The 125,258-nt window shown below is 48.3% G+C and overlaps 1 protein-coding gene across 3 annotated transcripts; it reads left to right on the forward strand.

Moving 5' to 3' along the window:
- The first annotated feature begins 33,276 nt into the window (after positions 1 to 33,276).
- Cldn14 (claudin 14) lies at positions 33,277 to 118,315 on the forward strand. 3 transcript variants are annotated; one of them, XM_048422846.3, is made up of 4 exons: positions 33,277 to 33,629; positions 53,444 to 53,729; positions 90,914 to 91,051; positions 117,292 to 118,315. In XM_048422846.3, exon 4 carries the CDS (start codon positions 117,373 to 117,375, stop codon positions 118,090 to 118,092), a length of 720 nt encoding a protein of 239 aa, XP_048278803.3. In that variant the 5' UTR covers positions 33,277 to 33,629; positions 53,444 to 53,729; positions 90,914 to 91,051; positions 117,292 to 117,372; the 3' UTR covers positions 118,093 to 118,315. The 3 variants fall into 3 exon arrangements, 2 of the variants coding, with proteins under 2 accessions (XP_048278803.3, XP_087755097.1); XR_015735636.1 differs by lacking the exons at positions 90,914 to 91,051; positions 117,292 to 118,315 and adding an exon at positions 58,269 to 60,864; XM_087898971.1 differs by lacking the exons at positions 33,277 to 33,629; positions 53,444 to 53,729; positions 90,914 to 91,051 and adding an exon at positions 106,794 to 106,919.
- The last annotated feature ends 6,943 nt before the right edge of the window (positions 118,316 to 125,258 follow it).

Below are 125,258 nucleotides of genomic sequence, written 5' to 3' on the forward strand. Positions count from 1 at the left end.
TGAGTATGTGGGACACAAGCCATAGACATGCCAAAGCCCTAACCAAGGAACATTATGGGAGTACATTCCTCTCTTGCTGTTTGCCAGGACGTGGTTGTTTGTTAGTGAGGATCCCATCTGGGAAGATGTGAGAAGCTCAGCTGCAGCCCCTGTAACACAGCGAGGAAGACACACTGGCCCTTGCGGCCACTGAGAACGTGGGGCCATCTGCTGCTTTAATCACACTGCTGATCCAGCAGCCGAAAGCCCTCCTATTCTGGTGTCTCAGCATCCTGAGATACTCCTGCTCCTGCCCTGAATGGTCCTAGCTGGTCCTCCCATCTTCAGCAGCCTCCCGCCTTGAGAGTTTCCTTGACTTTCTCCATCTTCTCTCTCTGGAGAAACCAAAGGATTTTTGCTCCCTACAGGTGCATGGGTGGGAAGGTTTGGACTACTTGTAGAGTTTATAGCTGCTTGAGCCCAGAGTTTGGTGACCTGGAGGCCTGAGAGGACCCTTGGGAAATAATTTAGACCCCAGTAGACATGACTGTATGCTTTGGGTTCCATCGCACTGTGGCGTTCTGGAACTCGCGGTAAGGCTTTGCGGACTCTTGGGTGCGGGAGATTCGACAATGGCAGGAGTAGGCACAGGTAAGCAGGAAGGTGGCGGCGGTGGGACATTTACCCCCAGTGAGACCAGCCCAGGCGAGCATCCATGGTGACACTGGTCTCTTACAAACGTCTCGGCAAGCCAGTCTGTAGCCACGACCCGGCTACTCAAGAGACAGACACAAAAACCTAGCAATCCCAGGCCAGCCTGAGGGAAACAGAGATCCCATGTACTAGAATAAAACCATGTTAAGCATGTGTGTAGGCCTGTGATGAGGAAGAGCTCGGGAAGAGAGACTGTGAACCCGTGAAGCTCAGTTCTGCCATCGTGATGAGGGAGATGAGGACCAGCCTCTTGGAGGGTGTGGCTGCAGGATCCATCCTCGGGCTGTCGCGATGCCTGGGGGTGTGTGTGGGGGTAATTATTGTCTTTCTAATGACATAGAATCATCTACCATGCATGCCAAATCTTTCAACACGTCAAATCTTTCAACATGGCATTATCATCTACAATTTATGCTTGAGATCTGCACAATCAAGCCACACAGTAGAAGTCACACAGAAGAGCTCATGTTCTGAGTAACGTTGGGCCTTCTCTAAATTCAAACATGTTGAAAGAAAAATTCAAAGTTTCTGTCTCATATCAGAAGAGCCACCTAGTGTGGGGCAGAAAAAACCAGCAAAAATCTAGGGACTATTGTTGTCAAAACTGTTATCTCCCCAAAATTTTACTTCTCCCCTTACTTATTTTTGACTCTTTAGTGCTTTTCTCTGGATAATTATCTATCTTAAAATTTAAACTTTACATTTTGACATTAATAAAGTTTGTTTTCCACAGTGAACATTAAATTTTCCAAACAGCAATCTCTAAAATCTCCAAAAGGAAGATGGAGCCCCACAACAATGCTTCTACCTGGTTCATAACGATGCCATCAAGCTGAATAAACACCACTCAAAGATCAAGACAGTTCCAAATTGGCTAGCTGAGATGCTCTACCTTCTTACAACGCTCTAGCCAGAACTTCAGACAAGCCCTACCCACTACTCAGAGACTGGCTACAAATGTTGCAGCTGGTCCTCTGGAGACTTGACCATTGCTTTAGTTTCTTTTACAGGCTCCCATACAGATGTCTAAGCCCCCAAGACAGCTGGAAGTAATTCTAAGAACAGAAAGGCCCCTCTCCCAACAGAATGGGATGGATGGTTTTTGATTTTTCTCAGAGTTGGTTATAAGTTATTATAAGGTTGGGGGCAGAATAATAACAGACTCAAAAATCTTATTTGGTATAAAAAAGAGGAGTAGACAGGATAGGAAGAAGTGTATCTACTTGCAAACTATTTTAGCAAGTATTAGTTTTAGACAATTTACATTGGTATAGATTCTTATATATTGATACATATGTAAAACCATTTTTGTATTCCTAAGATAATTCATATATTGATACAAATTCAAAATTACATTTGTCATATTGTGCATGTTCCTATTTCTGTTTACAATATTTTTGTATATTTGATACAAATGTTAAATTATTTTTGTCATACTGTATATATGTTTCTACTTCTGCTTAAGATATTTGTATATTGATACAAATTAAGGATATTTTGCCATACTGCACTGGACATTTCTACCTCTGATTAAGATATTTTTATATATTGTTCCAATTTTGAGACCATTGTCCTTACACATGTTTGAAAATGGTTTATTTTTATAATGTATAGCCTTAGTCTTTAAGCTATACAGGTTATTAAGAATTACAGGCTAATAATCACCCATGTTTGTCATACTTAAAAGTATGTTAGGGTTTTTTAGATGCACAGAGACGTATTCCACATAGATCAGTAATCTTCAAACACTTTGAAACCCTAAAGAATATGCCATTTAAATGTTTCAACCATTTAGAACTCTGCTGACACGAGACTGCTCCCGGTGGCCCTGATCCACTCTCGCGAGAGTGATGAGCACTGAAGACTCCAGATGAAGCTTGTTTTCTTCTTGGCAAAGAACTGCCCCTGCCTTGACTGCTGACAGTAAATGTGCTGTCCAGTCTGGGCAAGCAGGATAAGGATAAGCAACTGCCGAGCCTTGCCAAGATAGGGTAGGACAGTCTTTTACATTTTCCTGCTTCTGAAAATGGTCTGTCAGATATTCTAGGCTAAGAGTCAAAGCTGGTTGCCCCAATGTTACAGGGAGACTTTGGGTGACTGCCCAAGTAGCCAGCTGTCTCTGTCATTTCTTACATCTTTTGGAAGTTGCTTGCTTACATTTTCGGCTCACTCAGGTAATATTGTTTTCCTTCTCAGGTCTTTGATGGGATTGAAGATTAGAGAGCCATAATTACTATCCTCTCATATCTTAGCTAAGGCATATTAGGTACAAGACTTAGATTCTTCAGGATAGGACACCTATCAGAATAACCTATTACTTACCAATTGCCTATAGCCTGGACATTAAGTGTGTGCTTCTTGCTTGATGTTGTAGTTGGCTATAGTTCCATTTTGTGTACATTATTACCCTTTCTTTCTCCTGGACAATACTTGATAATTGTTCTTACTGTATTTAGTTTTGTATTGGGTTTAGAACTTTCTTATTTAGACAAAAAGGGTAAGTGTTGTGGGAATTCATTCTGCCAATAGCTTTGGGGTACCAGCCTTAGGGCATGGCTTCGTGTCAGTGGACATGATTCCTTAAAAGGGGAGAGACAGGGATCCCATGTTCTCTTGGGTTGTGAAGACTGGGTCAGGCAACATGAAGTAGCATGTGGCCGGATCCCAGCTCCTTTGGTCTCAACTCCATGGGTCTGTTTTTCCCATAACCCCATATATATGTGTATATACATACATACATATATATACATATATATGGGGTGTGTGTATTTGTAGTTCTCGCTATAATTGAACCTGTAATATTTTGTTACAAAAATAGAAGAAAAGAGCAAAGCAAATCTCATTTATATTAGATGAGGCTCTAAAATTTACACTTTGGACTTGGGGCCAAAGTGCATCAGGATCCCGAGAACTACTGCAGTGGAATACGTGTGGAGAAGCAGGTGTGAATGTGGGGGAGGCAGACTGCTGCTGTATGAGTGTTTGTGTCTCCTCCAGATTCAGATGTTGTAACCAAGTCCAGAAAGCAGTGGTGTAGGAGGTTGGTCTTCAGGAGACGATGAGGCATGGACGGGACCGATGACCTTGATTTCCAAGGAAGTTACCTTCTTCTATACTGCGTAAGGACATAAAAGACACCACCTGTAGGGAAGAGGCCCCAGGAGGCACCGTCAAGGCCACCAGAACTCTGGGAAGCGAATGGATGCTGCTTACGAAGTAGTCAGACTCGGGGCATTTTGTAGAGGCAGCAGACATGACTGAGACTTCTCCATGGGGAGATGTGTGTTGAACTGCCCTGGGGCTCAACACAGGGCACTGTTTCTAGAAAGATGGTAGCCTGCTGTCCCACTTTATGATGTTCTATGATTATTAATTGTCTTTTTATTACATAAACAAAGTCATCAGTAAGAAAACAAAAGCCACATTCTTTGGGGGAGTGGGGCCTGGAGGTTTCTTTCCTTATCTGGAACAGCCTGGAGAGGCCCAATGGCCACACATCTTCCTCGGACACTTTCCATGCATGCTCGCTGCCCTCTCAGAGTGGGAACAGTTTGAAACCCTGGTGTGCCCTCAGCACCAGGTAGCCAAGGGCCTGAGGGTCAGGGCCTTTTTTCCACTCCTGGTTTGGCATTCTTCCTCAAACACGAGCTGTTTAGCTTTGTCGAGATGGGAACTAAGGCCACAGGAAACCTGGCCTGGGCATATCCCATCAAACAGGGAGCCGCAAAGGATGGCAGATGCTCTAAACACTCAAGGTCTTGCTGCATCTCTTCCCTTGCTTGGTGCAAGGCCAGGGTGTCCCTATGGGCACAGGGTGCTCTGGGCTCTGGCAGGCACGGGGTGGCCTTCCTTTCTTCAGGAAAATCAATGTCAGGAACACACTTGGCATGGCAAAGGTCGGGATTGACACCATCCTCCTCACTAACCAAATGGGCAAGGGCCTTACCACGTAGACCCGCAACCAGAGGAGGGAGAAGATGGACCGGGCAGCATCCCGGCTGGGCAGTGGGATGCTCCTCTCCTTCGTTCTCTGGTCCGTGCACGGAGGAGATCTCTTGAGGAAGCAGTCTGGCTCACCAGGTGACAACAAAGAGCCAGTCAGCGCTCTGGCTCACACGCTATTGTAAGGTCCCACCAAAACCCGACCCCACAAGAGAATGCATAAATTCCTCTCTGCTTGGCAGAGAGTCAAGAGTGTATTTATAAAAGCACAAATAAGGGATTGGCATCAGAATGTTTTAATAAATCACAGGAATGTGGGATTTTAGGTGACCCACAGAAGGAAAAAATTTGAAGTAATGTACTTCACTGTGGAAGGAAATGAGATGAGCTAAAGTCACAGATGGGGGAATCCCAGGACGGGTCTGAGCACGAGACTCTCCGTGCCACGCAAGGGTAAGGATGGCAGAGTTTATCCAAATCATGAGGACTATTTAGCTTTGCCCATGTCAAAAAATTGTCCTGTGTAATTTACAGGATGACATCAGACTTCCTTGTGATTAGGCAAAAATGAAAACATGACATATTGACTATAATTTTAAGGTTAAAAGAAAAATTTTGGACATATATTTAACTGTATTCGTTTATTAGAAACGTCTGTTTGCTGTAAAATAAGGTAATCATCATGAATAAGTTGCTGTATAATAAAGATTCCAGGGTTTTCTATTTATAGCAGGGCATCTTTAACCAAGAAAGAAGTTGAATCGGCTTTTCATGGTTGTATATTTTAGCTAGCTGCCTCCAACTCTTCCAGGAACATGGCAGACCATAATAAATAATACACATCTAAAAGTCAAATCTTGGAAGTATCACAGTGAGTCTGCTGGAAAGGACCTGGGCTGCCATGGATGTTGGACAGAAAGCCTGTGGACGCTGTTTGCAAGACTTGCATATATATATATATATATATATATATATATATATATAGAGAGAGAGAGAGAGAGAGAGAGAGAGAGAGAGAGAGAGCCAGAGTAAGATGCACAGGCTTAACCCACTGCTTGTTTCCTGTGTTTCCAGAGAGCTGTTTTTGTGTCTCTGACTTTCTTGAAGATCTTCTGGGATACAGAGAACTCCAGAGCTGGAGATTGGGAGATGATTCTGTTGATAAAGTGTGTTCCTTGCCAACACAAGTACCTGTTTGATCTGATCCCTAGAACTCAGGAAAGAGGCTGGAGCAGAGGCTGGAGAGATGACTTGGTGGTTATGAGCTTGTCCTGCTCTTGTAGAGGTTCTGAGCTCAGGTCCCTGGTACCTAGGTTAGATGGGTCACAATTCCTGTCATTCTAGTTTGTGGCATCTGGCGCCCTCTTCTGGCCTCTGTGAGCACCTGCACTCACAAGCTCATACCAGCACAGAGACACATACACATAATTAAAAATAAAACAATTTTTTTTAGTTAGTTTGTTTAAAGCTGAATACAGCAAGGCAAACTTACAATCCCAGGGCTGAGAAAGCACAGATAGCCAGGTCCCTGGAGCTCACTGGTCAGCCAGTCTAGGCTGCTCAGTGAGCTCCAGGACAGCAAGGGGCCCATCTCAAAGAAAGAAAATGGTGGGTGATGCCTGAGGACCAACACCCAAGGCTGCCTCCTAGACCCAAACACATATGCGTGCCTGCACACAGAAAGAAAGAAAACCGCAAGGTCAGTTTGCTGATAAGGGAACCCCATGGGTGCAACTGTGTGGGGTTATGAGTCCAACTTGGTAAACTGCTTCTCTTGAAAACAAAGCCTTCCCTGCATAGGACCCACTTCCACCAGACGGTGGCTCCTCCAACGCGCTTCCAGCTGAGTTGGGAAACCTTTTACCTGCCTTGTGGTGAACTCTGATAATAGATAGCCAGACTTATCCGGTTCTGCTTTGTTGAGTGACAGCCTCACAGTGCTTGAGAGATCAGTGATGGAGGGGCTGCCACATGTCCCAGAGCAGAATGAGGAAGGGACGTGGTTCACACACCAGGTCCACAGCTAAAAAGCCAGGCATGATAAGGGGCTATGGCCAGTGATGGAAGGGGGAACTTTTGCCCTGACTGGTTACGATGCCTGTGAAAAGGAAGCAGTGGAGGTGAGCGCACCCATGGAGCATTGCACAGAGAGTGTGCAAGGAACTTCGTTTCCTTCACTCAGCGGAGCCTATGCCAACCCAACAAAACTGCACTTCGGGAATACAGGGTTGGAACTCAGGGCTGGGTTCCAGAGCTAGGCAGAGGCTCTACTACAGAGGTATATCCCCAGCCCCAGAACACACATGCATGCATGAATGTGTGTGTGCTTACACAAACTTACACGTATGTGTGTGTCTGTATGCATGTGTCTGTGTATGTCTCTGTGTGTGTCTGTGTGTGTGTCTTCTGTCTGTGTGTATCTGCGTGTGTGTGTGTTTGTTGTGTGCATGTCTGTGTCTGTGCAGGACTCTGTTAAAGACAGAGGTTAATATCCGTCTTCCTTTATCTCTCTCCACATTGTTTTTTGAGACAGTGTCTCTCACTTAACCCGTAATTTGCTGTTTTGGATGGACTGGCTAGCCAGCAAGTCCTAGGGGCCCTCCTGTCTGTTCTCTCCCCAGAGCCTGGGGTACAGGTATGTGTTACCACACCCCGGCTTTTATATGGGTGCTGGGATCCAAATTTAAGTCCTCATGTTTGTGCAACAAGTGCTTAGCCCACTGAGCCATCTCCCCAACTCACACCCCCCTTCATACTGACAAAGTAGACCAGTAAGTTGGTACCCTAAGGCTTACAATTAATGATGGGGCTGGAAACTGAAAAAATGGACAGCCCTCGGTGTGGAGTGGATCCACTGTCCTCTTCAGATCGGGAAACACTAATAAAGAAAAATTACACAGCGCTGAATGTTTAAACCACGTGACCCCAGCTCTCACTAATGTTTCCTGCCATGAAACCCCAGGGAACTGTCAAATATAAATAAAACCCAGGGGCGGTGGCTAAGAAGAAAGTTATTGAGGAGGTGGGATGCTGGGAGAACTGCTTCTGTGGCAGCCAGGAATGCTGGGCTGACAGACGTAGCTAACTCTGAAAGAATGATTTCCTATGGAAATAACAAGTAAAAGGTGTCCGAAAGAGAGAAGGTGACGGTTTCCCTCCGCATGTCATAGCTTTGGGGGTATGTTGTATAAATGCTGGTTAAAAGAAACCCGCTCCCTCACTTCATGCTGACATTTGAAGCCTACAGCCCACAATAAACCTCCCCCCTTACCTGTGCATTTCAGAGATCACACACTCCAAGGCACCTCTGCTGTATTCGTGGCCAAACCAAGAATTTAGATAATTGCATTATTTTTATTCCAAAAGAGAGCCAGCTGACTAATTGGCACAGGTTGGTGTTGGCTTTTGTGGGGTTTTGTGTTTACCCTACACAGAGTTTGAGCACTGTTTAAGGCCAGATCCTGCAAACCCAACAACTTTCCTGGACGAGAAATCCTACAGAAGCAGCTCCTATGGTGTTTCTGAAGCTTCCTGAAAGGCAGTTAATGGCCAATGACTGGTGGAGTGCTCAAGTGCAGAGGCCCTCTTAAAAGCACTAAAGGAGCCTTGTTAGGTAGATGTGGACTTGAATATGCCATAGTGAAAGCCATTATTTGCGTATTAACTGAAACCTAATAAACAAAGAACAGCAAGTCATCATGGTAGCAGTGTTCCAATTATCTACTGACACATGACAAACCACACCAACATTTTGTGGCTCAAAACAACCATCATTTTATTGCAGCCCCTGGTTTTGTGAGTCATGAACTCAGGCTAGGCTTGTATGTCTATCATTGCCATCACAAAGCACCCAAGGCCAAATAACATAGAAAGCAAAGAGGCTCATTTAACTCGCAGTTCTGCAGGTTGAAGGTCCACCGTTGGGTGGTCCCATCAGTTCAAGTCCCACTGGGTGCCTGTCATGGAATGGCATCCCAGCAAGAGCGACAGAACCGATTATATAGCAAGACAACAAAGCCCAAGGGACTGGAAGGGGCTGGTACTGTTCTTTGGTAGAAGCCTTCTCTTGAGAAGTAACCCAGGGTCCCAAGAGTACTACATAAGGTAAGGGCAACTTTGTATCAATGGCTGGTGGTAGGGGCCATGACCTTGTTTAGAAGTGGCACACAGTAGCAAGTTACTATTGTATCCCCACTAAAGTCAGAATGACTTTGAAATGTACATATTAATCTATCACTTCTCTACTTAAAACCCTGAGAATCATGATGAAGTCATGATTCTCTGCAACCGAGGGGGCAAATGTGTTTCCAAGATCCAGGGCCTGAGCAAGGTGACCGCAGGTTAGCACCGACCTTCCCAAGGACCCCTTTTCTGCACAGAGCTCTTCCCCCAGGGCCACTCATCTTACCCCTCCCTCAAGCCTTCAGCTCTGCTGCTGCTGCCCCTGTGGAGGCCTCTGCTTCACCTGCCCTTCCTTTAGGAAGACATCCCATGTAGGTCTGGCCAGCCTGTGACATGGGCTCTGGATCCTTGGAGCCACGGCTCACGCTGGAAGTTCTGTGTCCTGCTTTGGAGGTAGAGGCTATATTAGCAGCACCCAGCTACAGCTTGTGCACGGATCTGTCAGTGTAAGAATACATGACTAATGAGTCCAAAACATGTCCAGCAGACTTAGCTCCGTTGTCAGAACTGAGTAGCTGGAAAACGAGCCTATCACGCAAGCACTCTTGCAGACAGGCACTTTGGCTCCTCCATTTCTAAGGGAGCTCTGATTTTAAGTGTTGGCCAAGCCTGGAGGAAACATTTTCCTACCCTCTTGAGATAAGTCTTGAGAAGGTATTAGAGGCTCCTTTGCTAGCCGTTGGGCTGGTTGAGAAGGCGTGACCTAGTTTGGGTTCAAAGGGCATAAAAGGAATATCCTGGGGCTTCTAGGAAATACATCCCCTCCCTAATAAAACACAGACATCGGATGATCAACATGCCTTATTTGCTTGCAACTTTCAAAATGAACAACAACAAACCAAAACTGAAAAAAAAAATCTTATAGAGTTGGGCAAAAGGGATGCTCATCCACATAAGGTGCAGCCAATCCTTTCTTGGGTGGCGGCAGCGGCTCCTGGCCACAAGGTTTAAGAGTGAGACTCTAAAGAACACCTAAGAAGAACAGGGCCCTCGGTGATGCCACTCAGCCGCACGCTCTGCAATTCTCCCTTCTGACATGTTGTTACTGGACACAAGAATAGCGGACCCTCTCTCTGGGTCAAGTTCTTAGTGAACCTGCCATGCTGGATGAGTTAAAGAAATCTTGGGTGATGTCAGCCAAAATAAGTAGTGGGATGGAGCCAGAGAGGTATCCCAGTGGTTAGCGCATGTGCTCCAGATTCAGTTCTCAGCCCCCACATGGTAGCCCCCCACCCCACTGCCTGTCACACCAGCTGTAGGGAATCCAGCACTGTCTCCTGATCTCCAAGGGCACTGTACTCAAATGGTGCCTATACAGACATGCGCATCAACGCTCACACATCAAGTCAGTAAATGTAAGATCTTTAAAGTGACGGAAGAGCAGTTACACATTAATAGTGCAGGGGTGACATCTTTAAGGCCTCCGTGTTCTGCACACATAGTGGCCAACAATGGGACCCTGGGATCCGGTCCGAGGCTGGGAACAGAGAGAGCGTCTTGCTGCCATAGGTGCTGCCGGCACACCATCTGTTCAAACACTGTCAAACAGAGATATCCTGTGTTGAAAAAAAAACCAAGAGCAATTAAAGCTCAAGTCTTACCTGCTGGGGCAGGCAGGGCCATTATTTGAGAGTTCCCACTAAGTAAATATGCTTTCTCTTTTCACTCCCGCGGCCTTGTGCGTGCTGCGCATGGCAAGTGGAGGCAGGTGCGCTATTCCGTCTTCGTCTGTTTTTCACGCCCCAATAGAGGCGTGTGTGGTTTGGCTCCGTTCAGAAATTCTCCACCCTTCTCCGTAAGCTTAAAAACAAAAGTGCTCCCCTTTACCCGTCTCTCATCGGCCTTTCATGCCCGGCTTTCCTGTGCTGAGGATTGACTGAGGCTTTCAAAGGGAGGCCTCCTGCAGACTGGCTCCCCGATTCACCAGACCTCCGGGCTGCCTTTGCAGTTGCAGCGGTGGGTGATAGGAACCTTTTGGCTCCCAGCCAAGTGAGAAGCCTTCTCTGGTTCTTCATTTCTCTTGTGTGGTGTTAGCAGTGACCGGGCACTGAAGAGGGGTGAGAGACAGCAAATCACGGCTCAAACTAGACACACAGTTGTCCTTGGCATAGGGAGTACCAGGGTGGAGTTTAATCATGTTGCCACTGCCGTTTGGGGCTGGGGAATGTTTTCCTGTGGGGAGTCGAGCTGTGAGGATGTCTGTGGCCATCTCTGGACTGCAGTCGGTAAATCAGAAGCAGCATTTGTGGATAGCCCGGAGTGGTGTTTCATTTGTGTTTTAATAAATAAAGCCTGCCTGAAGATCAGAAAAGTAAAATAGCCCCACTGGCCAGCCTTACAGACCAGGCAGCAATGGCAAACACTTTAATCCCAGTAGCCACACTAGCTTGCCATAGAAACCAAGTGGTAGAACTAGAGAGGATTATAAAATGGGAGGAGACAGCTCTCAGTCTCTGTCTCATTCTGTGGTTTCCTGGAGGCAGGATTGTCATTTTCAGACCGAGGATGAGGTAAGAGTCAGTGACTGGCTGCTTAACTTTTCTGGTGTTTTCAAGTTGAACCCCAATATCTGTCCCTGAGTTTTTAATTGTGCTTCAACACCCACCCCAGTACTTGTGAAATCAGCACATACCATGTGCTGCCAAATGCCGCCTGGGCTGAGATCACTCCTGGTTAAGAGCCTTGTATTTGGGGGCAAGTCATGACATCAGACATTATGACATTTATCCAAGTTCACTGGCTTCGCTCTAGAGCAGAGAGGCTGCCATTAGGGAGAGAGATAGCCGGGATGTTTGGTCGGTAAAATGTGGGTGAATGTGGTAAAAATGTAGGGAGAGGGAAAGGCCAGTTTGGGAACCCTCCACCACGCTCACCAACCTGAGAGCTTTGTCCGCATCTGATTTTCAAGGCATCCTTCCAAGGGGCTGTCCCCGGGACTGTGGAAAAGGAGTCAGACACGAATGGTTGGGCTCTATTCTGGGGGAAGCTTCTTATAGCACAGGCTTTGGGGTGTGTGGGCACTTCAAACCCCATGAGGGGTCACATGGGCGGTCTGGGAAGAAGAACACAGGCATCTAGGCTCCAAAGGGGAAGGCTAGTGGACAAGTTGTAGGTCTATAATACCAGCATGCAGGAAGCAGAGGCGAAAACATCCCTACAAGTTCAAGGCCAGGGCTACACAGAGAGGTCCAGGCTAGCCAGGGCTACACAGAGAGTTCCAGGCTAGCCAAGACTACACAGAGTGGTCCAGGCTAGCCAGGGCTATACAGAGAGTTTCAGGCTAGCCAGGGCTACACAGAGAGTTCCAGGCTAGCTAGGGCTACACAAAGAGTTTCAGGCTAGCCAAGGCTATACAGAGAGTTCCAGGCTAGCCAGGGCTACACAGAGAGTTCCAGGCTAGCCAGGGCTACACAGAGAGTTCCAGGCTAGCCAGGGCTACACAGAGAGTTCCAGGCTAGCCAGGGCTACACAGTCAGACCCCTCCTTAAGAAAGGAGAGCAAACAGGTGGAAGGATGTGCAGTGCAGTGGGGTAAATGGTGTCTAACTAATCAGTCATCTGGTGCACGAGGATCCTCTACGGTGTAGGATGACTTCTCTTGCAGACCCAAGCCAAAGAAGGACACAGATTCCAGGGGTAGAAGGTGAAGTGTAAACACAGCCTAGTGATGGCGGAGGCAGGGGAGAGGTGGGCCTTAAGGAGCCCCTGGGTGAGTGGAGCTGAGCTCTGGGTGGGAGAGCAGGAGCTGATGGAGGGCATCCAGAAGGCTGGCAAAGCAGAAGTGAGATGCAGAGCGAGGTCCCTCTGCCCGCCTCAAAACGTGTGGCCTAGTTGGACAGAGCAGGGCATACAACTGGGGAAGAATAAAAGAAAGGAGAGGTCAAGTCAGGCCCCAGGGTCAAGGATGAAACTGTGGCCCAGTATCCGGTTTCTAGTTTCAGCATAGGATCAAGGGTTTATGAATCCCAGTCCCAAGAGGTCCAGCCCCCCCCCCCCAGCTCAGTTCCCACCAGACGCTGTCCCTCCCCTCCCCCACTCCCATCCCCACCTCCCCCTCATCCTTCTCACAGCACTCCCAGACTCCCTGTGTGTTAACAGCAGTAAACAAAACACCCCTCCATAAAGACCACGTGGAGGGAGGACCTGCTCGCTTCTGGGGCTTCTGGGCATCACACCCCATTTATCCCAGGTAAACCAGGCCACTTGAGAAGTGCACACAGCACGAAGTGGGGAGTCAAGCAATTAACGAGAGAAGGTGATTGATGCAGATAACCAGTTGGGAATAACAGGTCAAAAGGCCCTCTATTTCCTGAGCACAGGCGTTTGGTTCATCTGGAGGGACACAGGCTCTAACGTTCCTGGTGGAAGCAAAGGGGTGCAGAAGTGGATGAAGGTGATAATAGAACTCTGGAGACCCAGAGTTGGGGTCTGCAGCCTGGAGGGCTGGGAGATGAGCTTGAAGGCAGCCCTTGTCGAGATTCCATATGGGAAAGTATTTGGAAGGTGCCGCCTCTGTTCCTCTGGGACCCTGCTGTGTGTAGGTTATGGGAGCCAGGGGAGGTGCAATCTGACACCCAATCAGCATCACCACCAGGAACTGGCCATCTCCTTCACAACCATGCAGGTAGAGTTTCCTGTCTGGGGATGGAATCCATGTTCATCTAACATGCAGTCTTGTTTGTGTTTACTGTGGATGGCTGTAATTACTTCTCTGTTGTGGAAAAAAAAAACCACCATGACCAAAGCAGCTGACCAAAGAAATAATTCCTTTTGACATACATTTTCAGAGAGCCAGAGTCCAAGATGGTAGAGGGAACATAGCAGTGGGAGCAGGAAACTGAGAGCCACATCTTGAACTGAAAGCATGAAGCAGATAGACAAACAGACAAACAGACAGACAGACAGACAGACAGACAGAGGAGAGAAGAGAGAGAACATCCAACTGGAAATGTCAGGGGGCTTTAAAACCCACCCCCAGTGACATACTTCTTGCAGCAAGGCCATACGTCCTAAACTCCAAACAGTGCCACCAACTGAGGACCAAGTATTTAAATGCCTGAAACTGTGAGCGACATTTCTCACAGAAGCTGTCACAGATACCTCCCAAGAGCAAAAGGTTTTCTTGTAACCTTCCTTCAAAGAATAGTTTTAGGTCCACATGAAGATGATACAGTCAGGGACGGGAAAGCCGGCTCCATGGTGCCTTGGGGCTTTTGTCTCTGGAGATTGAGCCAGTTCCCAAGAGCATAACCTGTGCTACATCAAGGGAGAAGAAGAGGAGCATCCTCAGAGGAGGGCTGGAAGGGGACCAGGGAGTGTCTGGGATGGTGAGGGGCTGGACGAGTGGAGGTGAAGGAGATAAGACTTTTTCATCTCCAAGTCTGTACTGGCTGGTTTTGTGTGTCAACTTGACAAAAGCTGGAGTCAATGGAGAAGAAGGAGCATCAGCTGAGAAAATGCCTCCTTGAGACCCAGCCATAAGGCATTTTCTCAATTAGTGATCAATTAGGGAGGGCCCAGCGCGTGGTGGGTGGTGCCAGCCCTGGGCTGGTGTCCTGGGTTCTGTAAGAAAGCAGACTGAGCAAGCCATGAGAAACAGGCCAGTAAACAGCTCCCCCTCCATGGCCTCTGCAGGAGCTCCTGCCTCCAGGTTCCTGCCCTGTGTGAGTTCCTGTCCTGACTTCCTTCAGTGAAGAACAGCAATGTGGAAGTGTCCATCAAATAAACCTTTTCCTCCCCAACTTGTTTTTTGGTCATGGCATTTCATTGCAGCAATAGAAACACTAAGTAAGACAAAGTCCTACTGGCCAAAATCCAAATTCCCAAGAGACAGATGAACTGGCTGGTGCCCTTTCTACTCCCAGTCTTAGCCCTGTGCTCAGCAGCCGAGGCCACAGGCAAAGATGGAGAGATGCAATTGCTGATACCTTTGGTGGTTTCTTCTCATTTTCCAACGTGTGTCGTTTAGGTCACACACACACACAATTCTTCAGTGGACACCAGAGTTTCTGCAAACCTCACCACACTCTTCAAGGGAGCTCTGGGCAGGTGTGTGACCGCCACCTGCAGGGGGGCATCATTCCCCACCCAGATACTCTGCACGCTGGTGAGGGTGGTCCAGGTTGGGGTCTTGTCACAGCAAAGGAGGAAGGTCCAGGGCATGGCCAGGTAACCCAACTGGGGCAGAACTGGTGCCATATAAGGGGTGCAACAAACACCGCCCCTCCCCCTCCCTCTCTTCCCCTTTCCCCCTTTCCTTCCTCATTTCTTTCTCTCTTCCCCCTCCCCCACTTTTCATGGTAGACATTGACACCACCACAATGACCCGACCCCACTACCATAGTGACCCCCATGAACTCTTTTATAACAAATCTCTCTCTCTCTCTCCCTGCCTCTCCCCCCAATCAAGGGAACAGTAAGGGTCCTGGTTCAGCCCACAAGATGAGCACAAGTCACTGAACATAACTGGAAAGAGGATGTTCGTTTAGGTACACAATACGTGAAATGTGATAAAAAAAAAAAAAACATGAAAGGAGACGAACTCGGGGATTTTGTAATAAATTGGGATATATTCCATACTTAGTATACTTGACCTTTGATAGCAAGAGACAAAATGAGATTTTTTTTTAAAAAAAAAAGGTTCTGGGGTGAATCCACAGCTACAGAGACAGACTGACTTGGGTGCTTGGGCTGAGGTCTCAAAACCAAGTGAATGAAAGAAATCAGAACACAGCACGCCCAGTTTCCCACAATTATTGTGTACCAGAAAACAGCACAAAACACACATTGCACTCAGAGAGAGCTGGTTTCCAAGATCAGATCGTCATAAGCACCTGTATGAGCGCCCTGGAGCAGAAGAAAAAAGTCTGCTTCTCCGATCCGTCCTGGCACAGACAGAGTTCCAGTCGCTGGATGTTGGGAAGCCCTAGTTCAAAAGTTCATTCTCCGGGACTGGGGAGATGTCTTGGAGGAGCTGAGCATTTACTGTGTGAGTATGGAGACCTGAGTTCAAATCCCCAGAACCCATGTCTGACACTGTTGACTGAGGTTTTCTGTCCCACCAGGTCCCACAGCCATTTAGCCCCAAAGAAATCACACAGAGATCTACATTAATTATAAACTGTTTGGCCCAATATCTCAGGCTCTTCTTATTAACTAATCCTTATAACTTATATTAGCCCATTATTCTTGTCTATGTTAGCCACGTGGCTCAGTACCTTTTTTTGGCGAGGCATTCACATCTTGCTTGCTCTGTGTCTGGGTCACAACTGCAGAATGAGCTTTCCTCTTCCCAGAATTCTCGTTGCCCCGCCTCTACTTCCTGCCTGGTCACACCACCTATACTTCCTGCCTGGCTACTGGCCAATCAGCATTTATTTAAAATATAAGTGACAGGGTACAGACCATTGTCCCACAGCATGACACTAGGCATGGCCATGCACGTGACTGGAACTCCAGGGCTGTGGGGGTAGAAATGGAGGATCAGTGTGTCTTTTCTGCCCACCAAGCTATCTCCAGGTCCCGTGAGAGATCCTGTCTCAGGGGAGTAAGGTGGAGATTGGCAGAGTAGTCACCCAAAGGCCTCCTCTGGCCTCCGTATGCATTCCAGTGGTTTTGTACAGTGTGTTTGTGTGTGTGTGAGCACACACACACATGCATACACACAATACACTTTTTATTGTTTTCATTGTTGTTATTTGTTTGTTTATTTGTTTTTTTGAGACAGAGTTTCTCGGTGTAACAACCCTATCTATCCTGGAACTCATTTTGTAGACCAGGCTGGCCTCAAACTCACTTATGAAGTGAAAAAGTGAAAAAGGCTATTTAGCTCATAGCTTCCTTGCAACTCTGGCTGGCCTTGAACTTCCTTTGTAGCTAAGAATGGCCTTGAATTAGTCCTCCTGCCTCCACCTCCCATGTGCCGGGATTATAGGCATGCACCACCATGACCAGTTTTAATCAGTGTTGGGGACTGAACTTGGTTTCATGCACGCTACACAGGTACTTGATCCTCCAAACCATATTCTAGCCCCAAGTGCTTCACCGGTTCTGCACAAAGGAGCCGGGGCATCTAGGAAAGGCTGGGCGTACATAAAGAGTATGTAACCTATGGGTCCCCCACCCTGCACCTCAGCTCCACACACTGCTGTCCTGCCTCTGCCACGATTTCCAGGATGGGATGGGGCAAATGCGTCCCACTCATTTGCAGGACCGGAGCCTGGTAATGAGGACAGTTGGAAGACTGGTGGGCCTGACATGGGAATGCTATCTCCTCCTACGAAGGTGGGAGGGACAGAGGACATCCCTGCTGAGGCTGAGATGGGGAGAGAGAAGATTTTGGAACCACAAGTCTCATTCTTAGCTAAAGGTGTGTTCTTATTTGTACAGAGTTTACCTGAACGAGCTTTCACTAAAACTCAGGTTTAATGTCTTGGGGGCGGGGGGATCAACCACACGCAGTCACGAAATGTTCTTTCCAATATCAGAAGGGAATAAACTGGCCTGGCAGCTTAGTCACCAGGGTGACACGCTCAGCAAATGAGATCTGTAATGTGGGGTGGAGGACTCAAGAGGAGGGTTCTTTCAATGAGCAGATATGAAGTTACATTTTGAGATGGGAAGGGCAGGGGTGGGAAGCTAACTAAGTCACCCGCAACTGAGCTATTTGCTAAACAACACACAGAACAGGACAGTTTCAACCTCAGTTTCCCTGAGGTGTGAGAACCTATCTTAGGATTTCTACTTCTGTGAAGAGACACCAGGATCACAGCAACTTCCCCAAAAGATGATCTACACCTTCTTCTTTGGGATCTTCATGGTCAGCTCTTTGGGTTCATAATATAGACTCAGTAGTTGGCACTCCCAACCCGATGATCCCTTTCTCTCTTGCTCATGGGCTTCACGATCTGTTCTGCATGTCCAGAAGAGCATTCTGTAACAGATACCCCCGAGCTGATTTTAGACATGCTCCCTTGGTCATCAGCTTCTCGATCAGCTGTTTGTGTTCGTAGAATAGATACACTGATGGTTTTCTCTCAAAGATGATTTACACCTTCTCCTTTGGTTGTGAGCTTCATGGTCGGCTCTTTCGGTTCCTAATACAGACACAGTAATGGATATCATTAAGCTGATTTACATTCTCCCTTGATCATGAGTTTTATGATCAACTCTTTCAATTCATAATATTGTCATAGGAGATGAATATACTCAAGTTGATTTCCACGTTCTTCCTTGGTTATGTGGCTCATGATCTGTTCTCTGTTCATATGATAGACCTTCATCACTGGTCACTGGGTTCATGGATTATAGGGACCAACCATAGATGCTCTCTGAGTGATGTTCACATTCTGGTCACCGAGTCCACAGTTACCCTATATGTCAGGAACACAGAGACCATTAAAGGCCAGCTCCAGAACAATGGGTGGATCCTGCCTGGCCCTGACCTCCGAGGTTGCCTGTGCTGTTAGGATCAGGGAACCCCAGGGAAAAGGAGGTGCAAAGATTGTAAGAATCAGTGAGAACGGAGGACACCAAGGAAGCAAGGCCTTCTGGGTACAGCAGGACCGATGCAGATCTGAACTCATAGAGATGGGGGCAGCATGCATGAGGCCTGCACAGGTCTAAGTCAGACGGGGTCCCAGCGCTGAGAGGGGAGGTGGACACCAGCCCCCATCTCTAACCCAGAAGCTCTCTCCAACGGATAGACTCGCTCAGAGGAAATACTTTCTCTCCAATGGAATCTCACCCCTAAGAGCAGGCTCCATGCTCAGGATGGCCAACACAAAATAAACTCAACGGCATTTTTGGAAGATCTTGTGACACATAATGCCTATAATCTGGGTAGTTTTTTTTTCCCTAGAGACATTTTGCTTATATAGTGTGGCTTCTGATTTTAGTTTTTATGAATTTTCTATGTGTGAGAACATATTTGTCTCAGCGTCTGTATTTGTTTCTGGTGATTTTTCTTAGTCTCTCTCTCTCTCTCTCTCTGTCTCTCTCTCTGTGTCTCTTTAATCTATTCTGTTTGGTTTGTCTTTATTTTCCCTCCTCCTCAGTTTAGATGCCTGTTTTCACTGTAATGAGAGAATGAAATAATCGGTGTGGACTTGGGTGGGTTTGTAAATGGGGAGGATATGGGAGGTGTTGGGGAGTAGGAAACCATAATGCAAATATATTGTATGAAAAAAGTATATTTTCAATAAAAAGCATTTCCTCTATCACTAAAACAAAGAAAGAAAATATTTAATTGTGGTGACTCACTTACAGTTCCGAGGTTCAGCCCATTATCATCAAGGTAGGGAGCATGGCAGCATGCAGGTAGACATGGCGCTGGAGAAGTAGCTGAGAGTCCTACATCTTGCAAGCAACAGAAGTTGACTGAGACACTGGGTGGTGTCCTGAGCATAGGAAACCACAAAGTCTGTCCCCACTGTGACATATTTCCTCCAACAAGACCATACCCACTCCAGCAAAGCCTCACCTTCTAATAGTGCCTCTCCCTATGAGATTATAGGGGCCAATTACGTTCAAACTACCATATCCACTACCTGGCCTCCATAAGCTTGGAACAATATCATAATGCAAAATGCATTTAATCCAATTTTAAAAGTGCCCATAGCCTATCACAGTCTCAACAATGTTTGAAAAGTCCAAAGTTCAAAGTCGCTTCTGAGATTCATGCAATCCCTTATAAAATCAAAATAAAAAGCAGATCACACACTTCCAACATATAATGGCATAGGATTTACATTACCATTCCAAAACACAGGGAAGGGAGCATAGTGAGGAAATACCAGACCAAAGCAACTCCTAAAGTCAGCTGGGCAAACTCCACCCTCTGCATCTCCACACCTGATACCAGAACGTTCTTCAAGAGATTTCCAATTTCTTTCAGCTTTGTTAACTGCAACACACTTCTCTCTCTTGGGCCGGTTCCACTCCCTGTCAGCAGCTCTTCTCGGCAGGGATTCCACAGCTCTGGCATCTCCCGCATCTTAGAGTCTCCTTAGAGTCTCCAAGATAATCTAGGCTTCAACTCCACTGCTTCATACAATGATATCTCTACTCGGCCTCCATTTAGGGATGTCCCTGACACATGCCTGGCCTTAATTACTTTCTTTAGGTGTGAAGGAAAACCAGAATCACATGGCTGCAGCTGCCGAGTTCTGTTGTTTACTGGGGCTGAGATATGGACCCCTCGTTCAATTACATCTTCACCAGTTTTCTGTCCTTCACTGCCAAAGCTTGGCTGTTCTGAAACTTGCACTGTAGACCAGGCTGACCTTAAAATTTTAGATCTAAGTGGTGCTCTAAACCAGTGGAGGAAATATTTTCAACTCAGGAGATTCTATTCTCTTTTAAATAGGAGACTACAGCCTTTGGAAGCATAATTATTCATAAAGCTTTATGATTTATTCTGACAGAAAGGTATGGCTATGATACGCAGGGCCTAAAAGTACATTTCTCTCCACTAATCTCTTTTCTTTACAGAGATCAGCAGTCAATGACAGGTTTGAAGCTTCTTCTCCCCAGATGCCTAAGACAGGAGCTCGCATACAACAATGCCTGTTCCAAAGACCTAAAATTTTGGGTGAAGGAAGAAGACTTTGCCCAAGCCAGGCACAATATATCTGTCCTGTTGCAGAAGCACATGGGTTATTAAAATTTAATAAGAGAGAGTGGATTGTGGGCCCATATTTCATACAAAATATTTACAGCTAGGCTCCCTGGCCATGCTTAATTTCCAAGGCAGCTGCAATCCTGTCAAACAAGCTAGCCACCTGACAAAGATTCAGGATGTATGGTTCCTTCTCTTTTGTTATTATGTAGATTACCTGGGGAGAGGTGTTGATTCTAAAGCTGGTAACTTAAGATACAGGTGTTTTGCATAGTCCCCCAGTCCCCTGGAAAGAAAATATTAATGAGTATCCACCTTGGTTTACCGGGGGTGTAAAAGGTGTTTGAAATAATAAATAGGTTTAAATAGATCTTCAGGAATGGATGAAGCCTGAGACGCCCTTCCGAGATTGCTGTGTAAACTGTGTCTCTTTATTTCTCATGCCTCTGTACTGGTTGAGTTAGGGAAAAATAATTTCTATGTTGGGGCCACGGACCCAGAAAATATCACAGCAATACCCAAGCCCTGTGTTGGGAGACAGGACCTTTTGTTCTGTCCTGCCCAGCTAGCTTACACCCATAATAACCACACAGCAAATGTATTAATTAAATCACTGCCTGGCCCATTATCTCTAGCCTCTTATTGGCTAACTCTCACATCTTGATCCAACCCATTTCTATTAATCTGCATATCACCACGAGGTCGTAGCTTACCGGGAAAGATTTAGCATGTCTGACCTGGCGTCTCCATAGCGGCTCTCTCTGACTCTGCTTTCTTCCTCCCAGAATTCAGTTCTGTCTACAACGCCTACCTAAGTTCTGCCCTATCAAAAGGCCAAGGCAGTTTCTTTATTCAACCAATGAAAGCAACACACAAATAGAAGGAACTCCTACACCAGCCCCAGAACCAACTTCTATCTTAAATACAGCTTCCATTGCCATGAAGAGACACCACGACCATGACAACTCTTAAAAGTAAAACATTTAATTGAGAGGGCTTGCTTATACTTTTTCAAAGGTTCAGTCTATTATCATTATGACAGGGAGATGTGCAGGCAGATGTAGTGCTAGAGATGAGGGTGCTACATCTTGACTAGAAGGCAGCAGAAAGTAGACTGTCACACTGGGTGGTATCCTGAGCTTAGGAAACCACAAACCCTGTCCCCATAGGGACACACTTCCCACTCCAACAAAGCCACACCTCCTAATAGTGCCACTCCCTACGAGATTATGGGGTCAGTTACATTCAAACCACCACAGGTCCCTCACTGTCTCTTAGGAATCCAGTGGAATCACCCAGTTTGCTTCTCTCAAGGAATCTGCCTTCCCAGGCCTCATCCAATCAGGGAAGAAAGGGCTTGAGCGTTTTCAGAAAACTCTCTGCTATGCTATACTGAAGCTAGTGTCAGCCACCAGATGACTTCAACAATTTATTGCAAGTTAGTCATGGAATCATTATTTTAAAAGTTAAGATGTATAGTATAAACTTACAATTAAATAAGTTATATTACCTAAAATTTAATAAATATTCTAAACCTATTGTTTTCTAATTATTATAGTGCCTTTGACTTCCTGATAATTTTAGTGTATTTAATCTCTACTTATTATTATGGTTTGGATGTGAACTATCTCCCCCTCCCAATTAAGAGTGTGTGTATGTGTCTGTCTGTCTGTGTCTGGTATGTGTATCTGTGTGTATGTGTGTATATGTCTGTGTCTCTCTGTGTATCTGTGTGTGTCTCTATGTCTGTCTGTGTCTGTGTGTGTCTATGAGCATATCTGTGTACATGGAGGCTGCTCATTTTTTTCCCCGACTGCTCAGACCCAAATAATTACACAGAAACTGTATTAATTACAATACTGTTTAGTCTATTAGCTAAGGCTTCTTATTAACTAATTCTTACATCTAAAATTAACCCATTTCTATTAATCTGTGTATCGCCATAAGGCTGTGGCTTACAAGGTAAGGTTCTGTTCTGGCGTCTTTCTCCTTCTGCAGCTATGTGGCATCTCCCTGACTCTGCCTACTTTCTCCCTACATCTCTGTTCTGATTTCCAACCTGACTTTGCTCTGCTAAGCCATTGGCTGAAACAACTTTATTCATTAACCAATGGTAATAAAATATATTCATACAGAGGGGAATCCCACATCATGTATGTGTCTTTCTGTATGTCTGAGTCTCTCTGTCTGTGTGTCTGTCTGTGTCCATGTATATGATGTGGTATTCTCCTCTGTATTATGTGATTACCATTAATGAATAAATAAACTACTCTGGGCCCTTAGCAGAGCTATAGGTGAACAGAGCTAGGTGGGGAAAACTAAACTGAATGCTGGAAAAAAGAAGGGCAGAGTCATAGAGAAGCCAAGTAGCTCCACTGGACACAGACACTGGAACTTTAGTCAGTAAGCCACAGCCATGTGACAATACATGGATTAATAGAAATTGATGTGGGAGGTCTTTCTGTTCATGTGTTGCTTTTATTGGTTAATGAATAAAGAAACTGCCTTGACCTGTTGATAGGGCAGAACTTAGGTAGCAGGGAAAGCTAAACTGAATGCTGGGAGAAAGGAGGTAGAGTCAGAGAGAAGCCATGGAGCCGCCACCAGAGTCAGACATGGCAAAACTTTAGCCCATAAGCTAAAGCCATGTGATGATACAAAAATTATTAGAAATGTGTTAAATTAATATGTAAGAGTTATTCAATAAGAAGCTAGAGTTAATGGGCCAAACAGTGATTTAATTAATACAGTTTCTGTGTGATTATTTTGGGACAAGCAGGAAGTACCATATTTACCCTAGTAATGGTGCAGTTTAAATTTTAAGAGGCTCTTAGCATTTTAAAAAGCACTCCTAGACAGCAAAGAATTACAGATATGCAATAAAGACAAATCCAGATGGAAAAGACCTCTAAATGGGTCACAGTGTTGGGTAAATGTATGTAGGCTTGGGAGAGAGAAGGAAAAGGGTACAGAGAGTTATAAAAAGAAGTAAATGTTTTTTAAAAAATAAAACAAAGTCTTTAAAGAGACAGAGTACAGACAGTCATACATTAAAGGAGTAAAGATAATAAAATAAATATTATTATAGATAATTATTATTATATTGTAGAAAAGCAATAGAGTAAAAACAAGTCACGTGAAGATGGAAAATTCACAGAGAGTCTGGATTATGTATACTATTGTGTTATCTTTGAATTTTTGACTGCAGAGAGACATTGGTCCTAGGGACTGCTAAGCTAAGCTAACATATATATTTCAAAGGTATCTGAAATTCAAAATTTGAGTCTAAGGATATGTTGTTTTGGAAAAGAGGTTCTTCTTTTGTTTCCACAGAGAATGAGAACCTGTGGATTGCTTCCAGACTAATGTTGTTTGATGGGCCAAGACCCCCTGAAAGGTTGCCTTGAATATCCATTAGAAAATTACTTAACCCAATAAACAGCAGGAAGAGGTTTAGACAGAACTATGCCCATATTCCCAAATATTGACTATAAATGTTTCTTTACATTTAAAGGGGGATATGCTATAGAGATTTGCATGGGTGTAGATCTTGGTTTATTGATACAAATTTAAGGTCAATTTTGTTATACTGTGTATACACACACACACACATATATGATTAAGGTATTGTGTTTGTGAAGGTCATTTAAAAAATGTAATGTAATAGATAGTCATTTATAATAGTCAAACCTGTATCTCGGGTGGGTAGACATTCTTCAAACCTTTCAATGACTATAGAATATGGCATTTAATATGTTTTAAGAATTTAGGACTTTTCATGACAGTGAGACACATTTGGTCCTGGTAGCACCAATTACTTCAAGAGGATGATGGGCACCAAAAAGTCTCCTTATGGAGGTGGATAGCCATTTGGGCAAGAAAATGCTCTTGCCTGTACTGCTTGATGAACTGGACATGCAGGACCCACAGTAAATGCCTAAAAGTGAGATAATCCTTCAGAGTTCCTGCTTCATGAAAAAGTCTGCTAGGCATTCTGCAAGATACAAAAGAAAGTAACTGACACTTTGTCAATATAGACAGAACTGTCTTTGAAATTTCCTACTTTATGGAAAAGTCTGATGGATACTATGGGCCTGTAGGCTAAATATGGATGCCTTAACAATACAGAAGAAGTTTGGGTGAGTGTCCAGACAGCACTAAGTCTCTGTCAATTCTAGAGTTTGGAAGTTGCTTACAATGTACTTCCTGTTAACTTAAGTAATATTATATCCTTCTGGGGTCTTTGATGGAGTTGAAGAATTTATAGCTAAAATTTTCCTCAGTTGTGATAAAAGATAAAGTAGATATAAATATTTTAACTGTAATTCTTGCTTGATATCTGTTATATGTAATTTTACTATGTTAAAGTTAAAAAACCTTCCTTTTTATTTAAACAGAAAAGGGGAAATGATGTGGGAGGTTGTTGGGAGCCACCTGGAGGCACAGGTGGTCCTGCAGTTTGGAGGTAGCCATGTGGGGCTGAGCACCCCTGCCTGCACCCTTGCTTGCACATGCTCAGACCAGCAGAATGGCATTAACCAATCAGGACAGCGTTCAAGCCGCTCCACCGTTTAAAAGCAGCTGCCTCGGGGCCCAACGCTCTCTCTCTAAGCTTTCTCTCGTCCCTGCTCTATCTTCCCTTCCCCCAATTTTCCTCAAGGGAATGCTCCAAATAAAGATGTGACCAGAGAAGGAATTCTCGTTTTTGGTGGGGTTCATTCCTGCTGGACAGGATGGCCCCCCGCAACTGGTGCTCGAAATCCCGGGACGCTGAGGGACCCTGACAACTACGCCGGGGGACCCTGAGAAAGCCCGGGAGAAAAAGCTGAAATCAGACACCAGCACAGAGAGCCTTGAATTTCAGAACTCTGAGAACATGGAGCGGTGAGTGACGTCGGTTGAAATCCCCAGAAAGGGGAGGAAAAGAAATGTAAAAAGGAATTTCAAAGGATAGGCCTAAATAGAAAAGAAAATACAAAAAAAAAAAAAATATCAAAGTTAAGGTATCTGAAAGAAGGTACAGAAAGCAACGGGGAAGAAAAATCCCTTAAGTTCAGTGCAGGAGGAAAAAACAACAGCAAAAAGGGCGAGGTTTACGGTTGGGAGATCCGCGGCTTCCTCCGTGCGTACTCGCTGATAAGAGACTCGGGGCAACAGTCTCGTAGGGAGGCGGGCTTGATCGTGTTCTAAGACTGCCTTCCCTATTCTTAAAGAGCCACAGAGCTTTTGGGGGTGATTTTCGCCTAATTTTGTTAAGAGAGCTCAGTCTTTGGCTCTCAGGTACAGAAAACTTGAACTTTGTTTGAGGAAGTAGCCGGCGGTGGTGGCGCACGCCTTTAATCCCAGCACAGGCTCTGCGAAAAGCCGTGTTTCCATAGCAACATGGCCGGGCCCTCCCTGAGCGGGGAGATGAGTTCCCAGAGAACGGGGCTCCGCGCGCGGGCAGACCGGGCCCTCCACGGGTGGGCGGGCCCCACGGGTGGGCGGATGCCCCCCTCGCCGGAGCTTGGCGGTGCGAATTCATTGCCTGAGGTGAGGCTGAGTTACAGTTCGCAGTTACGGGATAAACGGCGAGCGCGCACGGCCCGGGGCGGAGCCATGCCTTTGGGCCATGCGGAGCGCGCCATAATGGGCTTCAGAGGCGGAGCTGTGGCAGCCGCCACCGTCCGCTGCTGCTGCCGCCCTCAGCCAAGGTCGCTAAGAATTTAGTCAGATAAAAACATTTGTCGCCAAAAATTCAGTCCCAAACAACGTCCCTTTGTCAGCAGGAAGTAGCCAGATGATCGACGTCCATTCTCCCTCAAAGAACTGGTCCTAATTATCATAATAAAGGCGCGTCAACCTGGTTATCATTACCTATTGCCCCTGGCAACGGGTGAAATAAAAAATGCTACCTAGAGGTTTTTCCATCTGAATAGGGGAGCTGGAGAGATGGCTCAATGGTTAAGAGCATTGCCTGCTCTTCCAAAGGTCATGAGTTCAATTCCCAGTGACAACTGCTTTGGTTTTTAAACAATAGAGGGGGACTACACTACCAGTGACAGCTTCCCCCAGAGAAAGGATTTCTCTTGCATTCTATACACTTAATTTTTAATTCAAAATTTTGCTGGTACAGGCAAACAAGATTTGCTTTTTGAAGCAGAGACCTACAGGTCTCTAAGTTCAAAACCAGCCTACTTCCAGTACTGATTGTGCTGAATTTTTACACTGAGAGTTTTTAATACTCTTAAATGTTTATTTGGGAGGAGAGTTTTGTTTATGTTTTTCTAGGAATGCTGACATATATCTGGATGCCAGCTAGACCTACCAGAGAGATAAAGAAGATGACCCAGTGGATGCTGAGTGTCCTGCTGTGGAAGATTCGTGCGGAGGCAGCAGAGATGACCTTCTGGGCGGTGTCAAGAGCAGCTGTTTCACACCATCGACTTGAGCAACACCCTGTGCAACCTCTTATCTCTGACTCTATTTTGCCTTTTCCCTCCTTGGGGATGGGTGGGAGCAGATATCCTTGGCATGCTGCGTCTAGGTGGGGACCAGATTGGAAAATAGTTTTGCCTTATTGCTCTTAAAGACATTAATTAGGGGGAGATGTTGGGAGCCACCTGGAGGCACAGGTGGTCCTGCAGTTTGGAGGTAGCCATGTGGGGCTGAGCACCCCTGCCTGCACCCTTGCTTGCACATGCTCAGACCAGCAGAATGGCATTAACCAATCAGGACAGCGTTCAAGCCGCTCCACCGTTTAAAAGCAGCTGCCTCGGGGCCCAACGCTCTCTCTCTAAGCTTTCTCTCGTCCCTGCTCTATCTTCCCTTCCCCCAATTTTCCTCAAGGGAATGCTCCAAATAAAGATGTGACCAGAGAAGGAATTCTCGTTTTTGGTGGGGTTCATTCCTGCTGGACAGGATGGCCCCCCGCAGGAGGTCCTTCTGTTCATGTGTTGCTTTTATTGGTTAAAGAATAAAGAAACTGCCTTGGCTTGTTGATAGGCAGAACTTAGGTAGGTGGGGAAAACTGAACTGAATGCTGGGAGAAAGGAGGTGGAGTCAGAGAGAAGCCGTGAAGCCACTGCCAGAGTCAGACATGCCAAAACTTTAACCCATAAGCCACAGCACGTAGTGATACATAGGTTGATAGAAATGGGTTAAATTAATATGTAAGAGTTAGTCAATAAGAAGCTAGAGCTAATGGGCCAAGCAGTGTTTTAATTAATATAGTTTCTGTGTGATTATTTTGGGTCTAAGCTAGCCGGGTGGTCAGGAACCTAACAAACAGCCCTCCTCCTAACAGATGGGCCAAGCAGTAATTTAATTAATACAATTTCTGTGTGATTATTTTGGGGCTACTGCTGCTACATGTATATGTCTCTTTGTGTGTCTGTCTATCTGTCTGTCTGTGTCCATGTATATGTCTCTGTGTGTGTCTGTCTCTGTCTGTATATATGTCTCTGTTTGTGTCTGTCTGTGTCTGTGTATATGTCTCTGTGTCTATCTGTCTCTGTCTGTGTATATGTCTCTTTATTTGTCTGTATCTCTCTGGGTGTCTGTCTGTCTGTGTCCATGTATATATCTCTCTTGGTGTCTTTGGGTCTGTGTGTACACACTTGGCCTCCAGCAGGTGGCGCTGTTTCGGGAGGCTACAGAGCCTTGAGCATGAGGTCTACCTGGTGGAAGTGGGCTACTCTGGGAAGGCTTTTGAGGTTTATACAACAGTTCCACTTCTGATCCCACTTTATTCTTCCTGATCCAAAGATGTCAGGCTCTGTGGCTTCACTCTTGTCACTAAAGACAGGGCTGTTCCAGGAGCCATGCCCTCCTTGTGCCCCCACAGTGGACTGGAACACCTGAAATGGAGCCAGTGTGAGCCTTTCCCTGCACAAAGCTGCTTTTCTCGGGTATTCGGCCACTTCTTTAAAAGTGATAAGATTACAGAGTAGGGTGGCATATGCCTTCATGGTGTGGCTTTAGACACCTCTGCCCAGTTCCGTGTTCAGGGACAGGTTGGCAACTTGAAATCCAAAGCAATGGGAAGATTAACACCACAGAACTTGGCAGATGCCAACACACACCCCAGCACCATGGTGCCCCAGGATGTGATGCTGGCTTGATTCATAAGAATATTCATGAACTCTCATTGTAAACACTGATCAGGCCTCTGCTTTCTCACTGCTGAGATGCTTGTACCTCCTGGGGACCCCTTTCCATGGTCACAGGTGTCTTCTCACACACACACATACACACACATCTGCCTTAAAAGATGGCCTGTTCACGTGGCACTCCCCAGGCAGGCGCTGAAGAAACAGGTGTGTTTGTGCAAGACTTGAAGGTTTCTTTAAGGTAAACAGCGTTGATCAAACCTTGTCTCCTGTCCTCAGTCTCTATTATCCTTATTGATCTGGTGTTCCTGCAGGCACAGGTAGGCTGGCTGTACCTCATTGCAAACACACAATAGCAGGAGGCTATTGTACCCGAAACAGACTCCATGGCAAGGAATGAAGCATAACAAGGGGGTGGTTGGCTGCAGCCGGGCTGCTTCCTCTGCTCTGAGATTCAGCATTCACTTCAATCCCTGTCTGCATGGCCTCCTTCACAACCAGTTCTCAGGTAACAGGCTGGGTGGTAAAGTCAATTCCCTTGTTGGCCTTTTCCAGAAAGTTCAAGCCTGTCTTGGGATGGACACTCTCCTTTTCAGTTTTAGGCAGATCTCCCGGCAGATGAAGGGAGGAGAGAGAGCCACACAGGAGCTCACAGTGTGAGGGCCCGAGAGGTCTCTTGGTACTAAGAGAGCATTCTGGCATTGCCATTGTCTTCCGGGAGTCAGTGAATAATGTCCTTTTGTCCCTGCGTGAGCCCTGATCTCATGGGAAGCTAGACAGCCATCAGAGCCCCTGAGATGGCCTTTGTAACCGGTAGGGTCCAGGTTAGTGGGTGTGGTTTCTATCTTGAAGAAGATGCACTCCCTAATAGTAAGTCCAGATTTTGGCAGGGATGTGTGTGGGACCTGGTTGTCCCCACTTCGACCCACAGGGGCAAGCACTCAAGGTACAGCTCACCACCATGGTTTCACCTTTTTATAAGATGAGTAAACCTTGGACTTAGACCAGAGAGACTGAAGAGTTGCTTGCTGCATGAGCCGAGGAACCCCATTATTGCCAAGGAACCCCATTACTGCCGAGGAACCCTGTTATTGCTGGTAAGCAGCAGGGTGGAGGAGTGACCCCCTGGAGTCTTTGAGGAGCCCAGCCAGCAGGAAGAGGCATGGCTCTCGTTGACCCACTCAGAGGGTCCATGAGTGACTTGTCTGACATTTGACCACTTTAGAAACCACTGACCCTGGATATTCTCTGCCATCTCTGTCTCAGTCACAGTGGTCAGAAAGCTTTGTCTATGAAAGACACGAAGTCCGCTGGGCTGCTGTGACTACCAGACTACCCCCTGAGGTCTCTCAGGATCTGAAGCCATTCTCCATGCAAGTGGGGTTGGCGTCATCCCTCCCTTAGCCCAAGGTCTGCATGTCTAACCTTGAGCAGGGAGGGTACACAGTCTGAGATTCTGTCATTTCAACTGCTCACTCACAGCAGGAATGCCAAGGTGGGGCCGTGGGCACCCAAGCCTTTGTGATCCTTGGCTAGCCATTGGAGGATGCCCTGGCATGTTTCCAGTACCACTGCAGAGCCGACAGCTCACACAGGGGTCCAGACAGCTGTTCGGCTCTGTTTTTGAGCACTGCAGAGGGTTGAGACCCCAGAGCAGGTCTTGTTGCATTGGGGCCAAGTTTAAATTTCAACAGAACGGAATGCCCTGTCTCTAGAGACTTCTGTTCTTGGAGATTTAAGGTCCCTTCCTGACAGATGGTCTGTTGTATGTAGAACTTGGGTCAAATTATGCCTGAGGCAAAGTGGTAATTGTTGGATGGGCAATAGTGGAAACTTGACTATACACACTAGGGTGCTGCGTGTGAGTGGGGGAGGGGGCAGAAACTGCGGCCCACATTTGCCTTTGAGGGGAACAGAAACTACAAGCCACATTTGGCTTTGGGTGCGTGTAATTCCTGTCCCTCCCCCGTTGTCTGGTTTGCACCTCACCCTCCTGCCCCCTCCGGCGTCAGCGGCAGATTTCCCCATCTGTTCTCCATCTTGCCTCCTGCTCCCCTCACCCCTAAAATGGAGCCTTTTTTCCCAACCTGTCTCGTTCTGCTACTAAAACATTGCTGTGGTCATTCTGAAGCATAACACACTTTCTCTTCCAGTTCTTACCCCTCTAGGGTGGAAAAAAATGCTTTAAAAGAGTCTGATCCTACTACAAAAAGTTCCCCATCCTCAGTCCCTGTGTTCACTCAGACAGCACCTCTCTCTCTCTCTCTCTCTCTCTCTCTCTCTCTCTCTCTCTCTCTCTCTCACACACACACACACACACACACACACTGCTCACTCCAGGTAGGCATCTCCATCCATTCTTCTCCCTGGCCCTGTTTCACACTGTGCTGAGTCCTGGAGGGCCCAAGGCGCCCACTTGCCCTCCTCCCATTTGCCTAGGGCATTCCTTTTTTCCTTTTTCTTCTTCTTTTCCTCCTCCACTTCCTTCTTTTTGCATTTTTGAGATAAGTTCTCTATACATAGCTCTAGCTGTCCTGAAGCTTGCTATTTAGACCAGGCTGGCCTTGAACTCACAGAGATCTGCCAACATCTCCCTCCTGAGTGCTGGGATTAAAGACGTGCACCACCATGCCCCTCCTCCTTTCATTTTTCTTTCTTTTTTTTGTGGGGGAGGGCTTTTTAAGGCAGGGTTTCTTTGTATAGCTTTGGAGCCTGTCCTGGAACTTGCTCTTTAGACTAGGCTGGCCTTGAACTCACAGAGATCCACCTGCCTCTGCCGCCCAAGTGCTGGGACTAAAGGGGTGCGCCACCACCTGGTCCTCTTTCCAGTTTTCTAATAAAACATTTTCACCTCCCCAGAGAACAGCAGTAGCAGGCACCTGCCTGGCCACCTAACGTGGACCTCCCCATCTTCTCAACAGGTTTGCTAGGGGTGACTTAGGGCACATACTTCCTAGAGTGTGTTGGGAGGGACAATAGTACCAAGAAATGGTCTGCCATGAGAGGCACCATTCAGTGAAGAAATCCTGAATTGTTTTCTTAGCACACCATCCCTAAACACAGGCAGGCACAGAGCTCTTCACTGGGGTCACACGGGCAAGCATGCCTTGGTGACAATCTCATTCAATGTTGCGGGCCATGGTCCAGATATGAGAGCAAACGTTATTCTGGATATTTCTGTGAGGATGTCTGTGGTTAATGTCTTAGTTAGTCTTAATATATGGGTTCAACGAAACACCATAACCAGAAGCAACTTGTGGAGGAAAGGGTTTATTTGGCTTGCACTCCCACATCACTGAAGGAAGTTAGGACAGGAATTTACACAGGACAGGAACCTGGAGGCAGGAGCTGAGGCCATAGAGGGGTGCTGCTTACTGGCTTACTCATCATGGCTTGCTCGGTCTGTTTTCTTATAGACCTCAGGACCACCAGCTCAGGAATAGCACCATCTACTTTGGTCTGGGCCCTTCCCCTTAATCTAATCAGGTTTGCCTATAGTCCGATCTTATGGAGGTATTTTCCCATCGAGGTTCCCTCCTCTCCGATGACTCTCTGCCTTGTGTTGAGCTGACAGGAAACTGTCCGGCACAGCAAAGATGAAACAGCTGAGAAGGAGAGGGGACTGTGCCCGTGATGGAGGTGGCCTTCCACCTCCATTTAATCCACCTATTTAATCAGCTGGAGACCTAAATAGAAAGAAAAAGATCTCTCCCCCTGAAGAAAGCTCTCTTTAGAAGACAGTCTTTGAACTCGAGTTCCGCTACTGACTCTCTGAGGCTTTAGTTAGTGTATGTGCACATGTGCGAACTAGCCTGTGCTAACTATGCCTTGTCTGCGGAGGTTGACATCAGCGGTCTTCCCCAGTCACTCTCTGTCTTACTTTTTGAGACGGGGTCCCTCCCTTGACCTGCCTTAGCTAGGCTGTCTGCCCATCAAGTTCCAGGGATTGGCATGTCCCGCCGCACAACACTGGGCTGGCAGAGAAATGTAGCCGTGCTTAGCCTTCCCCTTAGGCTGGGGCAGTGCACCTGTGTGGCTGCAGGATGGCACCGCCCTTGTGCCCAGGGCAGAGTCTCTCACGCCAAGGTATCTTGTGTGCATTGTATTGATCAATGTGAATGGCGGATAGAATAAGCATTAAGCCACAGTGAGCATGCCCAGCCTGAAGCTAGCTGTGGGACAGCATGCACCTTGTCTTCTGCTGGGGACGACCTTCCTAGACACCCAGTCTTCAGCTGGACCATGGAGGTGAACGAGCTTTGGGTGTAACCTGGGCAGCAGACGGGTGAAGCAAGGACGACTCCTGTCACCTTATTGGTAATAAAGTTATTTACAAGTGAGTCTTTATTTTTCAGTCTCTATTGTTCCCCAGAGCTTGTTGTCTGCCCCTTTGCCTAAGGAGACACCTCTTGCAAGCATTTCTCCTTGCTGCCTGGGTGGAGCTGGCTCTCAAGTCCCCTGTTACCTGTCTCTCTCCCATCTGATTGTCAACGCCGGCTCTTCCGCCATAAGTATTTCTTCCCTGAACTTCCTCACCTCCTTGATTTTTCTCTGGATATTTTCCTCCTTCTTAATGTCACTCTCAATCTGAGCTTTCTTCTGAATTTGGATACCAAGAGTTGCCAGTGGTGACGGGCCACAATGGAGCCTAAGAAAACAGGTCATTTGAGCTGCAGAGACGTCACAGAAAGGACTCTCCGAATTTGATTGGCCTTTTGTTAAGAGAACAGTGACTCTGTGAGCTGGCCTGAGAGAGACACTGGCCCCTTTTAGAGTGGCCGGAGTCAGAGCCCATGTTATGAAAGGGCAGTGTTGATGGCTGAAACTAGGTGTGCCTCAGGCTGGGACTGTGGGAAGCCTGAGAGCATCTTGGACATGAGCAGAGTGTCTAGCAGCACTAGGAAGGAGAGGGCCCAGTGGAAAACCAGGTGGATCTGATTGACGGGGAGGGAGAGCTAGGGAAGTTGCCCAGGGGGTGCGTACAGCCTGTCAGGCAGAAGCAGGAGCCAGGGGCACCTGGGCAAGAAGCCCCAAAAGATGTTGAAGAGGAGCTCCGGACAGACACTTGGATACAGTACTGGACCAGGCGGGGGACACATCAACACTGTGAGTGCCATTCCTGACTGATACTGTTTTGGTGTTTGAGTCTCTCAACTGTGGAAGGTAGAACAGGCAGTGGGGTGGAGAAAGAGGTAAAAAAGGAAAGACTTAGAGGGAAGGGAGGGAAGAGGAACTTCTGCACCCTGGTGAGCAGATTGGGTCAGTAATTAATTCACCAGCTTGTTTGAGCAATCTGTGTATCCAGTCGAGCTCAAGGGAATGCCAGAACATAGACAGGCTTTCTCTATTAAGTCGGGGGCAAGGGGTGGCATGGTTTTGACATGGAGCTGGGATAATGACTCAGTGTTGCACAGGCCTTTGCGTTCATGTGTGTTACTGGCAGACTGGACCCCAGAGGAAATAGAAAACCTGATGAACACTTGGCCTGAGGGTCACGGGGATTCACATCCTATGCTCCACTAAGGACTGAGGGTCACGGGGGTTTGTATCCTATGCCCCACTGAGGTATTGTACAGAGTCTACTCCTAGGGTGATCTCACTGGAAAGGGGGGTGACATGCTTATTTGTATTTCAGCATCAAGGCAACTCCTTTCTCTAGGCAGAAAGTAAAATGAGGTACAAACCCAAGGATTAGCATCAGTGGCTAAAGGTGTAATACATTCAATTCTTATGCCAATGTGAAGTACACTTGAGAACATCAATGCTCACAAACATTATTTAGGTTCCCAGTGAGCAAGGTCAGCCATTCAGGGCTGTCTCCATTAGCAAACATGGCTCCGGTGGCTACCTACTGATGGCTTTGTTTGTGCTCTTTGCTGGAAGTGCCCCGAACTGCGTAGGAGCATGGACAAGAACAAGGATTCTGGAGACCACACCATCTGGATTCCAATCTTAGTGTCAAGTGATGAAACCTTCCCTTGCCTTCATTCCCTCATCTGTAAAGTGGAGATATGTCTGTCAGTCCTTGCCTACAGAGCTGATACAGAGATGGAAGCTGGGTGGTATGGACAGGCTGCTTAAAGGAGCAGCTGCCACTCAGTAAAGGACACATTTGTCGTCTGTTACAACAGAACCGTCTTCACAACTCGGTGCTGCCAAGCACAGGGGTGAGTTAGGGCTGAAAGGCACAAGGAGTAGCCCAGAATCCTGCGAGCACATAAGCCACTGCTACAACCTGCAGCCCCGCCAGCGATTATCTGGGGTCCTCGCAAAAGTTGAAACTTCCATTCCATGGAAATGAAATTACATAAAATGATAGGGCAGTGATGTCCTTCTTCATTCCCAGGGAGAGATAAGGAAGTTTCCCCACCCCTTCTTCAGTTAGACTTCTCTTTCCCCTCTAAATCTGCCTCATTAAAACTGCTTCTACCACGGGGAAGGGGCGTGAGAGGAGGAAGTGGGTTCTTGGAAACTGGGTCAATGGTTTTAAAGTTTTTACTGCCTCTGTCCTTGGTAGATTTGCAGGACTGAAAAAAAAAATACTTAACTAAAACTTAGTCACTCAGACTAAAATAATCATACAGAAACTATTAACTCAAGCACTGCTTGGCCTATTAGTTTATGTATATTCCTAGTTAGTTCTTACATCTTAAATGAATACATCTCTATTAATCTGTGCATCACTATGAGGTTGTGGGCTACCAGCAAGGGTCCAGCGGACTCTGGCAGGCATCTTTCTCTTTTGGTGGCTGCATGGTGTCTCACACTCTGCTTTCTTTTTCCCAGCATTCAGTTTAGTTTTCCTGCCTATCTGTATTCTTCCCTGCCAGTACGCCAATGCAGCTTTATTCATTAACCAATGGTTCACACCATACAGAGGGGAATCCCACATCAGTTTCCCTGATGCCAAAGGGTTACCTTGACTGTCCCTTGTGATTTATGTTTATTAGTCTAATGCATGCCCATGCCACACCTTCTGTACAATCCAGAAGGGAGGAATGTTCTGTTTGGATTATGCTTAGAAAAAAAACATGTTCCTACAAATTTCCTGTTTACAATACCTTTTAAGGTGTCTTTGTTTGCCACAATTGAAACACTTGACATTTTGGTTTTTCCTCAAACTTCTGGAAATCACCTCTCCTCTCCAAGCATCATCATGGTCATGAGATTCAATATTGACTGTATCTCAGATCCATTCCTCCAAGGACACCGATCTTGCCTTTGATTATCGTTTTGTATTGAGAATTAACATTTTCAAAAGCCAGAGATTCAATTATTATTTGTCTAGTTTCTGAATCTGGTATCATTCTATTTACCGTTGATGTCAATCTTTGTAAGAAATCAGTGAAGTTTTCTTTCAGGCCCTGTGTGACTTTACTAAATTATTCAATCTTCTTTCCCACTTCTTCAATTCTGTCCAGAGCATTCAAAGGTGCTGCATGGCATGAAGTTAGGATGTGACCATCATACAGATACTGCCATTGTATATCAGCATAATCTCCCTCCCCAAGAAGTTGATCTTGGGAGATTTCCATACCTCTAGCTCCACTCCGTGGTTCAGTGGTCTTAGCCCCATTTTTCCACCAGGTGCTCTGTTGTATTTGTGGACCAAGCTCCAAGACTGCTGTAAGCAAGTCTCTCCAGTGTTGAGGATAACCCTATTACAAGCTGACCACGAGTTTAACATCTGCTTCACAAATGGTGAATGCATGCCACATGAGATTCTCACTCCCTTGAATCTCCCTAAATCTAACATCATCACAGGAGTCCAATCAGCTCTTGCAGAGCCTCTGTCATTTCTCAATTCCTGTAAAGTTACTGGATAAGTTAAGGTTGGTTGCTTGAAAACCTCAGGCTGATCCTCTCTAACCTTATAATGCAATGCTGAAATTGGTTCTCCTTTAAACTCCTATGCCTGGATTTGAAAATCTCTATGATCTGTTTTGTAAAGTTTTTCTAAGACCTGTATCTTGGCACTTATATCAAGTAACTCTTTAAGAGATAAAACAAGAATTATCATAATGAGAACAATGATTATCAAAATGATAATTAACAGTATGTCAATCCTGGTTAATTTGATTATCTCTTCATTTAATTGTTCCATTTTTAAATCATGCATTACATAGTCGTACAGAGACCTAACTTCCTCTATCGTAATTGTTTCCCATTTTTAACATGGGAAAGAACTCTCTCTCTTAGCTAACTCCTCCCTTAAGAATTCCCAGTTTTCTCACCACACCTGCCACTGACCACGATGAAGACGTGAGACTGACCGCTGCTGTGCGGAGCAGAAAAGCCTGACTGGATGGCAAGGCAGCACCTAGCTTGGCATCAGCTCAAGAAGGGGTCCAGGGAGAGCCTACAGGAGAGAAAAAGAGAAAACCTAGCCTGTGGGGCAGTGACTCACCGTAAAACCACAGGCAAATGGCTCTTTTGTGAATTTATACCCAAAAGTTGGGCGCCAGATGCAGTACAAATTCTAATTGTTCATAATAAAAGCCTAAAGTCAGATATTAGTGGGTAAAAGCTGAGGGATCAGAGAAGCAGTGAGGCCACCACTAGACAGACCTTTTACCTCCACCAAAGCTCAGACTGAAGGGGCGATCCTGTCCTCAGACTGCATCCTTAGACTGCATCTGTCTCCACCAAACCTCAGACTGTGATGCGATCAGCTCCTGTCTCCTCCTGCCTTATAGTCCTCTCTCCGTCCAGCCTTATCACTCTTGTCTCCACCTCCCTATGCTGGGATTAAAGGTGTGGGATCCCAAGTTCTGAGATCACCTTTGTGTGAGTTCTGTTCCTCTTTCAGACAGATTCAATCTCATGTAGCCCACGGTGGCCTTGAACTAACAGAGATCCCTCTGCCTGTCTCCCGAGTCCTGGGGTTAAAGGTGTGTGCCACCACTCCCTGGCCTCTAGTGGCTTAACTCTGCACTCTGATCTTGAGGCAAGCTTTATTTGTTAAAACACAAAAAAAGTCACTATAGCAGTTGGATATAAAGCACACGATTTCCTAGCTCAGAGACCAGACCACCCAATCACTGCTTTCTGCATCTGTATGTGTTTTTCTCTTCATCCCCTCATCGACCCAGTCAAGTCAGTCCTTGGCAGCCATGAAAGATCTAGCAATTCCTTCTCTTAATAACTTTTCATTTCTTAATGTTTGTATGTGGATATAATTATCATAAATGAGATATACAGGCATATAGTTCAACAAACAGAATTGCATACACTTTGACAACCAATGCTCAGAGCAAAGTACACATCTCAGTCATACCAGGAGGCTCCCTCAACCTCCTCATCTGACTGCATCTCTCTCTCCTCAGCCCCCTTCACCTGACTGCCTCCCTCTCTCCTCAGCCCCCTCTACCTGACTACCTCTCTCTCTCCTCAGCCCCCTCCACCTGACTGCCTCTCTCTTTCCTCAGCCCCCTCTACCTGACTGCCTCTCTCTCTCCTCAGCCCCCTCTACCTGACTGCCTCTCTCTCTCCTCAGCCCCCTCCACCTGACTGCCTCTCTCCTTAGCCCCTTCTGGTTTCTGAGTTACCTTTGCCTTTGTTTAGATTTCTCATGAATGGAATGAATTATCTGCAAGGCTTCAGGTTTAACTTTGGTTGATGATATGTTGTACTTGAGGTTTGTCTGACTCGTCTGATGTTTCATTCATCTTCATCACAGAAGAGTATCTCGTTGTAGGATTATTGTGTTTCCAGTGTCAACAACATGTATGACAAAGATGCGCCCTTCTCTGTGAATGACTTGGATGTCTTTGGACAAATTCCAGCTGGCGCTGTGTTCTGGTCTGTTGTTCAGATTTATTTAATCCAGTTGATATTGACTGTTGTACCATTATACTGTGAGTTATATAAGTTTTCTGAGTTTGTCTCTCTTGTTCAGGATCATTTTAGATACTTGTGGTGGTTTGAACAAAATGTCCCACAGACTCTGATATTTGAATGCTTGGTTCCCAGTTGATGGTGCCGTCCAGGGAGTTAGACAAAATGGGTCCCTAGAAGCAGCTGGAGGAAGTGGGTCACTAGAAGCAGGTAGGCAGAGTGGGTGCTAGAGGTGGACTTTGAGAGTTTAAAGCCTTCCTCAGGTCACTTTCTCTGCTTCATGTTTATGGAACACACTTAATAAAAACCCAGAGATATCAGAGTTCAACCTGAAGGTCAGAAAAACAAAACAGCCAGTCACTGGCTCTTACCTCTACCTCAGTCTGTGATGGTGATCCTGTCTCCAGGAGTCTCAGAATGAGGCTGTGTGAGAGCTGTCTCCTCCCATCTTATATTCCTCTCTAGGACTGGGATTAAAGGTGTGCACCACTACCATCTGGTTTCTAAGTCAAACTAGTGTGGCTACTGGGATTAAAGATGTGTGACATCATTGTCTGATCTGTTAGGCTGACCATTGCAGCTGTTTACCTTTCTGGTCTTCAGGCAAGCTTGACTTATTAAAATACAATTGAAATATCACTTCGTGTTTATAACTGGGAATGTGAGCTCTCAGCTTCCGGCTTTGGCTGCGATGCCTCCAGTTTGCTGTCCTGCCTTCAAGGCCATGATGAACTCTTAGCTCTCCAGAGCAATAATCAAAATAAACCCTTCCCTAAGTTTTGTTTTTATCACAGCAACAGCAAAGTAACTATTGTAATATTTTCAGTCTTTTGTGTTTCTATGGATATGTTAGAGTCAGCTTATTAATTTTTCTTAAAGACATGTGCTAAGATTTTTTTACACAGTTTCTATAGAACAAATGCATATATTTTACATATCATAAGTGTCTTGAAACATTGCATCCTCCAGTCAATAAGCACAGTACATCCCTCTGTAGGCCTCCATAATTTCTCTCAAATACACTTCAGAGTTTTTGTAGAGAAATTGTTCTAGTCTCCTTTCTGCTGTATGTAAAACATGCAACCCAGAAGGAACCTGGGGAGAAAATGGTGTCTTTATTTTACACTTAAAGATCACAGTCTGTTGTACAATATTATTCTAAGATGTGTTACATCTGTTTCTGCTGTGGAACATTTGTTTGATGATGCAAAGATGTGTTGCATTCTTTTATGTTGCATTTGTTTAACTCTGTGAAACTGTTACTTTGCCTGCCTAGAACACCTGATTGGTCTGATAAAGAGCTGAACAGCCAACAGCAAGGCAGGAGAAAGATTAGGTGAAGCTGGCAGGCAGGGAGCAGAAATCCGAGAAAGATGAAGAAATGAGAAAAAGAGGAGAGGAGCACTTGAGGGGTCAGCTACCCAGCTACACAGCAAGACACGGAGTAAGAAGTAAAGAAAGGTATACAGAAATAAACAAAAATATTGTTTTTTTTTTAAAAAAACTTTTAAGTATTTTTTACAAGCACATAACATACAATTTGTGGTGATTTGAATGAGAAATGTCCCCACAGTTGTGGGTGTGTGAGCACCTGGTGTCTAGTTTGTTCCTCTCTTTGGGAGGTGGAGCCTTGCTGAAGGAAGTGAGTCACTGGGGGTGGGCTTTGAGTGTTTATGGCCTCTCCCCATCCCGTGTTCACTCTCTGCCTTGTGCCTGCGGTTGAGATGAGATCTCTCCGCTTCCTGCTGCCATGCCCGTCACTGCCATGCCTTTCCCCCATGACTCTGGAGCCATGAGCCCAAACTTTTCCTTCTGTAAGTCGTGGCCTTTGGTCACAGTGACAGAGCAGCAGAACAGTAACTAACACGCAACTGAGTGCTGTATTTTGACTTTCCATAGTGTGACCTGGCTGAGTTCACACCAGCTAGCAATGTGTCCATAGATCTGTGGAGTTTTCCTGACACCAATAAACCATTTAAGATAAACTGACAAAGGAAAACGGGAGTTCTAGTTTTGACACCTCCGACAAACCTTTCCGTCTAAAGGTCTGATTGCCGTGGGCCCCGTCGTGGTTCTGTGGTGGCTTCAATGGAGTGAGTGACAGAGAGGAGAGGCTTGTGAGACAAGCCATTCATCTCAAGTGTAAGTTCCCCAGCCACCGACTTGGGCGTCTGCGCAGCACCCAGACTTGTGTGATTCTCTGCACTTTCTGGTTATAATGTAATGCCTTCCGCACCGCAGCCCCGGAGCTCTCTCTGGCCCTCCAGGTACCAGAGTGCAGCTCCGTGCAGATATAGTCACCCTGTCTTGATAGTCTCTAATTGTCATATGGTAAGTGGCGTGGAACAGGGAGGAGACAAGATTAGACAAAGGGGGGGCTGTTTCTGGGACCAACCGCAGTTCACCAGAAACCAGCCTGGCGACTGCCATGTACCAGTTGTTCAGCTCATCCAAGGAACGAGTTAGGTTAGGGTCTTCCTCAGACCCATTTCACAGGCGAGGAGACTGAGGCTTGGATTAATCTTGTGCCAGGTCATGTTTAGTTAGTAGTGCAGTCAAGATTTTAGTTGGAATTCCAGACAACAGACACAATTTTGATCACAGCTTTCCAAAAACATTTGTTTAGAAAAAAAAAAGAATTTAGGACTGGAGAGATGGCACAGCAGTTGAGAGCATTGGCTGCTCTTCCAGAGGACTGGGTTTAATTCCCTGCACCTACATGGGGTTCATAACCATCTAACTCCAATTCCAGGGTACTTAATGTCCTCCTCCGGCCACCATGGGCGATAGGCACACAAGTGGTTTGCAGACATACTTTCAAGCAAAATATCCATATACATAAAATTTTAAAAAGCAAAACAAAACTCAAATCTAATTCCCTACACTGTGGGCAGAGAGAGAGAGAGAGAGAGAGAGAGAGAGAGAGAGAGAGAGAGAGAGAGAGGAATGTAGCCTGGCTCGAGAATCCTTAGCCTGATAAACAAGAACACTGATAGACATTTATTATTATATTACTATTTATTACTATATTATTAAACAGGTTGTCTTTGGTGATCAATCTTGGCTTCTGTGGCTAAGCGTGATGGATGCTAAGAAAATCAAGCCCTCCTCTTTAATTTCTCTTCACCAAGAGCTGCCGAGGGTGCTTGGTGGTTAGGAAACAGGATTCTCTATGGCAGGTCACCCACAGTGAAAGGCACACTGGCCGCACCACCCTGGATCAGAAGGTTGCATTCAGGAAGTGGAGATGGGAATTTCAGAGGTTTAAAGTCAGCCTGGGCTGCATTGTGAGTTCAAGGACAACCTGGATGACATTGTGAGACTCTGTTTCAAAACAGAGGGAGGAGAAAGAAGAGAAGAGAAAAGAGGGGACCTAAAGCTCTCAGGGGGCTCCCCGTTGGAGGAATGATGCGGCTCATGTGGCTCCAACCCACACAACCAAACAAATAAACCCAACTCCAGGCAGTGAAAGTCTAGACTAGCAAGCCCAGAACACATAGTCACCAGGATGACCAAAGGCTTCGCCATTGCACCGTAGTGAGGGCTGTGCAGAGTAAAGTCTGCTGTGATTTGGAGGCCACCAAAGCTCGCTGGTCTCATTTTAGGGAGAGCACGAACCAGGCTGAGATGATGCGGCGAGACACTGACTCTGCAGACTTTCCCCGGGAAACCATCCCTGTGTCTTCTATGGCATGCGTTTCTCTCTGTATTGACCTTTGCCCTTCATACCTTAGACTCGGGGGCGGGGGTGAGGAAAGCTCTTCATACTCCTTGGTGACAATCCAAGAAAATATCACTCCCAGTATTAGCCCTCTTCTGGAATCTCCAGTCTGGAGAACGGAGTCTGGCAGGGCCTGTCTCCATCAATCAGGGCACCTGGAGGTAATGCCCAGAGGACATGGCCTTCCAAGATCAGCCACCTCCTCTGTGGGTGGGCCTGTGGTTCGCTCCTGCATGAATGGCTCCTCCTTCGGCCTCTTGGTAACCTTCCAACCAAGGCTGAGCCCGAAACCTGGGGTGTCACCCTGGTGATAGCCTGAATCCTGAACCCAGGGTGACAACCAGAGGAACATGGGCAGAGAAGGCTCGGCATCCATGCCGAGCTCCCTCCACCCTGTTCTGGACAAAGAGAACGGACCAGAACCCACCGGCAGCGACTCTTGGTGCTGTCACACAGGCTCTGTGTTGTAAGATGGGCAGGATGGGTGCGTGGGTTCTGGGTTAAAACATGCCAATTGTGTCCTTCTTACTCCTAGCCATGACAGTGGCTTCTTCTGCACTGCAGGCTTAGTGTGAGGGAACTTGGCTGCGCAGAGGTCTGCTCACTGAGCGCTGCCACCACCACCCCAATTTAACTGTTTCTAAACTGTGCCGATAATATCGCTGCTTAAAAACAAATAAGCAAAAAGCTTAAAGAATATGTGGCTTTCCACAGAGAGCCACTAGGATATTGGTGGTGGGAGGGGAGGAAGAGAGGCAGATCCTCCCTTAGACGTTGGTGCTTCACATACACGTATTCACTTCTTTGCTTCCAGTCTCCCACGTCTGTGGTAAACTGTAGAAAAGCCTACAGAACCAATGAGATACGAACATCCATACGCGGGATTCCAGATTCACCAACTCCTCATATTTTTCTACTTGAGTCTATTATTTTTGTTATGACAGGGAAGGAGAAATGGCTCAGCCAGTAAAGTGTCTGCCCGGAAAGTATGATGACCCGGGTCCAATCGCCCAGGACCTCTGCAAAAACCAGATGTAACAGTGCAAGTCTGAGAGCCGTGCTGGAGAGGCAAAGGGGGAGGCTCACTGGCTAGCCAGTCAAAGGCAGAGACCTTGCCTAGTGGGAAGCAATGTCTCAAAAAGTCATGTAGGGAATGGTGGAGACAGCCAAGGTGGACCTCTGACCTCCACATGCGTGCTCACACATAGGTGCACACACATTCGAAGAGCATACAAAGGAAACTGTAATCACGGCTGAAGTAATGTGGAGACAGCGCCATCATGTTTCTCAGGAAGCATCAAACATCCATGAGAAAGCGTGCTCCTTCCTGGATGCACTGATTGGTCATCTTCTCTGGTGATCATTGTCTGGATCCAGGCATTCTCATATGTGTGTGTGATACCCTCCCTCGGGCTCCTCCTCTGGTCCCCCTCCTCTTCCCAAAGTCACCCTGACAGCTAAATACTGAGTAGTAATTAAACTCAGGCTAATTGTTTTGCCTAAGACTTTGTGTGTGTGCCATATCTTACAGCCTGGTGCCGGGAAAGTCAAGTCGTCGTGTCATAAAGATTAAGGTCTGAGTTCCACCCTGTGCTCATCAAGTCATCGAACGGCAGGATCTTGGCTCGCATTGTCTGGCTTCCACCAACTGGTCCTCAGTTCTTGTGCATCTGAGGGAGATCCTCAGCCCAGCCAATCCTTCTGTTTACAGTTACAAAGTGATGGCTACCCCATTCTTTCCCTGGCCACTGAGACCCAATGTCCGGTGAAGCCAGCTAAGGTGATTAGGGTTTCTTTTGGATCAAGGTCCAGAGGACGTGGTCTGTCATGGTGAGAAATATGGAGCTTGGTCTGCGGTGGCACATGCTGTTCCCTGGCTTCTTATAGTCCCAGGAGACCAGGAAACAGAGAGTCAGACCCAAAGTGGATGGAGAGGTCTCCCTCAAGGCTGACCCCCCAAACTGTGTTAAGCCAAACCTTTCAATTCAGCAATCACAAAAGCAACAGCCAAATTGGTTAATGGAATACGTTGTTGGTGTTGCTGGCTGCCGGTATAGCTCAGAGATAGAAGTAGATGTCCTGGTCCCCATATTTGATCTTCCGTACCTGCCAGTCATTATTGGTTGTTGACTTTAAATGACAGCAATGCCATGATGGTGGCCATCCAGCAACAACACACTGCCACAGTGTGCCTGAGATCTGAAGAAACGACAGTAGTGGACAAGACAGCTTAGTGGACAAAGGTGTGCTGCCAAGCCTGATGACCTTAGTTCAACCCCTGCATCTCAGATGATGGAAGGAGACAAGCTGTCCTCTGACCTCCACATTGGTGTAGAAGGGTCTTCTTTCTATGTGTTGCTTTCATTGGTTGAATAAAGAAAACTGCCTTGGCCTTTTGATAGGGCAGCCCTTAGGCGGGCAGAGTAAACAGAACAGAATGCTGGGAAAAAGGGAAGTGTGGCAGATGCCATGGCTCTCTTCTCCGAGATGGACACTGGTTAGACTCATGCCAGTAAGCCACATTCAAGTGGCGATACACATTAATGGAGATGGGTTAAACAAATAAGTAAGAGTTAGCCAATAAGAAGTTAGAACTAATGGGCTAGGCAGTGTTTAAATGAATACAGTTTCTGTGTAATTATTTTGGGGGCTAAGCTAGCCAGGCAGGACGGGACAAAGGGCCCACGCTCCTCTTGGGCGGTGGGATGCAGCCTGCTTCTCATTACTACAGATTGGAGCCCAGCCCTCCTTACTATACCACATGAGCACACACACACACACACACTCACACACACACACACTCACACACTAAATAAATAAAATTCTAAAATATGGAGATGATGGGGCAAGTGTTTGAAAAGAGGACTGGAGGTAGAGATCAGTGGATTTGGGTCTCATTCCTTTTGCATTTTTAAGATTTGAAGAGTCACTGCACGGTGGTGGTGCACACCTTTAATCCCAGCACTCAGGAGGCAGAGGCAAGTGGATCGTTGTGAGTTCGAGGCCAGCCCGGTCTCTAGAGAGAGTCCCAGGACAGGCTCCAAAGCTACAAAGAAGCCCTGTCTCAAAAAAAAAAAATATTGAAGAACCACCAGACAAAAGCTCCCAGGAGACCACCGTGTTTAGCTCACCCAACCACAACCTCATGTCACATGACAGTGCTCTAGAGAACACCAAGCAGACGCTGTACACCAAGGTCCGTTCTCCTGCCTCCAGACACGCACTGAGGACATTGCTGAGGCACAGGACCTTCTTGTTCTCAGTTGTTAGATGAGTATACCCCAGAACAGCATGGCTTCAGATCAGAAGCTGAGGGGCCCCTCAGGAGTAAAACAGTCTTTCTTAGGAGGTTCTGAGGGACGTGCTGCACGTTGGCTGCAGAGGTGGGAATGGCACTTTTAGTCTCCCCTGCTCCTGTTTCTACTGACCCTCTTCCATGTTAACGCACGTTCTTGTCTAACTCTCCCTCCCGTGTGCGCTCCTGAGTCAGCAGCAAGGATCGGTTTCCAAATCTCTCTCATCTCACCTTGGGCTGCCACATAGTTCACATAGTAGGTAAATGTCCTTTGGGTGAGGGAAAGAAAAGAGGGGGGAGGAGAGGATGAGGCAGACAGAATGGCCTGGAGTTACCTAAGAATGCCCTGGTTTCCCTCCACCCCTTCTGTGAACTAAATGGAGCTGACTTTGCTCTAACTGCTCTGAGTAAGTGGTCCCTGGGATCGGAGGGGAATGGAGCCTGGGCAATTTCAGGCTTGAAGGAAGACTATATTTTATGTTAAGAAGAGCCAAGAAGGATGCTTGTCAACCACAGAAGAGAGACAGAGGGGACAAGGTGGAAACTGTCCTCAGTTTAAGAAGTACTCCGAGCAAGAGTGCTGTGATAAAGGGCTAAGCTGTATGGCTCACCCACACCCACAGGTTCTTCTACTGGTGTCCCCCTAAAGGAAGGGGCTTGTGTGACCACCTTCAGATGAAGGACTACCTGTGAGCCGGAGCTTCAGAACAATAGCCGCACACCAGCCAAGTCCCGCCTTTCGAGGCAGCAGTGTTCAGCATCCACTAATCGGCAGTTGGCTCTTCTTGACATTCTTGGGCCCCTCTGGGCTTCTCTACCTCATAACTGAAGCTGTGTGGTGGGGAGAATTATTACTTCTCTACATCAGCTATTCCTTCCCTGGCTGTACTGTGGAACAAACAGGAGGAACTGGATCCAATTTCTAGGCAGGAACTCTTCCTGAATGCAGAATGCCCTCCGCGATCCAACTCCAGGCAGGGTTGGCTTCTCCCGTCAGGCTGACTAACTGTGGGTGAGTCCTGGATGTCAGGCTGTCTTTCTTTGAGACTTTGACATACGATGTAGCTGATGAAACCCAGGGCTGGCGACCAGCTCGCAGTGAGCTGAAGATGCCTTATGGACAATGCCTCTGGCATCTTCAGTCTTCACTCTTGTCTTTTATCTCGGCGTTCACATTCCCAGGACTTCTGAGTTTATTATTGGTCCAGTGTCTGCGAGATTCCTTCCTTCTGATGCTGTTCACCCATCACTGTGGGGCCCCAGATTTATGATCCTGAACCCCAAAGCTTCAGCAAGCCTTGATGGGGTGGAGCGTCACCTGGGTCCACTGGGGTGTCCACTGGGATGGAGTGTCACCTGGGTCCACTGGTGTGGAGCATCACCTGGGTCCACTGTGGGGAGCATCACCTGGGTCCACTGTGGGGAGCGTCACCTGGGTCCACTGGGGTGTCCACTGGGGTGGAGTGTCACCTGGGTCCACTGTGGGGAGCATCACCTGGATCCACTGGGGTGTCCACTGGGGTGGAGCATCACCTGGATCCACTGGGTGTCCACTGGGGTGGAGCATCACTTGGGTCCACTGTGGGGAGCATCACCTGGGTCCACTGGGTGTCCACTGGGGTGGAGCATCACCTGGGTCCACTGGGGCGAAGTAGCCTTGAGAGTTAATTTGGGTGAAGACTAGGGCTGGAGTGAACAGGCCACCACATGAAGGTTCTGGAGGATTGACTGTGTGTATGACCTAGAAAATGGTTTTGCACATGGAGACCTGCTGATGCCTGCATCAGGAAGGGATCTAGTCAAAGCCACAGAAATCAGTCAGAGAAACATTGGTAAATCATAGCAGGGGAGGCACTGTTGGAGGAGCAGCAGGAGGGAAGCATCCCCAGGAGCCCTGCATGCACAGCGGACAGTGACAGAGCTGGGTTTCTCTGGAAAGTCAGGGAGAGACAGCTGGATTGTGCTTTCACCGTGCGGGTGAGACTTGCCCAAGCCTGAACAAAAGTGGACGTTCACCACTAAAACACTCCTATTTCTGGGCTGGTGGGAGGGCTCACTGGGTAAAGGGGCCTGCTGCCAACCCTGATGACCTGAGTTCAGTTCCCCGAGCCCACGTGGTAGGAGAGAAGTGACTCCCACCAAGCTGTCCTCTGACCTCCACACCTGTCACTGCAAATATAGGGCAAAAAGCTAACAACAATCCCTAATTTTATTTTCTCTCTTTTTAAAAGATTTATTTCGGTTCTAATTATATGTGCGTATGGCTGTGTGTAAGTATGTGTTCATGACTGTAGTGTCCTCAGGGTCAGATTCCCTGGAGCTGGAATTACAGGCAGTTGTGGGATACTGGTTGTGGATTCTCACTTCCATCTACTCCAAGACCAGTTCTTGTTCTTAACCACTAGGCTATCTCTCCAGTCCCTCTTTTCTTTAAAAAAAAAAAAGTGTGCATGTGTGTGCACACATGTGTACATGTGTGCCAGCACACTCACCTGTGGATGTTTACATAGAGGCAAGAGGTCAGTTTTCATATCCTTCCTTTATCAATCTCCAATTTATTTTTTAAGGCCCTGATCCCACCACTTACCATCTTGAGACAGGGTGTCCCACGGAATCTGCAGCTTGCCACCTCAGCTAGACTGACCGGCCGGCAAGCTTCCTGGAATCCTCTGCCTTCGCCACCCCCTCTACTAGCACCGGGGTTACAGACGTGTGCTACCGTGTCCAGCTTTTGGTTGGATTCTGGGAATCCGAACTCAGGCCCTCACGCCGTGGAGCACCTTCCCACTGGGCCCTTCCCCCAGTGTGGCTATGTCTTTCTTTACATCTGGCATATCAACTCTCCCAAAGTGCTTGCTTTGTGCTCAAGTTCTTTGCAAACATTCGTTCAGTCTTTCTAGCAATCCCCTGGTATGGCTCCCACTGTAATCACCCCGCTATCCTTGATGGCAAAACAGCAGTTGTATCATCCAGTGTATACGCCATCTCCGAGACCTGGGCTTCTGCGGTTTATAACAGCACTCTCTGAGGCTCGGGAGTTAAAGCATTTGCTGTGTGTGTGGACGGAAACACAGACCCACAGAACCCACGTACATGCTGGATGGGCATAGTGACTCACTTGCCATCACAGCTCTCAGAAGACAAAGCAACTGCCTAGCCTGCTCATCTGAACGGGTGAACTCCAGGTTATGTGAGAGACCCTGCCTCAAAACAGAAGATGAAGAACAATGGAGGAAAACAGCCAGCATCAACCTCTGGTCTCCATATGCATGCGCACACATGTGCATGTTCACCCACTCACACCACACACACACACACACACAGACACACACACACACACACACACACACACATACACACACAATCACTCTTCCTTTGGAGAGATCCAAAGTAACTCACCACTAGTTCCCTTCAGTGTAGACTCAGGTTGTCACCCTGGACCTGAAGTCACTCCTAAATCCTGGAACAGGCTTTTTGGGTGTTTCTGACCCCATGGACTCAATCAGAGGCATTAGAATTTCTCTCAGTGGTTGCACCATTCAAACTCCTTTAAGTAGGGCCCTTTATTTGTGGAGTTTCCTTGGCTTAGGTAGAGCTGGAAGTTCTCAGGAGCTGCATCCTCAAGCACAATCTAAGCATAGCCTATGGTGATTACACCCGGCCTGGGAAAACAAGCATCTGTCTTGACACAAACCAGATTTATGTGGTGGAAAACTTGTTATATGGCCTGCACTCTGTATATATGCTTTGTGTATCCACAGACTCAACCAGCCACATCAAAAATATTCAAAAGAGAATTGCATCTGTGCCGAGCACATATCGACTTACCTAGTGACCATCCACAAACAACCAGTCTGACAACCCCTTACATGGCGTCTGTCTCCTGCTAGATAGTAAAAGTCATCCAGACGTGATCTAAAGGACACTGGAGGATGTGCGGGAAGGACGTATGCAAATAGCACCGTTTCCCAATATAGAGACCTGAGTGGTTGAGGATTTGGGTATCTGCAGGAGATCCAGAACATTTTCCAGCCTGAGAGTCAACAGTAAATACTTGCAGAAGAGTCAGGACAGACCTGAGCTCCCCACCTTGCGGGTCTGGCTTAGCTCTCACGGGGATAGGCTCCCAACCTACCTTATTTTCAGCAAACCCCGCAGGACCGAAATGGAGAGCAGAAGAAGGAGGTGTAGGTCACCAACTGGACTTGCCTGTCCTTTGAGGGGCTGGCTGGGGGGAATCAGAGCAGAACCCATACTTGTCTCTTGATAATGTGATTCAACTATGGCACAATGGCGCCCAGGAGAGAGGGGTGAACCCAAGGGTTGATTATTCCTTTTGTTGCTCTGGGACAGACATGTGGTGGCCTCGTCCAGCAAATTGCTGCACTCCTTTTGGCTGAGCCCTGTCCGAGGGGCTCTGTGTGACGCCGCATCCCCACCATCCCCAGTCTGAGGCCTCTTCCCAAAGCCACAGAACCACTGAGCGAGCCAACATTTCTCTAGTAATCATTTCCTACATAAAATCAACAAGGGGAAAAGCCTCTTTAAGCACATGTCGGGATGATTACGTCTCTCCTTGACAGGGAATTATCAAGACGGCCCTGGGGCTCCTAAGACTGGAGAGATCATAAATCTTTGATTAATGGGGTAAGACAGATTGTTGATATTCCCGGAATTCAATATTCTAACCTCAGACCCGTGTTTATAGCACACGGACTCGCAACTTCACAAGAGCAGGGCCTGCTTTGTGTGCTCGGTTATTAGGAGAAGGCTCCAGAGCGAGGAAACCAGCCAGCATGCCTAGTGGGGCAGCCTAAACCAGAGCACGCATTTCACACAACGATTAATGTAAAATCTGCATGATGCATGGGAACACTCTGGCTTCAAGATTCTCCCTCTAGTGCGGGTCACTGGGCCTCGATGGAGCCCTTCAGGGGCCTCTGTGATTCACTTTGTAAACCACTGTGGGGTTTCCCTCCTTAACAACCACAGAAAATGTGGCCTGCCCACCCTTGACTGCCACAGCTTCTTTCTTTCTTTATTTCATATACGTATATTATGTGTTATAAATATATATTTTCCCCCTAAACGAGTGACTAAAACACAGGTCTCTTTATGAAACCCAATTCCCCCGAAGAATGATAACATTTCGTTCTGCATTCTTTGGCAGCACCCAAGTCCATGGTTAGGCAGAGGTGACCACTTTCATTTCCATCACTTTGTTATGGCTGCGAAACCACATGGTATTATAACCTTCCTCGTTCTACAGAAAAGCTACATGCAGAATAGAAACAAATAACTCACCCCAAATTGCCCACGAATCCAGGGTTATTAGGATTCCCAGGCCAGCGGGCTCACCACAAGACTCCGCTCCTTGACAAACAGACCGCGTGGAGACAGGCCAAGCCCCCTTGTCAAATGCGCACTGTCTGCCGCCCAGGTGGAAGGCAGCCAGGTGTAATTTGTTCATGGGAGAGAGCACAGCCTGGGCAGGGGGTCAGGGATATTTTAGAGATAAGGGCGAATGCATTCTTTAGAGGCTGCAGGTCATCACTTATAATAAAATTGACAGGGCAGTACTAAATCCAAAGCGACACAGGGGCTGGAAGCTATCCATGGTGGAGAGCGGGTGGGCGGACAAAGGGTGGGGCTGCTCACAGTGGGGGGTGTCCTTTTCTTTGGCAGGAGGAGGCCTAGCCTAGAATGTGGCTGGAGAACATTCTGGAAACAGAACCATGAGTTAAATGTTCAGTCCTTCGTTCCTTCTTCCTGTAAGGCTGCGTTTTTCTTTCTGACAACTTTCTGCCTTTGTGTCCCTTCTAGTGACTCAGATGGTTTTAGTGGGGACACAAAGCAGGTTCACCCCACCCTCCTGCCCTGGCGAGAATCCTCTTCTCCCAGATTTTCCTCCTTCCTCCAACAACCCACCCTAGTCCTGTCTCCTTGGCAGTTTTGTTTCCCTACAGGACAGTGGATGCAGTGTGTGGTTCAGAGAGATCATCCCTGACCCAGGGAGCCTGAAAATGAGGTCGTTCCTTAAAATTCAGCCGATCCCAGAGGTTGTCAGAGACACTGACCCAGTTTTCTTCCCTCCACCAGGACAAAAAATCCTGACAAAACCAGCTTCAGAGGAAAAGTTCATTTGGCTACAGTCCTAGGTTACGGTCCATCATTTCCGGGAAGTCAGTGCAGGAACTTCCTCACCTCATCATATCACAGCCAAGAGCAGAAAGAGAACAAGTACAGATGTAGGAACTTGTAAACAGAGACCGCTCTTTTGTTCCTGGCCATCCAGACCCAAATAATCGCGTAGAAACTATATTAATTACAACACTGTTTGACCTATTAGCTCAGGCTTCTTGCTAACTAACTCTTACATCACAAGTTGACCCATTCCTATTAATCTGTGTATCACCACGAGGCTGTGGCCTACTGGTAAGGTTCTGGCGGTGCCCTTCTCCTTTGGCAGCTACATGGCGTCTCTCTGACTCTACATGCTCTCTCTATATCTTCATTCAGATTTCCCACCTGGCTTTGCTCTGCTAAGTCATTGGCCAAAACAGCTTTATTCATTAACCAATAAAAACAAAACATATACAGAAAGACATCCCACACCAGGTGCCTGTGCTCAGGTCCCTCTCTCAACCTGTATAATTAAGGACCCTGACTAGGGCATGGTGTCACCCACAGTCGACTGGGTCTTTCCCCATCAAATCATGTAATCAAAGCTAGGCCATTCCAGACACACCCACAGCTAACCTCACCTAGATAGCTCCTCACTGAGACTCTCTTCCTAAGCAATATATATAGTATCTTGTTTACAATTAAAACTAACCAGTGCTTAAGACCCTTGAATAAATAATATAATAAATAATACTATATATGTAAATCATCTCTAGCGCACTTACAACACAATGTCAACATTATGTACACGCAAGTTGCTTAGGAAATCATAAACAAGAGGAAAATCTGTTCCTGTTCAGCAGACATGATTTTCTTTCTAATGTTTTCCATCAGTGGTTGGTTGGGTCAACAAGTGCAGACGGTACGGCCACAAAGGACCAACATGTTGTCGCCAGAACGTTAGGACCATGGAAGATGACCTTCAGCTTCTGAGTTGACAAACAGGACTTTGCAGCCAAACAATGAACTTGGAACGCTAGTCTTTGCTCAGGCATACCGAGAGCCAGGCTCAGGGGCTGATCCATCGAGTCTGAAGAAGGGAAGGAGTGACATCCGGCTCGCTCCAGCCCTGGAGGATTATGGGACACAGGCAGCCAACAGGAAGAGGGAGTAGCAGCGCGGCCTGTCGGTCTCACTGTGGCTCTCTGAGCTGAGATTGGTGTGGGAAAGGCGCGTGCCGAGTGGAAGGGAATCAGAAGGTGCAGAATTCAGCGTGCATTCTCTACTGGGGCAACACCACTGTGCTGCTGGCCCCCGAGAAACGAGGGCGAAGAGAATGGTGCGGCAGGGGGTGACTCTAGACGGAGGCCGCCGGATAGCTCAGCCAAGTGCCGAGCGGCACCGTGGAAGGAGTCACATGGCTGCCTCAGATGAAGTGTAGAAACACACATGGAAGCCTTGGCAGCCTCCCGATGCCTCCCATGCCAGACTGACCAAGTCTCTTCAGTCATGGAGTTCAGCTGGCCAACTCTACTTCAGAGGGGAGCATCCACGGTGTGCCCATCATTGTCCTTGTCTCTGGCTGCCATCCCTAATGACTGGGACACATCAGCTCTCTCCAGCCTCCCCCTACTCAGACACCACCTTGGGGCAGAAAATGGGACATTGCCATCCAAAGGGTAACTGTGCCGTGTTTAGTGACAGACAGATTGTAAAGTGTGACTTTGAAGATGGAGGAGCTGCCTAAGTAGATAAGACCAATACAGAACATAAGCTGAGATGACGTCACACAGCAGAGAGGCCGTGATTACTTCCTATGCCCCACAGTGCTGAGCCCTGCCAACCATTTTGCTCTAGAATCATGTTCCTGAGTTTGAATATTCTTGATCTGCCCTCCTCCGGGTTGATAAACAGTGATGTCCTCAAATGTCATTTTTTTTTCAGGAATAGAAAAAAATAAAAGTATAATCTACATGGAAACAGTGAGTGCTGCAAGCAGCTGAAATAAACCAATAAATAAATGAAGAGATGAGGAGGAGTAAAGGCAGAGGTGCTGGGTTTCCTGATCTCAAAATACACACCGACTGCTGTGGAAACACCCTGGCCTGGACGTGGCCAACGCCAGCCTGAAATGAAGCAGCTGCACTTCCTCAGAGATGCTCCAGCATGTCCTCACAGAAGAGACAGAAGGTTCATGAGGCATCCAGGTTCCTCTCCTCCCCAAGAACACGTAAGTTCTGCTGCTGGGAAGGGAGACAGTTCCTTGGTGTTTAGCAATTTCAAAGTTGCCCACAATCCTGTGTGTAACCCTCATCTGTGTTCCGACACGTAACCTTCACCATTGCTCCTGTGTATAAATAGCCCTTACCCATGTTCCTGTATGTTATCCTCACCCGTGCTCCCGTGTGCAACCCTCATCTGTGTTCCGACACGTAACCTTCGCCCGTGCTCCTGTGTGTAACCCTCATCCTGTCAGTCATCCCAATTACATTCCTAAGTTTACCAAGCCAGGCTCAGCAAAATCACAGTTTGGTGTGTTGCTGCTGGCCTGCCGGGGGGTAAACAGACATTTACTAGCTTCTCCTTAAAACAAATGATGCAACCCAAACCTACACTAGTTAAACAGTCATGGCATAAAGACAGATCTATGGACAGAAACAAGAATCTACTTTTAAAAATCGCAGATATAGGACCAGCTGGTCTCCAGTGAAGACACAAGAGCAAACACTGAGGAGGTGGTACCTCAGCAGATAGTTTGAAAGGATACAGTCCACGACGATGGGGAAGGATGGCTGAGGGCAGAGCGCATCAACGGTCAGGGAGCGAACAGAAGGCAGGGTTGAGGCTAGGGCCAGGCTCCACATCAGCCACTTCCTTCTGCAAGGCTCTACCTTCCGAACAGTTCCATCACCAGGGGAGCCAAGTGATCAACAGATGAGCCCTCAGGGGACATTTCTCACTCAGTCTGCAACAGGATGAAATTCCATTTATTGAGACTTTCAGGAGAGAATCCGTAGTACCTTGCACCTGCTACTCATGAGAATCTATCCTAAGTGCATCATTACTTGTCACCCAGTAAATGTCCCTAGCCACCCACAGATGCCTGTTCATTATGTTGCAAAGAAATGAGGAAAAAAGAGGGCAAGGCCATGTAGTAGACGGGGCAGAACCCGTCCTTGTTTATAAACCTGCTAGACTTGGAGGCAGTGTGTCACTGGGCTACACGACCCCATGAAGATGCTGCATTGAGTGAAGCCCAGAAGCCTGGTCTGAGAGGCTAGCTCCACAGCTACCCCAGGCAGCTACTCCAGACAGCAGGCACCTTACCTGAGTCTCTTTCACAGTACAGACCTGCTCTAGGCCACTCCTGACCTGGGGTGAATCCGATACAACTGCAAGAGTTTTCAGAGTCTGAATTACATCAGTGTTTCTCGAATGTACTGGGGTTCACACTCGATCAATGGAGAGTCCAGAGAGGTGACTGGCATGACCTGTGTCTACGCACTGTGATTCGCAAGGGGGAAGGGTCCCCGAGGTGACCAGCAATGCCACTGACATCTTCCAGCTGGTCAGTCGGGGCCGCCCCAGCATTTGGAAGTGAAGTCATGAAAGCAGTCACTGCTGACCAGCCAGCTTAGACTCAGAAGAATTATTGGTAAGAGACTGTAATTTGGAGCTGATGTTCAGACTGGCTTCTTTAGAGGGTAAAGCTGGGCGGGAAACGACCAAAGGGATAGTTTCTTTTAAAAATTCTTTATCCCAAAATGCAAACTGTGTCAGTTTCTCTGCGCATAAAGTGTGCCAGGAAAGGGTTTGTGTGACGCACACACACACACACACACACACACACACACACACTGACGTGCAGAAAGCCCAGGATCTCCGTCTGTCGTCTGTCTGTCCCCACTCTCAGCCTCAGAAGCTTCCAGTAAAACTCAGAGTGGTAGGTGGGACCCAGCTGTCTGTGGAGATTGTCGTTCACACCGACTGACCAGTCATCCCACGGGAACACAACAGCTGCCTGGAGGCCTAATGAGCTCGCTTTCCAGACGGCTTGGAAAAGTTCCCCACAAACTCCACATCCATCCATCAGTGAGGCAGGTCCCTGCAGACGCCCGCACTCTTTGGTTTTACAAAACACTGGCAATGAACGGACACAGGAGAAACTTACATCCTTGGCTCATGCTGCCCTGTTTTCTTACAACCTAATGAGACTAAATTGCTGATAAGTTCGGTTTTGAAGCAGAACAGCGCGCTCCGTGTGGGGCTGGAGCGCAGTCCCGTTCTCCCCAGGGCTGATTCCAGTCCTGGTGTATCCTTCCTCCTAGGGCCTCTGTGTTCTGTGTTTTCCAGCAATTTCTATGAGAGTCAAGGTGGGGCTAGCCTGTGGCATGGCAACCCACTCCAAGTCCTTCCTATCACATTCCACACACTGGAAAAGCAGTGTCCAGAGCCTGCAAGAGTTATAACTTGAGAAAAGTGACCCACTGAAGACACTCCAATTTGGACAGGATTGTAGGTTATCAGTTTTTCTTCCACAGGTGCCCATGGAAGTTTAGGGTTTGGAGATGCCCAGCGATTGGGGAAATAGTTCTGTAAGCATCGGGTTTGAGGGGTGATCTAGGCAGCAGGTTTGGGAGTGTCTTTAGCATTGCAAAGGGATTGTGGGGGAAAGGATTCAGATACCCTGGGCCCCTGCATGCTGTGGAAAACCATAGAACACAGTATGCGTGAATCGCCTGCTCCGTGATGTTGTACCCTGCTCAGAAAAACTGCAGAATGTCTTTGCCCCAAGGAACTGACAATTTAGTTATAAGACATCTAGAGACGGGTGCTGCTCACCACGGTGTGATGTTGGGCTTCAAACCCAAAACACGGGGCTAGCATAGAACTCCGCTGACTGTGCTCTTGCTTAGCGTGCCCAGTGTTCTGGGTTCTACCCAAAGCACCACGGACCACCAGGCATGGAGCATTCTTGTAACCACAGCACCGGGAGAAAGAGGCAGGAGGAACAGAAGTTCATGGACATCCTCAGCTACATAGAGAGCTGGAGGCCAGCTTAGGATGCTGAAGACCCTGGCTCAAAAAACAAACAAACAAACAATAACAGTAACAAACCTCTGATCTCAGAATCTCTGCTGTGTGACTTTGAGAAAGTTTCATAACTCTTCTGTGCTTCACTTACCCTGTCTGTGAAGAGGGCATCGAGCATGTGAGCATCTTCAGGGGTAAGGGAGTGAAACACTCAAAGCTAAGCTCTGATCCCTCCTGCCATCGTGTGTTGCTGTTTAGATTATGGGCCTGGCTGTTATGGTTTGGATGTAAAATGCCCACAGGCTCATGTGTTTGAAGGGTTGGTCCCTGACTGTTGTACTTTCTGGGGGCTGTGGAGCCACTGGGAGGTGGGACTTAGCAGGCAGAAGCGGGTCACTGAGGGTGGGGTGGGCTGTGGTTAATAGCCCATCTCTGCATCCTAGTCCAGCTCCACTCTAAACAGGTGAGGTGTTGTGGGATGTCCTTCTGTATGCTGTGAACAGGTTTTATTATCAGTGGTTAATAAAGAAGCTTATTTGGCTAATAGCCAGGCAAAATAGAGCCAGGTGGGAAATCCAAACAGAGATCCAGGGAGAAAGAAGGGAGAGTCTGGGAGCAACTCGCTGGAGAAGCGAGATGTGAGGTAACAAGCCGCAAGCCTCATGATAAAATATAGAATGATAGAAATGGATTAATTTGAGTTGTAAGAACTAGTTAGTGATAAGCCTGAGCAAATAGGCCAAACAGTCTGTAATTAAAATTAAGCCTCAGAGTGGTTATTCTGGAACTGGCTGGTAGGAGAGAAACCTCCAGTTACAGGTGAGATCATCTTTGAAGCTGCTATTGACAGGCATCCTGCCTGGGGCCCACCAGGGAAAACACCAAGGGCAGCAGCGGCTCATCCTTGTGAGGGAGGTGGCAGTTAAGCTATCTGAAGAAGAGAATGACAAAGGGGGCTGAGCACCCATAGTTCTCAAAGATTTTAAACGATGTGCAAAGGGAAACCCAACTGCAAAGGCATGCTAGCTTAGGGCCAGGAAGTGACCTGGGGAGCGATGGCTCAGAGAGAGTCCCTTGTTGTGGAGAGGGCTGGCATTGAGACTCCCTTGTTTCAGAAACCACAGGGGTCCTTCCCATTTTGTTTTAAGGATCTATATTGTAGTTCCTTTTCATTTGCCAAAAACAAAGTTGATTTTGCGGACCCAACCATGGTCATCTCTAGGTCAGAAGACAGTGGTCACTCAGGCAAACTTCTCCCAACACCTTCTAACCCTTTCGTGATTTCAAGTTAAGGAGGCTTAGCTATGGAACCCAGATGCCAAGTACCCCAAGTTGGCCTCCTGGACACAGACCTCTCAAGGGGACCTTAGAGTGAGGACGGGGACTCCAAAGGGCCACCCCCTGCTTAGATGGGCAGCACCAGCTCATGGCCAGCTCCAGAACCACTGCACCCCCCCCCTTTCCTTATTTTTTTAAGCCGAGCTGGATGCTTTGCTGCTGAGAGGAGCAATGACGGTCTCCAGCTCTTTTCTTACCCAGGAGCCTTTCCCCTGACCGTGTTTCAGAGCTACCTTCTCGCCTTCTCGCCCTCCTGCACTTGACGCTGCGCAGGGATGCCTCATGCCTGGGTGCCAACTCTGAAGAGTGTAATCAGTTGCAAATGTTTGGGGGTGGATGACTGATGGATGAGGGGACTTTATCACCACAATAATTTTTCACTGTTCGCAAACTACAGAAACCTCGCACGAGACAGCTCCTGCCCTCAACAGTCGTTTAAAAAGGATTAAAACAGCAGCCAAGAAGGATAGCTGTCAGCTATCCAAACAGTGAGGATTTGGGAGCCAGGACAGCCTAGCTCGGGCTGACTCACTGACTGCCTGTCTCATCTCCAGCATCGAGGAGAACTCCACCTTGCTTTCTTTGGTGTTTTTGTTCACTTTTAGGTTTCTTTTCTTGTGGTGCTAGGGTTTGAACCCAGTACCTCACACATGGTAGGCAGATGTTCTGCTATTGAGCTGTGTCTCCAGCATTACTTGAGATTTTTTTTCTTCATGTCAAAACTCTGTCCTTCATTATGTGGCCCTACAGCCTTGGGTATCTGGGGTTTTCCTTCTGCCTACCTGCTAAGGTGTCTCACAGTGAGCTCAGAAAGCCTGATCTCAGAACCCTCCTATCTAACCAACATTGTCACACTCCAATGCCCCTTGGGGTATACCCGATCCACGTCCGGCACCCAGTACAAAGAAGGAATCAGTGCTTAGCTTGAAGGAGTTTACCAGCTGAAGACCAGAAACACACAGACAGGAATGGCAGGCAGAGTCTGGCCCTGAGGGCAGGACTGGGCTCAGGGTAAAGTCTGACTGCAGAGCTTGGACTCACAGGCTCCTCTTTCCACTGGACAGAACCACGCAGATGAGTTTGACCAGGCCGTGGAGTCTCTGGGTTCACAGATGCAGGGCCCCCATAGCAAGCTCAGTGCTCAGCGTGGTGTGAACAGAAATGAGTGGCCCCAAGGGTCTTCTAAAAGGAAGTCGTGGTCCTAGGTCAGCTGGGTTTCTCCTCAGGGCCTCTGCGGGTAACAGTCTAGTGTGCGACTGAGCAAGCAGAAGCTTCCCTCCTCTTCTCATTGTGCTTCTCTGGGACCTGTGAGAGAGAAAGGAGACTTGGTGTCTGTGGAAAGTGAGCAAGAGAGAAGTGGCCAGCCAAACCCTGTGTGTTGTCTTGAAATGGTCGTGCGTCTGCCATGGTCTGAGGCCCAGCATGGCCTCTGCACTCCAAGGGTAGCCTGCCTTCCCTAAGATCTGTTTGCGACTTTCCATCAATTTGTCTTCCAACGCCGCACACAGCTCTTTCAATGGACAGCCCTTTCTTATACGCCTGCCATTTCGGCTTCAACAGGATCCTTGGTAGTTGAGATGTGTGTGCTTGCTTTTGTGTCTAGTGTAAGGGACATTTGAAGGCTTGCAACATTCTGCTTGAAGCAAGTAGCCCTTCTGCTCAGTTTTCATCTGTGCTCTTGCTGGCAGAAATCACAGCAAGACAGACAAGTGGGGGGAAGGACAAACAAAGAAACCATAGAAATTATCCCTGTGAACCAGAGGACAAGTGACCAGCACGGAGGACCAGAGACCCATACCAGAGGACCAGGGACAAGCACCGAGGACCACTGACCAGCACTGAGGACCACTGACCAGCACCGAGGACCACTGACCAGCACCGAGGACCAAAGACTCATACCAGAGGACCAGAGACAAGCACCAAGGACCACCACTGACCAACACCAGAGGACCAGAGACAAGCACCGAGGACCACTGACCAGCACCCAGGACCGCTGACCAGAACCAGAGGACCAGCGACGAGCACCGAGGACTGCTGACCACCACCGAGGACCACTGACCAGCACTGAGGACCACTGAACAGCAACAGAGGACCACTGACCAGCACCGAGGACCACTGGCCAGCACCGAGGACCAGAGACCAGCACCGAGGACTGCTGACGAACACCAGAGGACCAGAGACGAGCACCGAGGACTGCTGACCGCCACCAAGGACCACTGAACAGCACTGAGGACCGCTGACCACCAGGAGCCTGTTCTGTGCACTTTTGTTGAGCATCTCTGTGCTCGAGGCATTGTGTTGAGTTTGGAGACGAACAAGAGGGGAAGAAAACCACAGTACTCCTTCTCAAGTTGCTCACAGCCTATCTGGGCACCAGAGAAAAGCCAACGTCTTGAACTATTTAGTAACTGGAACGTGCCCAGGTGTTGTGGGAGCCATGAGAAAGAACAGCTGGGCAGGGTTTGGTCATTGTGGTCAAGGAGGCTTTGCCTTTGCAGAGGAACAGCTCTGATACCTCGTGTGGCCATTCCAGGCTCTCCTGGAGAGTCTCCAAGCAAAGGGAGGGAGGAGTGGGGGACCCTGAGTTTGGTTAAGCTGCCCCCAAGTATTCCCTGTGGTGTTCCCTGGCCACCACAGAACTGGCTCCACGCTGGGCTTCACACCTGCAAAAGCAAGAGAAGGACGCCCACGCCCAGGTCTCACATCTGAGAGACTTCCTTACTCTTTAGTCTCGGCCCCTCTTCCAGGAGAACAACTCTGGACAGGCCTGCTCTGTTACTCACTGGGTCACTCAGCTAGCAGATCATCTCAAGGCTTGGACCTGCTACGGAGCTACCAGATGCTGCCTGATGGGATGGGTGGGATGCGGTGCAGCAGGGCAGGCTGGCCAGGTAGACAGAGGAAAGAAATCCATCCAGTAGAAAGAACAACTAGCTTAGACCCAAAATCATCACACAGAAACTGTATTAATTAAATCACTGCTTGGCTCATTATCTCTAGCTTCTTATTGGCTAGCTCTTACATCTGAATTTAACCCATTTCTATTAATCTGTGTATGGCCACGTGGCTGTGGCTTACCAGCTAAAGTTCTGGCATGTCTGACTCTGGCAGTGGCTCCATGGCCTCTCTGACTCTGCCCTTCTTTCTCCCAGCATTTAGATTTCCCTGCCTAGCTAAATTCTGCCCTGCTACAGGTCCAAAGCAGTTTCTTTATTCATTAATGTTAATCACAGCGCACAGAGGGGACTCTCACATCAACAGCCCATGCTTAATCACCCAGATAGATCAAGCCTAGCAAATATAAAGACCAGGGGACTAGAGACGATCAGGTCGGAAGTCAGAAAATGGCTGTCTGTGAGGCACAGAGCCAACCCTGGAGAACTGTGAACTCGGCCAGGGGAGCTGAGGGCTCTCCTCCCCAGACTGCAGCTGCCCTGGGGACTTTGAAGGTGGAGGTGACAGGTCAAACGTAAGGGGTTCTCCCCACTACTGCTGCCATCACAACTCATTAAAGCCAAGATCCAGTGGAGGCTAAGTGACCTCCTGCGGCGCATGGCCGTGGGCAGACAGATGCAGGGCTCCACCTAGGGTCTGGTGGCCAGCCCTCCTTGGCCTGCACCCCTCCTAACTGTCCTTGGTCTACTGCCTAACCGCCACATCAACGCCCGGCCTAGGGGACCCACTCTCTGGAGTTAGGGCTTATTAGCGTCAGAGGCTTGGCCTGGGGACCATCACGTTTAATGTCCCTCTCCCACAATCCATCCATCATGTGGCGTCAGCTGTACCCTCCACATGTTTCTGATTCCCGTAATAGCCAGGTCTCTGCTGAACACTCCCACCCCTGTGTCTGCTGGGCTCTGGCACTCAGAAGAACCTGTTGGGATTGCGTTCCTGGCCTCCCGAAGCAACCTTCTAGAAAATGTCTTCTTTAAAGGAGAATTTTGTTTTCTGACCCTTGGCATTCATGTTGCACCGTTCAAATCTGCTTTAAGCAGGTAAGATCCGCTTGCTTATAAAAGGCATTGGTAGTGAAAAGGCAAGCACCGGACTGGGATTTAGCTCAGTTGGTAGAGCACTTGCCTAGAGTGCATGAAACCCTGCTTCCACCCCCAGCTCCACACACAGTAGACACTGTGGTGCAAGCAGAAGTTCAAGGTCATCCTCAGCTATGTAGTAAGTTGAGGCCGGCCTGGGCTACTTGATACACTGTCTCAAAAACAAAAAGCAAGTGTTTATCCCACCTAAGTCCTACCCTGCAGTGAACTCCTTCTCCCTGAACCTCATGCCATGGTGACCCCCACCATAAAATTACTTTGTTGTTACTTCGTAGCTGTAACTTTGCTACTGTAGTGATAAATTGTAATGCAAATTTCTGATATTCAGCATACCTGATGTGCAGCCCCTGTGAAAAGGTCGTTTGGCCCCCAGGTTGAGAACTAACTGCTGCTTCAATCGTTTCCTGGGATGCTGGAACAGCACTTGTTTTCATCCAGTGAGCAGCCTCCCTACCACCACACGGAGCCTGACCCTTCCTGTTGTGAGGGTCGACCTGTGTCCCTACCTCTGCCCACTAGAGGCCACCAGTGACACCATCATCATTCAGTGGAAACAAGAATGTTTCCAGTTAATGTCTGATACCTTGGGTGTGAAGGTGATGGAGGAGTCGTCTCCTTCAGAGGAGAACCTCGAAGCTATGGCCATTATTTATCGACATCTCACTGGGAAAAAGGCTTTGACTGCTTAGAGAGGCACCAGGTGATGTAAAAGAAATGCTTGGTTACAAGTTGAAAATTATCTGAGAGTCGCGATGGGTTTCATTTCACTCAGTTGCATGGTGTGTTTGAACTTCTAAATTGAAAGGTTCGTGTTTACATGGTCTTTGCGTTTTCCTAATAGAGATGACTCTTGTGTTGAATAAGGCTCCAACAGAGGCAGACGACAGCAAAGGCAGCAACTGGAAGGCAAACAGGAAATACTATGAAGCTTTTTCTCAGGGTGGGATTTGATCTAAGAGTTCTCTGTACACCTCAAGACAGACTGTATCTGGTTAGACATGTCACAATGACTTGTGATTAATAATAATAATAATAATAATAATAATAATAATAATAATAATAATAATAAATGGGCTAGAGCGAAGGCTCACGGGCTAAGAGCACTTGCTGCTTTTGCAGAGAACCAGAGTTCAATCCCTAACCCCCACTTGGAGGCTCCCAACAGTCTGTAACTACAGTCCTAAGGAATCCCAGCGCCCTCTTCTGACATCCATAGGCACTGCACACACATGGCACACAGACACACCTGCAGGCAAAATACCCATACACACAAAATAATAAAACTATTTAAATAAGCCGTCTACTGAGAACAAGCCCATGGCCATGAGCCCTGGAGGAAACACTATGGACAATCACCCTGACACCCAGAACCTGGAGTGCTGAATCAAACTCCAAGAACTGATCTAATTGGCCTTGCTGGGTTAGCAAGACAAGAAGAACATGTTATTTAGGAAAAGTAGCTCAGCAAAGAGCAGAGGTAAAGTCCCACCCCATGCAGGTTCCCAAAGATCCTCTTCAATCCCAGAATGAAGCAGTGTAGCCTGAGGGTCCATGACCTCAGATATATTATAAGTCCCAGTTGTGATCTGTTTCCTGGAGGCAGCTGTGCACAGGACCCTGTGTGGCGTCAGCCCATGGACTCTCCTCGTAGTTATTGAGGGCCTGAAGACCACTTGGGAAGACAGACCTTTCTTGATGAGGTCCATGATCCAGAACGGGCAAGTGCTTCTCACATCCCTTCTCTGCCCAGCCTCACAGGGGCTCCTGGGGTGTTGCAGCACACAAGCTTGCCCTTTATGGGTCAGATTCCAAGTCATGAGCATTGTAACTAGGTGTGTGTGGTGGGGTGTTGGGGGTGTGTGCAACAGGTGTCGTCAGCTTACTACAACTGAAAAGTACCACAGGGTCCCTGGCTTTAGTGATGCAACTTCCTGTTGATGTATAAGAAGTCGGGGGGTGGGGGCTGTGGAAAGGGACGTATTTCAAAACAAATCATTTGACACCCCCACCCCACCCTCACCCCTGCCATATTTCAAGAAGAAAGAATGAGTCAACTGTACAGAGCCTCATAACTCAGGCAGCTGAAGGGAAGTGGAGGCAGGAGGAGCCCATCCAGCGAGAGAAGTGTCTTTTGCAGAGCAGGGGATGTCTGAGTTCCTTTGACGATTGCCTTTGATCTTCTGGAGGGTTAAGGGGAGTCCTTGCTTTCAAAAACGCTGCAAGAAGGGACTCTCCATGTCTGATGCAAGGCCTGATGTACCTGAAGGGTGACCTGTAACTAGCAGACCCCCCAAAGGGGCCAGAACCTGAGGGGGCCAGACCAAACCAAACGCAAGTCTCTGCCTCAACTCAGAGCCTTACTGCTCAACCCACCCACACCTGAGACTCCAGGGCACTAAAAACACACTGCCCTGGGACCTCTGTTAGAACTCAATTGTTAAGCTTCCAGAACAAAGCCAATCCTGCCTGTGGCTCCAGACGTAAATGGAGAAAATACAAAGGATGGTGTGTGTGTGTGTGTGTGTGTGTGTGTGTGTGTGTGTGTGTGTATGTGAAATGGGAAGACTGCCCATCCTCCCCCTTCCTCTCTCCACCCCCCAGCCCTTCTTCTTCTCCTCTCCCATTCTCCCTCTCCCCTCCTTCTTTCCCTCTCTGTGGGTTTCTGCCTGTAATGCCTCCACCCTCTCCCTCCATCCCGAGCCCCCTACACTGGTACAAGAACCACAAAAGCCCTGCCCACAAACACCACGACATTGATCTGCTATCCACAATCCCTCAAACAAGCGAAAGCAACTGGCCCCCACCAAAGCGGCCAGGACGTTGTGGTTTTGTGATTAAGTTCCTTTCAGCAATTAGTAAATTTATTGCCCTAATCGTTATCGCATGGCTGCTCCGCCCACGTCCTTACCGTTGGGGCTGGGCTCCTGTCAGCGTATTTCAGCCAGATCTCTTCCCATCTCCGCCAACTGTCCCGTCCTGTCCAAAGCTGATTTGCAGTTCTGCAGCAGGGTGGAGCAAGAGTTCATTCTGAAGTCCACAGTGAGTTGGAGTCAAACAGGGAGGCATCTCATTTTGGCTCCGAGGCATGTGAGAATATTCTTTCTTTGCTCAGGGGAGAGCTGCTGCCTATGGCCAGAGCAGGCAGTCTGAGATCTTTCTAGCCTCAAATTCACTGTTCAATCCAAAAGCAATCTTCCTCCGAAGATCATCAGGGGTGTGCGTAATGGGGGGAGAGAGCCCACAGAGAAGAAATGATGAGATTTCCAAAAACCCAGAATCCACGCTGTGGAGGAGTTGGAGATGCCACATGGATGCCCTCCCTCATCAGGGCTCCGGCTCGGGTCGCTGATGCAGAGACTGTCCCCAGAAATGCTCACCTTAGGGAGAGGATAGCCACACGCAGGGCGAAGATCTGATGAAGATACAGTGCGAGCCTGCTATCTCCCCAGATTCCTGGATGGCATCCCCTGCCAGCACTCTGGGAAATGAAGACCTGGGCTTGGGGGAGCCAAGAACCTAGAGGGTTCCAGAGTTCTCAGTGTCGCTCCCTGGGTCCCCAAATGAAAACCGAGCTGCTAGCACTTCACCTGAGCAGCTGACACAGGCCCCTGGCTGCAGATGTGGGAACTTTGGGGGAACTCAGTTTCCTTGTCTAGTAGCAGCAAATAGTCTCCACATTACGCTGTTTCCGATTTTAGGAACTGACCCAAACTTAGTCATAATCGTGGAAAGAGGGTTACAGAATTAGGTGACCTTCTGCTTTTCAAGGTGTGGGGGGGGGGGGAGGTCAGGATTTTCATGTGGGAAATTGGAGCCAGCTCCTAAGCTGAAGTCCCAGCTTGGATTGGGAAGCCTTGGGAATCAGTGCCTCAATTTACTTCTTCATGAAGTGCCCCATCGATCTGGTATGACAATTAGTTCTCAGCTGCCTGCCCTAGTATCGACTGTTATTGCCAAATAACAGCATATTGGTTAGGTTAGAGGACAGTCTAAAACCGGGTGCAGCCCCTCCAACACCCTGAATCCCCTAGGCTTATGTTGTGCCTCCTTCATCTTTGTTCCTATTGCCACACACGCTGTATTATTTCCTCGGGGATTTTGTTTTTCTCTCTGTTTGTCTGTTTAGTGTCTCCATTTTCCCAACGACCCCCCACCCCAAAACGGAGCTCAGCAAGATGTTTGTTCACTGAGCTTGGACATTGGGGTGTCCTCAGCCCCCTCACTTAGGGCAGCTTCTATCTCCGAAGCAGGGTCCCTTTGCCTGCCTCACTAGAGTTGGGGGAGAAGGGCTGTTGGGAGTTTTCTCAACCCTGCTGCAGGAGGAGAAGTCCTCCCTACCCCAGCTCCCCTACATACACAGCTGTTTCCAGGTCAGGCTAATTAATCCTGACTGTGTGAACGCATTTGGACCTGTTACTGAGTATGCAAATGTTAAGCATACTAGCGTGTTAAGGCAATACATTTTGTGCGAGCTGGCACGGGCATCCTCTCCGAGAATACTATTCCCCAGGACAGGTGCAGCTGTGGGAGGGACCAGACCCCACAGTCGTAATTCCACTCCATGCATCAATTATTCATCCCTTGCTGCACACCGGCTCTGCCTGGCCACCTGTGGGCCATCCTGACCCTAGAAATCTGCTTAGGGGGCTTGATGGTCAAACTGGGGACTCTTCCAAGAGAGCCACATGGGGCTCCGAGGAGGAGACAGAGACGCCGCGCGGGGCCCTGACCACTACATGTGAGCAGCCATGAGGAGGTTTGAAGCCACCGAGGAGGGGTGAGTGCCCAGTCAGAAGGAGTTGGTTCTACTCCTAGCCTGGGGTCTTGGAGAATATGACGAGGCTCAGACTAGCCCTGGGAGCCAAACGTGCTGGGGCTTCTCTGCAAGCAGGTTGTGGTATAGTGGTGGCCATACCTGTGAGTCACAGGAGAGTGTCCTATTAAACGGTAGAAACAAAAGCCTTCATGTATCTGCCCAATTTACTTCAAACATGATCTTGGGGCTGTGGCTTGCAACTATAACCCCAACTACTGAAGAGGTTAAGGCAAAAGATTTCTAGTTGGAACATGGCTACAAAATGAGTTTCATCCCTACCACCACCCCTCAAAAAAAAAGTATTTAAAATGTGCTGCATGAGCAAAGTGTGTGGTCCAGTTGTGGTTTGTTCTGCCAAGGCCGGGGAGTCAGGACGAACAGCCAGAGAGAGTGAGTGGGTATGAAGCTCGCTGTGGGGTCTCGGGAGTTGATAACAAACTCAGACAGCTCGGCTACACACAAGCATGTGTGCATCACACACGGCAGAGAGTGGATCACAGAAGAGATCTGTGTCCTGAAAGAAAAGAAGCCATAGTTGAGTCCACAGTCAGCAAGATAACTTCTCACCACCAAAACAGACCCCAGACGGAAGACACTGGGCAGAGTTCTCCCTGGTTACTAGCCTGTGTCTTCCTGACAGTCCCACAGTTCTGTGGTGGTGATCACTACCCTCAGAGAAGCTGGGTCAGGACAGAAATGCTACCAAGATGAGCATGCATACAAAGTCTGTTTCTCTAGGCATGCAAGCCAGCATGCCCCTTTCTATCGGACAGTGAACACCATAAAACATACCTCTCTTGTTTTTGCTGGTAGGAAGTTAACTGTTTTGCTTTGTCTTTGTCTTGGTTCTTATACTATGAGGCGCACAACCCTTTTTAACACTTTTCTGGTACGTGGGACTTTTATTACAACTACTTAGAAATCATATACATATATATCATATATATAGAATATGTAATATAATAATATATAATATTATATATATATATATATGATAGAGGTAAATTGGTTCGTGGACCAATGAAAAGGGGAACTCTGAACTCTTTAGCTTCCATCTTCCCTCTTCAAAATTGGTACTATGATCTGCTTAGACCACAAGTATAGGTTAACCTGGATTGGTGTCACAGGTAATATTGATTGCAATTCAAGAAAACCTAGAATGAACAGAAAGCCTGTGGGCACATCTATGGGTGGTCTACACTAGGTTAGCCTCTGGTCACACCTACATATGTATGGACTATGCTAGGTTAGTCCATGGGCATGCCTATGGGGTGGACTAGACTACGTTACCTGTGGGCACACCTATGGGGTGGACTAGACTACGTTACCTGTGGGCACACCTATGGGGTGGACTACACTACGTTACCTGTGGGCACACCTATGGGGTGGACTAGACTACGTTACCTGTGGGCACACCTATGGGGTGGACTAGACTACGTTACCTGTGGGCACACCTATGGGGTGGACTACACTATGTTACCTGTGGGCACACCTATGGGGTGGACTACACTACGTTACCTGTGGGCACACCTATGGGGTGGACTACACTACGTTACCTGTGGACACACCTATGGGGTGGACTACACTACGTTACCTGTGGGCACACCTATGGGGTGGACTACACTACGTTACCTGTGGTCACACCTATGGGGTGGATTAGACTAGGTTAGCTTGTGGGCACACCTATGGGGTGGACTAGACTACGTTACCTGTGGGCACACCTATGGGGTGGACTACACTACGTTACCTGTGGTCACACCTATGGGGTGGATTAGACTAGGTTAGCTTGTGGGCACACCTATGGGGTGGACTAGACTACGTTACCTGTGGGCACACCTATGGGGTGGACTAGACTACGTTACCTGTGGGCACACCTATGGGGTGGACTACAGGTCTGTTTATCTCTCGCACACCTTCAGAATGCTTACAGCACAGCGAGAATCTGTGGGAATAAAAAGACAAAGGGAAACCCCCAGGGCTGTCCTCAAGCTGGGGACACCGGCCTTGCGCTCAGCAGTCAGGTGGCCTCAGTGTGTCCCTCACCTGCCGTACAGTGCGACATACCCGGTGGAACTTTGAGATGGGCCTGTCAGGATAGACAAGCTTTATGGCTTTCCAGACCATAATTTTCCCATGATTCCATATGTCAATGTTATAGCAGTTGTTGACAATATAGAAGAAGGTCACTCATGGCCCCACTGCCCCAAGAGTCAATTGCATTTCCTGTCTCAGAGACTCTGGACTTCCTCAGCTCTCAAGGCCCTCGTTCCATTCCTATACATACTGATAATGTACATATATATATGCATTATGAGCGTAGATATTAGTCTTTTCAGTTTTTAAACATATTCTTTATGTGATAGTCATAATTCAGTATCTTTCGGTATAGTACTTTTCCTCTCAATTTTGTATTTCATGTTTTTTTCAAAAGCATGTAGCCTATATGAAGTAATGTATTTACTTATTTTTGAGACAGAGTTATGTATCCCAAGCTGACCTCCAACTCAAGTCTGCAGTTGAAAATGACCATAAACTTCTGATCCTTCTGCCCCTACTTTCCATGTGCTGGGATTCCACGTCTTTGCCCCCACACCCAGTTGTGCTGGGATTGGATTTAGGTCTCCATGCATGCCGGGCAAGTCCCCTACCTATAGGGATTCATGCATGCTGGGAAAACCCTCTACCTACAGGGCTTCATGCATGCTGGGAAAACCGTCTGCCTACAGGGCTTCATGCATGCTGGGCAAAGCCTCTACCAACTGTGCTGTTTCCTCAGTCTTAAATTTGTTCTTCAAAGAGATAAGTGATTTCCCATTGAATCCCACAATGTCGTGCAATTAATCACTATCCCATTTTCGGTCAAAGTCTCCCATTTCCTTCCGTCCATTTATCCTGCTACATAAGTCACACTTCCGCAGCTCTTACACAGTAAGCACCATGACTCCCTGCCGCCCTCCTTGGCCTGTGATGTTTAAATGATGGCCCCACAGGAAGGAAGGCGACTTCTCTGTCTGGAAGGCTGAATTAGCTCCTCAGAAAGTCAAGCTATCCTGATATTGGACGTAAGGGGCCGAGACAAGACCCCTTCGTTCAGCCCGAAACAGGTGCTGTTCCCAGCCATGTGAGTGAGGTGCCATCACGAAGAGAGGACAGGAAGCTGGTGATGGCGGGGCACTGGGGGCTGTCTGCTGCTGTAAGATGTGGGAAGGACCAGGGCGGGCCTGCACTGTGCCACTACAGTGACATTGCAGTGTGGTGTGGCCAGCTAGCTTCTCTCCAGGGCATTTTACATGAGCGCAGTGACTGAGACACAGAAGGGACCAGTGGGTTTGTCTGTCTCCGCCACACTAACGATGGTACTGGCAGCGCAGTAAACCAGATGCTCTCCCCACCAAGGCCCTGCCAGTGCTTTGAAGTTTGTATCCTTGTCCATCTCTCAGGAGAGCTGGCACTCTGTCACCCTTCCTGTCTTCCTGTGTACTGCCTGGTGTTCCCAGACACTGCCCGCCCTCCTCAGAATTCCTAGAAAGCAGGCCAGTGCCTTCAAAGTTAGCCGTTGTCATTCATCCAATGGAAGTTTTGTTTTTCGGTTTTGTGTTTCGAGACAGTCACCAGGCTGGCTCCCAACTCACTATGCAGCTGAGCTTGACCTTGAGCCTCCCATCCTCCTACCTCCACCTACTGAGTGCTAAGATTATAGACTTGGGCCACCATGCCCCATTTATGTGACCCTGGGGATCAAACTCCAAGCTTCATGACTGCTCGCAAGCAAGCACTCTGCCAACTAACATGGGTCTGCAGCTCAGACGTGGGACGATTCTGTGAATTCCCGCTGTGCTCCAGTAAGCGAAGCTGCAGCTACTTTTCTTTATCACCGAATCAAACCTGGGCCTGAGGTCTGCTTGCCATTGTCAGTGTTTCCTATGTGGAAACAAGGTCTGCATAACCATCCTGTTTGTTTGTGTTTTTCTGGAGGTGGAGGGCTGACTCACAGTAGGCGAGTGCTCTGCCACCCATTACTGTAACTTCTGACACTAGACACAAACTCTCTGTGGCTGCAGTAGCGAGGGTATCCCCAGGCACAGGAGTATTCGACTTCCAGAGGCCCTCAAGGATGGACGGGTCCATTACAGACAGAGCCATCAGAAGGTCTCACCCTCTTGGTACCCGCTGTAGCAAGCTCTCACAGTTATTGACAAGGTCTAGAGTCATCTGAGCGGGAGTCTCGGTTGAGAGATTGCCACGATCAGATAGGCCTGAGGGTGTGTCTTTGCGGATTGTTAATTGATGAAGGAGAGCCCAGCCTACTGTGACCAGCACCCCTCCGTGGGCAGGTGGTTCTGAGGCAGACAAGAAAGCTAGCGAAGCTTGAGCCGGAGAGGGATCCGGCACCCATCACCCTCCATAGTCTCAGCTTCAAGTCCTTGCTTGAGCTCCTGCCCTGACTTCCCTTAGTGATGGAGGGTGAAGTATCACCAGGTAAACCCTTTGCTCCCGTAAGTTGCTTTCGGTCAGTGTTTTATCACATCAAGAGAGGAAAAACAGGACAGCAGCCAAGGAGTACAGCTCAGCCAGCGCCTTCCCAGCACATGGCCTGAGCTCCATGGGTGCAGCTGCTCTCCCCACACTCCCCCTACCCCGGGAAGATGCACCCAGGTGCAGAGACCCTCCTGAACTGAGCCTGCTGCCTTGCCACCGGCTGTTCTGCAGACTGTTTGCTGCCTTCTGGAATCACAGAGCAAGTTGAGCTTACTTGTTATAGGGCTGAGCGTCTCAGGGCAGCTCTAGAGATGCTAAGTGTCGAGACTCCTGGTGCTTGTAAAATAAACCCCAATCAAACGGGGTGTGGGGTCTCCAGGAGGCATATACATGATGTCAGTCTTCAATACAGACCTGGCAAGCTGAGTCATTTGGTAACATAGTAACTTTACATGGCTGGAGCGCCTGCTGTGAATATTTAAAAAAGGGAAAACATTTTTAAAATCTAGACAAATGTATCTCTGATCATAAGTTAGGTATTTTCTTTAGTGGGCATCTTCCTTTCTCATCATATTTTCTAAAAGAAGAAAGGAAGGAAGGAAGGAAGGAAGGAGGGAGGGAGGGAGGGAGGGAGGGACGGAGGAAGGGAGGAAGGAAAGAGAAAGAAAGAGAGAGGGAGAGAGAGAGAGAGAGAGAGAGAGAGAGAGAGAAATAAAGAACCAATCCTGGCTTTCTTTTGGCTGTTTCACCAGGTTTCCCACTTTAAGACTCGTGTGTGTGTGTGTGTGTGTGTGTGTGTGTGTGTGTGTGTGCCTGCATGTGCATGTGAGAGTGTGTGCGTGTAAACTGGACACTGAACCTACAACTGCACACATGCTGGGTGAGCACTCTTCCAGTGAGCTGTTCATCCAGCCCTGTTACTACCTGTTATTTTGAGATAAGGTCTGCTCTATAGTCCTGACTAGCCTTGAATTCATTTCTGTAGCCCAGGTTAGCCTTGAACTTGCCATCCTCCTGCCTCAGGCTCACTGGTAGCTGGTGTTCCCAGGCTGTGCTATTGGGCCCTGCTAAGAAGTTGTTTTTTAAGCCTCACATCCTTTCCCCCCATCTCGGTTTGCTCGCTCTGGAGTAGGTAACAGTGTTTTCTGGGGTTTCACCAGGAAACTGACTAAAGCCAAAGTCATGCGGGGTATTGGGGGGGGGCGAAGATAAATATTTTGACTCCCAACCTGAAACACGATTAATAAAAACTCAGAGACTAAAATTGGTGTTCAACCTGAAGACCCGAAAAGCAAAGCAGCCAGCCACTGGCTCTTACCTCTATCTCAGTCCAAAATGGTGATCCTGCCTCCAGGAATCTCAGAATGAGACTGAGACTGAGAGCTGTCTCCTCCCATCTTATATTCCTCTCTAGTTCTGGGATTAAGAGTGTGCACCACTACTGCCTGGTTTCTATGGCAACTAGTGTGGCTACTGGGATTAAAGGTGTGTGTTACTGTTACCTGGTCTATAAGTCTGGCCAGTGCACTGTTTTACTTTTCCGATCCTCACACGAGTTTTATTTATTATAATACAAGTGAAATGCCACTGCTCCCAGCTTTGTGTAGCATGTCACACTGCGGAGGTGTTTACGGCAGAGCAGACCCTCTTCAGAGGTGATGTTCTGAGACAGACTGTTTTAGTTTGGGGGATGGGGTGGGGTTGAGGCTGAGTCTTGGGCGTGGTCTCACCACATGGCCCGGGCAGTCTCCAACACCTGGGCTCCAAGGGACCTTCTGCTTCGCCTCCTGAGTAACTAGGATTCAGCAAACAGCTGGGGGGAATGCTGTTTATCATATTTTTTTCCAGTTGACTAGGAAATTTCAGTGCCCCATCACTGTCCCCTGAACTACTGAATATACTTAGTCCTGTGCTGACCAACAAAAGTCCACGAGAAGCCATGTTCAGCTGATGGACACCAGCTTCTACAGCTCAGCCATTCTGCTTCTTCAGAAAACCCCAGTTTTGAAATGCCAGCCCCAGCACACACAAACAGTACCATATGTGAACATGAAAAGTACATTAGATGTTTCTAATAACACAGAATAAATACTCCTTAATTTTAAATTAATTTTAAAAGTAAACATTGTGGGACCTGAGAGTGTGTAAGCCAAGGTAAAACAGGGGCTTAACATGTAAGAGGCCCTTGGGTCAATTCTCAGTTCCTATCCCAGGACACACAGCTATTTACACATACCTACACACATTTATATGTATGCATGCACACATATATTGCATATATATAAAGTAAATATTACAGAAAATCTTTGGGATTTAATCCTAATTTTCTCCTTCCTATCCCAGGGACAGTATTGGTCGAGGTGTGTACACAGAGGCTTTTAAAGGTAAATTTGCAGAACTAGACACATGACTTGTGATAGATGATTACCCAGTGTGCACGAGGCCCTGAGTTCAAACGCCTGCACCACTGAGAACACAAGAAGAAGCCCTGGCATTGCACACTCATGTGCAGAGCTGTGTGCACGCTTCCTTAAAGTACCTGCCAATTTTCCAGTGTTGTTTATTGAAAGCAGACTCTTTTTACAAACTTCCCTTTAACGAAATCTATTTTGTGGCTTGTTTTCTCTTGTCCTGGAGGCCGTCCTGTGGGAGCTTATTTACGTGTGCCCTTCTCTCACGGACCCATCGTCTCCCACCGAGACAGCCCCTCCCCAGGTACCTCTGAAATGTCAGCACCTCCCCCTGCCCTACTTGTTCACTTCCAAGACCATTTGCCCTTGCCCCTGTTCAGACCGGACATTTCCTTGGCCACCCCTTGCTCCTCTCTAGATGCTTAAGTTTCTCCTGGTTGCTCTGCCAGTGTCATGTGACCTTTCCCTGCCCTGCTTGCTTCTGCACCTGTCTCTTCCAGCACTTACATTTTGTGGTACACCCCACATTGTGTCCTTGTGTCCATCAGTGAGCCCCTGAGGAGGCACCCAGTCATTTGTCTAAGGAAATCACTGCATGATGGACGTATAGAGTGAAGGTAGAGCTGTGGTGGACCTCCCTATGGCTGCAACGGCTGTGCAGGGGGCATGGCTCATCAGAGCCCCCCACCCCCACCCCAGCATACCCCTTTAGTTAGGGAAACTCAAGCCAGCTTCTTCGTTTATGGAGCATTGCCTACCTGAAATGCAACTGTGGAACCGGCTTCCCACGGTGCAGCTGCCCCTGTTAAACATAAACCAAGCTCGACTGGGTTTGCTTTGCTAAAATTAATGCAAATATTCCACACCCCTTCAAAACCTGCCTTTGAGCTAAAAACCTGATATTTAATCGTTAACCAAAATTCAGAGGGACACACACACACCATACAAATCCTGGAAAAAACAGCCTTGTTAATGGTCCACACAAAACCCACCCACCAGAACTCACCTGCTCAGGTGTCAGGCAGCGAACAGGGATACTGAGATATTAGCATCTTGGAAAACCCACACAGTGGTAGCTGCTCTGCACCCAGTGATTTCCTTTGCTGCATTTATCCCATAAGTCAGCTGCTGAGATAGGGAAGCAATGATTCCAAATGCCTGCATCTCCCATTTCATGAGTCAGGTGACAGTAATTAAAAAGCAATTGTGTGTGTGTGTGTGTGTGTGTGTGAGAGAGGGAGAGAGAGAGAGAGAGAGAGAGAGAGAGAGAGAGAGAGAGAGAGAATTATGCCATGTGTCCAGGTACCCTCTGGGGCCAGAAGACATCCTCAGGTCCCCGGAACTGCGGTTGACAGCTGATTGATTATGACTCTTAACCATTGAGTCATTTCTACACACACACACACACACACACACACACTTTTTAAACTAGGAAATACAGTCTGAATTAAAGAAGCATAGTGTAGATGATTCTGTAGTGGTTCTTATCTCAGATGTGACCCAGGTGGCTGAGGAAGATTGTCATCTAAAGGGCACTGGCTCAGGGTCAAGGTTTGACCTTTCACCTGAGGGTAGAAGCTCAGCCAACTATGCCCAGATGCCCTATCACAGAGCACTTCCATGAGGGGAGGGTATTTTAGATACAGAAAATCTTCTGTATAAAGAGATACTTCCTTTCAAACATGATTAATATGTCTTGTCTATAGTTTTCTGTTCAAATTATCATGATTCTATTGAGGAAAAAACATTTCTTTGTAGCCACAACAATCATCTGGGTGAATGTAAATGAGTATATAAAAGGCTTGAGTTACTTAGCAAGGTACACTTTGGGGCAGGTCACACCGGGTGCTGTCTGTCATCGTGTGTGAAGGACAGAGGGTCATGCAGGGTTGCCGTTCACTCTGTCTGTGGTAGAGATGGAGAAGAGAAGGGAAGCCCTCTCTAGAACTCTCAGAAGCAGTTTCTAGAACCTTCTGGTCTGCTTTGATAACTTTCCACAGCTTCTAGAATGTTCTGCTACCTTGTACCCCATGCATTCTTTCACTGAAGTAAAGTTAATTTATCAACAGATAGTGTGGGACCTAGGGTGAATCACTTGTCTCCAGGTCAGAGGCAGATGCCCCTGTGTGAATGGAGCCCTTGAAAAACCCCAGCTCCCCTAGGCTGCCTGCCTGAGAATGAGACCTGGTCCAACTCCTAGCGCTATCCCCCTGTGAGAGCCTAGTTAGCAGAGACCTGTACTCCCATGTCTGGTGAAGCTCCAGAGCTGCCTTTTGTCTGAGAAGAGAAGTAATGGGAGGGAACTCTCCACAAAGAAGGTTTTCCCAGTTCCTGGCTCCCCTGCCACCATGCACAGAGGTTAAGAGCTTGGAATCACAGTGAGGGTCCAGCCCTGGTAGGCAGTAGAGCGTGGACCCCTCCTTCTGTTCCGTGGAGCCTGATGATCAGAACAGCACTGGCCCCACAGACTAGCAGTGACTGATGGGAAAGAAGGTTGTGCCCCTACACAGCCACCTGCCCGTGGTGAAGGGCTAGCTGGGTGTCAGCTGCAAGGGCTTGTCTTGATACTGTTACTATTGATCTCTTGTCTCTAACAATAAGTAAAGATATTGGATAACCCAAATTAGGCACCTTCAGGGCTCTAGTCAAAGGGGAACTAAAAAAACAGTCTCGAACACAGAAGGTATTAACCACTTTTAACAGTGAAGCTTCTTAGAGCTGGAGAGATGGCTCAACAGTTAGGACCACACACTGCTTTTTTAGAGGGACCTGGATTTGGCTCCCAGGTACCCACCCCGCAGGCTTACAACTGCCTGTCACCCCAGCTCCAAGGCCTCTGGTGGCCTCTTCCATCCTGCAGAGGCATTGCACCCATGCACCAACACCCCAACAAAGACACACAACTTTTTCAGATTACGTTAAAGAAAATTCTAAAGTAAAAAGTCAGGAATGCTAAAAGACCTAGACAGTTGAGTCCGTGTAGAAGAGAAAGTTGGACCTTTAAAGGCAAAACAAGACTAATGTTCATCTCCTCATTTCTGCACCAGAACAGTAGGAAGCGGAGCTTCCAGGTGACATAATCGTCACTACAGTGTCGAAGGACAATTATTCTTAAAAGCAGAGCTCAGATGTCTTAGGCAGCCTGAGCAATAGAAGGATAAACAATAAGAAAAAAAGAAACTAGGAAATTAAATATGAACATCATGGGTAATGCCTTACCTGGGACCATTCCCTTTTCCAGCCAAACGCAGGGCCCTGCTGCCTGTTTTCTCCCCCAGAGAGTTAAGAAATGACTGCAGGACAATTCATTTGTCGTTAGTGCAGGAACCACAATGATAGAATCACATATTATTCAAAATGGGGAATTCATGTCACATTATTTTCCACGGGTGAGTAATGGACGGGAAACGGGAAATGTCACTACAAGGTGGGCCGGCCATCTGGCAGGACCTTTTCTGTGACTATGGCAGCAGGTCAGAGCGTGGAAAGACCAAGGCAGCAGATCTCAAGATGTCTGGCTTCTCCAGGGAACTTGGGTCATGCATGGAAGGCAGGCAATAAAGTCCAATTATTCTGGATGTGGCTGCACGAGGCGTATGAGAATTATCTCACATGGAGCAGCAATGCAGCTAAGGATTTTTAAAATAGGCATCAGTCATTCTGGGTAACAGAACCAAACAAACCGGCCAGTCTCCACGGAGTGACTCATTAATCAGAGGACGGTGCTGAGATGTGAGCAATTTTTCATTGCTCCACGTGTAATATTTTAAATCTAGCGCGCTGACAGGATGGTTGGTGTCTGGGAAATTATCACACCCAAGAAAGACAGGCAAGCTTCACAGGGTTGGACCGCTCACTCGTGTGTTACCCATTTGTCAGATCCCCTGGTTCGCCCTGCTGAGGCAGGCCTTTCTGTCTGATATAAGACACGTGGTGCCTATAGTTGGAAACGACAGAGATGTAGACTTACTACCGAGTTAACTGAAACGTTGGGGGTTCTCAGTGTTCCTGGGGTCCTCCGAGTCTTGCCCATGGATACCCTCATCTCCAAGAGTCAGCACACCGGTCCATATGTTCACAGCTGCGGCAGGCCCATGACGATGCAGTTTCTTATAAACCCTGAGAGCAATCGCTTCAGGAGTGAGGTAGTTTCTGCTACTTAGCTTGGTAAAGCCTGCAGACAAGATTAATTACATTACAACAGAAGGACTTTTCCTTGTGTATGATTGAGCCAACCTCATGAGTATTAAGTGCTGAGGTTGCCTTTGGGGGCTTAAAGCTTATTAAAATAAGCATGCTTTTAAAAATCATAATAATTAAACCCTTCATCTGTTTTTATTTTTCTCTGCCTCAATGCAGACACAAACATCTCACAGTCCTGCTGGACTTAGAGAGTTAATAAATTCCACAGACTTTTCTGGGATATAGCTTTGCTACAACACTGCCCAGAGGTGCAGCAAAGTTGAAAGTGTCTCTGACACCGTCTGGGTTAGACGACACCTTTGAGTCCTTCTGGCAGTTCTGAGCAGGAGTAAAGAGCAGAGTGACCGTGGACACCTGAGTGAGGTCGGCTTCAAGATGGGGACAGACGAAAAGGGCAGGCCACGATGAACACACCATTTTCTTCTGTCCAGGTGGTGTCTCCCAGAAGCCCAGGGGCAATGCTTTGGGGACTCACAATGGGAAATATAGTGGGAGGGTGGGGCCAGAACATATCTTAAAGATTCTATGGCCCAAGCAAGTTGTAGCTCAGTTGATACCGTGATTACCTAACATGCAGCAGTGCACACCTGTAATCCCAGCCTGACCGCAGCGGTGCGCACCTGTAATCCCAGCCTGACCGCAGCGGTGCACACCTGTAATCCCAGCCTGGCCGCAGCGGTGCACACCTGTAACCCCAGCCTGGCCGCAGCGGTGCACACCTGTAACCCCAGCCTGGCCGCAGCGGTGCGCACCTGTAACCCCAGCATACTCAAGGTCGTCCTCAGCTACCTAGGAAGTTTGAGGTAAGCCTGGGTTACAGGAGACTCCATGTCACAACAAACAGCAAACAAAAATATGCTAGAGGGAATCCCCAGCAGATGTGAAGAGTTGGGGTCCCCAGCGATTCCTTGCTATTGTTCCTAATGGGCCCTCTATGTGGAGTTGCCAGCTCTGGAAGCCACCATTTGAAGCCTCTGCCAAGTTTCCAAAAAGTCCCATCTGACCCCTCTCACCTCCCCAAGCTGTACCCCACTTCGTCATCAGCTTCTCCGTCACAATCAGATTTCCTCGGTGTTTTCTAAACAGTCTTCCCAGCCTTCCCTTCCCTGACCCGGAAACCCTCTTCTGTCCTGACATCCTCCGTGATTCAGCAGGAATCTGTAATCCCAGCACTCGGGGAGCTGAGATAGGAGGATGGCAAGTTCCAGGCCCACCTGGGCTTCATAGTAAAGAGACTTTGTGGTGTTTTGTTTTGTTTTGACACAACCTATAATGTCAGAAGAGAGTCTCAATGGAGGGCTGTCCGCATCAGGTGGGCTGTCTGTGGAGGACTATCTTGTTTCCCCACGTGATGTGTGAAGACCGGCTTGACAGTGTAGTGGCGCAGAGGGCATCCCGTGTGCACGTCCCTTTGCTCCTGACTGAGATTGTGAGGAGACTGGCTGGGTGGAGGTCTTGTGACTTTCTTGCTGTCCGGAACCTAGCGTTCCAAACCTGAATAACTCTTTCTCCGCAAGCTCTTTCTGCCACGGTGTTTTATCACAGCAGCCAAAATGAAACTAGGTCATCCTGTCTCAAAAAAAAAAAAATCTACTTAAGGCTTGATCCTCATCTTCTCCACCTGCCCCAGACTCCCCCAGAACCTCAGTGACTGACATCCATCCTGACTGTTGGCATGGCTACACACCCCTGGCCTCAGGGCCTTTGTTTTAAATTTCTACCTCATCACAGGATGGGACTTCAAATGAGGAGCTGGTATTGACTGCTAACTGGCTGGTTAGTCTACTGTGCCCAGGTAGGCCAGACATGGTGTTTATCATCTGGGAGGTCGATGGCTGGCATATTTCACAGAGCACCTACTTCTGGGTGCCCTAAGGTCCATAGAACAACTAGCAACGTAGTCGAAGGTAGCCAGACCACAGTAGCCAAAGGCAATCAAGGTGACCCGCAGCTGGAAGTGAATGAAGGTACTGAGCTCCTAGCACGGATACATTGTAGCAACAGCATAGGTCAGGGTTTACTTCTGGTCCACAAGTCCCATCCCTCCGTGTGTCGTGGATGGGTACAGAGGATGCTGGTAGGGCCTCTCCTCACCATCCTGTGTCCTGCCTTCTCAAGTTCATGCCAGCCCTGTTATACGTCACTTTTGAATATCGATGGCAGTGTTTGCCCTAATGGGTGCAGGTCCAACAGTCCTAGACATATGACCCTGCCTATTGGGTGCAGCCACCCTACCCATTGCCCTAATGTCTGGAGTCTCTTGGACTCTTGTGCAGAAGGGGCCCTGTCTGTCTGGACTGAAGGCAAGAGCCTCGCCTACACCAAAGCTGACTCTCCATTTCTCTCTGGCAGGTCAGGATTAGGAGCAAGCCCTGCCAGTGGCTTGTATTGCTGAAGGGCCGGGAGCTGGAAGAGAGTTTTTACACTGGGAGAGGGCAATTGGGTTCTGCTCAGTGCTGAGGTGGCCTGTACCCCAGGACAGCATGTGGGAGCGGAATCCTGGACAGAGCAGGCAAGAGACTGAGGTGGAAGAACTCAGTGGTGACCTCACTGCGCTGAGGTCAGACCCACTGATCGCTAGGGCCAAGCAGGCAGCCAAGGGAAGGATGTCCTCTCCGCTTGTCATTTTGGGTGGCGGTTACCTGGGAAGCTTCCTAGAGTACTTTTATAACAACGTTTACACTCACAAATACAACCTTGTTTACAAAGGCTTGAGTGAGTGCAAGACACCAATATAATTTTTAAACTATTTTTAAATTTTCATCTATTTATTAATATACATATGGGTGTTCTGCCTGCATGTATGTCCGTGCACCACCTGTAAGTCTGGTGCTCACAGAGGCCAGAGATTTCCGGAGGGTGGAGTTACAGACAGTGTGAGCTGCCATGTGGGTGCTGGGAATAGAACTCTGGTCCTCTGGAAAAGCAGCTAGTGCTCTTGACAGCTGAGCCATATCCCCAGCCCCTTGCCCAAACAATGTACCTCAAGAATTCTCTCTCTCTCTCTCTCTCTCTCTCTCTCACACACACACACACACACACACACAAAAACATACACACACACTTATTTTTTCTGTGCTCACAGGGAATATTCTAGAAGAAATAAGTCAGGACTTTGTAAAACCTAGAACAGATTGTTAGAGATGCTGTATTATTTGAAGTTGTCCACTTACTGTGGACAAAACCAGAAGGGAATACCCAAGATGGTGACAGATCTATAGCTCTAAGCCTGTGGCATTTCTGGGAGCCATTTGGCCCCTTCCCTTGCTCCCTGTGAGTCAGGAACTGGGACATCAGAACATCTAGTGATGCAGAACAGAGCTATACAGAAGAGGAGGACCGTTGATGCTGAGTACCTGACTGCCCAGCTTTGGCCTCTGCAGGGTCCTGCCCATCTCTGTGTGCTGGCTCTCTTTCCCTTGCCCAGTCCCTCTGCTCCCAGAAAAGCCCACAACAACAGAGAATACTCACATTTAGCTATCTGGTGCCAGGGCGTTGGAGACGGCTTCTCACTGCTCCTGACAGCATCTGTAAGCCAGGCATGCTGATACACTGTTTCTAGGCACCAGGTGGAAGAGTAAGATGGCACACGAGAAAGTTATTCGAAGAGAAAAAAAAACACCCTGCACTTCTCTCAAATTTAACCTTGATGGGGAAGAAAGCCAAAGTTAGGAGGGGAAAGAGAAATGTCAATATTTCCTTCATATTTGAACTTGTGGTTTTTAATTTATGTGCTGAACTCCAGGGGCAGACAGACATATCTTCTTGCACGGCTCTCCGGTTACTCTCCCCCGCGCATCTGCATCCTGTTCTCTGGAAGGCGTCGTATATCACAGGAGGGGTCCTGTGGTGGGAGGATGGGAGTGCAGGAACCTGGCTGTACTGGTACCCAGGCAGGCTTTGCTAAGCATGTTCGTAAGCCCCCAGCCCATGCTGGGGACCCCTCCGTGTCCCCCAGAGATAACAAGGATGAGAAAAATTAGCATCAAGGCAAGACACAGTTTGGGCTACAATTATGCTCTCTTGTCCTTTCAGATTTTAGATTTTGCTGAGATTTTTAAATTTTATGTCATGTTTGTGGGTATTTTGCTTACATGTCTATATGTGCACCATGTGCCCACCTGCTGTCCAGGGAGGTCAGGAGAGGTGTCAGATCCCTCCCATGGATTATAGACAGCTGTAAGTTGCCACATGGATGCCAGGGGTTGAATCTAGGTCTCTGGAAGAGAGCAACAAGTGTTCCAAACTGCTGAGCTGTCTCTCCACGCCTTTGACCCACGTTTATTTTATTTCAAGACAGACATCAAGTCTACCAGGGTGTAAACATGTATTACCACATGAAGCAGAATGTGGGTCCCAGGAAGGCAAGGCCAGCCTGATTGTTCATGGAGAGAGACTGCCCTGACGATATCGGATGTGGAGAGACAAGGAAGCCATTGTTATCCCAGCTGGGAAACTGGTTCTGCAGGCAGTGAGAGCCTAGAGAGCCCCGTGGAGAGGGACGCAGGCCTTAATGTTTAAGCTTCGCGAAGCCGACTTGGTTCGGTGAGTGAAAGGCCTCGTGTGCAAGTTCAAGTCCATATAACAGAAAACCAGGCATGTGGTGGCACACGTCTGTGATCCTGGCGCTTGGGACTTGGAGGTAGGAGATCAGAAGTTCAAAACCAGCGCTGGCTATAAAGCAAGCTGGACACCAGCCTGGGCTCTATGAGATCCTGTCTTCAAAACAGCAGCAGAAAAGGGGTGAATGAAGGAGGTGAGGCATAGCTAAGCTGTTTAAGATACCTCAGCGGGGTTGTCCAGTGATGCTGCCCTGCTAAAACCTTCACTTTTGACTAAAAGTTTTAAAACTTTTAGATTTTGTTGAGATTTTTAATTTTAAAACTTCTAAACCCCGAGAGTATCCTGTCAGCCTTCTGGCCTTCTAGAGAGCACAAACACTCTGCCCCATGGTTTCTGGGCAGGAAACCACAATGCCGCCATTTTCCTTGGGTGTTACTCTTTAAGTCTAGGAGCTGGGATAAGAGCCACATCCCCGGACTCTCTTGCTCCAGGTCCCCATGCACTTGGTGATCCACCAGCTTGGGCCTCTCTCATGACTCCTGACACATCTGCTTACACAGACGTACTGCTGGTGTGGTGTGTGGAATATCATTTCCTAGGTGGGGGAAATCCAATCTGTCTATAGGACTTTATTTCAGGATTTTCTTGGAATGTGGTGAAAATCTGTGTTTCTACCATGGGAATGTTCAGCAGAAGTCTGTGTGGCTCCAGTTACAGGGTGGTATGTGCATTGAGGACCCAAATGGATATTCAATGGGCTACTTAACTTTCCTGCACACATGAGCCCAGGAAAGGCGGACGGACAAATTCCCAACACCCCCAATCCTCTCCCAGGGCAACCTCTTGACTACCCCCTAGGGAACAGCCCACTGGTTTAAGAAACAAAGTCGATTTCTACCAAACAGCCTCCAATTTTAGAAATGTTTGTATCCATAGCCAAATTTCACAGTCTTTAATACCAAGTACCTTTTTCTTCGTTTTTGAAATGACAACTCCGTTGAGAAAGTCTGGATTTCCCAGAAGTCACTACCACCGGGCTTCCTGTTCATACACTAAAGCCAAAGTTCTCAGGCTGGAGCATGACCCCCAGGAAAGGGCTCTGATGTCGGGGAGCCCACATCCATGGAAGCTGAGAAAGAGGGGCACGCCCACGGCTGACTCTGACCAATGACAGAGAGCTGCCAAGATGGAGCCTTGGTTCCTGCCAGGTCCTCAGAACTGCATCTTTGTGTGCACGTGAACGCGTGAGCAGTGGGGCTGGGCCAGCCTTGGAAAGGCTCCTTTACTTGGGTGCTTGTAGTTCCTGGTGGATTGTTTAGAAGCATGGAGTCCCCATCCAATGGAAGCTGAATTGTACACCCACACAGGGACCTGCAAGTATTTCCTCCCATTCTTGTCAATGGGACTTCAACCTGGAATATATTCTTTGAAGATTAAGTTGTGTGAAGATCATGAGTCCAGATGCCGCAGAGGTCCGGCCGGGGTGGGGGCCACTATGATAGCAAGGATGTGGTGGAGAGACAGGGAGGAGCAGTTGAGCAATTTATGCTCTGGGAAAAGAGCTGGCACCAGAGAAGAGAAGGCGCTGAGGGACAGCCTGATGAGAGAGGCCTGCCCTGCCACCAAGGCCATGGTGATATCTGGACCCGTACTACCACCAAGGGCCATGTTTGGGTCTGTGGCCCTTCGGCATCAGCGGTCTGTGTTGATGCCTGGGTCCTGCACTCAGTTGTACCACGGTGGTGCCAGTGGTGCTGTGGATGCAGGAGACATGGCTCCATCCCTCATGGGATGCAGCACTTGAGAGAGCTGGTCCCGCCCCTCGCTGGGGTGGTGTGAGAGAGCTGGCCCCACCCCTTGCCTGGCCCCCTGGTGGTGTGAGCGTGGGAGGTCTGGCCCCTATGACATGGGTGCAGGAAGATTGGTCCTGTCCTTTACCTGGGCAGCGCTGGAGAGTTGGTTCCACCCTTTCCTGGACAGGTGGTGTGGGCATGGGAGAGCTGGAGGGCAGGGCAACTCAGCTACCACCCAGACTCAGATCCAGGGCTTTGAGCTGCCCCACCCCAATACCTACCCCATCTATTAGTTCCTAGAGCACCTGAAAGATCCAGTCCTGCAGGACCAACACGTGCAGGGTCTCCATGACTCAGGGCAACAGCAGGACATCCGAGAGCAGTCTCAGTGAGGGTCCAGTATCAGTGGTGTCGCAGAGGTCAGAGGCCTCAAACCAGATCAGTGACTCACAGCAATGAACATTTCCAAGTAATGCTGATTGGGCAAAGGGTCTACTGTGTGACACAGCATGACACCGCAGCTTCCATGGCAAGACTTTTTTATTTTCTATTTGGGGAGGGGGTACAAGAGCGGAGGGTGGTCATGGAAGAACTGGAAAATGAGTGGGATTTGGGTACATGGTGTGAAATTCATGAAGAACCAGTAAAAATATTATGGGGGGAAAGATCACGAATCCTACCACCTCACGGTTGTCTTAGTTCGGGTTTCTATTGCTGTGAAGAGACACCATGACCACGGCAACTCTTACAAAGAAAGCATTTAATTGAGGTGGCAGCTTACAGTTTCAGAGGTTTCGTCCATTGTCGTCATGGTGGGAGCACGGCAGCTGGGATTGCGGGAGCACAGCAGCTGGGAGCATGGAGGCTTGCAAGCAGCATGTTGCTGGGAGGTAGCTGAGAATTCTACATCATGTAGGCAGACAGGAAGTGAACTGACTCACTGGGCATGGCCTAAGTCTCAAGAACTGTGAGACAGTAAGTTTCTGGTTTTAAACTAGTCCACAGTCATTTGCTACAATGTTTCTAGGGCCCGTGGCTCTTGTGAAGGATTCTGTGCCGGGTGGATGATGAGCTGAACAGACCAGAAAACTCTCAGGGTTTTTTTTCCTCAGAGAAGCTTCTTTCTGCTGTGGGTGGTGGCTGCTACAAACACTCTCTAAGGGCTGAGGGTGACGGTTGAACCCTGGATATCCGTCTCTCACAGCTGACCCAAGACTCAAGGAGTGTCCCAGAAAAGAGGGAGGGAAGAGTGTGAGTGATGGAGGAAGGGGTGGAGTAATTAACTTCGTGACAGAGGACCCCTCAATGTCCCGTTGAGAATGGGAGTGGGTCTCATAAAACCCCACCCCTCCCTTAGGAGCCACTGGAAATCATTGCTTGCGGAAAGGGGACATCCTCTCTGATGGTGTCCATGCTCCTGTAGATAACCCCCCATAACCAAGTTAACAACCCTAATTAAAGTCATTAGGAAACACACAGACAAAAAAGATAAGAAAGAAGGGGGCTGGTTGGGGAGAGAATGGGCTCGGCTGGAGTGGGGGGGACAGTAGAGGGTTATGGGGTGAATACGAGCAAGATACATTTTATACAAGCACAAGATGCCATCACAAAATCCATTATTATATATAATTAATAGACATAATAAAAAATAAAATTTAAGAACTGCCAGGCACAGTATTGTATGCCTGTAATCCCAGCACTCAGGAGGATCAGACAGAATCATTGGTTCTAGGCTAGCCTAGGCTAAATAGTGAGCCATTGTCTCAAAAAAAAATTAAAAGCCATTCTCAGGGCATGATCAATCGGAATGGACACCCCTCTGACACCCCACGAGCTCTATGTATGTCCAGATATAAAGTCAGCAATGGATTGAAGTCCTTGCTGAACTGGATCAAACAGGAATGGGACAGATACAGAGCCTCTTCAAGTGTGTGTTTGACCAGCGGAAACTTTCTGCAACTCAAAGCTGGTAGGGATCCTAATGCTTGCAACAGATGGAGTGTTTCATTGCTAACACTGTGTTTTACAAGTTCAAGTTTATAATATTCATGCATTTGGATGAATGTGGAAGCCAAGAGGAAGGTCCAGAGAACCCGTCAAGGTGCGCTTTAGTTAAAGGGATCCAGATGTTTGACACGGACCGGAGAGAAGCTTCCGTGTTAAAGGGACCACAGACAACATCTAGCAGTTTTCATATTCCTGTCCACAAATGTGGAAGTCAGACACGAACCGCCAAAAGTTTCAGTAAGTAATGATTACCATATAAAACGGCGATTTCACACGTCATGAGCTTTTCCATACAGCTGGCTCTACTGGCATGTCAAAGCTATGCTTCACAGGATTTTATATGAATGGATAAAAGTAAATTTGAACCTTTAAAGATCAATGCAAGACACACAAACTTCCTGAACGTGGGTGCGTTTGCCACTAAATGGAAACCTTCTTGCAGAAAAGGCAGAAAAGGTTTTAGTGATCCATGGGCACCAATGGAGGGTGGGACGGGAGTCCAGCCCAGCACAATGGTAACAGTAAGGATGCCAAGTGTGGTAGTTCATGCTTGTAACTCCAACACTGAAGAGGCTGAGGCAGGAGAATTGCCATAAGTTTGTGGCCAGCCTGGGCTAAGAGAAACTGTGTCAGAAGCAAACAAACAAACACCATAAAACAGCAACCTGTTCACTTGCTGCTCTTGCAGAGGACCAGAGTTCCGCTCCCAGGGCCCACACGGCACACTACCCACAGTTTTGAGGCATCTGACACATAAAACAAATAAATCTAAACAGCAAAACAGTTTTCTAAAAACTAGGCGTATTTTAGTATCTCAGTATTTGTGTTGTTCATATCACAGGGTTTTTTTTTTAGTTAGAAAAAATAAGTTTTTAAGTTTACTGTTTTAATCATTGAACATGTATAATTCAGTGGCGTTAAATATACATCAATACTGTTTACAACCATCTCCACTGTCAAAAGCTTATCACGCCAACCAGAAGCTATGCCCTGAGACTTGTGATCCCCCTGCTTCAGCCTCCCAAGTGCTGGCATTAAAGACCACACTGTGCCCAGCAATTTTGAGTATTTATTTTTATTAGCATATACTAATTGTGCATGAAAGCGGATCCCACTGTGAACTTTGTTGTGCTGTCCTGCTTTCTGCCAGCATCGGTGAGCCTCACACCCCCAGAAATGGAGCATGGAAGACTTGCTTATTCCACTCAGCACAGAGCCATTGCCCTCGTTTGCCTTCTGACGCTGTGAGCAAACCCTCTCAAAAGCCACTTGCAGGAGGAAAGGGTTTCTCTGCCATCCAGGTTATTGTCCGCCCTCAAGAGAAGTCAAGGAAGAGCTGAGAAGTAGGACTGAAGCAGAGCAGCCCTGCCTGCTGACTTGCTCCCCGATGTTCTCAGCTGCCCTTCTCACACAGCCCAGAGAAGAGCCTGGTGGGCTCTTCTCAATTGGCAGTCAAGAAAACGTCCCATAGCCGTGTCCACAGACCAGTCTGATGGAGGCGATTCTTCAGTTGGGGTTTCCTCTTCACAAGTGTGTTGTCTGAGGTTTCTGTCTGCCCCGCAGTTGTTAAGTTCCAAAGAAATCAAAGAGGTCTACATTACTTATAAACTGACTGGCCTAGTAGCTCAGGCTTCCTATTAACTCATGTAACTTATATTAACCCATAATTCTTGTCTGTGTTAGCCACGTGGCTTGGTACCTTTTTCGGTGAGGCAGTCACATCTTGCTTGCTCTGTATCTGGGTGACGACTGCAGTCTGAAACTTCCCCCTTCCCAGAATTCTCATTGCCCCGCCTCTACTTCCTGCCTGATTGCCCTGCCTATACTTCCTGCCTGGTTACTGGCCAATCAGCGTTTATTTAAAAATAATACAAGTGACAGGGTACAGACCATTGTCCCACAAGAGTATCGAGTTGACAGCCAAGATTAGCTGTCACCATCAGGGTTCATCCCCCTTGTGTGGTGTATCAGGACTCTGCAAGAATATCGCCGTGAACGCTGGTGTGCAAACCTGAGCTCTTGCTTTCGAGCGTATCTAGGAATGAACTGGTAGATCTGGAGGCAATCCTATGCATGGGTTTTGTGTTTTGAATTTTTTTATTTTTTCTTCTTTAGTAGTCTCTACCTGCTTTCTGCAATGACCGTGCCGTTTGACTTCCCTACCGACAGTGCCGAAGGGTTCCAGCTTCCTCACACCTTCGCCCACACTTGTGTGCTGGGAGCTCAAGTGTTTGTTTTAGATAAGGAGTATGAGGTCGAGCAAAGCACTTCCTCCCTACTCTTCCTTTAACAATGATGCTGGGTTCGGTAGGCACACCTTCTCCATCTCCCGGGGAAGCCCGCAACTCAGAGTGGTTGACTACTTGTGAAGCTACACATTATCTCTCTGTACAGCTGCCCGTGGGAGCATCTGGGCAGAGTCATTAGCGGCTAGCACTTCCCGGAGGCCAGTTTCAAGGGTTACTAATAGTGTTCACAGACTGTTGAGTTGGGACAGAGCCATATGCCAGACACACTCTCCGTAATCCTTGCCAGGTTTCCCCAAGCAGTCAGAGCTATGTCAAGTCGATGATGACTGGACCTATTCTAGATCCTTTGGTTGGGAGAAATTACTTCAATATGAGGCTATCAGCCCAAACAGAGCAAGCGATTTTAGACTGGGTGAGCTTGGAGGGGCAGCCTCTCTCGGAGCAGATGCTGTCAATCTGTCTGACAGCACTGAGGATGGCCATCGCGGGTCCTGGTGTGGCTCCTTGTGCTTCTGAATCTACCCAGCTTCCTGCAGTAATCAAAAAATTGATCACATGTAGGAGCAAAGAAAAGAAACACATGGCTTCCAGATGCCCCCACATCGGGGAGGATGCTCCCAGATGAGAGGAAATGGGTACAGAGGGAGGAGATAAGATGTGGAAAAGAGGTTAAAATTAGCTTGTACCTCTCAATCGAGAGCACACGGGGACTTATGTTAATGAATATTGATTGTGAAAATTATGTTCTGGGCTACTAATAAATCTACAACTGAATTGGGAAGCTAGAGCACCCACATATGTAAAATGGACAAGGGATTGCAATTAGGTAAACGGTCAGTATGGACTCAGATGAGCTCTCAGTGTGACAGCAAAGGAGAGCTTCCAAACAGGGTTGGGCGCCCACACCCTGGAGGAACCTCTGGTCAGGCCTGCTCCCATAGAAAAACAAAAACATAGGCAATTCTTGTTGGGGGTCCAACCTGAACTCCTTTACAAACCTGAAGCTTTAGTGTCTCCACCCTCTGGGCATGGAGGGTCCTTTCCAAACATCTCCCGTGCCTCTGCCATCTCCCCTACCTCAACACAGCTGTTGATTTGGTTTCTCTTCTCTCGTCTGCACCCCAACACCCCACTCTAATTTGTCCAGAAAAGTGCTACTGCAAACAGATAAGAAAGGGTCAAGGGAAAACCTGGCTACTGCCGACTTTCGGGCACCACGAGGATCTTGGGGAGTGTAAACACTGTGTGGGACTCTCTGGAAAGGGGTCTCTTCCCAGGACCTCCGGAGAAAGCCAGTGTAGCCACGGCCACACAGCAGCTGGAACAGGAAGCCAGAGGTACTAATGGAGGAGCCTGGAGGACCTGAGCTAGCTTTATTTGTTTGTCTGCTTGACTGATGTTTGTCTGCTTCATCTGGACGGCTTGCTTAGGACCCCGTTGAGGACCTCTTACTCAAAGAGCCAGCAGGACACGTGAGTGGCATAGGCTTTCCTCCTTGCTGTCCTGCCGAGCCCAAGGGCTGGTCTGGCAATACAACCTCTAAAGATTAAACATAAAGGTTTAAATAAATGTCTACAAACCCCACACGAATAAAACTTTTTAAAATGTAAAATGAAAAGAGTGTTCTCAAGCAGGCTGGGGACAGGCTGGGGACATCCTGCTCAGGGTTACCAAGCGAGTCTTGCCCCTGGAACTTGTGTTCCCAGGACTCTTTGTGGACACTTCAGCAAACATTTCCCTGTGTTGGACTACATGGCCGTGTACCTTGGGATTTGGTCCCTTGGAGCTTCCTTCTAGGGAGTGTCGTTACAGAATGCAGAACTGGCAATGAGCGGTGGGTGAACCCCTAAGGCAATGGCTTCTGTCGTTGCTAAGCCTGTACTTCAAAGAGAAGCAAACACAGGCAGGGCCCCAAAACCCTAACCTCTGTAGCATGAATTCTAATTGGTCTTAATAATAAAAACCTGGAGTCAGATATTAGCGGGTGAAAGCGGAGCGATCAGAGAAGCAGGGTGGTCAGTTACTAGAGAGACCGTTTGCCTTTACCGAATCCTCAGACTGCAGGGGCAATCCTGCCTCTGCGAACCCCCAGGCTGTATCTCCAGACTACACCGCCTCCACCAAACCTCAGCCTGCAACTGAGCTCCTTTCCCCTCCCGCCTTATATTCCTCTCTCCACCTCTATAGTGCTGGGATTAAAGGTGTGAGCCACCAATGCCTGGCTCATTTCTCTTTGAGATTGGATCAATCTAGTGTAGCCCAGGGTGGCGTAGAGATCCGTCTGCCTCTGTCTCCTAAATCCTGGGATTAAAAATGTGTGCCACCCCTGCCTGGCCTCTAGTGGCTTAGCTCTTCACTCCGATATTCAGGCAAACAAACTCTCACTACAAGTTCCTAACTAGAGGCAACTATTCCTGGGAGCTTATGGTCTGGTCCTTTTCAGTTTCTCCTGTGTCGCATTTCCAGGGGCTGCATGGCCCAGCAATCTGGACAAGGGCCAAGAAGCCAAAGACTGTTGAAGCCACACCCTCCACTCTTCTACTGACACCAGCGACCACCCAGCCCAGCCAAGCCAGATGGCCCTTTGCTTGCCTGATGTATGAGGTGGGTAGCAAACTTTTCCCTCAGAAGAGGACTCCAAGGGATTAATTACTTAAAACCCATAAACATGTATCATTATAATTCTTATTCCAGTTTCTACTCAGAGCTGAAATGGCCAAAAGGAAAGAAACTAGCGAGTCAGGTTCTGAAGGCAGCTTCCTCTGCCCCTGTGATATTTCCAGACTGGTGGAAGACTGTCCCCAGAGTCCTGGGCTTGTCTGACACTGAGCCATGGTTGGCACATTTGAGAAGGAGGAGGCCAAGAACCCAGTTGAATCTTGGACAAAACTGGGTTCTAGGTGTTTCCAGACCTTGCCCTAACAGTGCACAGACGTCTCTAGTGAGGCCCAGAGGATGTGTGCAGGCTGCAGGGGGTATAAATTTACCCCTCAAGATCTTTGGGGGATTGACAGGCTGTAGGGCCAGTAAACTGAGTTTGGGTTCGAAAGTGTTGTTTAGAAACACCACCTTGTGGACATTTTCAGAGAGTAGGCATTTTGTGTGTGAGAACTGCAGCAGTCAAACAGTGGCTCTCCCTCCAGCATGCACTCTCCCTCATGAGAGTCCCTCGGAGATGCTTGTCCATGATTCCTCTTTACTTCAAGGCTTAAACTCCTTCCCCTGAGCCTCCCTGCAGAGTCCCTGGGATCAGCATGATCCTTACATCTGTCCTTCTTCTCCCAGTGCTTCTCAAAGCAGACACGTGATCTTTCTCAGTGTCCAATTCCAAGGTACACCCCCCAGTTTGGCTTCCCCTTGGGGGAGCTCCCACAGGTGGCTGACATCCAGAAGGGCCCGTCACGTGCAGGTAGGGAGCTGTCCCCACCTCAGCAGTAGGACCCTCTCCTGCTTAGCCATGGAAAGTCAGGGCACACAGAGAAGGAATACAGCAGCCACACCCAGGGCCAGGTAGAGGTAGGGTAATTCTGTGACATTGTTTAAAGCTGTGGTTTTTTAAATATTTGTTCAATATTTATTTAGATGAAAGGCCTGGTTCTCTAAGTAAATAAATGGAAGACTCAGCAGGAGGAAAGGCCCCGGGGCAGGCAGCTTCAGCCTCCCCCTAGTCTCCGGAGAACACATTTCTGGCAAGAATTTGTACTACCTCTCAGCGAAACAAAAGCCTCACAGCTAATCTCACCCACCTGCCAGCCAAGGCTCCTCTCTGGAGCAGGTTGGCAAGGGTCTGCCTCCTAACTCCAGGTGTTTTTAGATGCCACCCTTCTTCCCCGGTCCCTCCCGACCTCACAGGGATTAGTCCAGGACAAGAGTATTCCATCCCTTCTCACTTCTGGTTTGGAGCACTCAGCTGGCCCACCCTGACTAAAAGACGCAGCAGCTTCTCTGCAAACCGTGGGGAGGCCCAGACGCTTGGCTGTTCTTGCAGAGGAAAGTTCTGCACATGCCCCTCCCCCTCCCACCGGAGCTCTCTGGAGCTGCACAGCACATCTGATGGGACCTGACCTAGAAAGTACAAGAAAGTAGCACATACATATATATAGTCATATATATACCACACACATGTGTATACACACACGTGTATACACACACATATATATACCCCCACATATGTGTATACACCCATATATATATATCCATATATATATCCTCCACACACATATGTATACACACACACTTATATAAATACCCCCACACATGTGTATACACCCATATATATATATATATATCCTCCACACACATATGTATACCCACACACATATATATACCCCCACACATATGTATACACCCATATATATATATATCCTCCACACACATATGTATATGCACATATATATACTCCCACATCCATATATATATATATCATACATATACCACACATATAGCCATATGTATACACCCATATGCATACCACACACACATGTATACACCCATATATATATACCACATACACACACCCAAATATACACACCCACATATACAACGTACACACAAGAAGAGAGATTTTGTGGTGGTGTGTTTATCAGTATCTACAATTATAACTTAGCATGCTGAGAATTATTTTTCTTTGAAGGGTTATATAAAATATGCAAGTATTTGCTTCACTACTTAAGCAAACAAAAATATACACACAATTATAATTCTGTTGCTGTTCAGGGTTTTCTGTTTATTAAGACTTACTGTTGCGTGTGTGTGTGTGTGTGTGTGTGTGTGTGTGTGTGTGCAGATACCTGCAAAGGCCAGAAGAGGGCATCAGATCCCCTGGAGCTAGCTAGCAAGGCTACACAAGTCCTTGTGTGCTACAGGACTTGGGTGCTGGGAGCTGAACTCAGGTTCTCTGTAAGAACAGTAAGTGCTCCTAACCCACAGAGAGAGAGAGAGAGAGAGAGAGAGAGAGAGAGAGAGAGAGAGAGATCTCCCAGGCCCCCAATTTCTTTTCATTAGGCTTAACATTACTTTGTTAAATTGCTGTGGAAGTTTTAATTGTTTCCAATGTTTGTCCCAGCCCAGTGGAGATTACTGAACTATTACTCTAAACATATCTCTGGAAGCTTCCAGGGTTTTCATTCTGCCTGAAGCCTACATCCCTGATACATTCCTGACAGGAAAATCTAGGTTTTGGATCCCTAGAAAGCCAATACTCAGGGTTAATACTGGTCTGGGGTTAAGTTTAACCTACCAGGTTCTCTCGTCCCCTCGCTTGTCCATGGTAAGCCATGAATAATTTGAGCAGGGTAGAGAGATCGCTGCTTGGGGACAGAAGACATCACGTTTTCTTCACCCGGTATTACTTTGTGTTTCATTCAAATCCAGTGTCTGCCTTTTCTGATCAGTGTTCTAGATCCCCGCCCTCTGTGCAACCCGTCTCAAACCAGTCAGTAAAATCAAGCGATTGCCAAGTATGAATCAAGAGAAGCAACCATCCTCTCTCCAGACGGAACAGCTTTTTGATTCACTTTCGAAATAAGTTGATACCTAGTGAGATATTTTGAATAGGCCCTAATGCAGAAAAGCAATGTGCCTCATTGCCTCAAATGTAAAGCCGTTGTCTTTAAAGGGAGCAGAAACTTGCAGAACTTGACTTTCAGAGTTCCTTTGGGGGCCTGAAAGAGTGGATCACAGCGCCCTCCAGTGGACAGCAGTGGTTTAACGACTGCTGCCAAAGAGGAAGAAAACACGTTTAAATTCTGTGTTTCACCTTTCTGCCATTCCTTTTCTGCTTTAAACATCTTTTAAATTAGCGCATATCTGGAAGCGACAGCTTGTCACAATTTAAGTTATTTTCTTTATTGGCGATCCTTCATCCAACAACTGACTCTCAGTTTCACCAAAACACAATTGTACGTTGTTGTCCATTGTGGGGTGCCATCCATTCGGTCACTTTTTCAGGCACAGTTATTGGATATCCACTTGGTGCCCGGGGCTTTTTGATTTATCGTGTGTTATTCACTGCATACATTTTTGTTCAGTCACATTCAAGCTCACAACACAGCCTTTTGTTCGTGATTCATGGGTGTGCGTGAGACGTGACCCCACGCGTTTGCAAATCCGTCATGGTGGCTTTTATTTGGCCTTAAAGCCAGTATCATTTGGCTCAGAGAATGATGCTGACCTAGGCAGGGAAATCCGGGCAGCAGTCCTACCCCACCCCCAACTGCATGTCGGAGTCACCTATAGGGATTCCTAAACGGCTATTTACCAGAGCACACTGCTCAGAGATCCGACATCTAGTCTGGGAGTGAGGCCCACATATTCCAAGGGACCTCCTGTGTACTGACGTGAACTTCTCCTTCATTCTGGCCCAGTTTATGCCAGGTTGTACGGATGGCAGTCAAATGATTAGGTGTTTCTGGTTAGTGGTTAGTGGAAGGCATCGTTACTTCAAAGTACAGAGCTCTAGGCCTGGTACAGTGGAGTACACCTATAATCTCAGTGCTTGTAAGGTGGAGGCAGGAGGTTAGGGATCGAGCTGCCTCCTAAATGCATTGTGAATTTGAGGACAGCCTAAGCCATTTGAATTCTCGTCAAACTGTGAAGAAGTAGACAACGCTTATTTCTTATGAAAAACATTGTGAATGCAAAAATATTCTGTGAATGTTCATGCATGTGTGTGTATGCAGTGTGTGTATGTGTGTGTGTGTGTGTGTGTGTGTGTGTGTGTGTGTGTGTGTGTGGTGTGTTTGTGGATGACGGTGGGAGCCAGAGGACCATCTTGGGTGTCTTTTCTCAGGCATCATCAACCTTTTTCTGAAAATAATGTTTTTACTAATTGGTAACAACATACAAAGTATCGATCACATCCTTCTTTTTTCTCATCCTCTTTCTCTTCCTGCTTCTCCTCCTTCTCCTTCTCTTCCTCCTTCTCCTCCTCCTCTTCTCTTCCTCCTCCTCCTTTTCCTCCTCCTTCTACTCCTCCTCCTCCTCCTCCTCCTCCTCCTCTTCTCTACCTTCTCCTCCTTCTCCCCCTCCTTCTCCTCCTTCTCCTCCTTCTCCCCCTCCTTCTCCTACTTCTCTTCCTCCTTCTCCTCCTCCTCCTCCTCCTCCTCTTCTCTTCCTTCTCCTCCTCCTCCTCCTTCTCCTCCTTCTCCCCCTCCTTCTCTTCCTCCTCTTCCCTGTTTTGAGACAGGGCCTCTCAGTAGCCTGGCATGCCCTGATGCTGCTAGGCTATAGAGAGTTAGCAACATGCACACAGCACTGCACTGACTTTGTATACACGTTCTAGGGATCTGTCCCAGGGCTCTTGTGCTCGCACACTACTGACCAAAGCAGCGACAGACAAACCGAGGCCACGATCGTCAGGGAGTCCGCTCCCAGATGCACAGTCACAGCTGGCATTGTCACCCACGGCGTCATTTGAAATGAGCACAGTAAAAATGTGGCACACATAGGAGCCAAACAGCGCCCCAGTGGTCCAGCTTTCCATGCACAACTCTGCAGATCTAAGATACCATCTCCTCGGGATCCTCTGCTCAGCTGAGCATGAGCTCGGCCCACTCTGGGACGGAGCCCAGCATTGCAGGGATGGTCTGACTGTACCTTACCAAGCACAATTGTGTAATGGGATTCCGCATCAGGCCACTCCTGGCCGAGAACAGGGTTGCACCAGCGCCAGCATGAGAAGAAAGGACCCCATTCGCTTCAGGGCTTCTACCTTTTGCTGACTTTGTCATCTTGGGCAAGCTTGAACTCATCAAGTCTCTTGTAGCCCAAATTCTTGTGCAAAGCTGGTACAGAAATAGCAAGGCTAACACAGAATGCACAGCCAAGACAGTAGAAATTACCACCCTCATGGCAGGTTCTTCTGACAGGATTTTGGTGTGTGGTGGTGTTTTCTAGAACCTTCAAAGGCTTTGATGTGACTAACCCCTTCCGGCCAATGTCATGTGGTCTTTACAAACTTGAGTACGTGGCACAGGCTTAAGAACCAAGTTCCAACAACATTTGGCCCATGTTGCATTCTTTGGATCAGACAGACAAATGGAGTTTAGAGGGGATTGAATCTACAGCGTTGCACATGTAAGCTCCTATTGCATGAACTACACCCCCAGCTTTAAAATCATAAGATTTGATTCATTTGATTCATAAACCAGACATGATGGTGCATGCCTGGAATCCCAAAATTTAGGAGGTAGAGATCAGAGAAACAGAAGTTCAAGGTCATCTTCACCTACATAATGAATTTGAGGTTCTCCTGGGCTACATGAAACCATGACCCAATGAACGATCGAATGAGTGAATGAGTGAATGAATGAATGAATGAATATGGCCTGGGGGCAAGTATAACTGTACACTTGGACCTAAAAGAATAGAATGTGTGCCGTTCTGGCCAGGCCATGCAGTGACTGGCTCTGGCACAGTTCTAAGGCCTGCCTGAGACTGCAGAAGCGGCCTTATGCCTGGCCTGACGGACCTCAGGTTAGCTGCAGGCTGAGGGTCAGAAGAAGAAAACTGATCCCGCCCTACCCGCCACCCCCACCCCACCCCAGCATCCCATCCCGCTTGCCCAGCCCCTGGTTTAGATCTGCATAAGGCTCCTGGATGTGGGTCTGTGTGCGCGCTCTCAATAAACAGACTACAAAGGGGCAAGGCTGCGGCCAAGCCAAGGCAAATACAACTATGAAAACCTATCCTGGCTTGCCCCAAGGCGTTTCCAAAAGGAAAATAAACATTGTGAATGAACAGCACGCTCTAATTCTCTGCCTCAGGGGAGCCAGGGGAGGATGGGCCAGCTCTGTTTGCAGATGGGGTGGACTTCTGGGCTCAGCTCTGCCCTCCTGGGAAGCCCTGGGGACCCTCAGTTTCTGCACCAGCCCCTGATTCTGGGAGAACACCCTTCTACATAGGGCAGCTGAGTGCCTGGGAAGCATGAAGTCACTGCTGGCTTTGCCTGTGAGGCTCTGTGGGCTATAAGAAGCCAGAGTCTGTCCAGCAGATACACAGCCGATGACTATTGATTGTCTCTGTGTCTAGATGGCTGATTATAGTTTCCCATGTATAAGAATCAGTGCACTGAGTGGAGCCGATTCCCAGCTCCACATCCCAAAATCCTGTCTCAGAAGAGGGTTTGAGGTCCTGGATGCTCAAGTCAGTGAGCTCCCAGGCAGGCCAGCCTTGAGCACACTCTGACCATGGGTACTAGGATTGTTCTCTCTCTCTCTCTCTCTCTCTCTCTCTCTCTCTCTCTCTCTCTCTCCCCTAATGTTGTACCCTGATGCGCATTCCCTCTTGAGTAGCTCACTCAGGAACCCAGCCCCGTAATGCAGAAAAGTTGTTCAGTGCAGATGTTGCATAAAAAATGTTTTCAACATCTGGACTGTTCCCCGGGGCCAGAAGTCCGGTGGTACCCTGAAATCTGCCTTCAAAAACCCCAAACCAGAATAGGGAGACACTGGTGGGCACAGCACCAGTGAGCAGGAAGGAGCAGGCCATGTGGGAGGGAGGGTCCTTCTGGGTCTCCTCACAGGTCCACACAGCCCACCCGCCACTTGGGAGCAAGCTCGGGGAACCACTTCACTTCAGCGACACTGTGGAACACCCGCTGGGTTCAAACCCTAGAAGAGGAGAGAAGGCCCCCTAGGAGGAAGAAAGCAGAGAGCGGCTGGCAGTGCACAGTGGCCGGAGCGGATGCCCCAAGGCCGCGGGGGCTGCAAAACTTGGCTACTGTAGTGTAGACTCGATAAGGCGAGGACTGAGATGGTCTAGGATTTTGACAAAGACAAAAAGAAAAACAAATCTCTCCTGCATCAGAAGAGAAAGACCCTGGGACAGGTGTGGACTGAGACAGGCAGGACTGTGGGGCTGGGATCGGGGGAGACTGGAGAGGAGAGGAGATTCACTAAGGTGACTAGTGCCCCCCCAAATATATGTCCTCCCCAGAACCTTGGTGTGTCACCTTGTGTGAGACACTACAGAAAGCCCTGAAGTGACGATGGGGTCATCCAGAAGCATGGACCACAGTTCCCCAGGATTGATGACGGTCAGGGCCTCGCAGGAAAATAACATGGGAACCTGAGAGAGAACAGAGGGTGGGGAGCAAGGGTGCAGCGCTGGGCTAAAGCCCCAGGGGGTCCAGAGGGTCCATGTCCATTCCCGACAGCATCCCCATCAGGAGCCGATCCTCAGAGCCAAACTCACAGTGGCTGTCACTCCCCAGGCTGCTCTCCCTCTTTTTCCCTCTCCCACAGATTTTTCTAAGTTCATGTCACAGGATGTACACTCAGTGAAGCTCTCTAAGCCTCCTCCAGAAGCCAGACGATGTTCTGATGATTGCGTGCAGAGATGCAGCTCACTGACTGAGCACTTGCTCGCTCTGGAAAGCCCTGGACTTAACTGTCAGGCTGAAGGAAAAAATAGGGGTCCTGGAGAGATGACTCTGCAGGTAAAGGCACTTGGCTTCACAAGCCCGGCAACCTAAATGTGCTCCCCAGAACCCGTGTGAAGGGGAGGAGAGAGCCAGCTCCACTGTAGCTCTCTGATCAGCTGTTCTCTGATCTCCACACAGCCGTCCCTTCTAAGTCCCAAAGTGGGGAAGCATGAACGCAGAGGGACTGCGTTTACAGAGAGGTGAATGCCCAGGAGCCATGGGTTCCCTGGCTCCAAAGCACATCTGTGTTCTCTTGCCTATTCCCCAGGATTGCCATCAGGACTTCTCCCTCCCTGCTACTCGCTCTCTCTCTCTCTCTCTCTCTCTCTCTCTCCCTCCCTCCCTCCCTCCCTCCCTCCCCCTCTCTCTCTCTCTCTCAGATAAATTTAAGAGCAACTACTTTCTTAGAATTACCCATATGCCTGCCATGTCTGAGTCATTAGTAGCACTAGTCTCTTCTTCAGAAGCCTGGCGCCTAGGAGCAGGCAGCTGTGCACCAGGACCTGTGGTCTGGGTCTGCCTTTGGCATCCACTCAGTGGCTTTGCTGGAGACCAGGGCCTGGGGGGCTTGGGAGATGGGATTTTCATATATGTACTTCCCTGACAGGCCAGTGGGTTCCTACTCCATCCCTGCTTGAGATGAAACTCTTGTTATTATTGGCTTTCAGCTAGACTCTTGGATGTGTACTGTACCAACTTTGGGGGCGTATGAGAAAGTCCTCTCTACACCCATAAGAGTAACCAACCAAAAATCCTAACTTACTTTAAAATGTTGTCAAATAGAGTTCAGAAATATATACACCATAATCAGATGGGATTTATTCCAGAGAAGCAAGAGAGGCTCAGTATCTGAAGACCAATCAATGTAATTCACCATAGCGACAATAGAAAAGACCCAAAATCCTATCAGCTGGTGCAGAAAATGGTGAAGTTTGATACTCACATGTGTGAGAAGTAGGGACAGAACAAAGACCCTGTATGAAATACCTGCAGCTCATGTCACAGTCAGCCTTTGGTATCTGTAGGTTCTCTGCCCACAGATTCAGCTGACTGTGGGTACAAAATACTAGGAGTCTGCATTTCTGTCACCTCTCCACAAAATACTGTAGGACCGTGGTGGTCCCTGGCTTGTAGGGCACCTACTAGGAGAGCATACATCTCTGTCACCTCTCCACGAACAACACCGTAGGATCGTGGTGGTCCCTGGTTTTCAGGGCATCCCTCTGCACTGTCTTCATGTGACACACCTGCCTGGGTCCTCCTCTGTACAGACATCTGCCATTGGGCTGAGGGTCCACTCTAATCCTCATATGATATCATGTTTGTCTGTGTTGAGACGGGATCTTCCTGTGTGGTTAGCCTGGAATCCACCAGGTAAAGCAGGCTGGCCTCAAACTCATGGGGCAACTCCTGCCCCTTGCCTCCCTCATGCTGAGACAGGGATGTATAACCATGCCCAGATAATAATTTCTTAATTACATCTGCAAAGACCCTGGCTCCAAAGAGGCCACATTCTAAAGTTCTGGGTGGATGTCATTTCGGGGGCAGAAGGACACACAGGATTCATCGCAGGGATTCAAGGGTAAGGCTCCACATTTCTGTTCTTCCTGAAGCTGTGGTGGCCCAGGTGTAGAGCAAGTTCTAGGAGGAGGTCAGCCCCGATCATCTGACGCATCCTACACGAACCACATTGATTTCAGTGCTGTCTACGTTTTCACGACGGCCACCACACTTGGCCTTCAGAAGTCTCCAGCCTCAGGCAACGCTGTCCTGCAGCCTGTGTGCCTGGCTCCCTGTTCTGAGGCCGCCCTTCCCCTGTTCTTTTATGACCATTTGCTTATTTGTTCATGCCGTTCTTGTTCCGAAACAGGGTTTCAGACAGATGGCTTTTATTACCGGGCTACCAGAGAACACTGGGGTCCTGTGGTACACAGTCTCCTCGGCAAACACAAACTGCTGGGAAGCCAACATGACAAGGTTCAAATGCGCTTTGGTCGGGTTTGACCCCAGTTGCCTTCCCTGCTTTTCCTCACTCCAGGGTACACACCCGGTCCTGCCTGTTCTGAATACTGGTTGTGTGGCTTCTTGTTTTCTGGGTACCCTCTGAATAGAGGAGGGTATCTGGCTAAACTGTAGGACCCTCTGAGAGGACAGATCATTGAGATACCTGGGGTATTTAAGTAGAATTGTGCCCTGTGGTCACATGGGGCCCTGGCTGGCTTGCTGGAAAAGCTGCTAGCCTCTTGACTAATGCGTTATAACAAAGCATGGAGAAAGAGAAGCAGCTTCCTGGTTGAATGTGGGGCTAGGAGGGTCTTTCTTGGGCTAGTCACTCTCCTCCTTACCTTATTTACTGAGAACTTCTAGAGTGATTGGGCTTTGCCCCTGTCAAAGTCATTTCTATATGTCCAGGTGTACACCTGCATGTGTGTGTGTGTGTGTGTGTGTGTGTGTGTGTGTGTGTCCCCATATGTGAGCTTATTTGGAGGAGGGGAAGGCAGGGCACAAATAAACCTGGCTATACACATATTAACTTGAGTATCTATGTCAGTCAGACTCCTCCCCTCCCTGTGGGCAAGGCCCTGATGGTATCTGAGGACATCTCTTATGCCTCCTCCTTCCTCCTATGCCCCGTGCTCTCTGGCCTGTGGCAACTGAAATGTTTTGGAAGCATGTGAGCCCCGCAAAGTCCTGCTGGCCCTGAGATGTGACAGGCACACTCAACAACTAGGCAAAGACAAAGAGGGTTGTCACACTTCTTGACACATGGACACACTGCAGATTCTGGACTGGTACCCTGTGCCCAGATACAGGGCCTCATCTCAAACACTTTTCTCAGAACAACAGCCATTCTTGGTGGCTCCAGGGAGGGCTGGTGACTCTGAGATAGCAATGGGTGGAGGGAAGGAGGCCTGGGGTGAGGGTGACCAGGTTGGGGGACCAGACAAGATGGCTAGCAATGATAGCAGCTTCGTCCTGTGCACACACGTCATTAGACACCATCCACATGAGGGTGCCAGTGTCATTATAAGGTCTGAGGCACACTAGAGGTGTGACATTAGAGAGGCAGCAATTGGGGTGGGGATTACCCAGGACAGGCAGGTGTGGCAGGCAGGCCGCTGTGATCATGTCTGCTGCAGACTGTGTGGCACCCTGCACCTCTGTGGCAGGCAGGCCGCTGTGCATCAGATCTGCTGCTGGCGCTGCAGCACCCTGCACCTCTGTGGCAGCCTTGCAGGGCTGAGTGAGCCTCCCACAGCAACAGGCTTCCTGAGGAAAGACAAGGTCTCTGCCAGAAGTTCACTGTCATGACCTTGACCTAGTGTGACCCGTTCCCCTGGCTTTCCCATCTGACTCTGGGCTGCAGGCAGAACTGAGATGGGAGAAGGGTGTTTCCATTGTATCTGAGAACACAGTGTCCCACAGAGCTCCTTCCTCATAAAAGTAGGTAAGGACAACTGGCTAATGTGAGCTCAATGCATTTTTATTTCTACTTCTACATTTATATCTAAACTGTGTGGCAAAGCGGTGCCACCCTGAGGACCAGCTGTCTCCAAGCCTGGGTCCTCAGGGTGGCACCATCGGGCGGTGATAGGCAGGACTTAACGAGAGGGGCTTTTTGTCATGGGACATGCTCACGGGGAGATTGTGAGAGCCCAGTTTCTTCCGCTCCCCCTTTCCTTTCTGTCCAGTCAGAGAGAACAGCAGTCCACCCACACCCCTGCCAGGAAGCCCTTGGAGAGCAATGGGCCAGCTGGTCATGGGTGAATTCTCCAAAACTCTGAACCAAAATAAACCTCCCTTCTTTTTAAGTTAATTGCTTTGGGGTTTTTGTCACAGTAATGGGAAACTAAATATCAATGTATGCAAAATAAAATTGACCATCTTAACGGTCGACTCAATACTGCTCTCACTTCAAAGGGAATAAACAGTTTACTCTGAGCCAAATATGAGAGACTTGGGAACACAGATTTGAATTTGCTCAGAAGACATGTTCCAGGGTTGATTAGATGGCTCAATCTTGAGAGCACTGGCTGCTCTTCCTGAAGACGTGGGTTCAATCCCCACCACCCACACAGTGGCTCCCAACCATCTGTAACTTCAGATGTGGGACTCCACACCATGTTCTTTATCTCCACGAGCACTGCACACATGTGACACACAGACGCACACGCAGGCAAAACATCCATTCACATGCAATAAAATATAATATAGGTACATAGTCGGGCACAGTGGCGCACGCCTTTAATCCCAGCACTCGGGAGGCAGAGGCAGGCGGATCTCTGAGTTTGAGGCCTGCCTGGTCTACAGAGTAAATTCCAGGACAGCCAGAGCTATGTAGAGAAACCCTGCTTTCTGTGTGTGTGGGAGGGGAAGTATATAAAAAGACATGTTCCACCATAGAAGCAGTTAATTCAGGTTTCATTAGTTTCATAACAAAGCTAAATCCAGGCATTTGTTCATACACTGGTTGGATCACTGGGGTTGCTGCGGCATGGGAAGTCTGTTACTGGTCTCAGATGTGAGCTCGTGACATTCTCAGCCTACGGTGTTGGAGCTGCTGGTCTGCTAAGAATACAGTTTCAAGGTTTATCTGAAAGCTGTAGGGTTGCCAAGTCAGGCATGGAGACTGTGCCGTACACTTACGGCTCATAACCCCCTGCAACTATGTCTGTCATGCTTGAAACCCCAAGTTACATCCACAGCACCATGTTTTAAAAAAACGCTTTATTTGAATGATTTTTCAGGACAATCATATTAAGCAGTGGATAAAGCAAACCCCATGGTATGGTGTGTGAACATTTTATTAAACCCTCATAAGCCTTGATCTTCTTTTAGAATTCCTGTTTAGGACTAAAATATGGCAGGTCTCGGGCTTATGGCCTGGTTTGAGCCTCTGGGTAGATAAGACCTCCACCATTCTTAGGTTTAAAGTCAAAGTCACTGAGGCATCACGTGACTGTCTAAGCATAAAGGTGTGGGGTTGGTTTCCATCCATCTGCCGTTAGTGACTCCGGCCTGAGTGAGCATGGGGTGCTGGGTCACTCGCTCTGCGTACTCTGTGCAGGGGTCACAGACGCTCAGCACACACAGCAGCTGCTCAGGGATGCTCGGCAGTCAGGGAAGCTTGTCTTGGGGGCTCTCGACTTCTAAGTGAAGTAAGCCAGTCCCAAACATAAGAATATTGTCCGTCTCCACCAGGTGGGCTGTTTAGCACATGAGGTTCATAGAGACACTGGACACGGGGGAAGGGGAGTTGATGATGACTCCAAAGGTTCGTTGGAAGTCACAAGAACACTTTGGAGACAGAAGCTGACTTATTCTCAATGCCCCACTCTGCCCAGTGTGGGAGACATTTGTATGCTCAGTGGCAAAACGGAGCTCTTAGATGACTCTGTGGACTGAGGGTCCCAAAACAGAGAAAAGCCACACTGGGGTCAAAGGTTCCGTGAGGCTGTGACTGGCCAGAAGCTCAGGAGTTAGAATCTTACAGCTCCAGGGATGAATTATTATTATCATCATCATTATTACTTATATTATTATTATTATATTTTAAAAACAAGTTTTTGTGTAGCAGTGTGTGTCTGAGTGCATGTACACATGGGTGTGCAGGCAAGAAGAGGGTGTCAGAGCCCCTGAAGCCATCCAGCTTAGGTGCTGGGATCTAAACTCGGGGCCTCTGCAAGAGCAGCAGCTACTCTTAACCACTGAGCCGTCTCTCCAGCCTACCCGGGCTGTCTTTAGTCCCCTTGAGATCCCATCACCGGTTGCCTCTCCTCCTGACTAACAGGCTTTTCCCGCCACATGTCACATGTTGTCATCTGAGCCTGTGCTGCTCTCACAGAGGACTGGAGTTGAGCTCCCAGTACCCAGGTCAGCTGTTCACAGCTCTCTCTCACTTCAGCTCCAAGGATTCACCAACCTACTCTGGCCTTCACGGATGCTCACATCATACGTATACACACACACACACACACACACACACACACACACACACAGAGAGAGAGAGAGAGAGAGAGAGAGAGAGAGAGAGAGAGAGAGAATTTAAATATAAAATAAAATATTTTTAAAAACAATAAATAAATTATTTACTACTTTTACCTCCTCTCTATCCAGGACTTCCTAAGACTGCAATGAGTGTTGAGAAATCAAGGTCATTTGTAACCTATTTGTGTTATCTAAAGTGCTGGGGACAGGATGCAGGCAGGGGAGTGCACACATGAAGCCCCAAGTTCCGCCCAGAGCACCAGATAAATTCTGCACAGTGTTGCACACCTCTAGCCTGTATCCAGAAGGCTGAAGGAGGAGAATTCAGAGTTTGAGGCTAGCCTTGGCTACACAGTGAGCCTCCCAACTCAATGTCACATCAGAACATTTGCACCTCACCGTCCATGCTGGCACCCCCAGCAGACACCAGGATTCAAACGCCTTGGCTTTGCCCTATCTCCTCCAGTGACTCCACCTCAGCTCATGGGAATCTTTCCATGGGACGGAGGGCACAGTCAGTCCAGAGACTGTGAGACCTGAGGAGAAGGCTCAGCAAAGGATCCACGGCCCAAGCCTGAGGACCTGAGTTTGCATCCACAGGACCTATGTAAAGAGCTGGACACCGTGGAAAACCTGCAGGCTCAGGCCTGTGGAGGCAGACACAGGATCCCAGGGGCCCGGTGGCCAGCCAGTCTAGCTAGTCACTCATCACGTTCTACATGGGATAGTGAGAGACCCTGTCTCAAAACATAAGGCAGAGAGTAAACAAGGAAGACACTGGATGTCAACCTCTAATCTCCACATGTACACACACGTACACACATAGACACATAGACACAAAGAGAGACAGTCACACAGACACACACACACAACTAAAAAAATTAATTAAGCACAAAAATTTTAAAGACGAAACACACAAAATTGATGCAAGCTCACACCACCCCGCCAGGGACTCCCTCACTGTCTACATCATTATTGCTAGAGACAAAGGCACCAGGCTGCGCTATGCCAAGGGCCATCTGCCCAGCATCTTTTCCTATTTGTGTTATCAAATAGGTGTGTTATCACCTATTTGCACTGGTGAGTGCAATGGGAGGTTCCTGAACACTTAGATTCATTACCATAGAGAGGTTGTGGAATCAACCGTGGTTCTCGGCACACCTTGGCATCCCAGAATCACACCCCGGACACCTGACAGGCTGGAGTCATTCCTAGCCGGGCCAGGTCTCTGCACCACCTTTGAGGTCTCAAGGCCAACATCTCCTCCCTCCCAGGAAAACTGTCTTCTCCCTGGACTCTGTCATCTTCAGCCCCTGGGCATTACCCCTCATTCAGCACGGTGACCCAGTGACCTACTCAGTACCGTTTCCTACCTATGGACATCACCTGAATCATCCATCAGTCGTGAGGGTGAAAACGACCAGAAAAGAAAGTTGTTCCTTCCTCGGAATTTACTGGGCCTTTTCAGTACTGGGAAACCAAATTCTCAATAGGAAAAAAAAGTCCAAAGTCATGTGGGGACAACTGTCAGGTGGAAGACTCAGAGCATGTCACTGTGGCCAGCAGTTGGGGTGCAAGAGACCTTTTTAATTATGGACAGGAGTCAACAAACAAAGCCAGAGCGGGGAGGTCAGAAAAGGATGACGGAACAGCAGAGGGGAGGGAGGGGAGGGAGGGGAGGGAGGGGAGGGAGGAGAGGGGAGGGAGAGACGCCTTCACCTGCAGCCACAGCGACCCATTAGATAGCCCTGTGTAGATGTCTCAGGCGGTTTGTTCCAGTGCAGATACGACATTTCCGGTTGGTCTTGAATGTCTGCCTCAGCAAGGCCACCTGGTAGGGTGCACCGGATTGGTAATCTTAACCAAAGGGCATGTGTGCCCACGCAGGCTGTACTCAGAGACCGTAATTGAGCAGACAACTGTCTCTCAAACACCCTGGCCTTGAAGCTTCCAGTTGGTGAATGAGGCAAAGCTGGAAGGCGCACGCCCCGGCTGCGTCCTTGTTGTCTACCCGAGTCAGTGCCAGCTGATTCCAGCGTGTCAAGGTGCATGGGACTCCAGGTAGTCTGTGTGTGAGTTGGAGGGACTGGGGTTGTCAGTCATTTATCTCCAAAGCTGTGCCCCTGCCCGTCAGGTGTGGGTGGATGAGTCGGAAGGCAGGCCAGTGGCCTGACGAAAGGGAGTGTTCTCCAGGTGACAGAGTCATGGTGGTCTTCGGGCCTGGGTGTTCCAGGGACCCTAAGACACTGGGATTGAGGGCAGCCAAGCTGCTGAGGACCCAGCAAGGACAGGAATTTGGTTACAAGTATCTGGGCAAAGCTCTCTCTTCACTTGCTGGGCTTCAGTTTGGGAACAAGGACTGAATCGGTGTGGTGTTTAGGATGCTGTATCAGCCTGGGAGCTTTATCGGGACTGTCTCCTCCCTCCACTCTAAGTCCCTGTGGAGAGAGCCAGCTCTGTTCATTACTGCTCCCTGAGAGCATCCTCCTCCTCCTCCTCCTCCTCCTCTTTCTTCTCCTCCTCCTCTTCCTTCTCCTTCTCCTCTTCCTCTTTCTCCTCTCAGGAACATCTCTCTGACCCCAAGCACACACACACCCACTTGGGAGAAGGGGAAATGAGTCAGTTTGGTTCATAGCTCTCTCTATCTATTGATCTATCTATCTATCTATCTATCATCCATCCATCATCTATCTATCTATCTATCTATTTATCTATCTATCATCTCTCTGTGTGTGATCATGAGGATGTGTGTGTTTGAGCATGCGTGTGTACACATGCATGGGGAGACCAGAAGTGCTGTCTGCCTTATTGCTTGAGGCAGGGTCTCTCGTTAACCTGGAGCTCATCAATTAGCCTAGGCCAACTGACTAGAGAGCTCCAGAGACCCACCACCTCTTCAGTGCTGGGGTTTAAGTTCTGGGCACCATGCCTGATTGTTTTATTTTTTACTTTTTTATAATTTATTTTATTAAAAAAAAAAGAAAACAAACTATCTTTTTTCATTTACATACCAATCCCAGTTCCCGCTCCCTCCCCTCCTCCCATTCCTTTCCCCCACCCCACGCCCATCCACTCCTCAGAGAAGGTAAGGCACATTGCTTTGTGGAAGATCCAAGGCCCTCCCTACTATATCTAGGCCAAGCAAGGTATCCATCCAAAGAGAATAGGTTACAAAAAGCTAGTACATGCAGTAGGGATAAATCCTGGTGCCACTGCCAGTGGCCCCTCAGTCTGCCCCAGCCATGCAACTGTCACCCACATTTAGAGGGACTAGTTTGGACCTATGCTTGTTCCTTCCCAGTCCAGCTGGAGTTGGTGAGCTCCCATCAGCTCAGGTAGACTGTTTCAGTGGGTGTCCCCATCATGGTCTTGACCTCTTTGCTCATATTCTCACTCCTCCCACTCTTCAACTGGACTTTGGGAGCTCAGCCCAGTGCTCTGGTGCGGGTCTCTACCTCTGTTTCCAACTGCTGTGAGATGAAGGTTCTATGGTGACATTTAAGATATTCATCAGTCTGACTACAGGGCAAGGCCAGTTTGGGCCCCCTCTCCTCTGTTGCTTAGGGTCATCTGGGGTCATCTTTGTGGATTGCCAGGAACCTCTCTAGTGCCGTGCCCGGCTATTTTAATGTCAGTTCCAGGCATCAAACTCACGTCCGCATGCTCACACAGCAAGCACTTTACTGACTGAGCGTCTCTCCAGGCTTTTTGGCAATCTCTCAATATGGATAAAAAATGGCTGGGCAGTGGTGGTGCATGCCTTTAATCCTAGCACTCGGGAGGCAGAGACAGGCGGATATCTGTGAGTTTGAGGCTAGCCTGGTCTACAAAATGAGTTCCAAAGAAACCCTGTGAAAGGAAGAAAGAAAGAAAGAAAGAAAGAAAGAAAGAAAGAAAGAAAGAAAGGAAGGAAGGAAGGAAGGAAGGAAGGAAGGAAGGAAGGAAGGAAGAAAGAGGGAGGGAGGAAGGGGAAGGAAGGAAGGAAGAAGAAAGAAAGAAAGAAAGAAAGAGAAAATGACATAAAGAGAGGAAACTTTGTGCTATTTTATGTAAAAATCCTCAACTACCTTGAGCCCACATCCTCAGTAGCTTCCTTCCCAAGACAGAGAGCAGGGCTCTGGGCAAGGTAGAAAGGGAATCAGGATTAGCATCCTGAAAATATCTCCAAACTTTGGAGGTATCTGGGACTCTGACTTTTAATTCCCATGGAGAGGTTTAAGTTTTTTTTGAAAGTCTAAATCCTTTAGGTCCTGGGTTTAGATTAAAGCTGGCAAATCCGAGGATCACCCACAATGGTGGACCCAAGGTCCCCATCTGGGTCTCGGGCTGTAGGTAGGCTCAGTGCTTCCTGTGCCTCTCTCTGGCCGGCCCCTCGTCGGTAAGAGTGGTCACACCTCAGCCTCATTCTCCTCGTGCTGGCGTCCCCCACACTGGGCTGTCAGGTTTTCTCTGTGTTATCTCAGCATCTTCTACACAGCGAGGAAGCCTCTGCCTCCAGGAGGGTGGTGCTGAGTCAGGCTGAGAACTTGCCTACAATTACTCAGGGTGGGAGGCCGTGCCGGCCTCTGCCCTTATCTGGATCCCTGTGATCCACCAATCTTGGATGCTCTCTGCATTTTACTTACTTATCTGTGCCATGGGATCAATGCAGATGCCACGAGGCATCTGCAGAGAAAACTACACAGGGAAGAAAACAAAGCCATCTTTGGGAGCCGTGAACATATTGCCGCCCTAGTGTCTTTCCTCGCCCCGTGACAGAAGCAGCTCAGGAAAGAGAAGTGGACGGTTTGAGGCAGAAAAGCCCTGGCAACAGGAGCATGGGGCGGATCCACAGCCAGGAGGCAGCCAGGAGCGGTGCTCCCAGATTCTTTTCTCCTTTCCATTCAGTCAATGCTCCCAACCCCTAGAACAGTGCTCCCAGCATTTACTGTGAGTTTTCATTCCAACTAACCTAATCTAGAAACTCCCTTGCAAAGATAGCCAGAGTTTTGTTTCTAACGCTGATTCTGGTCCTGTCCAGTTTACTAACAGTAGCTGTCACAATTATTAATAAGTATTAGTATTAAGTATTAGTAATAAGTATTTCTTATTTTCCTTTTTTGTTTTGTTTTTGTTTTTTGTTTGTTTGTTTTTGGTTTTTTGTTGGTTTTTGGTTTTTGTTTTTTGTTTGCTTGTTTGTTTTTCGAGACAGGGTTTTTTCTGTAGCTTTGAAATCTGTCTTGGAACTATCTCTTGTAGACCAGGCAGGCCTCGAACTCACAGAGATCCACCTGTCTCTGCCTCCTGAGTGCTGTGATTAAAGGTGTGCGCCACCACCGCCTGACTTGTTTTCCACTTTTAAAAATATCACTTTATTGGAGCAGAACGTGCATGTGGAGCCAGAGGACAACTTTCAGGAACCAATCTCACCTTTGTCCTGTCGAGGCAGGGTGTCTCTTGTCTCTGATGATGCGCTGTGTACTCCTGGCTAGCTGGGTCAGGGATCCCCTGTCTCCTCCTCACCTAATCATGACAGTACTGGGATTGCAGATACAGAGCAACCGAATCCAGACTTTTGTGGGTTCCAAGCATCGAATTCTGGTCCATAGGCTTATGGGGTTTTTTTGTTTGGTTGTTTGGTTGTTTGTTTAGTTGGTTGGTTGGTTGGTTGGTTGGTTTTTAGAGACAGGGTTTCTCTGTAGCTTTGGAGCCTATCCTGGAATTAGCTCTTGTAGACCAGGCTAGCCTCGAACTCATAGAGATTCACCTGCCTCTGCCTCCCAAGTGCTGGGATTAAAGGCGTGCGCCACCACAGCCCAGCCCACTGACTTATGTTTAATAAGAATATGAGAATAAAAAAAAACTAGTGTTTCTATTCTGTAAGCTATCTCCCTAGCCCTGGTGTGTGTGTGTGTGTGTGTGTGTGTGTGTGTGTGTGTGTGTGTGTGTACATGCATGTAGATAAAAATCAATGAAACTGAATATGCTATGGATTTTCTTTTTATCGGTTTATTGTCTACATCAGAAATGATCTCTTGTAGCACAGAAGTATCACAGTCAGGCTTGTACCAAGGCCCTCTTCAGATTCAGACAGTGGCTCTGGCCAGCTCAGGAGTAATTCTTGGTGCTTTTAGCCCATGCTGTCTGCCTGATCTGTGTATGTCCTATTCAGGCAGCGAATCCCCACACTGATTGCAGACATGTGGCTTTCAGGGGAGTCAGACAACAGAGTGGGGGAACTTCCCCCAGGACCGTTTGATGGAAGCTGCAGGGTCTGAGGAGAGGCAGCCTCTGCCGTCTTACCTGTTGGGTGACTATAAATGAGAGAAAGAGAGAGAGAAAGCGGGGTTGCCAGCTCTGTAGCTTCACTCCCAATGGGTGGGCCATCATGGGGACCCCGTAGTTTGCCTATGACAGGAGATCTCTGAAAACTAGGATTGGGATCCCCAGGGCTGCTTCCTGGTCGCCTCTGGGCACTGGAGACCAATGACAGCTTTATCCCAAAAAGCTTCCTCCTTGGGCTATATTTACAGAGGTGCCCAGGTTACACTTAAGAAAAAAATAAGGGCATGAAGCCATATTTTTAATGCTGAAACACTGCAAGAAGTCTCCTCCTTTGAACTCCCAAGCAGATGTTCTTGTCAGTTTCATGGGGGTGGGGGATGCCAAGGGCCAGCTCCTGGGCTCGTCCTCACAGGCAGGACTGCGTGCCTGATCTGGGGCCTGTTTGAAGGAGCCGGCCACCGTGTGAGATGCTCTCCCAGCTATGAGTGCCGCTCTTTGCTGTGGACACCTTGAAATTCCCAGTCATTTCTGAACAAGGACCTGGGTCTTTATGTCCAATGGGTTCGGCTTGAAAGCAAGTGAAGGTAACTTCTAACGTCCAGTATGCCTCAGAGAAAGTATACAGCTTGGTCACCGTGCACACGGGAAAGACAGGCCTGAAAGGCTACATGCTACCTTCTCTCTGGGTGCTTGAGTTCTATAGGAAATCCTACAATCTGAAACCTCACCAATGACCCAGTTAAATTTAACTTCTTAACATGGAAACGGTGTAGACAGGGCTGGAGGAGGCTCGGTTTGTAAAGTGCTTGCCTAGCATACATGAGGACCTAGGTTTGATCCCCAGGACTCCACAAATGGGGTGTGGTGGTGCACACCTGCAATACCCAAGATCAGAAAGTAGAGGCAGAAGGATCAAAAGTTCAAGGACATCTTGGCAACAAATCAAATTTAAGGCCAGCCTGGGCTATGTCAGACTGTCACAAAATTAATCAATTAATTAACTTATTTAACTGAAAATTCAAAACCCACATATCGAACTAACAGTGGCTAGTAGAATGGTTGCCCAGCATGCTCAAAGTCCTGGGTTTGATCTGCTGCACCACATCAGTCAGGTATGTTTGCGCCTGTCTGAAATCCCAGCACTGGGCAGGGCGTAGAGTCAAGAGTGTCAGAAGTTCATCCTTGCCTTGGCTGCATAGTAAATATGAGAACTTCACGAAAGAAAGAAAGGAAGAAAGAAAGAAAGAAAGAAAGAAAGAAAGAAAGAAAGAAAGAAAGAAAGAAGGAAAGAAGGAAAGAAGGAAAGAAGGAAGGAAGGAAGGAAGGAAGGAAGGAAAGAAGGAAAGAAGGAAAGAAGGGAGAAAGAGAGAAAGGAAAGAGAGATAGAAAGGAAAGAAAGAACCTCCCTACTGCTTTAAACGTTAACCTCACCCAAAACGCTATACCAAGGGCACAAATGATAACACTGGACCAGACATCCCGACATCCAGAGAGCTAACATCACAGCCACAATCCTCAGCATCCCTTCTGTCTTCCCCATCCATTGTCCGGTGCCCAAGGCCGTCACTCTCAATACCTGTCTCTCCCTGTCAGCCTTGCCTTTTCTAAGACCCCACCTGGTCATCTCCACGCTCTTCTGGTCCCAATGTCTCTCACCCAAGCGTCACAGTCCTCTCCTCGTTGGTCTCCCTGCTCAGCCCAGACACTCAATGACTTTAAATGTCAGCTTTCCTGCCCGTCAATGAAAATAACAAAACACACAGGGTAGATTTGACTAAGAATTCACCATCAGTGGAAGTACCAGCAACAACAGGTCCCAGCACCGCGAATGCTTGGCACCTGAGGAGTAACTAGCCTGGGCTCAAGGTACATCTCAGAGAACGAGACTGAAACAATGTCCACGATATTTTATTTAGCTTCAGTAAATCCTGGCTTCGTATTCCCACTTGGCACCGCATTCAAAACTGTAGCCATATGCCCCCAGTTCCACGCTCAAATGAGTCACTTCCAGAGGTTCGCAAAACTCAGAGACCAGCTGTGTTGTCTTACCCCTGGAGGTTTCCAACCGGCCGTGACAGTGTCCCGTGGCTTGGTTTGGGGTTTTCTCTTCCCCCTCCTCCCTCCCGCCCAGCTGTCTGTCTATCTTGATGTAGGCCCTAACTGAAGGGGGCCTCTGATGAGCTCTATTACACTCCCAAGGTAAAGACAGGGCAGCCACAGAGTCACCTTAGCCACACCTGGCCCACACCCCAAATTTGGGTTTTTATGATCTATGAAACCCAGACATGTTGATTTAAGAAAAACTGACAGTAATTCAGACACTGTCGGAGAGGTTGGGGGTGGGGACTGGAGAGACGGCTTACCGGTTGAGAGTGCCCGCTGCTTACTGATGACTGCTGTACCCACACCAGGCGGCTCACACTGAAACTCCAGCTCCAAGGACCCGACCCCCTCTGGCCTGCATGGGCAGCCCACACACACATACACATACATACACATAATAAACAAATAAGTCTTTTTTTTTTAAGAAATGAGAAAGGAAAACAGACAACCAACCTAAGAAGGACAGAAAGCAATTGGGCGCAGCCAAAAGCTGAACACCAATATCAGTTTCAAAGTCTTCATAGGTTAAATTATTATTATTAAAGTAGAGAAGACCAGTCATTTGATCCCTGTGTGGCCACATAGACAAGGCTTGCCTTTGAACTTCACATCTACAGATTTTCCAGATCTTTCTTCTCATCTCCCGTCTACATTTGGGGACATGACGGTAGAGGCCGCTTTGATTATTGTCGTGACAGGCATGAAGTCACCAGAGTCACGCGCTCTGCTCAGGAGACTCGGGTGTGCTTTTGTCTAACCCCCTGAGCTAGGCAGACAGTGCTGGGGGAGGTAGGAGTAGCTGGGGATGTTTAACAAACAGAAATTGATTGTAGAAGTTTGGGGCCTCAGCTCCTCAGGGGTGTTCCTCCTGATAGCTGTGGGGGCAGCCTGCCCCATGGCTCTCTCCTAGCTTCCGGCAGACGCTGGATCTGGAACGTTCTGGGCTTCTAGACACACCCTCCAAACTCCACCTCGTCCTCCACACAATGTCTTCTAACTCATCTGCCTTCTATCTTCTGAATACACTAACCTGCTGGTCTAGGGGCCCAGCCTCCTCCAGCATGTCTTTCTTCATCCACATGTGTAATTACCCTATTTCCAAAGAAGGTGACATTCTGAGGTCCTGGAATGTCAGCGTATCTATTTTGGTAGCTACAGATCAACCCATAACATCCTCTATAGAAATTTTTCCCCACCACACAAAAATACCAGCTATTTCTATTCAATAATCATTTAACACTTAAAAAATTCCTTATATTGCTCAGTGGGATATACACTTTTTCTTTTAGCTTTCTTTGTTCTTATACTTTGCCCTTGTAAGGCAGGTTTTTGAAAAATGAAAAATAACCTAACAGATCTATGCAACTAGGAAAAAACAGCTATGAAAATACTGAGGGTTTTTTTTAACTGAAATTCAGTTATTTTCTCTTAAAATGTTTATGATCTGCATCCTTAAAAATTATTCATTTAGTGTGTTATGCATGCATGTATGTATGTGCATGTATGTGGGGAGGGAACAGGCAGATAGAGGTCAAGGGACAACTCGAAGGAGCTGGTTCTGTCCCTCCACCATTTAGATCCCAGGGATGGAACTCCGGCCCATCAGCCTTGGCAGTAAGCATTTACCCACCGAGCCAGCTTGCTAGTCTGAATCACCTGTATTTGTAAAGAATTTGCTGGGCGGTGGTGGCGCACACCTTTAATCCCAGCACTAAGGAGGCAGAGGCAGGCGGATCTCTGTGAGTTCGAGGCCAGCATGGTCTACAGAGAGAGTTCCAGGATAGGCTCCAAAGCTACAGAGAGAAACCCTGTCTTGAAGAGAGAGAGAGAGAGAGAGAGAGAGAGAGAGAGAGAGAGAGAGAGAGAGAGGGAATTTGAATAGAGAGAGAGAGAGAGAGAGAGAGAGAGAATTTGAATAGTGAGATGATGCCTCCTGGGAAAGGCTTAGAAATCCTGCAATCCAGGTGACTTTCAGTGTTTTACACCAAATCTGCAGGCTCCTGCAACTTACCAAAGCAGAAATGACCTCTGAGGCCTTGCACTGCAAATCAGGGTTTATGTCTCACCAACACAAGCTCTCTTGTTTAGAAAAGTTTTCTTTACTCAGGTGTACAGACGTGGGACTCAGTAACAAGGTGATGTTTCTGTGTGACTTGGTGGGAGACATCTCCCACTGGTGTCCTGAATGCGCACAGCGGATGCTATCTTGCCATTTAGTGCTGGCTGCGTTAACTACCTGCCTGTGGTTGTCACAGACCTGGTGAGAGACTGAGTGATACAGAAAGTCCTGTCTATTTAACCATCAGTGCCTGCAAGGCTATCACGTAACAAAGTTACAGGAAGTACGGAGCTGTAACAAAGTTACAGGAAGTACGGAGCTGTAACAACAGTCTCTGAAACACTTTAGGGTGCAGGGAATTCCCTGAAACGAACACACACATACACACACACACACACACACACTCATGCACACACACTCACGCACCACACTCGTGCATGAATGCACACTCACACACATGCATGCACACACTCCTGCACACACACACATTCATGCATGAATGCACTTACACACGTGCATGCACACATTCACACACCAACTCATGCATACACATATACACACACACTCATGCATGAATGCACACTCACACACATGTGCATGCACACATTCACACACCAACTCATGCACACATACACACACTCATACATGTACACACACATTCAGAGCACCTGTGCAAGACCTAAGGGCTTCACCCTGTCAGATGCCACTCTGCCCACCTGGCCCACTAAGGACTTTTACAACCCTTTGTCTTGGACCCGCATCTCCCTTGCAAATGTTTCCACAGGCGTACATATGCCTGTGGGGAAAACAGTAGCCCAAAGGGGACTCCAAAGTCAACCCTGGGCAGGCCAATCCCACACAGCTCCAGCACGTGGCAGGGCCTTTCCAACGCAAACAGTAGTGCAGGGCCGAGCCTTCCTCAGTAGCTAGAGAGGAGAGTCACGCGGTTTCCAAGGAGACGTTCAGTTAATATGTTTTCTACTGAATGAACAGCCTTAAAGTGAGAAGCAAGGCTGGGAAGGATCATTTGATGCCAGCTGCTGCTATGGGAAGGTGGGGGGAGCTGGAGGTGGGGGTAGGGGGCTCATTAACACTTCTTAAATTAGAAAATCCTTAAATTAAAAATAGCAACCTAATGATTTCTAAAATTAGCCCTCCTTGCTTTCCATAAATACACACTTAGACCTCCCAAGACTGATCCACTCACCAAGCCTTGCAGGCTCAGGCAGTCCAGCCTCCCCTTAATGGGTAACCTTCACAAGGAAAGGTGGACAAGGCTGGACAAGCCCTAGAATTCAGGGTCAGGGGTCAGCCATACTGGATCTTCCACTCTGCAGACCGTGGCCACCTGGGACAGCTGGGGACTGACCTGATGGGCTTGAGGGAGTTCCTCACCCTGGGGTACCTTAGCGGCTAGCAAAGCCCAGCTGGGCCCTAAGCCCCTGGCCACCTGGGAATCCTGTCCCTGGGCAGGAGCCAGCAGTCTTAATGTCACATCAGCTCTGAATTCCAAAGCAGCCTCTGGGGCGCCTGAGAAAGTCACCCCCTTAGAGACCCAGCCTCCCCAGGCTGTTCTCTAAGTCACAATTGATGCACACACCTTAACACGTGCCAGTCAGCCCAAGCTGTGTGGATAACATTTGTTATTACTAATTACTGACCAAACGGAAGGCTCAGGTGTAACAGAAAAGGCTGAGGTTAGATAAAAGGCAGAACTTCCTCCACCTCCGTCCCACGAGTAGGACCCAGGAGACATTCAGAATGGAGGCTCTGACATGCAGTCCCTGGGGGGCTCCAGGAAGCACAGGCTGCTGGGACCTGCATCTCTCTCTTCCAGCTCTGTCCTTCCACCCTATGAAGTCCCCAAAACCATTTTATTTTTAGGATATGTAAATTATCATACCAACTGCCTATGGAAAAGCGTTTCAGTTGCAGAAATAAATGCATCGAGATAATATTTAACCCAGTTCCCTTTTCTCACCCTCCCTTTCCTCCTCACTTTATTAGGCCACCTGCAGGCACCTAAGGACCAGACCCAGCCCTAGGGACCCAGGCGCTGCCTGGCACAGCTAGCGGGGGCCCTTGGCCATGGCCAGCACAGCCGTCCAGCTTCTGGGCTTCCTGCTTAGCTTCCTAGGCATGGTGGGAACGCTCATCACCACCATCCTGCCGCACTGGCGGAGGACGGCCCACGTGGGCACCAACATCCTGACTGCCGTGTCCTACCTGAAGGGGCTGTGGATGGAGTGTGTGTGGCACAGCACTGGCATCTACCAGTGCCAGATCTACCGGTCCCTGCTGGCACTGCCCCGGGACCTGCAGGCGGCGCGGGCGCTCATGGTCATCTCCTGCCTGCTGTCGGGCATGGCGTCCGCCTTCGCTGTGGTGGGCATGAAGTGCACTCGTTGTGCCAAGGGCACACCCGCCAAGACCACCTTCGCGGTGCTGGGGGGCGCGTTCTTCCTGCTGGCCGGCCTGCTTTGCATGGTGGCCGTGTCCTGGACCACGAATGACGTGGTGCAGAATTTCTACAACCCGCTACTGCCCAGCGGCATGAAGTTTGAGATCGGCCAGGCCCTGTACCTGGGTTTCATCTCTTCGTCTCTGTCCCTCATTGGAGGCACCCTGCTCTGTTTGTCCTGCCAGGATGAGGCTCCCTACAGGCCCTACCAGGCCCAACCCAGAGTTGGGGCCACCACCACAGCCACCGCCCCTGCCTACCACCCACCAGCAGCCTACAAGGACAACCGTGCCCCCTCGGTGACCTCAGCCTCGCACAGTGGGTACAGGTTGAATGACTACGTATGAATTCCTTCCCCAGGCCTCTGCCAGGGCTGCTGGCCCGCAAGGGACCGCTGACGGATGCAGGGAGGAGGCAGAGACCCACGTGCATGGGGGGAATTGAGCCCAGAACACTGGGCAGGGTGCTCTTCAAAGCAAAGACTTCTTAAAAGTGCTGTTTTTGTATTTATTCTATATATTTATGCGGGTGGTTTAATGAGAGCTCAATAAAGAGTGGCTTGGCAGCTTGGCCCACGGGGTTGGTCTGTGACAGGGGAACAAGCCCCTCAGAGGCGGCTCTTTGAGGGGATGGCAGTGGGTGCTGCATCTTCAGGTGTAGAGAAGCTTGTTAGAGCCTTAGGGATGTCGAGTATCCTGGTTGGGCAGCCACCCTAAGGATGAGGACCCCTGAGTCTGGCATTGAAGCACTAGCATCCACTAGTGCATGATGGGAAAACCTAAGAAAGCTGATTGCTGTGCCCCCAGGAAATCACAGAAGCCCTGGAAGTCCTGGTGTGGGAGAATTGTCTATATTCTGTCAATAATGTTTTAAATAAATGCTGATTGGCCAGGCAGAGAGTATAGGCAGGTCAACCAGACAGGAAGTAGCGGTGGGGTGATGAGAACAAGAGTATTCTGGGAAGAAGGAAGCTCCTTTGCCATTCCCACCCAGACCACCAAGAAGCAACATGTGACCTGCCCCACTGTGAAAGGTACCAAGCCATGTTGGCTAACATAGATAAGAACAATGGGTTAATATAAGCTACAAGAGCTAATAAGAAGCCTGAGCTAATGGGCCAATCAGTTTCTAAGTAATGCAAGACTCTCTGTGTGATTTTCTTTGGGGCTTACCAGCTGCGGGAACTGGGCAGGACAGAAACCCCAACAAGCAGGCCATCATGTTACAAAGTCCAGAGGTCAGAGGGGCACAGTGTTAGGAAGGTTGAGAACTGCTGCCCTAGAATTGTCTGAGTTAATTACCTGTCATGTCTGTGAGGAACTTTGGAGATTGGTTAACTGAGGAAGGAAGAACAACCCAAGGTAGGAAGCACCATCCTAGGGGTGGGGGCACAGGACCAAAAGGAGGAAGATGCAGCTTGGTGGCAGGAACATGAGGCAGCTGGTCACGTGGAATCCTCAGTCTGGAAGCAATGAGTGAGGAATCATGCTCTCTGGCTTTCTACCTGCTTTTGGTTCCCAGCCTTCCTGATGCTGTGACCCCTTTAATCCAGGTCCTCATGCTGCGCTGGCCCCCAACCATGGCACCATCTGTTCCCACTTCATAACTGTGATTTCACAGCCGTCGTAAACCGTAATGTAAATACCTGCTATGCGGCCTCATAGGGTCGTGACCCACAGGTTGAGAATCACTGTTCAAGAACCTGTCGCGTTACAACCAAAGTTAACCATCACGCTCTCTGGCACCAAGCTCTGTCTTGACTTTGCAGGGCTCCCTAGACCCTCGGGTTCCCGAATATTGGGGAGCAGCAGAGGCTCCCGAGGGTAGGCGGAGCTGAGGAATCTCTTTTGTCTCCTGCAATCAGTCCCACCCATAAGTCTGCCCTGTCAGAGAAGCCTCACAGGGTTTCTGGTGTCTCCGGGATTCTACTGCTGTGATGACCGAAAGCAGGTTGGGGAGGAGAGGGTTTATTTGTCTTATATTTCTGCACTGTAGTCCACTGATGAAGGAAGTCAGGACAGGAACTCAAGCAGGGCAGGAACCTGAAGGCAGGATGTTGTTGAAAAGAGAAGCCGCTTGTTGGTTCCCAGCCGCCCAGCTAGCTTAGACTGGAAATAATCACATAGAAACTGTATTAATTAAAACACTGCTTGGCCCATTAGCTCTAATTTCTTATTGGCTAACTCTTACATCATAATTGAACCCATTTCAAGTAATCTGTGCCTCACCACGAGGTCGTGGCCTACCAGCAAAGTTTCAGCACATCTATCTCTGGCAGCTCCATGGCTTCTCTCTGATTCCGCCTTCTCCCTCCCGTGCTATAGGCCAAGCCAGTTCTTTATTCATTAACTAATAAAAGCAACACATAGATAGAAGGACCTCCCACACCAGGATGCAGAGGCCATGGGTGTGCTGCTTACTGGTTTGCTCAGTCTGCTTTGTTATAGAACCCCAGACCACTATCCCAGGATGGCACCACTTACTATGGTCTGCACCTCCCTCATCAATCACTAATTGAGAAAATGCCTTACACCCGGATCTTTAGGCAGCATTTTCTCCACTGAGGCTCCCTTCTCTCTAGTGACTCTCTAGTCTGTGTCAAGTTGACATAAAACTATCCAACACACCTGGCAACATGAGGCAGCCAATCAGATAAGAGCGGGCTTGACGGTCCCTGGGGATGGGGCCTCCCTCCTAACCAGCTTGTAAAATGAGGAACTCTATAAAATAAGAGCTGTGTGTACAACTATGAAATTCTCAAAAATGAAAAATTGAAGGAAGGAAAGGGGGTTAGGGAGATCTGAGTTTGTCTCTGGACTTAGGTAGAGATGCGGCAGTTCTCGACCACCCGGCAGCTGAGGACAGGGCTCAGCTGGTAACGTGCTTGCCTAGCACACGTGAGGCCCTTGGTCTCAAACCATGTGTGCTGACACTGCCTGTAGCCCCAGTAGAGTGTGGAATTAACATCACCCTGGAGAGGAGCTCAGCAGTCCAGAGCACTTATTCTTGCAGAGGACCCAAAGTCTGTTCCCGACTCCCGCATCATGGCTTGCAACCATCTGTAACTCCATTCTAGAAGATCCCATGCAGATAAAACACTCATAAAACACATGAATCTGAAAAGAAAAAGGAAAGACTGTCCTTAACTACACAGCAAGTCCAAGGTCAGCCTTGGATACATAAGACTGCGTCTCAAAAGATAGAATAATAAATAAAATTCTGACTATGTCTCAAAAGAGAATCATAAATAAAATTATTTGAAAAATGCAAAAAATAAAACAAAACCTCCTTAGATGATTCTAAGATTACCATATAGCCAGAAGCATTCCAGTAAAGAAAACCAAGCAATAGTCCCTCTCTCAAGAGTTCATCCAAATGGCAGGAAACCAGACCTCAAGCAAGCAGCCTGACCTAGAAGTGTTAAGGACAGAAGGCGGCAGGCTGGAGAGATGGCTCAGCAGACCAGAGTGCTCACTGCTCCAAAAGGAGTTTGGATTTCAGCACCTCAGTGAGCAGTTCATACCAGCCTGGAACCACAGCTCCAGGGACTTAGGCGCCCTCTTCTGGCCTCCTTGGGAACTGCACACACACACACACACACACACACACACACACACAGAGGATAGTAAATATAAAAATAAAAGAACAATAGGAAGGAAATTTGAACCAGGATTGAATCCAGATGATCAGCCAGGGGTGTTTGTTTACACCAGCACGGGGCAGACCTCTAGTATAATCACCTTCCTTCCATGTGAATCCTGATAGACGTGTATGTGGTCTGTGGCCCTCTGTGGAGCTTCCCAGAACTATCACTTATAGAGCATAGGGGTGGAGGTGCGGAGGGGTGGGTGGGGTCCTGACTGCAGAGGATGAAAGGTGACATCACTTCCACATCTGCAGCCCCAGGGGAAACAGGAAGTGACATGTTGGGTCCGCTCTACACCTAACAGGAAGTGATGTGTGGGTCCGCCCTACACCTGGCCATCAAAACTTGGGAGTGGATAGGAGGCAGACCTGGGTCTCCCCCTGCAAGTATCAGCGCCTCCCCTCACTTTCTCTTCCTCATTCACTCCCAGGACAAGGACTCCTGCCCCTCTAAGTCTCTGTCTGCCACCTTACAATCAGGGCCTTCGCCATGGAGTAGACGCCATGCCATGGGTAGATGCTACCTCCTGCTCAAAACTGCAGGACTAGGTCTTAACCAAGCAGACTCCTTTGAGGCCTGACACAAGACCTCAAGTGTCAAGATGAAAAGGAAACATGAGTCAGACTCAGATGTGTTCCGGGAGGCCATTGTTACATCGAGGGATGAATTACAGCACTGCCCCTGTGGACTGAGAAACACTACGTTTGGTTCTCTCTGAATTTGGCTCTGATCCTGAGGTCTAGTCAGCAGCAATTTCTGGGTCCTTCCTCCTCCATTCAGGCTGCCTAGCCCCCCCCCCCACACACACAAGGAAGGGCCTAGTTTCAGAAGTAAGAGGCCAGCCCTCCTCCCTTAGGGCAGACCTGAGTGGACACAGACCACCAGGCCCTGATGCCGTCTCCTCCACCCACCCCTAAGACGGGACAGCGGAACCTTCCACATGTGGGTCCTTGGAGAAGATACCCTTTTCTCGTTGGGTCTCTCGAGGAAGCCATGCCCAGCCATGGGCCTGCGCCCCTTCTGTGCTCAGCACCTGCCCACCCCCCTCATGGACCACACCCAAATGCTCTCATGGGTTGTGTCTTTCGAAGCCTAAGCCCTCTGACATTTCCCTGACCATCCTAACTTCGTACTGCCTGCAGTGACCACATGGAGAAACTATGAAGCTAGAGCAGGCCAGAATTTGTACAACCAAGGTTTACTTTAAGGGTAAACCAGAGAGGGAAGTAGGATTTTGACCTTACACCTGGGTACCTGGGTCACAGCTTCAGGTCAGGCTCCTCTGGTTGTGGTTGCATGTTGCATGGACCAAAGAGGGAAAGGGGAGGCAGCTTGAGTTTGAACCCCAAGACCCCGTGGTGGAAGGAGAGGACTCCTGAAAGTTGTCCTCTCTTTCAGAGGTCGTGTGTTACCCGAAGCCCTAATGCACACATGCTTGCATAGACACACACACACACGTGTGCACACACACACATGAGCACGCACATACACAAGTGTGTGCACACACAAGGAGAGGGGAGAACATGAACGTGGTGTGACAGGCCAACAGAACAGGTTCATCTGAGCTTTGAGGTCTGTATCACAGGGACTCAGGATATGGCTCAGCTGGTACCGTGCTAGCCTAGCATACACAAAGTCCCAGGATCAATCCCCAGCACCGCATAAACTGGGCACACGGTACACACCCAGCCCTCGGGAGGTGGAGGCAGGAGGGTCAAGAGTTCAAGGGTCAGAGGTTTAGTGATCCTTTGGCTCTGTGCGGAGTCTGAGTAAGGCCTGGGATACTAAAGACCCTGCTTCAGAAAATACATAAATAAAGGCCCTAGAGTCCTCAGACTTCCCTTACCAGAAAGGGGAAGAGAGAAAGTGAGCGGGACAGAGAGAGACAAAGGAAAACGTTGTAATCTGAATTTAAAAAAAAAAAAAAGTCTATTCTGGGCAGCTGTCCAAAGGAAAACATTGAACTTCGTCTAGTAAATTATGTTAAAATACTACCAATGGGCTTTGCAGGTGCGTGGAAGGGGGAAGGCATTAGTAAACCGCCCATTTCCTGCCAGAGAAAGGCCAGTGGAGGTCACCCCATAAATCACACCCCCCAAGCTAATCACCTGCCTCTTCCTCAAGTCTCCTCTTGCTCAGTCAGCCTCACACAGGCAGGTGGGCAGCCCAGCACAGGTCTACTTTAAATCCCTTCTACTGAAGGCCTTCCTTCTTAAATGCTCACCACCTTCCCCCAGGCTGGCAAGCCTGGCAAATGATTGACCTGCTGGAGCGGTCCTTCTGCCAGGTTAGCCTACCAGCTCCTGCCCGGGGCATCAGCTGCTTCCAGCTCTGGGGAGGTCTGGGAATTTTTCAGTCATCTCAGGCATTTTTCCGACAGAAGGTGTTTGCATAGACTTCTCATCTAGCCTAATAACTAGAGAGAAACAGGAGGGTTTTGGTCTAGTGGCTTCAACAGGTGTCTGAGGAAGTGGGTGCTTGCCTTGGGTGAGAGATTCACGACCTTGTCGACCGCGAGCTGGAAGCAGCAAGGAGGCCCTGGGTAGTGAAGTGGGAATGGGGAAGTCTCGTGTTGTCCTTGGGTGTCCTTGACCCAGGCCCCTCCCACCTGAAAGATTCTTACCCTATAATACACATTGGGTTTTTGTCCTTTTAGTGTTTGAGACAAGATCTTGCTATGTAGCCCAGGCTAGCTTTAAATCAAATCCTCTTGCCTCTGTGTTCCCAGTGCTGGAATTAATAGACCTCCTCCAACTCGCCCAATGATATCACGTGCTTTTACTTTTACAAAATCAAAGCTGATTAAAACCAGAATGAAACAGCAATGATTAAAACGTAAAAGACGACAATATCAGGTGTGGACAGGGAGACTCAGCCACAGTTTACAGTCGTTGTGGAGAGTATTGTTCTTTAATGATATGATGTTGGGATGCCCCGAGCGGCCTGCAAGCCAGGCAGAGGCTGCCGCCAGAGCAGTGCAGGGTCCCCGGGCAAGCAGCAGAGTCAGGCGGCTGGATGCAGTGGACGGCAGAGTAAATGGACACAAGGCTATACATAAAGCTAAACATTTATTACTTAGAAAAGAGGGAGACATTTATTACTTAAAGAAGAGAAAAACAGAGAGACATGAAAAAAACATAGGGAGAGACAGAGACATGTGTGTACACACCAAGAGATGGGGGACAGAGAGAGAAGGGAAGATGCCGACGAGGGAGGTCAGAAGTGGCTGGGAGTGGGCGTGGTTAGTCCTTAAAGGCACCGCAAAGGAATAACAGAGAGGAATTAGTGTGAGGATTTGGGTCCTGCACGCTCCGCCCTCCCCTGGTGGACCTTGGAGGCAGTGATACGGATGGATTCATGTCCAGAGCCTGTGTGGCAGATACTTAGAACCAGGATGGGTTTTATTCAGCTATGTCCCCATAGCTCACTCAGTGCTGGTTCATTTTCCTCATCAGTCCATGAACTCTGCTGTGCAGCTGACTATTCTGTGTTATGTCTGACTAGTTCACAACCTAAAAATCCATTTGCTCAATACTCCCTAGGACCACAGTGAGTGGAAAATGAGGCCCCTCCATTGCCACAGGCTACTCCGTGGCTGTACAACAGGTAAGGTCAAACCTGAAGCTGAGATGGAAGCAAGCATACAAGTAACGCATTTTCAAAGATTGGTTTTATTTTTAACTATGTAGCTCTCTCTCTCTGTATGTGTGTGTGTGTGTGTGTGTGTGTGTGTGTGTGTGTGTGTGTGTGTGCAGTTGCATGCAGAAGCCAGAGAGAATGTCAGATCCCCCGGAGCTTGAGTTAAAAGAGGTTGAGAGCTGCTTGTCATGAGTGCTAAACACTGGACCCAGGTTCTCCGCAAGAGCA

This window comes from Myodes glareolus, chromosome 2 (assembly GCF_982192425.1).
Source record: "Myodes glareolus chromosome 2, mMyoGla1.1, whole genome shotgun sequence".
Classification (NCBI taxonomy): domain Eukaryota; kingdom Metazoa; phylum Chordata; class Mammalia; order Rodentia; family Cricetidae; genus Myodes; species Myodes glareolus.

Excerpts from the sequence above, each read along its gene's own strand:
- Cldn14 (XM_048422846.3), top strand. The coding sequence starts at position 117,373 with ATGGCCAGCACAGCCGTCCAGCTTCTGGGCTTCCTGCTTAGCTTCCTA.